Below are 124,056 nucleotides of genomic sequence, written 5' to 3' on the forward strand. Positions count from 1 at the left end.
CTCTATGCCTTTGCACCTTCAGCGCCACTGACTGTTCCATGTTATAGAGCTCGGTGTGCATTCTGTGCATGTCAGTGCACTGTTCCAGTATCCACTCCAAGTGCTGCCGCAAATGGCTCTCCATGAGGTTGGCCAAACTCTCAATGGAGGAGCTCATGCGTTCAAAGCCCTGAGCTATGGTGGTGCACATGAGCCGAATGAACATCTCCATTCTCAGCCCATGACTCCGCACTGCCCCAGGGAACTCTGACATGTGAGTACACATCTCTCACTGCTGATCAAGGAAGAGCTTCCCTTTTTGTGACTCCTGATCCTCTGCACCTGTGCCCAGCTGAGTATGGCTGTCTCTGTTCTCCATCCTCCAAGAGGGACTGGCCATAACTGCTTCTGCCTCTCTCACTTCCTGCTCTCTAGTGCCGTGCTCTTCACTCAGTGCCACCCTTTCCAACTGCATGAGGACCCACCAATGTCAGCAGAACTGCGCTGGTGGAGAGTGCACTTGTATGAGATGACAATGCTGGTGTGCAGTTTCAAATGCTTAAGAAACCCCCGAAGATGCAACTATACTTTTTCGCTTGCCCTCCACAACTGACCCTGTGGGAGACATAAGAAGGAGATCGGGAGAAATATCCTGTGACACCAGAAACCTGTGCCGTGCCGAAACTTCCCAATGCAGCCAAGTCTTTGACATGTTGTCAGACAGGGAGCAGTACACTCCATCCTCTTCATCTTAAGATATCAATAGGAACGTAGGAGCAGGAGTAGGCCATTCAGCCCATCAAGCCTGCCCTGCCATTCAATATGATCAAGGCTGATCGTCCACTTCAATGCCTTTTTCCCACACTATCCTCATATCCCCTTGTGTTATTTGTATTTAGAAATCTGTCTATTTCTGCTTTAAACATACTAAATGACTGAACTTCCACAGCCCTCTAGGGTAGAGAATTCCAAAGATTCACAACCCTCTGAGTAAAGAAATTTCTCCTCATCTCTGTCCTAGTTGGCTTCCCCTTATTTTGAAATTGTGTTCCCTGGTTCGAGATTCCCCAACCAGGGGAAACATCTTAGCTGCATCTACCCTGTCTATCCCTTTAAGTATTTTATAGGTTTCAATGAGATCACCTCTCATTCTTTGAAACTCTTGAGAATACAGGCCCCGTTTCCCCAATCTCTCTTCATAGGACAGTCCTGCCATCCCGTAAACAAGTCTGGTGAACCTTTGTTGCACTCCCTCTATGGCAATAATATCCTTCCTCAGGTATGGGGACCAAAACTGCACACAGTACTTCAGGTGCAGTCTAACCAAGGTTCTATACAATTGAAGCAAGACTTCATTACTCCTGTGTTCAATTCCTCTTGCGATAAAGGCTAACATACCATTAGCCTTCTTAATTGCTTGCTGCACCTCCATGTTAGCTTTCAGTGACTTATTGACAAGGACAGCCAGGTCCCTTTATACATCTACACTTTCTAATCTCTTATCATTTAAGATATACTCTGCACATTTGTTCCTCCTACCAAAGTGGATAACCTCACATTTTCCACATTATATTCCATCTGCCACGTTCTTGCCCTCTCACTAAGTCTTTCCAAATTCCCTTGAAGCCGCTTTGCATCTTCCTCACAACACACATTCCCACCTAGTTTTGTGTCATCCACGAACTTGGAAATACTACATTTGGTCCCCACATCCAAATTATTGATATATATTGTGAACAGCTGGGGCCCAAGCATTGATCTCTGTGGTACCCCACTAGTCACAGCCTGCCAATGCGAGAATGACCCGTTTATTCCTACTCTCTGCTTTCTGCCTGTTAACCAATCCTAATCCATGCCAGTATATTACCTCCTATCCCATGTGCTTTATTTTGCTAACCAACCTCCTGCGGGGGACTTTATCAAAAGCCTTCTGAAAATCCAAAAATACCACGTCCCCTTTATCAATTCTGTTGTAAGATCCTCAAAAAACTCCAACAGATTTGTCAAACATGATTTCCCATTCAAAAATCCATGTTGACTATGCCCAATCAGAGCATTATTATCCAAGTGTCCATTTATCATCTTTTAGAATAGATTCTAGCATTTTCACAACTGTTGTAAGGCTAACAGGTCTGTAATTCCCTGTTATCTCTCTCCCTCCCTGCTTAAATAGTGGGGTGACATTTGCAACCTTCCAATCTGCAGGAACCACTCCAGAATCTATAGTATTTTGGAAGATGATCACCAATGCATCCACTATTTCCATAGCTACCTGTTTCAACACTCTGTGATGTAGAATGTAGAATATATCTTTTCAATCTCTCCTCCAGGTATTCCCATCTCTCCATCACCACTTAGTCCTGCAGGGTTACCTCCATAGCAGTGAGGATGGCGAGCTGGGGCACCACTCCTCTTCCGCAAATCTTCATTTGCGAATTATGTGCCCTCTTCTCCTGCAGTGATAAAAGAGAGCGAGGTAAGGCACTACTGGCCTCTCTGACCAATGCCAGTGACTCATTTACATAAAAAGCTGCCTGTATCAGTGCTACCAGGTCTCAACAGCGCTAGGACTCTGGGCATTGCTGAGCGGTTAGTAATTACCCTGGGCACATAATTACCCTGGGTGCACATGTTCAGGAGCACCATGTACCCTCAGTCGGCTCAGCTGGTGTGTCTGCTGGAGGTTGCATACCTGGACGTCAGTCATCATCTAGGTGTCACATCGCACTCACCTTGCCAGAGTGAAGAACGGCATTAAACGTCTTGCGGCACTGCACCCAGTTCCTCCGCACAACATTTCTGCTGCTGACAATTTCTGCAACCTCCAGCCAAGTCTGCTTCATTTGGCTGGGTGGCCTTCTCCTGTCACCATCTGGAAACAACACCTCACACCCCTCACTCCCAGTTTCCAGCAGCACCTCAAGGGCAGCATCTGTGAAGCGTCGGGCAGCCATGCATCGGGTGCCAGGCCTCTGCCTCTCTTCCTGATGAGCTGGAGCTTACATGCTGATTCAAAATAGCTGCCACAGTAATGGCTGCCATGATGCCTTTAAATCGAGCCTGCAGTTTCAGAGTCCCAACTCCATCCCACACCTGCTGCTGCCAATTGGCCACCAAACCCGATTTCCAGTCAATTAGCAACTGACATCAGGGAAAATCGTAGGCTATAACTACTCCCAAGCGCAGGGTCGGGATCCGGAAATGGTTCCAAAGTCAAGTTCCTGACCCCGGAGGCAAAATCATGTCCCTGGTATCATCCACTTAAGGATGATATCAGAACTGACAGGTTCGAGCGATAAGGAAAGATTGAACAGGCTGGGGATCTTTTCTGTAGAAAAGAGAAGGCTGAGGGGTGATCTAATAGAGGAAAGGTTTGATAAGGTAGACGTAGAGAAGACATTTCTATTTGTGGGGGAGATCAGAACTAGGGGCATAAGTATAAGATAGTCACTAATAAATCCAGTCGGGAATTCAAGAGAAACCTCTTTATCTAGAAAGAGGTTAGATTGCGGAACTCTCGACCGCAACGGGTAGTTGAGGCAACTAGCATAGATGCATTTAAGGGGTAGCTAGATAAACACATGATGGAAAAAGGAATAGAAGGTTATGCTGCTATTGTTCTATGAAGATGGATGGGAAGAGACTTGAGTACAGCATAAATATTGCCTTGAATTAACCTGTTCCTGTGTTTTACATTCTATATAAAATGAATTGCTACAGAAACAAGACTGGAAATCCATTCTGGAAGCAACTACTTAATTATTAATTCAAATGATTGACTTACCATTAGTGAGCATTATCTGCCTGTAATTGTAAATGTTTTATTAATTTACAGTTATTATATCTGTTCTTGCTTTAGCACCCTTGTGTTTTGGCATTAATTAACTACTCAACTCAGTAGCTTTTGATACTTCTGAGAATAGCATCTGGAGGATCAATGCAACACTAATTTTACTTTGTCCTTTGTTGTCTTCTGACTGTTTTACTTCTTTTTCATTTTTATTCCTTTTAATAAAACTAATGGACAGGGGGTAAACTACATTAGATATTTTTAAATAAAGTGAGAAGAATATTTTTACACTTGGTAGAATTCAACTGTTCTACATTCTGAAAATGTTTACCCTACAATTAGAATCTATTTGATTTTTAAAGATTGTATCTAATTAGTCATGCCTTTCAAAGGTTTCAATTCTGAAAGTAGTCTTCAAAGCATGATATATCCATAGGACAAATTATAATCATTGGATGAAGTAATCACATCAAGTATCCAATCTGTTTAATTACCAAATCAAATACCCAATTAGCTAAATGTGAAACCAATCAAAAAATATCAAGGTAAAGTAATCAGCAGAGATCCAAACAATCAGATCCTTTTTTTCCCCAAAGTCACCATTCATTAAAAAGAAAGTACCACAAAAACGACAAATCAAATTTCTCAAATAATTAACATTATTTTCATCTGTAATTTCTCTTCTTTACTCAAGCGAGTGTATTCAATTAGAAATAATGGAAAGCATGTCATTTGAACTCACATGCTTGCAGTGGAGTGGGATGTGGGGCCGGCAGCGAATTGGAAACCCGATTGTTTCAGCCATGGGCTTTGCCATGTCTGTTTAACTCACTGTGAGATTTCCAGACCAATCACAGAGTGCAGGCGTGGTGACGACCCGGACCTGTCAATGGAAGGATCTCTATTTAAAGTGACCCCAGAAGGAGTCAGTCTGGCTGCATCAAACATTGTTTCTGAAGGCTGCAGGAAGAAGGATGGAAGGAAGGCGCCCCCCCCCCCCGCATCCGCCAACAATAGCACCCGCACCCCACCCCCCACCCCCCCAGTTCTCTGACTCGTCCCTGGAGGTGATGCTGGAGATGGTGAGGGCCTGAAGAAGCAAGTTATTTCATCCAGATGGGAAGAACAGGTCAGCCATGCAAATTGAACAGGCATGTCTGGAAGTCTCTGAGGAAATCAGCAGCAGGAGTCTGGTCCCAAGAACATGGATACAGCACCACAATAAGTTCAATAACATCCTAAAAGCAGGAAAGGTGAGTAGCATACCACTTTCAGGTGCCAACCCCTACTCTCTGACTTCCCCAGCATTCTCCTGCACAGCACTCCTCAGAACAGCACACCATGCAGCTCCACTCACTCCCCTCTCTTGAGGCATTCACACTCACCCTCATCAGCAGCACCCATCTCTCACATTCACCTTTCGCAACTGTTGTCATTCCATCATCTCCACACATTTCACTTCTCATACTCATAACTCTCTGCTTTCTCTCATTGCAGCAGAAGAGAGCACACAACTACAGGGGGTGGCAGAAAACCAGGGGGTCGCCCTGCAGTCATAGCAACCCTGACTGCTGCAGAGGAGGAGGCGTTGGATATCAGATTGGTGACACTATCAGTGGGCGTAGGCAATGGAGAGATGGAGGTTTCCCACAGACATGATGATGAAATTAGATATCACAGTACGATGTACAGTCAGGAGAGAGTCGTGCCGGGAGTCCTCAACATTGATTGTGGACCCCATGGTCTCATGGCATCAGGTAAAACGTGGGCAAAAAAACCTCCTACAGATTACCACCTATCTCCCTCCCTCAGCTGATGAATCAGTACTCCTCCATGTTGAATACCACTTGGAAGAAGCACTGAGGGTGACAAGGGCACAGAATATACACTGGGTAGGGGCTTCAATGTCCATCACCAAGAGTGGCTCAGTAGCAGCACTACTGACTGAGCTGACCAAGTCCTGAAGGACATATCTGCCAGTCTGAGCCTGCGGCAGCTGGTGAGGGAATCAATAAGAGGGAAAAACCTACTAGACCTTGCCGTCACCAATCTGTCTGGGGCAGATGCATTCGTCCATAACAGTATTGGTAGGAGTGACCACCGCACAATCCTTGTGTAAACGAAGTCCCGTCTTCATACTGAGGTTACTGTTTCGATCAAGTGAGGAGGGGTTGAAGGTCTCCCCTCTCCCTTTTTGACCACAACAGGTTTATTTCTTCTTTAAAGTAGATATGCTTGCCAATTCAGTGAGTGTTTAACTATTTTCATGCTCCAATCATAAAAAGGCCCAATCGGACAGGTTTACTTGGGTTTAACAAAGGAAGAGGTTAGCTTTATTGTACTTAAACTGATCTAAGTAAAATAATACACTATACTCCAACTTACACACACACACGCACACGCACACGCACACACACACACACATAAATAGGCTACCAAGTGGGGAAGGATAGCTTGGTTGGATTAGAGTCCGGAACAATAAAAAGGGTACACAGTCTGAGGAGGTTAGTGACTCAGCTGGCTTTCAGCTGAATTCAGTGGTTCTGAGGCTTCCGGCATGCAGATGTGGGCAGCAGATTCAGTGGTTCTCCTAGAACAGCGATGAGGATGATTTCCTTCATGGGGTCTCTGTCCACAGCAGTGATAGGGCTAGGTAGTTATGGCCAGCAGACAGGGTTCAAAGCTTGTAAGGTGGACTGGAAAGAGGGAGAGAGAGAGGGACCTCACTTGGGTCTTCTCTGGTCAGTGTCTAGTTGCTTGTCTGGTCTGCAGATAGAGAAAAACCAGCTTAACCTCACAGAGAGTGGGCCTGTCACATGACTATTCAAGTGATTAGGTTTAAGTGGTTCTTCTCCACCAATTTAATGTCCCAAGTGCTTGCACAAATGTCTTGTTAATGGGTACAGGACAGGTAGTTCACTCGAAATTCCCCAAGTCATTGTTCTGGAGGGGACAGGCCAGGCAATTGCCCCACCTCAATGCATTGGAATATTGGATATAGTGATGCAAATTACAGTGGCCATTTTAGCTGCTATCAGTCACCTTTTATATGTTCCTTTTTTCCTTTTCTAGAATTTAATTCAGGTTTCCAACAGGTGGAATAAAAAATCATGATTCGGCATAGCACGTGTTTGTGACGATACATTGTGTTATTTGTATCTACCACCATGCTAAATGGCATAGATTCAGAACAGATCTGGCAGCTCAAAACTGGGCATCCATGAGGCGCTGTGGACCATCAGCAGCAACAGAATTGTATTCAACCACAATCTGTAACCTCATGACCCTGCATACCCTCCATTATACCATTACCACCAAGCCAAGGGATCAACCCGGTTTAATAAAAAGTGCAGGAGAGCATGCCAGGAGCAACAACAGGCATATCTAAAAATGAGATGTCAACCTGGTGAAGCTACAACACAGGACTACTTGTATGCCAAACAGCAGCAGCAGCATGCAATAGACACAGCCAAGCAATCCCACAATCAATGGATCAGAGAAAAGTTCTGCAGTCCTGCCACATCCAGTCATGAATGGTAGTGGGCAATTAAACAACTAATCAGAGGAGGAGGGCCCACAAATATCCCCATCCTTAATGATGGGGGAGCCCAACAGATCAATGCAAAAGAAAAGGCTGAAGCATTTGCAACTATCTTCAGTCAGAAGTGCCAAGTGGATGATCCATCTTGGCCTCCTCCTGATGTCCCCAGCATCAGCGATGCCAGTCTTCAGCCAATTCGATACGCTCCACGGGATATCAAGAAACGTCTGAAGGTGCTGGATACAACAAAGACTATGGGTTCTGACAACATCCCAGCAATAGTACTGAAGACATTGTTACAACCAGGTGAGGCAGGGGTCTAGGGCCCCCCTCTCAGACTTTGCCTGGTTTGGCCGTAACAGAGTTTAATTTTTAAAACACCATGTTTTAGTTTCCCCTCAGTGAATCCTTGTTCACTACTCTCTAATTGTAATGGCAAAGAAATCAACCAGACAGGTTTTCCTAGATTTAAGCAAGAAAAGTGTAAGTTTATTAACCTTAAAACGCTAATTCTGTTAAAACTACTATAAATACATGACGCGACCATGCTAGCATGCATACGCGATAAACACACATGCAAATAGAGACAGAGGAGGAGAAAGAATGGGAAAAGTTCAAAGTAATAGCTAGAGTTCAGTTACTGGCTTTGGGTTTGATACAAAGTCTTTGATGGCAGTTGCCTCGCAGTTCTCATTGGGGCCCAGTGCGCACTTTCAAACTTGTTTAGCTGCAGGAGTCTTCTTTCTTGAGGTTTGAGTGGCTTCTGTGAATCCCTGGAACTTCATGAGAGAGAGAGGGAGACAGGGAGAGACCTTCCTTCTCTGTTGTCTTCAAATTGCAGTCTCTTCTCCAACTGCTCTGTGAGCACAATTCAAACAACTGGCCCACAGGTTAGTCATGTGACTAACTCCTTATTTGGAACAAACCCTCCTGCATTTTGTGGATTTCAAAGCTCTTGGTGGAGGGGTGGTGGGGTGTGGCGGGGTGGTGCAGTCTGTTACACAGACAAGATGTGGATCATCACTGTTGCCCAGACCAATCATTGTTAATTGAATCAGTGAGCAATTCCATTGTCTCGCTTATTCAATTTTCTTTTAGATTGCAAAATTGCAGCCATGTTTCAGTGGTCTTTTAAATCAAGTTAGTTTTTCAATCCAGTAACAGTTTAAAATCAATGTTCCATATGATGAAATTAATATGTCTCATTTTGGTAGGTGTGGTTTTCATGACAACATGTGCTGCAGAACTAGCCTCACCCCTCGCCAAGCTGTTCCAGTACAGCTACAACACTGGCATCTACCCAACAATCTGGAAAATTGTCCGGGTATGTCCTGTCCATAAAAAGCAGGACAAATTCAATCTGGCCAATTACCTCCCCACCAGTCTACTCTCGATCATCAGCAAAGTGATGGAAGGTGTTGTCGACAGTTCTATCAAGCAGCACTTGCTCAGCAATAATCTGCTCACTGATGGTCAGTTTGGGATCTGCCACGGCCACGCAGCTCCTGACTTCATTACAGCCTTGATCCAAATATGAACAAAAGAGCTGAACTCAAGAGAGAGGAGGTGAGAGTGACTGCCTTGACATCAAAGCTGGATTTGATCGAGCATTGCATCAACGACCCCTAGCAAAACTGGAGTCAATGGGAATCAGGGAGAAAGCACTCTGCTGGTTGGAATCATACCTAGCAGAAAGGAAGATGGTTGTGGTTGTTGGAGGTCAATCATCACAGTCCCAGGACATCACTGCAGGAGTTCCTCACGGTAGTGTCTTAGGTCCAACCATCTTCAGCTGCGTCATCAATGACCTTCCCTCCATCATAAGGTAAGAAATGGGGATGTTTGCTGACAATTGCACAATGTTCAGCACCATTCACAACTCCTCAGATACTGAAGCAGCCCATGTCCTGATGCAGCAAGACCTGGACAACATCCAGGCTTGGGCTGATAAGTGGCAAGTAACATTCATGTCACAAGTGCCAGGCAATGACTATCTCAACCAAGGGAGAATCCCCCACTATCGACATACCATTGAACAGATACTGAACTGGACCGGCCACATAAATGCTGTGGCTACAAGAGCAGGTCAGAGGCTCGGAATTTTGTGGTGAGTTACTCTCCTCCTAACCAATACCTGTCCATCATCTACAAGGCACAATTCCAGAGTGTGATGGAATACTCTCCACTTGCCTGGATGGGTGCAGCTCCAACAACATTCAAGAAGCTCGACACCATCCAGGACAAAGCAGCCCACTTGGTTGGCACCCCATCCACCACCTTCAACATTCAGTCCCTTCATCACTGACGTACAGTGGCAGCAGTGGGTACTATCTACGAGCTGCACTGCAGTAATTCACCAAGGCTTCTTTGACAGCACCTTAAAAACCCGTGACCTCTACCAACTAGAAAGGACAATGGCAGCAGATGCCTGGGAAGACCACCACCTGCAAGTTCCCCTCCAAGCCACACGCCATCCTGACTTAGAACTATATCATTGTTCCTTCACGGTTGCTGGGTCAAAATCATGGAACGTGCTTCCTAACAGCACTGTTGGTGTACCTGCACCCCAAGGGCTGCAGCGGTTCAAGAAGGCAGCTCACCACCACCTTATCAAAGGCAATTAGGGATTGAGAACAAATCCTGGCCTACATCCAATAAATGAATTAAAAAAAAAACCTTACTATTCCCTACTGTAGTGCTATCTATTTGGGCCTAGGACACTACCCAGAGGAGTTGCGAATGGTATTTGTCTATATTTCTTCCTGGTTTCCATACCCCTGCTAAGTTAGTTCAAAACCTCCCAATACCACTAGCAAATTTGGCCTGCAAGGGACTCAGTCCCTGCTCTATTTAGGTGCAACCCAACTAGAATGTTCCATCTCCCCGAGAGCTGTTCGCAAAGTCCCAAGAATCTCAAGCCACATCTTTCCAGCCATACATTCATTTGCTTTACCCTCCTGTTTCTATATTCAGACAGAATGACTAATGAAGAAGTGCTGTAAACGTTTGGAGAAAAGAGGAAATTAGTGCATAACGTCAAAACGAGAAAGATACAGTATTTCGGTCCCATCATTAGAGCAGAAGGTAGACAAAGACAATTATTGGGTTGATGGAAGCAGAGGAGAAAATTGATGACGGATATAACGGACTGGCTGTCGTTGACCTATGCAGAATGTGTAAGTGTAGCACAGGGCAGACAGAGGTGGAGATCCATGGCAGTCAATCTTCTGGGAAGAAGATAACACCAACGAACGAATAACATAAAATGCTGGAAACGCTCGGGAAGTCAGGCAGTATCTGTGGAGGGAGAAGCAGTTAACATTTAAGGTTGATGACCTTTTATCAGAATGTGAAACGTTAACTCTGTTTCTCTTTTCGTAAATATTGCTTGATTTGTTGAGTGTTTCCAGCACTTTGTCAGATTTCCAGCATTTGCAGTACTTTGTTCTTCAATTAGCATAGCGATGTACAATTGTGCCATCAGGCAACACCTTCACACCACTGAGCTGTTCAACAATGCTAACTTTGAGTTGACTTGTGGGCCCCTTCAAAAATATGATTCGATGAACAGATGAAGAACGATCATGTGGAGTTCGATGAGGCTGAATTTAACGAATCCACAGCATTGGGCTATTTTACATAATTTGAGCTGTAAGTTTGGTTTAGTGAGTCGTACTTAATTTGATGCGAACGGTTGAGGGCGAAATCATTGTAAGTGACATTACTAGCCGAGTCACAGACTTTTAGCAGGCGCTGAGAATGAGATCATTGAGTGGACCGGTTCATATTCAGAATGACCACGGATCGACCGAAAACCCAAACTATCTACACTGTCGCTCGTCTCTCCATCAAACTAAGCATTCCGGTTGAGAGCTGCGGTGACTGATGGGGCACTGTATGTGGGTCACGAATTGTTAACAGGTTTATTGGGTAGAAAGCTAGTGTCAAGACTTCCGGGTTTGGTCTAGTCCAATAATGTCACTTGCCTTCCCAAGAAATCAACTCACTGCCCGCTCATGGTCAAGAGCGTGATTAATCCAGGTTTGGCGAGGGAGAAGGTGGTGCAGGCGTAAAGGGGGAAGCGATGGGGAGGAAAGGGGTTTGGGTCGGGGTGGGAAGCTAGGTCCAAATCCACAGATGGGGCCAGGTAGGGAAGTTAGGTGATCGGAACTTCAGTGGAAATGGTGTCGACCAAGCACGAGTGAGGTATCGTGGAGAAAAATGAGCCGGGAGATGGCGGGAAACTAGAGAAAGACAGACGTTATTTTCCTAATATATCGTAACCGGCCTTTTCTCTTTACAGATTCTGACTACCTTTTATTCATTTTGCGGCAGTTTATTTCACGTTTTCAATTTTTCCTTGAAATTGTGTTTTTTTTAACAGTGGCCAATGCCGGACTATCTTAATTCAATAATATATCAACGATTATTGTTGTCTACAGAGCTCTAAATTTTAACAATTTAATGGGACGTCAATAATTTCAGCTTTGAAGTGCAAACTTCCCCCGTGGTCAGTTAGCCATTGAAGCCAAGCTGCGCATGCGCGACTGGAGCGCTTGCAATGCGGCTGCGCAGTCAGTTGGCTGCCAGTCTGACCGTTGTACCGGCAGTGGAATCGGGAAACTATGGAGGTTACGAAGGCCATTTGCGTCCTGAAGGGTCCCGGTTCCGTCGCTGGAACAATTAGTTTGAAAGCAGGAGTGAGTGATATTTATTTCAAACCTGAGCCAATAAAACATTTGGTTTTCGGAGCCAGGTGGCGGTTAGTTGCAGCTGGCACGTGCTCCGGTTTCGAATGACGCGCGTGTTGGTAGCGGAACAAATGTCAATTTCTGATTAAAAGCGAAAAACAATATTCATGTTCCTCCTCCACCTGGGTCCGCTCCTTGTGTTAACGGTGCAGAATGTTTAATACGAGCTCACAGGTGCCTCAACTCTGCAAACAAACCAGATACTTGCACAAGATGCTGCCCACAATGGGTGTGTGGGAGCTCGGCAGTTACTGAATGTGGTGGCACCAAATGCATTACTCTCCTGGTCCGGAACAGGGCACTTGCCCCACAGTGTGAGGGGGTGAGTGATTGAGTGTGAAGGAAACTATTTAAAGGTCGTGAAACACGAGTGTGGAGTGTGAATGTGTGTGCAGTGAGGGAGACCATGTGGCGGTTGTCCGGCCTCGCGCTCTCACTAACGGTCGCTATGACTCGGGCTGGGGGCGGGAATACCGGGAGTTGTTTCCAGCACCTGCTGATGATTGCCTGGTCTACACTTGGATCCACATGAGCAGAAACCAAGTTATTCAGGGTGATAATTTTATACGTTTTTTGCTTCTTGCCAGCCACATTATGGTAGTAGCCATCCTCGATGGGATGTGTCTTCATAGTTTTTTTTATAGTCAAAATTCTCGATGTCTTTCATTCGCAGGACTTCATTACTGGAAAACTTGTATCTGAAAAATGCTTAATGTTTGCTAATACATTTAGAAAATGCTTGGAATGCGCCCCAGATCAACCAAAGCAAACGACAGGTCGACACGTCTAGTGACACCTGCCTGGTTCGGAGTGGTTTCTAATCGGAACCCTGTTAAGCCACTTGGTATTACGTTTCAAATATGCATCCTTAATCAGGACTGGTGTTTTGATGAAACATGCACATCTGAAATGCCATAATCTGCCTTATCTCTGTGTAAATTACTGTTGTTCCAAAGGACCGTAGGCATCTCTCCTCAGTAGGGAGAGCTGATAATTCACAACTTGAGGGTCACCAAACAACAAGCGTGGGGCAAAGTGAGAATGCAGGCTACTATGATCAATTACAGCAGGTAGAGGAATCGAAGAGGCTGTGAAGAAGGCATATGGGGTGTTAGCGTTCATTAGCAGAGGGATTGAATTTAAGAGCCGTGAGGTGATGATGCAGCTGTACAGGACCTTGGTAAGGCCTCATTTGGAGTACTGTGTGCAGTTCTGGTCGCCTCATTTTAGGAAGGATGTGGAAGCCTTGGAGAGGGTGCAGAGGAGATTTACCAGGATGTTGCCTGGAATGGAGAATAAGTCTTACGAGGAAAGGCTGAACATTCTAGGCCTCTTCTCATTAGAAAGGAGAAGGATGAGGGGTGACATGATAGAGGTTTATAAGATGATCAGGGGAATAGATAGGGTAGACAGTCAGAAACTTTTTCCCCGGGTGGAGCAAAGCGTTACAAGGGGTCATAAATTTAAGGTGAAGGGTGGGAGATATAAGGGGGATGTCAGGGGAAGGTTCTTTACCCAGAGAGTGGTCGAGGCATGGAATGCCTTGCCCGGGGAAGTTGTTGAGTCAGAAACTTTAGGGACTTTCAAAAGGCTTTTGGATAGGTATATGGATAAAGGCGAATGATGGGGTATAGATTAAATTGTCCTTGACAGAGGACAAAGGATTGGCACAACATTGTGGGCCGAAGGGCCTGTTCTGTGCTGTATGTTCTATGTTCTATGTTCTATGAACCTGTGATATAAGCAACTTTCTGCATCATACTCTAGCCAACTGAGCTAACTGACCCTCCAGCTTTATAAACGCTGCTGTGCAAATACTGAGTCACTTGCTGTGCCTTTTCAATTTTTATTTCAAGATTCCAGCATTTGCTGTTTTTGAAATGTTGGAATGTTTAATCTTGGAACTGGAAGAAGCACACCTAACAACTTGCATATGTACTTATCTTGTAGGAAGGTGGACATACGACTACCGTAACCGGAGAAATTTCCGGATTGACTCCTGGAAAACATGGGTTTCAAGTGCACACTTTTGGAGATATTTCTAAGGGTATGGATAGTTACTTGTAAGTTTTAATTCGACGAGTCTGGTTATCTCAGTATTTAAAGGAACGAGGGAAAAGATATTGTGCCGGAAATTACTGGGAAGTCATTTGTGAAATATCCAGCACTTTGCAGAGTAAAAAATGTCATGAGTTGCAATTCTCTGCAAATTGCTGGCTGAATTGCGCCGCTCCTCCATTGACCTCACCAAAGTCGTTAAACGTTGGGGCTCCCCATTGAATTTAATGGCGATTGCGAAATTGCGCTTATAACATAAATTATTCCTGTAGCAGACATTAAGGGCTGATACCGAATGTAGATTTATTGTCCTGACATGATACACAACCTTGCTCAATAAAGGGACAAATGAAGCTGTGGGGTCTCATTCCAGGAGGTAGTGAATTGTTCTTAGAGGATTTCTATTTTCTTTATCTGTCTTGGCAGTCTTTTCTGTGCCAGTCTTGCCATCCACACTCCTGTTAGTGTTGGACGGTAATAATGTTCAGGATGAAAAGCTGTTATGCCCAGAAGACAGTCTTTCAATCAAATGTAAATTAGATTTCTTTCAGAAAATAACATTTTGAAACACTATATATGAGTAATTTGAGACACGATGTGCTTATCTTGCAAATTTCCTACAATACAAGTTCATGATTCAGTATTAATTTCCTTAGGATATTTTCCTCTATTGTAAATATTGACGCAAAGCAATTATTCAACATGTCCGCCATTATTTCATTTACAATATTACTGTGATCAGTTTTCAAGGGGCCCACAATGCTCCTGACCACCCTCTTTTTCCTCACATTTTAGGTAGATTTTGATTTCCCTTGTAAGTTTCTTCTTGTATTCCTTTTTATAGCTCTTACTGTCTGTTTTGTCACTTTTTATTCTTTGTATCAATCCCATTTGTCTTTTTTTGTAAGCTTTTTCTTTTTTTTGATGTTGTCCATTACCTGTTTTGGCTGTTTTTTGGCGAGTAGAGCTCTTGTCCCCTTGGGAGTATAAACTCATCTTGTATCACATTAAGTTCTTTTTGAATATCTCCCACTGATCTTCTATCAGTTTACCCATTAAAAAATTTGTCCCTTTTACTGTGGACAGTCTGTGTCTCATCCTGTTGAATTCAGCCTTAAGCTAAATTTAGTATCTTAGTAGCTGTATTGGTGTTTCTCTCTTTCAAACATAATATTGATCTCGATCATACTATGATTGCTACAGGATAAATGTTAATCCACTGTTAGGCGAAAGCTGGCTCATTACTCATTATTGAATTTAATATGGCTTGCCCCCTTGTTGGTTCTAGGATATATTGTTGCAAAGAACTATCCTGAACACACAAGAAATTCGCTACCTTTCTGACATGAGCTAATCTGTTTATCCTAATCTATATGAAAGTTTAAACCCCTCCTCCTGCCAATTAAGACCACACTGCCTCTGCCTATGTTTAATTTCTGCACTTATGTATTCTGCCATTTCACAGCTGCTACTAGGGGAGCTGTACAGCTCCCAACACAGGTTAAATCCTGTTTACCAGACCATTCTCCTCCAACATCTCTACCCTGTCATTCATCTATGTGAGACTGCCCTCATTTGGTTCCAATCTTATTTATCCATATATAGTCAGAGAATGACCTGCAATGGCTTCTCTTTCTGCTCCTCGACCACTGCTTCTGGAGATCGAAAGGATCTATCCCTGGCCCCTTCCTATTTCTCTTCTGCATGCAGTCCCCTCGGCGAATTCATCTGAAAATGCATCAGGTTCATAATATATGGTGATGATGCCCAGCTGTACCTTTCCACCACCTCCTTCCTTGACCCCGCCACTGTCTGATTTGTCATGCTGCTTGTCTGACTTCCAATCCTGGATGAGCATAAATTCCTTCCAACTAAGTATCAAGACCGATGTCATTATCTTCAGTCTCCCCTCAAAATTTGTTCCCTAGCCACTGACTCCATTCCTAACCCTGCTTGCTTTCACTTGAGGCTGAACCAGACCATTTGCAACCTTGGCGTCCTGTTTAACCCTGTAATGAGTTTTTGACTATCCACTCCATTACCAAACAACCTACTTCCATTTCCGTAACATTGTCCGCCTGCGCTCCTGCCTCAGCTAATCTCCTCCTGAAACCCTCATTCATGCCTTTGTTACCTCTAGATTTGACTTGTCCCATGCTCTCCTGGCTGGCCTCCCACCTTTTATCCTCCATAAACTTGAACTCATGCAAAACTCGGCTACCCGTATCCTAGCACGTACCGTGTACCTTTCACCCATCACTTCTGTGCTTACTGACCTACATTTTTTTATTCATTCGTGGTATGTGAGGATAACTGGCAAGGCCAGCATTTATTGCCCATCCTTAATTGCCCTTGAGAAGGTGGTGGTGAGCTGCCTTCTTGAACCGCTGCAGTCCATGTGGTGCGGGTACACCAACAGTGCTATTAGGGAGGGAGTTCTGGGTATTTGACCCAATGACAATGATTGAGCGACAATATATTCCAAGTTGGGATGATGTGAAATTTGGAGAGGAACTTTCAGGCAGTGATGTTCCCATCGGCCTGCTGCCCTTGTTCTAGGTAGTGGAGGTTGCAAGTTTGGAAGGGGCTGTTGAAGGAGCTGTGACAAATTGCATCTTGTAGATGGTACACACTGCAGCCATGGTGCGCCTGTGGTGGAGTGAATGAATGTTTAAGGTGTTGGATGTGGTGTCAGTCATGTGGGCTGCTTTGTCCTGGATGGTGTTGAGCTTTTTGAATGTTGGAGGTGCATTCATTAAGGCAAGTGGAGAGTATTCCATCACACTCCTGCCTTGATGGTGGACAGGCTTTGGGGAGTCAGGAGGAGAGTTACTTGCTGCAGAATTCCCAGCCTCTGACCTGCTATTGTAGCCGCAGTATTTATATGGCTGGAGCAGTTAAGTTTCTGGTCAATGGGTGACCCCAAGGGTGTTGGTGAGGGATTCAGTGATGGGAATGCCTTTGAATGTCAAGGGGAGATGTTTAGAATCTCTTGTTGGAGATGATCATTGCCTTGCATTTGTGTGGCACGAATATTACTTTCCACTTATCAGCCCAAGCCTGAATGTTGTCCAGGCCTTGCTGCATGTGGGCATGGACTGAGGAGTGTCTTTATGTGAGGCATCTCAAATGGTACTGAACACAGTGCAGTCAGCAGTGAACATCCCTACTTCTGACCTTGTGATGGAGGGAAGGTCATTGATGACGCAGTTGAAGATGGTTGGGCCTCGGACGCTACCCTGATGAACTCCTGTAGTGATGTCCTGGAGTTGAGAGATTGACCTCCAATAACCACAACATCTTCTTTTGTGCTGATATGACAACAACCAGTAGAGATTTTTCCCCTGATTCCCGTTGACTTCAGTTTTACTAAGGCTCCTTGATGCCACACTCGGTCAAATGCTGCCTTAAGTCAAGGGCAGTCACTCTCACCTCACCTCTTGAACTCTGCTCTTTGCTTGGTTTAAGGTTGTAATGAGATCTGGAGACTAGTGGTCCTGTTGGAACCCAGACTGACGATCAGTGAGCAGGTTATTCTGAGTAAATGCCGCTTGATAGGACTGTCAATGACACCTTCAGTCACTGATGGTTAAGAGGCTGATGGGGTGGTAATTGGCTGGATTGGATTTGTCCTGCTTTTTGTGGACAGGACATACTTAGGCAATTTTCCACATTGTCGGTAGATGCCAGTGTTGTAACTACCGGAACAGCTTATCTGGGGGCATGGTTAATTCTGGAGCAGAAGTCTTCATTACCACAGCCAGACTGTTGTCAAGGCCCATAGCCTTTGCTGTATCCCATGCCTTCAGCTGTTTCTTGATGTCACATGGAGCGAATCGAATTGGCTGAAGACTGGCATCTGTGATGCTGGGGACTTCAGAAGGAGGCCGAGATGTATCATCCACTTGACACTGCTGACTGAAGATGGTTGCAAATGCTTCATCCTTGTCTTTTGCACTAATTTGCTGGTTTCTGCCATCATTGAAAATGGGAAAGATTGTGGAGGTTTTTCCTCCGATTAGTTATTTAATTGTCCACCACCATTCACAACTGGATTTGGCAGGACTGCAGGGCCTTGATCTGATTCGTTGTTTGTGAGATTGCTTAGCTCTGTCTGTAGCATGCTGCTTCTGCTCTTTAGCATGTATGTAAACCTGTTTTGTAGCTTCATCATGTTGGCACTTCATTTTTAAGTCTGCCTTGTGCTGCTCGTGCATGCTCTCCTGCACTCATTGAACCAAAGTTGGTCCCCTGGGTTGATGGTAATGCTAATATGAGGGCCCGGTTTTGAGCTGCTCAATCTGTTCTGAATCCATCCCATTTAGCGTGGTATTAGTGTTGCATAACACAATGGAGTGCAGAGGAAAATGGGACTTTGTCTCTACAAGGACTGTGTGGTGGTCACTTGAGCCACTACTGCCATGGACAGATGCATCCGCGACAAGTAGATTGGTCAGGACCAGGTCAAGTATGTTTTTCCCTCTTGTTAGTTCTCTTACCATCTGCCGCAGACCCAGTTTGCTTCCTGGTCCCACACTGTCTGAATTCTAAAAAAATCTCCATATCATTCTCACATCCCTCCCTGGCCTTGCTCCTTCCTATCAGCATGTCTGAAGAGCCCTTGGACATCTTTGGCACTAAGATTGACACCCTTTGATCAGCTGCCTCTGCCACTTCCTTTCCTTCCCCCAGCCCACTCGGCTGAACTTCTTCTTAAGCTACCCCTGCCCTCACATCATTCTTTAGTTTCTCTCCTATCTCCCTTGATGCCCTCTTTGTGCTCATCTTGTGCATGAGACCCACCTCATGCTTCCTTGATCCATTCCCATTAATCCACTACCACTGAACTTCCCTTCTTGGCTCCAATGTTAGCTGATATTATTAATGGTTCTCTCCTTTCAGGGACTGTCCCTCTCTCCGTCAAATCTGCCATTATCACGCCTCTTGTCAATAATAAAAAACTTTTGACCTCACCATCCTTGCACACTACTGTCCATCTTCAACCTACCTTTGCTCTCCAAAGTCCTTGAATATGCTGTCTCCTCCCATATCCTTGCCTATCTTTCCAGGAACTCCATGTTGGAAACCTTCCAATCATGTTTCTGACCCTGGAACAGTACCAAAATGGCTCTCATCAAAGTCACAAATGGCATCCTGTGTGACTGTGACAAAGGTAAATGATCCCTTCACATCCTTCTTGACTTGACTGCAGCCTTTGACATGGTTGACCATATCCTCCTCCAGTGCCTCTCCACAGTTATCCAGCTGAGTGGGACTGCACTCTCCTGGTTCTGTGCTTACCTAGCCAATCGTGTCGTCTTTTCCGCTCCTGCTCCGTTACCTCTGGTGTTCCCCAAGGATCTCTCGTTGGCCTCCCTCTATTTCTCATTTACATGCTGCCCCTTGGCGCCATTATCCGAAAGCACAGCGTTAGTTTTCATATTTTCGCTGATAATACCCAGCTCTACCTCACCACCACCTTTCTCAACTCCTCCACTCTTCCTAAATTATTAGTACTGATGAGCAGAAATTCCTTCCAATTAAATATGGGAAGACCTTGCCTTCGGTCCCTGCTACAAACTCCCTAGCCACTGACTCCATTTCTCTCCATATCAACTGTCTGAGGCTGAACTAGACTGCTTGTAATGTTAGTGTCATATTTGACCTCGATGAACTTAGGATCACTTATCTGCAGCATCACTCATAGCCTATTTCTACCTCTGTAACACTGCCTGGCTTTTTCTCTGCATAAGCTTATCTGTGCCTTTGTTACCTCTAGATTAGACTATTCCAAAGCACTCCTGGATGGCCTCCCACATTCTACCCTTTGTAAACTTGAAGTCATTCGAAGCTCTGCTGCCCATGATCTTACTCGCACCTGTTGACTTGGTTTCACACAATGACCACACCGGAGTTTAGTGCAATTCTATTTTTATTCAATTTGGGTGCTCTCGTGAGACAGTTAAATCGATTTTGTACATGTACGAAACTTCACCTTCAATCCACATTAAACACGCTCCACTTGAGTACTCTAAATGCTAGCCTCTTGGCGTAGCTGATGCAAGTCCCTGATTTGTCACTTAAGCAATTCTAACTAAAAGCTCAAATATTACCCGTAACCGGAATGGCTGGCCAGGCACGATATCCGACGGGTGATCCTCCTTTTAACCCTTGGCTCAAAGTCCGTAGTTCTTGTGTGATGGTTGATCTGTACAGTTGTTGCTGAAGAGAGGCTCCGAACCTCCACTTTTATATGGTTTCCTTCAGTATCCAAAATGTTCAAATGTGCCCCTTCTAGTTATGAGGTCATCCGTGGGGCTCATTAACTGTTCTTTGTCACTTATCTGTCTTTAAACAATTTAATGCTGTGTTTTCAGAAGATATCAGTTCTATGCAAAACAGGATAAACTGTTTACCACCTCCATTGTTTTAGTACTTCTCGCCTGTCCCTGAATGGCTGAGTTTGTTATCCTTTGGCTGCAGACATGATGTAAATCGTCCATATTAGGCGTCTGCAGTTATCCACTGATAGATTTACACCTGAACAAGTTCAGACTTGTTTCAGACTGTTGGGTTCGCTTTGCTTGGCCATTCTCCTTTCCAGCATGCTTCAGAAACTTCCCTGACCAGCCATTTTAGGTTACACACCTGATCCCATTCACCTGTCACCCCTGTGTTAGCTGACCTGCATTAGCTCCTGGTTAAGCATCGTCTCAATTTTAAAATTCTCATCTTTGTTTTCAAATTCTTCCATGGCCTCGACCCTCTCTATCTGTAATCTCTTCCAGCTCCACAACCTTCAGATACCTGCGCTCCTCTAACTCTGGCCTGTTTAGAATCCTTGACGTTAATTGCTCCACTATTGGTGGTTCCAGCTGACTAGGTGCTAAGATCTGGAATTCCCCCCCCCTAATCCTCTCTGTATGTCTAACTCTCTTTCCTCCTTTTAAGACGCTTCTTAAAACCTAGCTCTTCGACCAAACTTTTGGCCACCTGCCCTAATATCTCCTAATGTGGCTCGGTGTCATATTTTGCTTTATAAAGCTTCTCTGATGTGCCTTGGGGCATTTTATTATGTTAGAGGCACTATATAAATGCAAGTTATTGTTGTCTACGTAACCTCTTCCAGTCCTACAACCCTCCGAGATCAATGTTCTCTAATTTTGGCTTCTTGCACATTCCCGATTTTAATCACTCCACCATTGGCAGCTGCACCTTTGGGTGCCTGGGCTCTGGAGGTCTGTCCCTAAGCCGCTCCTTAAAACCTAATTTTTTCCCAAGCTTTTGGTCATCGGTCCTGATTTCTCCTTAAATAGCTCAGTGTCAAATGTTGTTTGATAATGCTACTGTGGAGTGTCTTGGGATGTTTTATCATGTTAAAGCCACTATATAAATGTAAGTTGTTTTACAAAATATGTGAAAAAGAGGTGGAGCATGTGCTGTGCAAGCTCCACTAGTTTCTTCCCTTCTGCTGTGGCCTGAACAATAATGTAGCTACAGAGGCATTGAGTGAAAACAGTTTCCATGACACATAGGTCACATCAGATTTGTCCATATGCAGCTAAAAATCTCAACTTTTAGCTTCTAACTCTGCCCCTTTTTTTCATTTTGAATGACCCATGTTTGGAGGCAAATATTTAGTTTAAGGATTGTAAATTTTTTGTGTTACAAATTAGCTGTGCACACTGACGTGTGGAAAAAATCAAATGGGATACACAGTGTGATGGAATTATTTGAACTATTTGGTTTGTTATGTGGTAGTGCTGGTTCTAGATGGCTGAATTTATATAAAATTGAGTTATGTGGTTTATGGCTTATTGCTGTTTTGAAGTGCAACTGTCTGTGTCCAATGCTGTGGAATTCCTAATCAGAATAGTTGAGTTAATAGTGGTTATGAAGTCAACCATGATTCTTTTCCAAGGACTTGCACCATTTTCAAGGCGTTATGCTTTTCAGTTGTGACACAAAGCTGAGGTACCTCTTGGACTTTTAAAATACGAGTAGATCTCTGGAAGAGGTGAAACTGAAGTAGGGAAACAAGAAAATGGTGAATAGTTGTTCCAAACTCAGTTATCCATGTGAAGGGACCTGAGTACTGTCAGGGTTCTGAAGATGTGAAGCTCCCTGAATACTGTTTCTGTAGCTTATAAAGCTCTATTTACTGGTAGAACTGTACCGGTGTTTCTTGGGCCATATTGCACAACTAGCTGCTCGATAATGGAAGCTCCAATTGGGATGTCATCTGGAGGCATATGGTAAGATTCAAATAAGGAGTACGTGACATACATAGCAAATTTAATGCTTCTATACATATGTATTTATATGTAGCATATATTTGAAAAATGTTGTCTCTAAGTGTACTTCCTGTCAGTGCCTATTAACTTACTGTTGTCACATTTTTGTCACACTTTTAGGCAACTTCTTACCATTATAATTTCTGTGCCTACATTTATAATGCATTTCAGCTATTTAAACTTTGGATGCTGCATGATCTGTCCATTGGATTCCCATTACTCTCTCAAAATCCTTTCTGAAATATTTTAGCCTCTTTTTTTTCACTTGGTAGCCAAAAATTTCAATGAGCAAAATAAGGATTTAAACAAAAAAAAATCAGAATATAGAAGACAAATTTTAAAAGCTTTACTGATAAATTTCAAATTGTGTGTTTACAAAAAATGTATGTGTGAAACAGAGAAAAATGAGTGACTGTGTTCAGATTACACACCTGTTGTATCTTTTGTATTCCATCAACCTTAGAAAGTATATTAAACAGAGAGCGACAGGTCAGTGAGGAGTTGAGAGATGGGTCAGAGATATAGGCATTAGAGAGGGGGTTGCAGGAGAGAAATGGAGGGGGTAAGAGAGAAAGATGTTAGTGAGAAAAAACTGGGGGATTACATAGGATATGCAGCACAGAAACAGGCCGTTCAACCCAACCAGTTGGTGTTTATGCTGCACTCGAGCCTCCTTCCGTCTTTCCTTATCTAACTCTATCAGCGTAATCCTCTGTTCCTTTTTCCCTCATGTGGTTATCCAGCCTCCACTTAAATGCACTTAAATACTATTTGCTTCAACCACTCTCTGTTGTAGCAAGTTTTACATTCTCACCACTCTGGATAAAGAACTTTCTTCTGAATTGCCTATTTGATTTCATCTTATCTTATATTAATGGTCTCTAATTTTGCTCTTCCCCACTAGTGGAAACATTGTGCAAGACGCTAACTTATTCAAAACCCACCCACTTACACAGAGTTAAAGTTGGGTTGATTCTCTCTGTTTACTCTATCAAAACCATTCAAAATTTTAAAGATCTCTACTAGGTCACCCCTCAGCCTTCTCTTAAGAGAAGAGACCCAGCCTGTTCATCTTCTCCTGATAGTTACACCCCTGCATTCCTGGTATCATCCTTGAAAATTTTTTTCCACCCTCTCCAGTGCCTTTATATCTTTATAATATGGTGGGTGACCAAAGTTGTATGCAGTACACCAGGTGTGGTCTGGCCAAGTTTCAATACAAATTTAATATAACTTCTTTGCTTTTCAATTTGATCCGTCTAGAAATAAACCCTAGAGCGAGGTTTGCTTTTTATATGGTCTTGTTAAGTGTTCCTGTTAAAATTTAGTTGTTCTTCACAGCTCATTTTTTTCCAATGTGTGACCCTTTTAAATGTCCTTGCATGGCTGCAAACACTTTGTATTGGCTGAGGAGATGTTGGGAAGGGGTTGAAGGGCAAAGTTCGGGGGGAAAAGTTGATGGGAAGAAAAGTTTTTTTGTGTGTCTTTGGCCAAAGTATTTTTTAAAATCTTTTTTCTGTAAAAGACCTCTGCAGAGAAAATGTTTTTTCTTCTTTAACCACGGTGTCTGTGTATGTGTGTGCGTGTGTGTGTGTGTTGGGTATTTAAAAGGAAACTTTCATATTTCAGTCTGTGTGTTAATGCTTTGCATCTTTACTGGATAAGTCTTGTTTTATAATAAACTTATAATTTTGTTGTTTATTAAAGAAACCTGGTTGGTGTATTTTATTCTGGGATCAAGAGTATATGATTGTCCGTATCGGTAACCGGGTAAACATTTAAATATATGTTGGACCTGTGAAGAAATAGAACTTGAGAAAGACGGTACACACCTCCCTCCTTGGTCGTAACATATAATTGGGGGCTCTGTCCGGGATAACCCAAAGCCGATGACGTGCAATTGTAAGTGAGGTAATAATAATTGAAAAGGGGGGAAAAAGGAAAACACCAGGTTTCTTGTGCTTACACTACCAGAATGGCTACTTTTGATGCAAGTGCGTTTCTGCATCAGCGTGGAATAGATTATAGTTCGTTAAAGGCATTATCCATTGGCGAGCTGTTAAGTGTGGTGGAGTACTTGAAAGTACATATTAGATCAAAAACTAGGAGAGGCCAAACAGCTGAAAATTGAAGCAAAAGAGCCGGAGGGGCAAGAGAAATCGGAAAAGGACATGGTAACGCTGGCACAGATTCAGTTAGACATGAAGTTACAGCGAGAATTTCAGGACAGAGAAAGGGACCGAGAAAAAGAAAGGAAAAGGAAGAAAGAAGTAAGAGAGAAAAGGGCAAAAGAGAGAGCATTTCTAAGGGAGCAAGCAGAGAGGCAGGAAAGAGAAGAAAGGAAATTTGAACTTAAAAAGCTGGAACTAAGACAAAAGGATTGCCTTGACTCCAGGGAAAATTCTGGTGAGGAATGATCAGATTCCGGCCCAGTACCCAGTGGAAAGCTGTTTAAATTTATGTAAGCCCTCCTGAAGTTTGAGGTAAGGGACGTAGCGGCATTTTTCATTTCTTTTGAAAAGATAGCTAGACAGATGAAGTGGCCGAAGGAAAGCTGGACACTGCTTATGCAAAGAAGATTGATGGGCAGAGCTCATGAAGTTTATGCATGCTTTCTGAGGAGGCTTCTGCAGATTCTGAGATGGCAAAAAAAGGCTGTTCTGGCTGCTTATGAGTTAGTCCCTGAAGCTTATAGGCAGAACCTCTGGAGACAGCCTGGGCAGACTTGTATGGAATTTGAGAAGGTAAAGCAAACTAACTTTGATCATTGGATGTGGGCACTAGAGGTAGAGGCACGTTTGAGACCCTAAGGGAAATAATTCTACTGGAAGAATTTAAAAATTCACTCCCTCTGTTAGTGAGAACCCATGTAAAGAATCAGAAGGTTTCAACAGCCAGACAGGCAGCGGAAATTGCTGATGATTGCGAGCTTGTTTACAAGCCCAAACCCTTTGTCTGTCACCCCCACAAACCTGAGAAGGATAGAAGGTGGGTGGATGAAAGGAAGGCAAGTAGCCGGGGACAAGAAAGGACAGCTGGGAATGCCCCAGGATCTCCTCCTCAGGCTAGAATGGAAGATGCAGAGGGTGGAAGTGAGGTTTGAAAGCTGAAGTGTTTCAATTGCCACAAGTTGGGATACCTTTGTGCAGAATGCTGAAAGTTGCAGGGTAAACCCATGGTACTGATTGGGGTACACAAGGCTAATGCCGTGAAAGGGGCCCTGACTGAGAGTACAACAGATCAGGCTATAGCTCTGACTGCACCTGAATCCAGAATATGGTACTGCCCAAGTATCACTGGGAAATATTAAGGATAGTACATGAAATTCCTGTGGTGGGACATGTGAGGATCTGGAAGACGCAATCACATGTAAGTTGACATTTTTACTGGCCAGGTCTTTACAAGGACGTGGTGCAGTTTTGTAAAACATGCCATACGTGCCAGATTGTGGGAAAACCGCAACGTACCATAAAACTGGCACCTCACATTCCCATACCAGTTTTTGGGGAAACATTTAGTCGGGTCTTGGTAGACTGTGTGGGACCTTTACCAAAAACAAAAATGGGACACCAATACATACCATCATGGATATGGCTATTTGGTTCCCAGAGGCCGTTCCATTGAGAACAATTTCTGCTAAGCCAGTGACAGAGAAGTTAACCCAGTTCTTCACTAGATATGAATGACCAATTGAGATCCAGTTGGATCAAGGTTCCAATTTTATGTCTAAAGTTTTTCAGGAAGTTATGAATGATCTGGGTATAACACAGTTAAAAGGCTGAAATTTATAGTCCCACCGCTGAGATTGCGGCGGCTCATTTAACTAGCCGTAGTGGACCACCCTCCCCCAACGAACATACGAATTAGGAGCAGGAGTAGGCCACTCGGCTGAACTGATTACTCCACATTTCCACCTACCCCCGATAACCTTCCACCTTCTTGCTTATCAAGAATCTATCTACCTCTGCCTTAAACATATTTAAGGACTCTGCTTCCACTGGCTTTTGAGGAAGAGAATTCCAAAGACTCACTACCCTCAGAGAAAAAAATTCTCCTCATCTCTGTCTTAAATGGGCGACCCCATATTTTTAAACAGTGACCCTTATTTCGAGATTCTCCCACAAGGGGAAAACATCCTTTCCACATCCACCCTGTCAAGACCCCTCAGGATCTTATATGTTTCAATCAAGTCGCCTCTTACTCTTCTAAATTCCATTGGCTACAAGCCTAGCTGTTGTGTCAACCTTTCCTCATAAGACAACCCGCCCATTCCAGGTGTTGTTCTAGTAAACCTCTCTGTACTGCCTCCAACGCATTTACATCCTTCCTTAAATAAGGAGACCAGTACTGTACACAGTACTCCAGATGTGGTCTCACCAATGCCCTGTAGAGCTGAAGCATAACCCCCCTACTTTTGTATTCAATTCCCCTTGCGTTACATTCTATTAGCTTTCTTAATTACGTGCTGTACCTGCATACTAACCTTTTGCGATTCATGCACTTGGATACCCAGATCCCTCTGCATCTCAGAGCTCTGCAATCTCTCACCATTTAGATAGTATGCTTTTTTATTTTTTCTGCCAAAATTTCACACTTTCCCACATTATACTCCATTTGCCAGGTCTTTACCCACTCACTTAACCTATCTATATCCCTTTGTGTCATCAGCAAATTTAGCAATTTCAGTCCCTTCATCTAAGCCATTTATATAAATTGTAAAAAGTTGAGGCCCCAGCATAGATCCCTGTGGCACACCACTCGTTATATCTTGCCAACCAGAAAATGACCCACTTATGCCGACTCTCTGTTTCCTGTTAGCTAGCCAATCATCTATCCATGCCAATATGTTACCCCCTACACCATGAGCTTTTATTTTCTGCAATAACCTTTGATGTGGCACCTTATCAAATGCCCCGATGACGTGGAGGGGGCGGGCTGTCCGTCCACGGCAATGGTGTCAGCTGCCTGTGCGCAGGCACTGGTGCCATTTTTAAAGGGTTTTGAGCCCGAACTTTCGATTTACATATTTAAAAAAATTAATTTAAAATAAGTTATTCTGCCACCTCCTCATTGACAATTAAATTAATTTCTTGCCCTTTCCCCTCAAAACACTTCCCCTCCCCCCAAAGTACATAAATTTTACACTATATCCCTTCCCACCATTCCTTCACCAATGATATTAGTTTGACCCCGTTTTCCCCCCCCCCCACCACACTGAGAGACTTACTTGCTCCCCCCTCCCCACCAGTGCTAATGCTTCATTTCCCCAGATGGGGATTCAAAGGCATGGGAGTGCCAGCCACCGGCACGAATATCGGACCAGGAGAGATGGCAGGGACGTAAAGGTAATTAATGCAGTGATTTAAATGTATTTACATACGTTAATGGCAGTCCCGTTGCCGAGTGGCAGGGGGGCCGCCATGAGGCCTCGCCACTGCCGGCAATATTGGGCTGGGCCCTCATGGCGTCGGGGTGCACGGCGGCCCTCTCCCGGAAGCATTTTCCAGGACCCCGCCATGCCCCCAGACCTCGGGGTGGGGGGGCGGGGGTCTTTAAAATTCTGCCCAAACTCTCCAGCCTACCACCCACAGGCACAAGGGGCTTTAGAATGGTACCATCAGACCCTCAAAACGTGACCCGGGTTCAGTTCTGGGTACTGCCTGTGTGGAGTTTGCAAGTTCTCCCTGTGTCTGCGTGGGTTTTCGCCGGGTGCTCCGGTTTCCTCCCACCACCAAAAGACTTGCAGGTTGATAGGTAAATTGGCCATTATAAAATGCACCTAGTATAGGTAGGTGGTAGGAGAATATAGGGACAGGTGGGGATGTGATAGGAATATGGGATTAGTGTAGGATTAGTATAAATGGGTGGTTGATGGTCGGCACAGACTCGGTGGGCCAAAGGGCCTGTTTCAGTGCTGTATCTCTAAATAAAATAAATAAATATCCCCATGATTGGGATAAACGGTTGGAATATCTTTTGTTTGCCACCAGGGATTCACCTAATGAGTCTACTGGTTTTAGTCCTTTTGAATTAATTTATGCACATGAGGTAAGAGGTCCTCTAAAACTAATTAAAGAAAGATTTTTAGAATGGAGGGAAGAATCTTCCGTATTAGATTATGTATCCGTGTTCCTGGAACGGCTCACGAGAGCCTGCAAAGTGGTTCAGGAGCACCTGAAAGCTTCCCAAACAACCATGAAGAAATGGGCAGACAAGCATGCTAAGACCGAACATTTCAACCAGGAGATGAAGTTTTAGTATTATTGCCTTCACAGGGTGAACTGCTGAAAGCATGGTTCAGTGGACCATATAGAGTAGTCAAAAGGATTGGTAAAATAAGTTAATTGATTGATACCCCAGATTGCCGGAAAAATAATTGACTGTGTTATATCAATATGTTGAAAGTGGGCTGGATTTTACAGGCCCCCCTGATGTCGGGAGTCATGGTGGGGGGGGCAAGGGGGCCAGAAAATGCCTTTGGGAAAGGTCCGTTACAGGCCTTGATGCTGGAAGGCCCAGCCTGATATTGGCGGGAGCGAGGCCTCTGCCTGCCCTGCCGCCCCTTGGCGAAGGAACCAACATTGAAGTATGCTAATTTAGGTAAATTAATGAATTAAATACTTACTCGCTCCCGCCGTCAGTTCCGGTGCCATATTGGTGGTGGCAGCTGGCACTACCATGCCTTTGGATCTGTTTGGAGATCCGATGCAGGACACTAGTGGGGAGGGGGGGCAGCAGGTAAGTATTTCAGTGCGGGGGGGTGTGTGGTGGGGGTTGAGCAGGGTCAAACTAACCTGATTGGTCTCGGGGAAGGGGAAGATAAAAGTTTATAAACTTTGGGGGGGGGGGGGGGGGGGAAAGGTCAAGTACGCAAGATAGATATTTTGTGGGGGGCAGAGGGCAAGGAATCAAATGTATGGTTGTTGGGTAGGGTGGGAGCGGGTCTAGATCAGCAAATTTTATTTTTTTTCTAAAATTGTCCCTTTAAAATTTAAATTCTGCTGTAGGGCTCGAAGCCCTTTAAAAATGGCGTTGGCGCCTGTGCAATGGTGCCTGATGCTGTTGTCGGGGACGGACCGACCACTCTCTCCACATCATTGGTGGGGGCGGGTCCACCCCGCCATGTAAATGCCCCAGCACTTTCCATAGACTAATGAATCAAGTGGTAGCCAATGTTCCTAACTGTGCGGTTTACCTTGATGATGTGCTGATGTACAGTGACACTTGGAAGGACCACTTGGAACAACGAGAAGCTCAGTTTAGAAAATTACACTCGGCTGATTTGGTGATAAAAGTGAATTAGCGAAAGCGTAGGTAATCTACCTAGGGCGTATAGTAGGGCAAGAACAAGTGTTGCCAAGAACAGCAAATGTACAAGCATTGGTGGAGTTCCCTACCCTTAACACTAAGAGAAATCATGAGGATTTTGGGGATGTGTGGTTTCTACCGTAAGTTTGAACCAAATTTTAGTACTATAGCTGCTCCACTGATGGATTTGCTGCAAAAAAAGAAAGCCAAGGTAGTGTGGTTAGAAGAGTGCCAAGCATCTTTTGAGAGGCTGAAAGCCATTTTGCTCAATGAACCATGTTGGCTGCTCCAAATTTCACTCAGCCCTTCAAAGTAACAATTGATGCTGGTGACCTGGGGGTTGATACAGTCCTGTTACAAGATGATGAATCGGACATAGAAAGGCCAGTGGGATACTTTTCCAAAAAGCTCAATTGACACCAAAAGAGATACTCAACAGTGGAAAAAGAAACCCTGGGCTTATTACTAGCTGTCAAGTATTTTGAAGTCTATGTCTGCCATGACTACAGAAAAACACTGATATATACTGATAATAATCCCCTAGCCTTTGTGGAAAAATTCAAAAACCAGAATGCCAGAATATTTTGATGGAGTTTACTATTACAACCTTATCACTTAAAGATTATCCACATTGCAGGGAAAAATAATGTAATTGCTGATGCTTTGCCTAGAATTTAACCTTGCTTTGAGTTACCTAAGTGCAACGATGGTACAAAAGTGCATGAGAATGAGTGTGTAAATGTGTTTTAATATTTTTCATCTTCTGTTTTTTCCACACTTTGAATGAAACGCATTTAAAAATGGCATTTCATTCCTCCAAGGATGGTGGATTTATGAAAGTGCTTCTATTTAAAAAAAAAAATTTTTTTTGAGGACTCTTAAAATTATGGACATTGGTTCATTTGGAAATCTGAAAAGATTCCATGGATTGTTTTTTAAACAAGGGTCACTGGGAGGTTTTGTTTCAAAACAAACCTTTACTAGATGTCACATGCTTTAAGCTAAATAAACAGCTTTGGTGACTCCTGAGAGTTGTTTACAGAGAAGTGACATGTCAGGATTTATGGTGCTCAAGAGTGGGCTTCATTTTTGAATACTGTTTTGAGTCAGTTGGGGTTGTAGCCTGCTGAAAGAAACACTCCGCTCATCTTTCCTCCACCTCTCTGAGACTCTGGAAAATCCAGTGTGTGAGAGGTAAAACCCATGATGCCACATTTCTCCTGAAGCTCCTGGAAAGCCTGCCAGATTAATTCTCGCGCTGCCTGAAAAGAACTGCTCCATAAAAGATGCCAGTGGCCCGTCTATGTGTACACGGACACCAGACTGTATGCCATTTGGGACACAGCATATCTCATCCTTTTTCTTCAAGAATTAACAAGTATTTGGCCAAAGTACTTTTTTTGTCTTTTTTCTGTAAAAGACTGCTGCAGAGAAAATTTCTTTAATGACTGTGTGTTTATGTGTTGGGTATTTAAAAGGGAACTTCCATATTTCAATCTATGTTAAATGCTTTGCATCTTTACTAGATAAGTCATGTTTTGTAATAAAATGATAATTTAGTTGTTAATTAAAGAACCCTGGTTGGCGTATTTTATTCTGGGATAAAGAGTAGAGTATATGATTGACCGCATCGATAACTGGGTAAACATTTAAATATATGTTGTGACCTGTGGAGAAGTGGAACTGGAGAAAGACAGTGCACTCCTCCTGCCTCAATTGTAACACAATTCTATGCCCATTCTGCAAGTTTGTCAATATGTTGTAATTTGTTGCAGCCCTTCTCAGTATTGACTATCTTCCCCACTCTCTTCCCCCCCCCCCCCTTAACATTCCCCACCCCCCAATTTGGTGTCATCTGCAAATTTAGAAGTTGTGTTTTTGATTGCAAAGTCTAAATCATTAACATAAATTGTGAATGACAGTGGTCCCAGCATTGATCCTTGCGGAACACCACTTTCTACCTTCTGCCAATCTGAGTATCTATCCTTTACCCCTTACCCCTACTCTACTTTGTCTTGAAACCAACTAGCTGTACATTCTGCTACTTATTTTGACTCTGCATTTTCTGACTTTATTCAGTAGTCTATTATGTGGTACCATATTGAAGACCTTTTGAAAATCTAGATACATTACATTTACTGCATTACCCTTATCTACTCTCTTTGTTACCTTTTCAAAAAAATTCAATGAAGTTGACCAAGCAAGACTTTTCCTTTTGAAATCCATGCCGACTTATTCATCATTGTATTTTTGGTTTCTAGATGTTCTCCTATTCTCTCTTTCAGGAGGGATTCCATTATTTTTCCAACCACTGATGTTAAACTGACTGATCTATCATTACCTGGTCATGTTCTATCTCCCTTCTTAAATATAGGTATGACATTAGCTATCTTGTCAGTCTTCTGGGCACTACACCTTACACAGACGAATTATTAAAAATGTGTATTAATGTTTCTGCTATCTCTTCCCTAGATTTTTTTCAAAATGCGTGGATGTAATCTGTTCAGACCAGGGGTTTTATCCTCATTGAGTTTGATCAGTTTATTTAATATTTCAGCTCTTTTTATTTTAAATGGAGTTATCTCATTTCTAATCTTATCTTAAGTCATGTTCACCTGTCCTGTTGCCCTGGTAAATATTGAAGCAAAGTAATTATTTAATTTTCTGCCATTTCTCTATCATTGCTTGTGATATATTATCCTGTCCAATAAGTGGCCCTATTCCTATCGCATCTTTTCTTTTTTAAATTGTGCTTGTAATTTTTTTTTTGTTACTTGATAATTTAATTTCATAGTTCCTGTTTGTTCATTTTTGACTTCTCTTCTAATTTGCTTGTATGCTCCCTTTTCGTGCTTTCCCCTGCTGTCCATGGTGACGCATTTGTGTTTTTTTTTAGCAGAATATATTTTTCCTGGACTCGAACAGTGTTTTAAATGTTTCCTATTGATTTTCTACATCATTGTTTGTCGATATTGTTCATTTTATTTTCCCAAGTTCTATTTTCAGTTCCTCAAAATCGGCTTTTCTTCAATCTATTGCCCTGGTCTTTGTCATACTTATTTCTTCTTTATTGCTATCCTAAAGCATATAATATGGTTGCTAAGCCTAGATATTCTGCTACTTTACTACTTTTATCTGCTCTGGCTCATTCCCCATTATTAGATCCAATAGTGAATCCTCCCTTGTTGGGTTTCCTATATATTCATTTCGAAAGGAGTCTTATACACATTGTAGCAACTCCATTCCCTTATCCCTTTTACCTACCTCTTCTGGCAATTAATGTCAGGGTAGTTGAAATCCCTCCCCCCACAACGATTATTCTATATTTTTCACTCAGTTCGATAACCTGTCTGCATATTTCTTCCTCCACTACCTTCCACTATTAGGGCTGCAGAATTATCTTTTATCTCTATCCATATAGATTCTATTTCTGTCTTGCTGATAGCTGCATTACTTTTTTCTACTGCCATTATGTTTTCTCTAATAAGTACAGTTATTCCATCTTTGCTTTTTCCCTCTATCTTTCCTAAAATGTTAGACCCTGCCATGTTTAATTCCCAATCTTAATTTTTCTGTTGCCATGTCTCATTCAAACCTCCTATGCCTGGTCCCTTACAATGTATTATTGCCTCCAGTTCCCCTGTTTTATTACCAACACTGTTTATTGCTGTGTAGTCAGTTTAACTCGTTTTTAAAAGCAGATCCTCTTACTTTTTAAATTATCTTTTTACACTCCTGTTCCAGAATTCTGTTTATCCCCTGGCTATTAAGTCCTCACTTAGTTTATTTTTTTCCTGGTAGTATTTGGGCTGATTTTATTTCCTGGACATCCCTAGTACCATCTTCCTAGTTTAAATCCTTGCCACCTCCCTATTTACCCTTTCCACTAGGTCACATGTCTCATCCTGGTTCAGGTGAAGTAAATTCCCTCGGGGTACAGCTCCTTCCTTTTCCAGTACTGGTGCCAATGTCCCATGAAAAGGAACCCCTCTTTCCCACACCAGCTGTTTATAACCATGTGTTAAATCTCCAGATCTGACTGTTTCTATGGCAATTTGCCCTTGGCTTGGGCAATAATTCAGAGATCATTATTCTCGAGGAACTGCTTTTTAATTTAGCTCCTAACTCCTGATATTCCCTCAGCAGGGCCTCCGCCCTGTTTCTATCTATGTCATTTGTTCTAACATGGACCATGATAACTGGATTATCCTCCTCCCTTTCAAAATTCCTCTCCAGCTGCCAAGAGGTATCCCTTACACTGGCACCCGGTAGCAACACTCCCTATGGGATTCTTGTTCATGGCTGCAGAGGACTCTGTCTATTTCTCTAATTATAGGATCCCCTATCACTACCACAATTCTGTTCTGCTCTCTTCTCTCTCCCCCCCTGCTGGGCAGTCTACTGAGCCACACTGCCTTGGTCTGCATTCTGTTTGTTTTCCCTGAAGTCTTACACCTTGTTCTAGAAGGTAGCTAGTACATTGTACCTGTTGGACAGGACCAATGACCGAGGAACATCCTTCTCAACCTCTCCTAAGTCCTTGTTACCCTGCTTCCTAACAGTCACACCCTTCCTTTTCTGAACCTGTGCTTTCCTCTGAGGTATGATTGTTTTGGATAAAACTATCCAGAAATTCCTTCCCTTCCCTTATGTTTTGGAGTGTCCCTAACTCGCACTGCAGTTCAAGGACTCTGAACCAGAGTGACTGAAGAGAGGAAAAGTGGATATTCTTGCATTACTGGTTTTACAGTTTTTAAAAAATAAGTTGAATTTTAGTGGCAGTTGATTATCTCATCTGTGTTTTGCTGATGGTTAGAAAAGATCAATGCGGCTTACACCTGTGTGATACAGATTTGGACTTCTGACACTAACGAGACAGAGGAAAATAGAGTGAACAACATAGTGACAGAGAAAGACTCAAATAGAGAGAGAGGCAGATAATTTAGTTTCCCTCCTTCTAATTTTCTTTATATTTTAAAAGCACCTCTTAGAGGGAAACAGATAGGAAGGCAAGGCATGGGAGGAGGAAAACTGTTTGAGGGTCAAGGAGAACTCCTGCAACCTGCCCATGGAAGGGTGGGACGATGATGTATAAAGGGCTAAAGTTGTGGTGAATTACAACGGGGAGAAAGGGGCAAGGGATAGTTACAGGAGTTGAGGAGGTAGTTCAAAGGGGAACAGGTGTGGTAGTGAGGGAAATAATTATGGCAGGAAGGAAAATGGGTAGTGGGAAGGCTGAAGAGATGGAAGATGCGATAAGAGCCAGAAAAAATAGAATCGTGAAGACAGCAGGGATAGGTAAGGTAGTGGCCATATTCTCCAGCTGATGTTTAGTGCCACACAAGATCAACTAGTGACATTTTAAAAATCTTAAGTCTGTGCACCTCTCCGTCTTGTTTTTGTCATTTTTATGTTAAATGTTTCCATCATAAATTCCTGTGTCTGGGGGGAACTTTAACCTGCAAATGGGTGGATTTCGGTCAGTAGGATGTTAAAATGTTAAATCTGAATCCCAACCGAACCCACCCACTTCCAGTTTTAACGGAGGTGGGACAGGGGTTGGGCGATCAACCTATTTCCAGGAGGTACTTTGACAATTTAAATATTATAATGAGGCTACTCGCCTCATATTTAATCACCATTTTAAGTTGAACCCTGGACGGCCAAGTTTTATGGGCCTCAGGAAACCCGGTAGCTAAAGGGAATTGAGGACTGCTGGATCCAGGAGGTAAGTGCCTCTTGGTAACTTATCTGCTTCACCAATCCTCCCTGCGATCAGACATTCCCCACCCCCAAAATCTTCTGATCTCCACCATGAGGTCTCCGATTTCCTTCCCCACCTCGACTCTTCTGTTTGTCGCTCACGAGATCTCTGCTTCCCCCACCGCCACCTGACTTTTCTGATCGCCTTCCCGAGGCCTTCGATTTCCACAACCTCACCCCAATCCTTACAATCTTTGATATCCTTACAACCATTCACCAGCTCCGGGTCCTAAACTTCCCAGCCTTTCCAATCCCTCTCTCCCTCCTCTTTCCTCTCCGCTGCACTGCTGTCACCGCTCCCCTTCCCCCTTCCCCAAACCCTGTCGGCTATCTCCTTGCGAGGCCTCCGATTACACCTCTGCCTCAACCCTTCCGATCTCCTCCTCAAGACATCTGATATTCCTGAACATTGGACTCTAATCTCCCATCTGGCCCCTGATCTCCCCCAGCCTTTCCAATCCCTCTCTCCCTCCTCTTTCCTCTCCGCTGCACTGCTGTCACCGCTCCCCTTCCCCCTTCCCCAAACCCTGTCGGCTATCTCCTTGCGAGGCCTCCGATTACACCTCTGCCTCAACCCTTCCGATCTCCTCCTCAAGACATCTGATATTCCTGAACATTGGACTCTAATCTCCCATCTGGCCCCTGATCTCCCCCAGCCTTTCCAATCCTTTTCTCCCTCCTCTTTGCTCCCCCCACTCCCGAGCTGCGGCCTAGTGTCGAAAGCTGTCAGGTGGGCAGGTAGGCCTATCAATTCCTTGGCCGAGATCAAAAAATATTAATCATGTCCTGCTGTTAAATTCAGTTGGACCTGAATGAAACCCAGTCCTTCTGGGTTTCTCGACTACAAGACAGGCTCACCCAGCCGCTACCATGCTCTCCTGCCTCTGAGTTGATATCCGGGCCCTGCATTTCGATTGAGCTGTCTATGTATAAATTTGTCACAATGCAATTACAAGCATATGCCAGTAGTGTTACAATAATGTCTTGGTTTTGCATTTCCCAGCTTGTAATGCAGAGAAACTTCCCTTCTCCAATTGACTCAACTTTGCTTCCATTGCCGTAAATTATGTTGTTGAACTATAAATATCAAATCAAATTGAATTATCAAGATAAGAACAGAATGTGTAACTGTAAAATGGGGACTGAATAATGTCTGTCCAGCATTGTCCAATTTTGTGCTGTCTAATTCTGCTTCACGTAAAAAATTGATTTGGTCTTGAGTGTGTGCAATGCCATGGGAGATCATCCAGTTATATAAACTTTTTTTTCAATACATTCAGTGGATGTGGGTGTTGCTGGCCAGGACAGCATTTATGGCCCATTCCTAATTGCCCTTGAGAAGGTGGTGGTGAACTGCCTCCTTGAATCGTTGCAGTCCTTGGGGTGTAGGTAAACCAACAGTACTATTCGGAAGGGTGTTCCAGGATCTTGACCCAGTGACAGTGAAGGAACGGCAATATAGTTCCATGTCAGGATGATGTGTGGCTTGGAGGGGAACTTGCAGGTGATGGTGTTCCCATGCATCTGCTGCCCTTATCCTTCTAGGTGGTATAGGTCATGGGTTTGGAAGGTGCTGTCGAAGGAGCCTTGGTGAGTTGCTGCAGTGCATCTTGTAGATGGTACGCACTGCTGCAACTGTGTGTCTGTGGTGGAGGGAGTGAATGTTGAATGTGGTAAGTGGGGTGCCAATCAAGCAAGCTTCTTTGTCCTGGATGGTGTCGAGCTTCTTGAGTGTTGTTGAGCTGCACCCATCCAGGCAAGTGGAGAGTATTCCATCACACTCCTGACTTGTGCCTTGTAGATGGTGGACCAGTATTAGGGAGGCAGGAGGTGAGTTACTCGCTGCAGAATTGCTAGCCTGTGACCTGCTCTTGTAGCTGCAGCATTTATGTGGCTGGTCCAGTTCAGTTACTGGTCAATGGTGACCTCCCAGGATGTTGATAGTGGAGAATTCAGCAATGGTAATGCCATTGAACGTCATGGGGAAATAGTTAGATTCTCCCTTGTTTGAGATGGTCATTGCCTGGCACTTGTGTGGCACGAATGGCACTTGCCACTTATCTGCTCAAGCCTGGATGTTGTCCAAGTCTTGCTGCATCTGGACATGGGCTGTGTCAGTATCTGAGGAGTTGCGAATGGTGCTGAATTATGTACAAACATCAGCGAACATCCCCACTTCTGACTTTATGATGGAGGGACGGTCATTGATGAAGCAGCTGAAGGTGGTTGGGCTAGAACACTACCCTGAGGAACTCCTTCAGTGATGTCCTGAGACTGAGATGATTGATCTCCAACAACCACAACCATCTTCCTTTGTGCTAGGTATGACTCTAACCAGTGGAGAGTTTTCCTCCTGATTCGCATTGGCTCCAGGTTTGCTAGTGCTCCTTAATGCCAGACTTGGTCAAATGCTGCCTTGATGGCAAGGGCAGTACTCTCACCTCACCTCTGGAGTTCAGCTCTTTATTCCATATTTGGACCAAGGCTGTAATGAGGTTAGGAGCTGAGTGGTCCTGGTGGAACCCAAACTGAGCGTCAATGAGCAGGTTTTTGATGAGCAAGTTCCACTTGATAGCACTCCTTCCATCGCTTGACTGATGATTGAGAGCAGACTGATAGGGCGGTAATTGACCGGGTTGGATTTGTCCTGCTTTTTGTGCAAGATCACTGGGCTGGCCCGGTACCGATCTCGGCGGCAGCAAGGCCTCATGGCGGCTGCCCCACTGCTCGGCGACGGGACCCGCATTAAAATATGTAAATGGCTACTTCCCATAGAGGCTGCTGCGATTCTGCCAGCAGGTTGGTATCTTCATTGTGGTGGCTGACAATGCAGCACTTTCGAATCGCCGTTCAGGGAAGCGAGGCATGACATCTGTGGGGAGGGGGGGGAGGAGTTGCTTTTCTCTGTGCTGGCGGGGTGGGGAGTGGTTACAATGCCTCACATTGGCCGGGGTCGGGGAGGACGGTGGTGATGCGAAGGGATAAAGGACAAAGGTTCCAAACTTGGAGGAGGTGTGGAGGGAGGTCAAATTTTCAAGGTAGGTATTCCAGGGGTGGTTGGGGGGGGTGGTGGGGGTGGGTGCGGGGGGAGGGCAGGAATGTTGTGTTATTCCATTAGGGGCGTGGGAGAGTGCATGGAAAGGTAATTTTATTCATTGTTCAAATCTTTAATGTAACTGTCCCTTTAAAGTTTAAATGCTCAGTTAGGGCTCTAAGCCCTTTAAAAATAGCACCGTCACCTGCACATTGGCGCTGGCGACAGCTCGCCTGCCCCCTCCACATAATCCTGGGGTGAAGTGGTAGGGGGGGGCGTGGAGGCTGCAGCGCAAGGGTGGCTGCCTCAGACATGGTAATGACCCACTGCTTCTGGAATTGCGGTAGCTCAGCGACGTGGTATTGTGCATGCGGGCTGCACATTTTTACGCCCGCTGCCTACTTCTTAGGTCGGTTCTTAAAATGCAGCCCAATGTATTTACAACATAAACGCGCATAAAACCTTAAATATCTATTTAAACATACCCATAAAATTCAGTTTCTTTTGAAATCCATATAATAATAATCCTCCAGGGACCTAGTCTTCCTTTCCCCCCCCACCCCTTCAACAAAAGCTTGGACCTTGAGATTTACACTCTTCCTGGAGTTTGGATTGTTCAGCCCTGCCTTGATATTTCTCAAGTCATATTTGCATTACAACATCTTCCATGATTCAATCCTGTGCTCTTGGCACCTTCCACTGAAAGTTAGTAACTGTCTTTCTGAGCTCCCAGTGCAGTTGCTTTCTACACTTGTGGAGCAGTCATGGCTACCACCGTGTTCCTGTTGTGGACATGATGATTTTCTGTGCCATCGCTGCAGCCATTATCTGTGGTCCTGGTCATGCCAACAGTTTGAAAGAGAGGAGACTTGGCAAAGAGAAACTTATTTACACGAATAGTCAGAGAAAATGAAAAAAAATTTTACAGTTGTAGAATTAAAAAGTGTTTGAGAGCCTTACAATGAGCAGGAAAAAGACTTGCATCTATTCAGTGCCTTTTTTTGAGAAACATCTCAAAAGCTCTTGATAGACATTGCCTTTTGAAGTGCAGTCACTGTAACAGTAGAGAAACATTTCAGTTTATTTGCACAATCATGATCCCATGAAAAGTTTTTTTTAATTCTTTCATGGGATGTGGGTGCCGTTGGCTAGGTCTGCATTTAATGCCCATTCCTAATTGTGCCTTGAAAAGGTGGTGGTGAGCCACTTCCTTGAACCATTGCAGGCCGTGTGATTTATGTAACACCCACTGTGCTGTCAGGGAGGGAGTTCCAGGATTTTGACCCAGCGACAGTGAAAGGGATGGTGATGATGCCAAATGCAAGACCCCAATTTAAATGTGTCATCCCAGAGATGAGTAATTACTATAATTCCAAACGTGAGCCCTCCAAATTTGTCTGATTCTGATCCCAGACGCGAGCCACCGAAATAAATATTATTCAACTGCGAGCCAACCCCCAATTAAGATTATTCAAATCCAGAAACCCAATTAATATGTTATTCAAATCTTGAGCAAGCCCCCAATTAATGTTATTCAAGTCACGGACGAGCCCCCAACAAATACGTTACGACCGACCGTTCGTGTCAAAGCCCCCAATCCAAATATATGATTCTGATTGTGGTGAGACCAACGCACTGTTAATTCAATCCTGTCGCTCCACAGATCAGCTAACATACCATTTAAAAACTTTCCAAATTAATGACTCAAATTGTGCCATCTATTAACCCCCGAGTGAGGCTAACCAAACCAGGTGTCTTTAAATCAACAAATTAACTCCTTAATTAGAAGATCTAAGTTCTTAAACACTATGAAAATATAAACAACATTTAAAATAGAAAAAATTAGAGTCCTTGCAAATTTACAGTCCAATGTTGCTTGAAGTCCCCACAGAATGTTGCTTGAAGTCCTCACAGTCGTCCGATGTGGGAAAAAGGTTCTTCCACAGTAGAACAGTCCGTAGTCTAACTTCAGGTGATGCTTTCCTTCCCCAGCGAATTTCAACAATTAACGACTTGCAAACACTTTCAACAGAATCAATCAATCTGACTTTAGAGTTTTTGAGGGATAAAAGATTGTCACAGTCTAACTTCCCTTCCTTCAGTTTAAATTACCAGAGATCTCTGTTTTAGCTTGATGTTTTAGAACTTTGAGAGATAATAATTAAACAGACTAAATTCCTATTCCTTCAGTTTAAATGGTCGAGAGCTCTTTTTCCAGGTGCTGTCATCACAGCTGTGTCTCTGTGTCTGTGTGTTCTGTTAGAACAAACTGTCTTCAACTAAAAGCCAGTTCAAAACTGAATTGTAATAAATGTATCGCATGAGATTCACTCCCAGTGGCTGTATCTATGGTAGCGAGAATGTACCCTTTGAATCACAGTCTCCAAATGGCTGTTTCTAAGGCAACGAAAATGCACCTTCCTATACCTCCTGAGGCTTGCTGGTACTTAAAGCAATACTGATCCCTTGCAAGCCTTAAAGGCAAACCGCATATTCCCCCCAAAAAAACTACCGGACCATGACATGAGAAAGGGCTAATTAATAATCTTGTTGGCGGAGTGACCATAATATGATAGAATTTTATATTATGCTTGAAAGTTCAATCTGAAGCTAGGGTGTTAAATTTGAATGAAGGAAATTATGAAGGTAAGAGGGGCAAATTGGTTGAGGTGGATTGGGGAAATACATTAGAAGGTGTGACAGTGCATGGGCAATCGTCAGTGTTTCAAGAAATATTGCATAGTTTACAGCAACTATACATTCCTTCAAGGCACAAAACCCAAAAAATCAAGGCAGTCAACCATGGATAACAAAGGAAGTTAAGGATTGTATAACGTTAAAAGAAAAGGCCTATAAAGTTGCCAGAAATAGTCGTAAAGCTGAGGATTGGGAGGATTTTAGAATATAGCAAAGGAGGAGGAAGAAACTGATAAAGAAAGGAAGGGAGAATAGAATATGAATGTAAGCTAGCAAAAAATATAAAAACTGACTAAAAACTTCTACAGGTCTGTAAAAAGGAAACATTTGGCTAAGACAAATGTGGGTCCATTACAGGCAAAGTCAGGAGAATTTATAATTGGGGAATAGAGAAACGGCAGAGAAGCTAAATGATTACTTTGTTTTCACTGAAGAAGATACAAGAAATCCACCAGAATTAGAGATCCAAGAGATTAGGGGGAATGAGGAATTGAAGGAAATTAGTATTAGTAAGAAGGTTGTACTGGAGAAATTAATGGGGCTGAAGGTTGATAAGTCTCCAGGACCTGATATTCTACATCCCAGTGTGTTGAAAGAGGTAGCTATGGAGAGAGTGGATGCATTGATTATCTTCCAAAATTCTATAGATTCTGGAGCGGTTCCTGCAGATTGGAAGATCACAAATGTCACCCCACTATTTAAGAAGGGAGGGAGAGAGGCAACAAGAAATTACAGACCTTTTAGCCTTACATCAGTCGTTGGGAAAATGCTAGAATCTATTCTAAAGGATGTGATAAATGGACACTTGGATAATAATGATCTGATTGGGCATAGTCAACGTGAATTTATGAATGGGAAATCATGTTTGATGAACCTGTTGGAGTTTTTTGAGGATGTTACTAACAGAATTGATAAAGGGGAGTCGGTGGACGTGGTATACTTGGATTTTCAAAAGGCCTTTGATAAAGTCCCCCACAGGAGGTTGGTTAGCAAAATTAAAGCACATAGGATAGAAGGTAATATACTGGCACGGATTAAAGATTGGTTAAGAGGCAGAAAGCAGAGAGTAGGAATAAATGTGTAATTCTTGCATTGGCAGGCTGTGACTAGTAGGGTATCGCAAGGTTCAGTGCTTGGGTCCCTAAATATATATATATTATATCTATCAATCAATGATTTGGATGTGGGGACCAAATGTAGTATTTCCAAGTTCGCGGATGACACAAAACTAGGTAGGAATGTGTGTTGTGAGGAAGATGCAAGGGGATTTGGACAGACTTCGTGAATGGGCAAGAACGTGGCAGATGGAATATAATGTCGAAAAATGTGAGGGCATCCACTTTGGTAGGAGGAACAGATGTACAGAGTATTTCTTAAATGGTAAGAGATGAGAAAGTGTAGATGTGCCAAGGGACCTGGGTGTCTTTGTCAATAAGTTACTGAAAGCTAACATGCAGGTGCAGCAAGCAATTAGGAAGGCTAATGATATGTTAGCCTTTATTGCAAGAGGATTTGCATACAGGAGTAACGAAGTCTTGCTTCAATTGTATAGAACCTTGGTTAGACCGCACCTGGAGTACTGTGTGCAGTTTTGATCCCCTTACCTTAGGAAGGATACTATTGCCATAGAGGGAGTGCAACAAAGGGATGGCGGGACTGTCCAATGAAGAGAGATTGGGGAAGCAAGGCCTGTATTCTCTAAAATTTCTAAGAACGAGAGGTGATCTCACTGAAACCTACAAAATAATTAAAGGGATAGACAGGTTAGATGCAGGTAAGATATTTCCCCTGTTTGGGGAGTCTAAAACCAGGAGACACAACTTCAAAATAAGGGGGAAGCCACTTAGGACAGAGATGAGGGAAAATTTCTTTACTCAGAGGGTTGTGAATCTTTGGAATTCTCTACCCCAGGGGCTGTGGAAGCTCAGTCACTGAGTATGTTTAAATCAGAGATTGACAGATTTCTAAATACAAATGACATAAGAGCTATGAGGATAGTGTGGGAAAAAGGAATTGAAGTGGATGATCAGCCATGATCATATTGAATGGCAGGGCAGGCTCAATGGCCTACTTCTGCTCCTATGTTCCTATGCTCATCGATGCTCAGTTTCAGTTATGCCAGAACCACCCAGCTCCAGACCCCATTACAGCCTTGGTCCAAGCATGGGCAGAAGAGCTGAATCCCAGAGGTAAAGTGAAAGTTATTTGCTGGACATCAAGGAGCACCAGCAATGAGAATCGGGGAAAAGCTCTCCATTGGTTGCAGTTTTATTTAGCACAAAAGAAGATGGTTGTGGTTGTTAGAAGCCAATCATCTCAGTTCCTGCAGGAGTTCCTCAGAATAGTGTCATAGGTCCAACCATCTTCAGCTGCTTCAATGACCTTCCCTCCATCATGAGGTCAGAAGTGGGGATGTTCGCTGATAACTGCGCAGTGTACAGTACCATTTGTGACTCCTCAGATACTGAAGCAATCTGTGCCTGCATGCAGCAATCTTCTTCTTTGGCCTCCTTGTCTCGAGAGACAATGGGTAAGCGCCTAGAGGTGGTCAGTGGTTTGTGGAGCAGCGCCTGGAGTGGCTATAAAGGCCAATTCTAGAGTGACAAACTCTTCCAAAGGCGCTGCAGATAATATTGGTTGTCGGGGCTGTTACACAGTTGGCTCTCTCCTTGCACTTCTGTCTTTTTTCCTGCCAACTGCTAAGTCTCTTCGACTTGCCACTCTTTAGCCCCGCCTTTATGGCTGTCCGCCAGCTCTGGCGATCACTGGCAACTGACTCCCACAACTTGTGGTCAACGTCACAGGTCTTCATGTCACGTTTGCAGACGACTTTAAAGCAGAGGCATGGATGGCCAGTGGGTCTGATACCAGTGATGAGCTCGCTGTACAATGCGTCCTTGGGGATCCTGCCAACTTCCATGTGGCTCACATGGCCAAGCCGTCTCAAGCACCGCTGGCTTAGTAGGGTGTATATGCTGAGGATGTTGGCCACCTCTAGGACTTCTGCGTTGGAGATACGGTCCTGCCACCTGATGCCAAGGATTCTCCAGAGGCAGCGAAGATGGAATGAGTTGAGATGTCGCTCTTGGCTGACATACGTTGTCCAGGCCTCGCTGCCGTAGAGAAAGGTACTCGGGACACAGGGCTGAAACGCTCGGACTTTTGTGTTCCGTGTCAGTGCGCCATTTTCTCGCAGACGCCTTTCCCATGCGCTTGTTGATTTCTGCATCAAGAGACAGGTTACTGGTGATAGTTGAGCCTAGGTAGGTGAACTCTTGAACCACTTCCAGAGCATGGTCGCCAATATTGACGGATGGAGCATTTCTGACGTCCTGTCCCATGATGTTCATTTTCTTGAGGCTGTTGGTTAGGCCAAATTCGTTGCAGGCAGCTGCAATCCTGACTATGAGTCTCTGCAGACACTCTTCTGTGTGGGATGTTAATGCAGCATCGTCAGCAAAGAGGAGTTCCCTGATGAGGACTTTCCGTACTTTGGTCTTCGCTCTAAGACGGGCAAGGTTGAACAACCTGTCATCTGATCTTGTGTGGAGGAAAATTCCTTCTTCTGAAGACTTGAACGCATGTGAGAGCAGCAGCGAGAAGAAGATCCCAAACAGTGCAGGTGCGAGAACACAGCCCTGTTTCACGCCACTCAGTATAGCAAAGGGGTCTGATGAGGCACTGCTATGCTGAATTGTGCCTTTCATATTGTCATGGAATGAGGTGATGATATTCAGTAGCTTTGGTGGACATCCAATCTTTGCTAGTAGTCTGAAGAGACCACGTCTGCTGAAGAGGTCAAAGGCTTTGGTGAGATCTATGAAAGCAACGTAGAGGGACATCTGTTGTTCGAGGCATTTCTCCTGTAGCTGGCAAAGGGAGAACAGCATGTCGATGGTGGATCTCTCTGCTCAAAAGCCACACTGTGCCTCAGGGTAGACACACTCAGCCAGCTTCTGGAGTCTGTTTAAAGAAATACCTGGACAATATTCAGGCTTGGGCTGATGAGTGGCAAGTAACATGTGCGCCACACATGTACCAGGCAATGACCATCTCCAAAAAGAGAGAATTTAACCATCTCCCTTTGACATTCAACAGCATTGCCATTGCTGAATTCCCTACCATCAACATCCTGGGAATTACCATTAACTGGACAAGCCACATAATTACTGTGGCTACAAGAGTAGGTCAAAGGCTGTGTATTCTGCAGCAAGTAATTCACCTCCTGACTCCCCAGAGTCCACCATCTACAAGGCACAAGTCAGGAGGGTGATGGAATATTCACTTGCCTGAATGAATGCATCTTTAATCAAGAATCTCAACACCATTCAGGACAAAACCGCCCCTGTGACTGACACCCCATCCAACAGCTCAAACATTTACTCCCTCCACCACGGGTGCACTGTGGCTGCAATGTGTACCATCTACAAGATGCACTGCTGCAACTCACCAAGGCTTCTATGACAGCACCTTCCAAACCCGCGACCTCAACCACGTCGGAGGACAAGGGCAGCAAGATGGATGGGAACACCACCACCTGCAAGTTCCTCTCCAAGCCACACACCATCCTGACTTAATTGCTGTCGAGTCTGGGATCTTATCAGTTGGAAACTTGATTGTTGGGAATTAAATCTGACACCAATTACAAAGAAATTAAAAGAACCAGGTCTGTTGTATAATAAGGTACAGTCTATACCATTGTTATGGCATTAGTGGTTGTAGCAGAGTTTTTGGGAAAGCAGAATGTTTCCCTGAGTATCTTGATAACTTTAACTAAGAACAAATTAAAAGAATTGGCAGCGAAATTGGGGTTGGAATTGAAATCAGGTGCCAAAAAAGCAGAGATATTGAAATAATAGCCAAACATCTGGAATTAGTAGAAGATGATGATGGTGATGATAATACAGATGAAGGGCAATACGAGGAACAAGAAAGGGATATGAGAGACATGAAGGTAATAGGTCCGAGACTGATGCAGTGGAATTGGCTAGGATTCAGTTGGAAATGAAAAAACTGGAGCTTCAGCAAGAAAAAGAGGAAAAGGAAAAAGAAAAAGCAATAGCAATAAGAGAACTTGAATTGGAGGAAAGGGAGAAAGAGAGAGCATTTCAGAGAGGGAGTGAAAGAGAAGAGAGGGAATTTAAATTAAAAGAGATGGAACCAAGACAAAGGGATAGTCTTAAATCCAGGGGAAATTCAGGGCAGGAAGAATCTGATTTAGATAAGGATCCAGCGAGAAGTTGTTTAAATTTATACAGGCTCTTCCTAAGTTTGAGGAAAGGGACGTAGAGGCATTTTTCATATATTTTGAAAAAATAGCCAAACAGATGAAATGGCCAAAAGAGAGCTGGACATTGCTCTTGCAGGGCAGGCTGGTAGGCAGAGCTCATGAAGCTTATGCCATGCTTTCTGAAGAGGCTTCTGCAGATTGAGAAGGCAAAAAAGGCTATTCTCGCTGCATATGAGTTAGTCCCTGAAGCTTACCGTCAGAAGTTTAGGAATTTACGGAGATTGACTGGGCCGACATATTTAGAATTTGAGAGGGTGAAGCAAATGAATTTTGACTGTTGGATACGGGCATTAAAGATAGAAACCATGTATGAGAACCTTTGAGAATTAATTCTGAGTTTAAACACTCCATTCCTTCAGTAGTGAGAACCCATATAGATAACCTGAAAGTTTTGAAATCTAGGCAAGCAGCAGAGATTGCTGATGACTTTGGGCTTGTGAATAAGCCAACCTATTTTGTCCGTCACCCCCATAAACCCGAGAAGGATAGAAAGTGGGAGGGTGAAAGGAAGGCAAGTAGCTGGGGACAAGAAGGAACAGCTGGGAATGCCCCAGGATCACCTGTTCAGGTCAGAAAGGAAGGTGCTGAGGGTAGAAGTGAGGTTCGCAAGCCAAAGTGTTATCACTGCAACAAAACGGGTCATCTTCTTTCAGAGTGCTGGAAATCCATGAGACTGGTTTGGGTACGCAATGTTGGTGCAGAGGAAAAGACTCTGACTGAGAGTATAGCTTTAACGACAGCTGTGAATGTGAAACCAGATACTAAAACTAAGAGGAGTGCAGAGGTTAAGAATAAACTACCTGAGAGTTATAATGATTTTTGTCAAAGGGGAGAGTAACTCTGAATCCTGTAAGTGAGGCAGGAAAACCTATCATTATACTCAGGGATACGGGAGCAACCCAAACACTCTTGGTGGGGAAAGATATGACGTTTCCACCAGAGAGCGCCTTGAACGCTAAAGTTTTAGTAAATGGAATTGGCGGGGAGTATATACCCGTACCTTTATATAAAGTATGCCTAGAGAGTGACTTAATATCTGGGAAAGTAACTGTAGGTGTTGTCCACAGTTTACCAGTAAAGGGAATTGATCTACTGCTAGGAAACGATTTGGCTGGATCAAAAGTATCAATTTCTCCTATAGTTAGAGGAACCAAGTAAAATTAAGAAAACTGAGCAATTACAGGAGCAAGTTCCGGGAATATTTCTTGCGTGTAGTTACCCGAGCAATGGCTAAACAGGATCCATTGTCGGAGGTAAAAGGGGCACCACAAATGGATAATCAGGCATCTGAAACCTTATTTGTGGATTTAGATAATCCAAATGAGATGTTTAACAGATCGTCTATCATTGCAGCACAGCAAGCTGATCCAGAGATCTACCAAATAGCACAGATGGCTCTGTCAGAAGCTGAGGTGAAAGGAGTTCCGGAAGGCTATTATATGGCAAACGGGGTTTTGAGGAGGAAATGGAGACCGCCTCATAGAGCTGCCGATGAAGACTGGACAGTTATTGAACAGATAGAGGTATTATCTAAATATCGACAAGGATTATTAAGGTTAGCACACGACATTCCTTTTGCAGGATATAGGGGAATTTGGAAGACCAAATCACACATAAGCCAACATTATTACTGGCCAGGTCTTACAAAGGATGTGAGAATATTTTGTAGGACATGCCATACCTGTCAAATGGTGGGAAAACCACAACCTATCATAAAAGCAGCACCGCTAGTTCCCATACCAGTGATTGAGGAACCATTTAGCAGGGTATTGGTAGACTGTGTAGGACCCTTGCCAAAAACAAAAGCGGGGCAGCAGTACATACTTACTATCATGGATATGGCTGCTCGATTTCCCGAGGCCATTCCTTTGAGGACAATTCCTGCTAGAGTAGTGGTAGAAAAATTAACCCAATTCTTTACGAGGTATGGGTTACCACTTGAAGTTCAATCAGATCACGGTTCTGACTTCATGTCTAGGATATTTAAAGAAGTCATGGGCAATTTGGGGATTAGACAGTTGAAATCTTCAGCATATCACCCACAGTCACAGGGAGATTTAGAGAGATTTCACCAGACTCTCAAAACGATGATTAGAACATACTGTCACGAATATCCGCATGACTGGGATAAAGGACTAGACTTTCTTTTATTTGCCACCAGAGACTCACTGAGTCTACAGGCTTCAGTCCTTTTGAATTGGTTTATGGTCATGAAGTAAGAGGTCCTCTAAAACTTATAAAGGACAGATTCTTGGAACAAAAGAATGAATCCTCGCTACTAGACGATGCATCTGTGTTCCGGGAAAGGCTCTCAAAAGCTTGTGGTGTGGCTCAGAAACACCTTAAAGCAGCCCAAGTCAATATGAAAAGATGGGCAGACAAGAATGCAAAAGCCCGTGATTTTCAACCAAGGGATGAAGTATTAGTGTTGTTAACATTACAGGGAGAACCATTAAAAGCATGGTTCAGTAGCCCATATAGAGTGATCAAGAAAGTGGATAAAGTAGATTACTTGATTGACACCCTTGATTGCCGGAAGAAGAACCAGCTGTGTCACATTAATATGCTCAAATAATATTACTGCAGGGAGGAGGATAAGCCAGTACAGGTATGTCAGGTAATCGGGATTGTGGAGAAGGAAATGGATAGTAAGGATGAGGCAGAATTAGGCTTCGGAAATTCTCAGATTGAACCTCCAACTGTCAGATTAGTGAACACAGAATGTCTAGGATAATTAGACGATATGCTTTTATACTTAGAGGCAAAACAGCGAGAAGAGCTAACCAGGCTTTTCACAATGTTTAAAAGAGTTTGTAGGGATAAGCCGGGATGTACAACCTTAGCCACACATGATGTGGATATAGGGGGCACTGTTCCTTTAAAACAACATCCTTACCGCTTGAGTCCAGACAAACAGGTCAAAGTGAAAGCAGAGATCCAGTACATGCTGGAAAACAATTTGATTGAACCTAGTCAGAGTAGCGGGTCAACCCGGTTTTGTATAGATTATAGGAAAGTTAATGCTGTAACAAAGGCAGACTCCTACCCAATTCCACGTTTAGGAGACTGCATCGACAGAGTAGACGGCGCTAAGTTTCTAACCAAGGTTGACTTCTTAAAGGGATACTGGCAAGTTCTTTTGACTCCTTGAGCCAAAGAGATATCAGCTTTTGTAATGCCTAACGGTCTTTATCAGTGCCGGGTGATGCCATTCGGGCTAAAAAATGCCCCAACAGCTTTTCAAAGATTAATGAATCAGTTGGTAGCCAGTGTTCCCAACAGTGTAGTATAGCTCAATGATGTACTAATATATAGTAACACTTGGCAAGAACACTTAAACCAATTAAAACTTTTTTGTTTAAAAAGTTACAAGCTGCGGACTTAGTGGTAAATTTGGGAAAAAGTGAATTTGGAAAGGCAAGAGTAACTTACCTTGGACACGTAGTGGGGCAAGGTCAGGTATTACCAAAAACGTAAAGGTGCAAGCCTTAATGGAATTCCCTATCCCTAAATCTAAATGGGAAATATCGAGATTATTCGGGATGTGCGGGTTTTAACGGAAATTTGTACAAAACTTTAGTACTGTGGCTGCTCCGTTAACCAACTTGCTACAAAAAAAGGGAAACAAAGTGGTATGGTCAGATGAATGCCAGGCAGCTTTTGAAAAGCTAAAGGTTCCGAAGAAGGGTCACTGACCTGAAACGTTAACTCTGCTTCTCTCTCCACAGATGCTGCCAGATCTGCTGAGTATTTCCAGAATTTCTTGTTTTTATTTCAGATTTCCAGCATCCGCAATATTTTGCTTTTATTCTGTCTTATGCGGGCTTTGGTCTTTCGTATACCGGCATGTACAGCCACTGTAGTCTCGTGGGCCCTAATATTTCTCCCCGGTACCTCTGTGGCACCACCAACTGGTGAACTACTGTCCATACATTGCTCTCAGGTCTGTGAGGAGAACTCTATTTCCTCATCAATACCTCATTCTTTAAATAGTAGCAATCAGGGATTCTCTGCTTCACTTTCAGACTGGGCAGCCTGTGCTAAGTCTCGCAATACTGGGTTGGCTCACTGAGCCTCAGCGAGGGAAAATCAATTTAATTCATTCCCTGGGTCTCCTAACTTTTCAAAGAAAGTTTCAGACAGGCAGACCTCATGGTCATCTGCCTGCAGTCCCAATGCAGTGTCCTCTGGGGGATCTGGTTTGATCATGGCCTGACCCACTACACATTCAAGGACACTGCAGGGGACCGTCTCCTGCCACTGCCCTGTCTCTCTGACCTCCTGTAGTCTTTCTTTCACTACTGGAGCAGCTACCACCTTCACCCCCGCCAGATCATTACCTGGGAGCAGGTCAACCTGGCCCACAGGCAAACTGGGGACAATCCCTATGGTCACCGGTCCCGAAACTAGATCGCACTCCAGATGCACCCAGTGTACAGGTACAGGCATACACTGCCCTCCGCCACCATTCACCATCATTTTGGTGTTCACTGCACTCACTGGGGGAAAGGTCAGGCTTTTTACCAGTAAAAGGGATCTAGTGGTCCCTGTGTCCCTGAGAATCACTATGGGCTTGCTTGTCCCACTCGAGGGTTATGGAGTTACTTTCCATCAGACACAAAACCCTGATAACCTTCCGGAATCCTATTAACTTTTCTTGCACTTGCAGCCTCAGTAAGCTTTGTGGGTTGCACTCTTACTGCAGTTAAAGCCACAGCTTGTTCTGTGCTTTCCATCAGGGTCACGTCTTCCCTGAGTGGGTATGCCCTGATTAACCCTACCGGTTTTCCCTTTAGTTTTCAGCAGTCAGCTTTTAAATGCCCTGCCTTATTACCATGGAAGCACACAGGTCTCCGGGTCTTACTCTTGCTCACAGTACCTTCTTATTTGGCTGGAGGAGGGCCCCGAATGTCTCCTACTTTCCTTTCTCTCTCAGGACTGCCTGGGTGGAGATCACCTTCCCACCCTTTGTTCTTTTCGGATTTGTGGAGGTAATTAGGAAAGCCCCTGGGTAACTGACATATAAATTTAAGCAAACTCACCGGCCAGAACGGCTGCTTGCCGGGCTCCCTGAACCTGCTGCTCCTCTACGTGGGTTTTTAAATTCCTCTAACAGAATTACTTCTGAGAGTCTCATAGCTGAGCTGTATTTTAAGAGCCCTCAGCCACTGGTCAATGCCGGTAAAAAAAAAAGTCTTTCCATTTAGGGGCTTGGCAACCCCTTGTAATAGGCTGCCTTTTTGTCCCAGCAACAATTTTAAAATTTAATGTCCATGTGACAAAATATATGTGTCTCATTCTTGGCACATGGGGGCCTGCTTTACTTCCTTCCAATTTGAGCTACCCCGCAGGTTCCCATCTGCCTGACAAGCTAGTTTAAACCCTCCCCAACAGCACTAGCAAACCTCCCTATGAGGATATTAGGTCTGGTCCTGTTAAGGTGTAGTCCGCCGATCTTGTACAGGTCCCACCTGCCCTAGAATCGGTCCCAATGCCTCAGAAATCTGATGCCCTCCCTCCTACACAAAATCTCCAGCCATGTGTTCAATCAATCAGTTCTCCTATTCCTATGCTCACCTAGCATGTGGCAGTGGGAGTAATCCTGAAAATACTGCTTTTTAATTTCCTTCTAACTTCCTAAAATCGTCTTTCAGGGCCTCATCCCTCTTCCTACCTATGCCATTGGTATCAATGTGGACCACGACCTCTGGCTGTTCACGTTCCCCCAGAAGGATGTCCTGCAGCCGCTCTGTGACATCCTTGACCCTGGCACCTGGGAGGTAACACACCATCTGGAATCACGTTTACAGCCGCAGAAACGCCCAACTGATCCCCTGACTATTGAATCCCCTATCACTATTGATCTACCACTCCTCTTCCTCCCTTCCTGTCCAGTTGAGCCACCCGTGGTGCCACAGCCTTTGCTCTGGCTGCACTCTCCCGAGGAGCCATTGCTCTCACCAGTATCCAAAATGGAAAACTGATTAGCAAGCAAGATAGACTCAGGGGACTCCTGCACTGCCTGCCTGGTTCCCTTGCACTGCCTGCCTGGTTCCCTTAAACTGCCTGGCGGTCACCCATTCCCTCTCTGCTGCATGCTTCTAAGTTGCGATGTGACCACCTCCCTAAACGTGTTATCCACATAGTCCTCTGCCTCGCAGATGCACAACAGTGACTCCAGCTGCCACTCAAGTTCTGAAACCTGGAGCTCAAGCTACTGCAGCCGGTGACACTTCCTGCAGATGTGTTTGTCTAAGACATGTGGTGCATCCATGACTTCCCACATACCGCAGGACGTACATTCCACTTGGCCAAGCTGACCTGCCATAATGTAACTTTAAAAACTTTTTATTACAATGAGAAGTAAAATAACTTACCAGTTACTCACCAATCAACTTCTTCCCATGTACCGAAGAGAGAGGCAGCTACTGGAGGCTGAAAAAAGGTAGAAGAAAGTTCTTAACACTCTGTGCCTTCCAGCAGAACTCAGTGGAGATAAGCAGAACTGAGAGTCCCCTGAATTTATACTCTGAAAACAATGCTATGTCAGCTCTGCTACAGCTCAGAAACCAGTTTAGGCCAGCTACCTAATTAACTAGCTATAGATACTCTGAGTGTCAGTATACCCCTGTTTAAAACTGCAAGAAATCTAACTTACCTCTTAACTGAAACAGGAATTTAAATTAATTGCTAGATGTAAACAAAACAAAAACTAGTCTTGAGTGATGAACCCTTAAACTTCACTCACTTTCCAAACTCGCTTGTGCAAACTCAGAGCATGTTATCAATGAGTAATTGCTGCTTGATAGCATAGTCGATGACACCTTCCATCACTTTAATGATTGGGAGTAGACTGATGGGGCAGTAACTGATCGGATTGAATTAGTCCTGCTTTTTTGGACAGGATGTGAAGAGAGACTGAAAAGGCCACGGTTGTTTTCCTTGGAGCAGAGAAGGCTGAGGAGGGACATGATTGAGGTGTACAAGATTATGAGGGGCATTGATAGGTTAGATAGGAGGAAACTTTTTCCCTTAGCGGAGGGGTCAACAACCAGGGAGCATAGATTTAGGGTAAGGGGCAGGAGTTTTAGGGGAGATTTGAGGAAACATTTTTTCACCCAGAGGGTGGTTGGAATCTGGAACGCACTGCTGAAGAGGCGGTGGAGGCGGGAACCCTCAACATTTAAGAAGTATTTAGATGAGCACTTGAAACACCATAGCATACAGGGCTATGGGCCAAGTACAGGAATATGGGATTAGAATAGTTGGGTGCTGTATGGCCGGCACAGACACGATGGGCCAAAGGGCCTGTTTCTGTGCTGTATAACTCTGACTCTATGACATAGCTGAGCAATTTTCCACATTGTCGGGTAGATGCCAATTTGTAAGTGTATTGAAACAGCTTGGCTAGGGGTGTGGCTATTTCTGGAGCATAAGTCTTTAACACTGCAGCCAGGATTTTGGGGCCCATAGCCTTTACTGTTTCCAGTGCACTCATCTATTTCTTGCTATCATGTGAAGTGAATTGAATTGGCTGAAGCATCTGTGATGTTGGGGACCTCAGGAGAAGGCCACGATGGAGCGATTGTTGCATGAGGGGTGTGCCAGGCCATGAAGTTATAGATTGGTGAAATACAGTTGTGCTGCTGATGGCCGACCGGATGCCCAGTTTTGAGCTACTAGATCTGTTCTGAATCTGTCTCATTCAGCATGGTGATAGTGCCATACAACATAGTGGAGGGTGTCTATAGTGTGAAGACAAGACTTTGGCTGCCTGAGGATTGTATGGTGGTCACTGCTTACAAATATTGCCATGGCTAGATGTATCTGCAATAGGTAAATTGGTGAGGATGAGTTCAAGTAGTTTTTCCCTTGTGTTGTTTCTCTCCCTACCTTCCGTAGACCCAGTCAGCTTAGTCAGTTGTGGTGCTACCAATCCACTCCTGGTGAATGATGTCCCTCACTCAGAGTATATTCTGTGCCCTTGCTACCCTCCAAGTGATGTTCAACATGGAGTACTAATTCATCAATTGAGGGTGGATGGTAGGTGGTAATCAGCAGGCAGTTTCCTTGCCCATGTTTTTCCTGATGCCAGGAGACCATGGGGTTTGGAGTCAATGGCAAGGAGGCCAGGCATTATTCTGGTAAATTTACCCCGCACTCCCATCAAGGCTGATGTATCCCTCCAAAAGTGTGCTACACAGAGCTACTCACAGTACTCCAGGTGTGGTCTAACCAGGGCTTTGTATAGCTGAAGGATGACTTCTACCCCCATGTATTCTAGTCTTCTACATATAAAAAGCAGCATTCCATTATTCGCCTTTTTAATTATTTTATCTCCCTTTTCATGATAGTTTAATGATTTATGGAGTTGGATTCCCAAGTCTCTTCAGACCTCCATTGTTTCTGGCTTTTCACCATTTAGAAAGTGCCCTGTTTTAAGCTTTTAGGTCCAATTTTTGCCTACATTGCAATCCATTTGCCATAGTTTTGCCTATTCACTCAAACTGTCAATATCTGTAATTTTATGCTTCCATCTGCACTGTTTACAATGCTACCTATCTTTGTCTCATCAGCACATTTGGATATGTGACTTTCTGTTCCATTATCTAAATTTAAAAAAAAACACAGTGAATAGTTGAGACCCCAGCACAGATTCTTGGACTCCACTGGTCTTATTTTGCTCAATTAGCGTACCTGCTCATCATCCCTGCCACTCAGCCAATTTCCCAACCAGGTCAATAATTTGTCTTCAATTCCATGACCTTTAGCTAACAGTCCCTCATTAGAAACTTTATTAAATACCTTCCGGATGTCCATGTAAATATAGATTCCACCGTCCACTACTTTAGTCACCTCTTCAAAAAATTCAATGTTTGCAAATCCATGCTGGTTCTCTGATCAGCAGAAAATTTTCAAGATGTACAGTCACTCTGTCGATAATTATAGGCTCTAGTTGTTATCTGACGACAGATGTTAGGCTAACTCATGTATATTTCCCTGGTTTCCTTCAGTCATCTTTCTGAAGTAGTGGCGTGATATGTGCAATTTTCCTATTGAAAGGAACGGTTCCCAAATTTAGAGAACTTTGGAAGGTTATAGTTAAGGCATCCGCAATGTCCTCAGCTATTTCTTTTAAGATCTTGGGATAGAAACTATCTGATTCTGGGGATTTGTCACTCTCTAGTGCTATTATTTTCTTCATTACTATTATGTTGCTTTTGCTAATTTTGGTGAGCCATTGGTCCTGATTCAATATTAGTTTCCTTAGGATATCTGGAAGTACTAATGTAGACCTTTTTCTCATTCTTGGGATGTGAGCATTGCTGGCAAAGCCAGCATTTATTGCCTATCCCTAAGTGCCCTTGAGAAGGTGATGATGAACTGCCTTCTTGAACCACTGTAGTCCACCTTAATAATTTAGCATGTCTACCATTTCTTTGTTTTCATTGGTATTGCTGTTAGTTTTCAAAGGGCCCACATTGTTCCTGACCATTCTCTTTTTCCTAATATAATTTTGAAAAACATTTTGTGTTGATTTTGGTATCCCTTGCAACTTTCCTTTCATACTGCCTTTTTGTAGCTCTTGCTATCTGTTTTGTCACCCATTGCTGTCCCTTGTATCTTTCCCATTGCCAGTGTCTGTTATTTTTTGCATTTTTGTATACTTTTTCTTTTAGTTTTATGTTGTCCTTTATCTCTTTAGTTGTCCACGGCTGTCTTTTTGGCTAGCAGAGCTCTTGCCCCTTAGGGGTGTAAACTGGTTGTTGTTTGAACATCTCCCACTAATTGTTAAACAGATTTGTCCAGTTTACTGTGGGCAGTCTCCATTTGAAATCTGTCTAGAATCTTAGTAACTGTTTCATGTTTCTTCCTTTCAAACACTATGTTGAATTCAATCATATGCTTGCTATTAAATAAATGTCCACATACTATCAGGCTGTTTACTTATCTGGCTCGTTGCTCATTACTAAATCCAATATGGCTTACCCACTTGTTGGTTCTAGGACACATTGCTGCAGAAAGCTATCCCAGATACACTCAACAAATTCACTATCTTTCTGACGTGCTAGTCTGCTTATCCCAATCAATATGAAAGTTAAAAATCCCCCATTAAGAACACCCAGTCTTTGCTATATGCTTGTCTAACTCTGCATTTATGCAATCTACCACATCACTGCTGCTACCAGGGCGCCTAGGTGCAACTCCCACTACAGTCTTTAATTGTTTACTATTAATTTTTTAATTTATATTTATTTGGAGATACAGCACTGAAAAAGGTTTTCCCATCTTTCCTGTAGACCTCATAACTTGGTATATTTAGTTCACCATCCTGACCGTCTCAAAAATGGCAACTGATGTCATACCCTTGAAGTTGAATTGGCACTTACTATTCATTTAATTTGTTGCTTATATCCTGTGTTTGTATAAAGAATGCTTATTTGACCCATACACCCTAACCTGCCCTCTAACTTTTTATTTAAACATTTCTTATTTCTCATTCCTGTATTAATTATTTTGCATATTTTAGTTTTCCCTTTATCTGTGTGCCTACAGCACAGTTTCTGATTGTTACTGTATTCTCTTCCATTGTATTTTATTTTTGAGCTATTACCTACCCTACCTTGTCTACCTGAGCCCTCCCTCTCACTTACTAGTTTAAAGTCCTTGTGATTGTCCTGTTTATCCTTTCTGCTAGGACCCTGGTAACCCTAGGGTTCACGTGCAGCCTGTTCCAAAGGTAAAGTTCCTTCCTGTCATAATACTGGCCAGTGTTCCATGAAATGGAACTCATTTTTCCCACACCACTCCTTCAGCCTCCTTAATCTGCTTATCCCTATGCCAGTTTGCATGTGGCTTGGATCATAATTCTGAGATTATAACTCTAGAAGTACTGTTCTTTAATTTAGCTCTTAGTTCCAGGTGCTCTTCAAGCAGGACCTCTTGCCTACTTCTCCCCAATGTTGTTGACCCCAACATGAATCTCAACGATTGGATACTCCCCCTTCCTCTACAATATCCATTCAAGCTGGTTTGAGAGGTCCCTCAGCCAGGCACCACATAGGCAACATACAGGCTGGATTTAGTTCTCTTCCCAACGTCGGGTTCCATGGAGGGGGTGGGGGAGAGGGGGGGCCAGAAAAACGGAGTGGCAATGGCCCACCACGGAACCCAATGCTGGGATTGCTGGGCCCAATTTTCCCAGCAGTGGGGAAGCTCTATGGCAGCCCCTCCACCACTCTGTGATGGGACCCGAGTTTGCATATTTAAATTACATCTTTGCATTAATTAAAATGTAATCCACAGTGATCTTCAGTTCCTTATCTTCAGCGAGACATGCGACACTCACATGCCTTCACTTTTCTGTCCAAGGAAAGCTGATGCAACCAAGGTGGGGAAGGGGTTAACTCTGCGCTATGTACTGTATGGGGAGGGGGGTCAGCTCTGTACTATGTACTGCATAGAGGGGGGAAGGGGTCAACTCTGCATCATGTTGTGCTGTTTGCAGTGCTGGCAGCCTTTTAAAAATGGTGCCAGCATCTGCTTCAACAGGTGACGCCGTGAACAGCGTCGCCGAGGCCGTCCCCACTAAAGGCCTGCTCAGGTCAGGGAAAAAAAACCTGATCTGAACCTGACAGAACCACATCGGACCGGCCAGAGGCCTTCCATTTTTTCCCGAGTCTGACCTGACTTTACCTACCTTCTGATTCCGAATCCGTTTTTCACTTTTTCAGTTTGTGCAGATAAGCAACAAAAACTGTAATTGGACTTGAAAGGTTGTGTAAAAAGATGAAGATTGGAGCCACAAAGTCACTAATTGTTTGGTCACGAGTTAAACAGAAACCCATGGAGTTGTGCCCAGACAGGTTGTGCCACACTGTACCAGTATTGCTTAAAATAATACTTGCTGCAAGTTTATCCAGTGAGCAGCTGAGATGCAGAGACCAGGAAGGTCCTGACTGATTAATTATTATAAAATATACAGTATTTATACAAAAAAAAATATAATCACTGGACTCTAGTCTAGGTCTGTACTGTATGTGTGTAGACTAGAGTCCTGACAGTGATCATTTTATATTTTTTGTACAAATACTGTATATTTTATAATAATTAATCACTCAGGACCTTCCTGGTCTCTGCATCTCAGCTGCTTACTGGATAAACTTGCAGCAATTATTTCAACCTGTAAAGCAGGAGTCTAGGTAATGTATAATGATATTTTCTGAACCTTCGGGCAATTGCTGTGTTTATTTTAAGCAATACTGATACAGTGTGGCACAACCTGTCTGGGCACAACTCCATGGGTTTCTGTTTAACTCGTGACCAAACAATCACTGACTTCGTGGCTCCAATCTTCATCTTTTTAAACAACCTTTCAACTCCAATTAATACTGTGTGTCCGACCCAGACCCGGAAGAGCGGCCCGACCCAAACCTGACACATGTTGTTGGGTCCCGTCAGGTTTGGGTTGAGTAGCAGGCCTTTAGTCCACGCTATGCTATTTGGGGGGTGTTTGCCATACATGTGCGTCCGTCAGACGCAAGATCAGAGTGGCGCAGAGCCCATGCATGGTGGCAGCCATTCTTGGTAGCGGGAGAACCTGCCGCCACTCTTGGTAGTGGGAGAACAAGATCCAGCCCACCATGTGGGACTCTCAAACCTGCTTACAAAGGATCCTGTCTGTCTACCTAATTATTGTATCCCCTACAACTATCACATTACTTTTCCTCTCCTCACCCCTTTGGACAGCTTCCTGCTGCAAGGTGCCATGGTTCGCATTCTGGCTGTCTGTCCGACAATCTTTATATCCACAGGTAGCAAGTACATTGCACCTGTTTGATAGGATCAGTTTCTGCAGATCCTCGTTTGTATCTCACAACCGGTCACACCAATCTTGTTCTGAACCTGCACATCTCTGCGACATGTGACTGAAGTCTGGAGCAAACTGCTGCTTCCCCTGTCTCGTGTCAGAGTGTTACCAGCTTACACTCCTCAATGACTTTGAGCTGGAGAGATTTGAAATGGAAACATAGACTGCATCAGGACTGTCTTGCAGTCCACAAATTTCCACATACTGTGGCTGAGACACACAACCTGTTCTGCCATATTTTAATCTAGATTATATTATTTGGATCAGCTTTTTAGATTTTTTTCTTTTTGTACATATTAACTTGCACTAAGCACTAAAACACTGGAAAATATTTTAAATGCCCCAATTAATTACAGTACTATCAAACTTGTCCCTAATTTGATCTGGGAAAAAAAACTCACCAGCTACTCACTAATTAGTGCCTTCCCTTCTGCTTTAGGTTTTTTTTTTACCTCCAACACACGTGCTCCCTTACCTCTGGACTCTCCAATTGACATTAGTGAACCAGTTCACTTTTTAACAACATTCTGATAGCTTCGTGATACTAGTATTTTATTCCAGATTTTTTTTTTTTAAAACCTTAATTCAAATTCACAGATTGCTACAGTCGGATTTGAACTCTAATCTCCAGATTATTAGTCTAGGCCTTTGGATTACTAGTCCATTGACATTACCATTGGACTACCTCACCTGTTAATGGTAATTGCAAGAAGAATGTTGTCCAAGACAACACCCTGCTCTTCTTTGAAACATGCCAAAGGATCATTGATGTGGAAGAAAAACAAACTAAAGGAACAGCAAGAATTAGAGAGTAGAAAAGACTACAATTGCAGGAACTTTTGTTACTTTTCTTCTGGAGTAACAGTGCAGGAAGTCACATGAAGCTTTGTTATATAGTAATATATTGTATGTTATGTGGCTTAACAAAGCACAGCATACTTTTATTCACCTATAGCAGTAACATGGGAGATATGCCCACTTGTGCATGTGTGTATGTTATACATGTGCTTAACCTACTTTAATTATAACATATATTAAGTGATATTCTCTGCATGCAGACACAATGCTTTTGTTACATATGAAAAACAACCTTAAAATGCATAATCTTGAAATTCAGGCTATGGTTGTGAAAATGTGGAATACACTGTCCCAGATGTCATAAATGCAAAATCAATCGATATATTTGAAAGCAAGATAAATACCAACAGAAAATAAAGAAATTGGGATTCAAAAGAGAGAGCTGCAAATGACAGAGCATACTCATTGAGTCAAATTACTTTCTGTTCCTGTCCTTATATACAGCATATGCTTTACGATGGAAATCTGTTTATGTATCAGGGTTCATGCATAAAAAAAAAAGCCAACCACATGAACTATAATCCAGCATAAATTGGTGCTCTTTCCCATACTAACCTTTAATGAAATGCAATCACTAGTAACAGAAACTCTTTAATGCCAGTGCCTCTCTGAACTTGCACCTCAAAAAACTAAGAAAGGGTGCTAGTGTTCACTGGAATTCTGATTTGTTGTAAATATTTCTGATATTACTAGTCTGTTAAGTAAAGTGGACTAGTTTTCTAGTGATACAAAACCAGTTAAATATTTGTTTTTAGGCTGTGGCAGTACTGGACCTCATTACAACCCATGTAATGAAACTCATGGAGCACCACAAGACAAAAAGAGGTGAGTTTTACCTAAACAGTAATGTCTGAAATGCTGAAAAAGTTTAGACAGGCTTACTTTGTATTATCTTATTAGTTCATTTGACTAAATACACCTTGCACTACTGGCTTTTAATCTTAAAATGTAGTCAGCAATTCAGGAAATTGTCAACAAATAAGAACATAAGAAATAGGAGCAGTAGATCATATAGCTCCTCGAACCTCTTCTGCCATTCAATACGACCATGGATTTGAATTAATCTCGAATAGATCACTTGTAAAACTTGAGGGCAAATTTTCAGGCTTCAGATAAACAACCTTACAAGATTATTACTGTTGAATCTGGATTGATTTCATTTAATGGGTTATAGTCTTAATTTATAGGTGATTAAAGGTGGCTAAGTGTGACAGCTCAGGTGTTCAGGATACTATTACATTCTACTATAAGTTAAAACAAATGTAAATGATTACAGTTGGTGAATTAAAAATGTCAATTAAGTGATTTATTGGGAGTTTAGGGGTGAATCCAGCCAAACTGCAACCCCAACACTAATCCACATAGCCCAAATTTTAATACCAGCCGACCAAAGACAGTGTTTCAAAAAGTGCAGAGTATTACTAGGTGCTATAAAGATTATGTTGTCCATGGAGTGGTGATTAAAATGAGATGCTGGCATATAGAAAAAGGGCAGCATAAAGATGGTTCTCATGTGAAAGGCATAAATGAACCATTTGCCTGATAATGGGAACAATTAAATTGCTGCAGTTGTTTAGGTTCAACAAGAAGGTAATTGTAGGTGCCTCATTTCGAGAGTTCCCTAATAACTCCAATTTTGCTGGCTCCGTGCTTTGAGCTATTTTTGTTACTGGGCCTTTCCACGCATCAGGAGGAGATTACAGTGGTCAAGATTGCATACACGCTTGCACTTAAAAGTTGGACAAATTCTGCTTTCTTCAAAAATGTGAAAACTTTGTTGGCTAAGCAGTAGAAATTACAACACAGAAGCACCCCATTTGGCCTAACAAGTGCATGGTAGGATTCATCCTCCACACAAGCAACAATAGTTGTTATCCCATGTGCCAGCGCTTAACCATTGTTACTGGCAATCCCAGAATGTTAGGCATGTTTGACAGCCATGTGAAGTATTGACCTTGATCATCAATTCACTGGCATCTATCAACTATAAGGAATTCTGTCCCTTCAATGTGATAGAACATTTTGTCCAGGTAATAATATACCTAGACTGCCAGATTTCCAGGTAAATATGTGACATGATCCATCCAAGTCTTGTGTACCTCATTCTGAATGGGACAAGCAACTGAAAAATTGGTTATTATGGGATCATGTCTTTGGCCGTCACTATGGCTCATAGGCTTAATCCATTAACACTACCTTTTCTACCACAAATGCTGGTCCTGTACTGCTAACTACAACCAGGTACACAAGATGATAAAGTTCAGAGTCCCCATAATTCTCGTAATTGAAGTATTGCCATTTTCTGTTCCAGTGTAGCAATTATTACGGAAAGTCAGAAGTTTCACTGTGGCACGATTGCCTCTAGAAGTGTGGCAGGGCAGAACTTTGGCCTGCTCACTGTGCCAGTGCTGGTCGTACTGAAGTTTACAAAATATTCTGAACAAGTTCATGGCTATGTCAATGTGTCTGATTGGGAGCTAGCCAGTTTGTATGTAGGAAATGGCTTCAGGATTCAAATACAGTTTAGAGGGTCAGGAATCATTAATGTCTGATTTGATGGAAAGGAGTAAAATTTATTTACACAATGGGCTGAATTTTATCGGCCCCTCAACGCCGCAGGTTGTGGCGTGGGGGCTAGTAAAACTCTGCGGGAGAGAGGCCAACCTCAACCCGTGATGTTGAGAAGGGCCCGCTATATATTACCGGCGGCGGGGGGGAACCTTGGTGCTGCTCCCCTGGCGGCGGGCCCTTCATCGACATAGGCAAATTACGATTAATAATATGTAAATAAACTTACCTGCAGGTGGCGGCCGTACCACGCCGATATTATGGCTGCCATTCGTGTTTTGTGTGCCTTCAGTTCTGAGGCGGAAACCTGGTGGGGAGGGGGGAGGAATAAAATCTTCAGGACTGAAGGGGTGGAGGAGCAGGGAAAACAATCTTGATTGGATGTGGGGCTGGTGGGAAGGGGTTGAAGGGCAAAAGTTTGAAAGTTGGGGGGATAAGTTTCGGATATCCAAGGCAATTAAATGACCATTGGGGGGGTTGGGGAAGGGCCTCCATCACAAAAGTTTTTATTTAATAAAAATTTATAATGATGCACGTTTAAAAATTAAAATTAATTGTAAGGGGTTTAGCCCTGTAAAAATGGCGCTGGCGCTTGCGTGGTGGCGCCAGATGCCGTTGCCGGGGACGCAGCAGCTGCCCCTTATACGTCGTCGGGGGCAGCCGCTCCTCCCCCTCTATTTAAATGAGCCGCTGTGTGTAATATCGCGGGGTCCCAGGGATGGCGCATCCACGTGGGATGCATGCCGCCTTCAGAGTGCGCCGCCATGAGCTGCGGTGCACTCGTAAAATTCAGCCCAATATCACACAGGTCTGCTGCAAGGCTCAGAGCCCTCAGGTTAACAGAGCTGCTGGCCTTAATAAAGCCATATTAGGGATGGAGCAGTGGAGGATTCAATGGAAATGCTCAAGCCCAGTGTAAGAAGTTGGTCCAAAAAGGCAGTATTAACTCAATAACACAAGAAATAGGAGCAGGAGTAGACCATATGGTCCATTGAGCCTGTTCCACCATTCAGTACGATCATAGCTGATCTTGGGCTTCAGCTCCACTTTCACGTCTGCTCGCCATATCCCTTGATTCCCTGAGAGATCAAAAATCTGTCTATCCCAGCGTTAAATGTATTCAATGATGGAGCATCCACAACCCTCTGGGTTAAAGCATCCCAAATATTCTCAACCCTATGCTTGAAGTAATTTCTCCTCATCTCAGACCTGAATGATCAGCCCCTTATCCTCAGACTGTACCCCCGTATTTTAGATTCCCCAATCAGTGGAAACAATCTCTGTGTCTACCCTGTCCAGCCCCTTCAGAATCTTGTATATTTCAGTGAGATCATCTCTCATTCTCCTAAGCTCCAGAGAGAATTAGAATTAGAACATTACAGCGCAGTACAGGCCCTTCGGCCCTCGATGTTGCGCCGACCTGTGAAACCATCTGACCTACAGTATTCCATTTTCATCCATATGTCTATCCAATGACCACTTAAATGCCCTTAAAGTTGGCGAGTCTACTACTGCTGCAGGCAGGGCGTTCCACGCCCCTACTACTCTCTGAGTAAAGAAACTACCTCTGACATCTGTCCTATATCTATCACCCCTCAACTTAAAGCTATGTCCCCTCGTGTTTGCCATCACCATCCGAGGAAAAAGACTCTCACTATCCACCCTATCTAACCCTCTGATTATCTTTTATGTCTCTATTAAGTCACCTCTCCTCCTCCTTCTCTCCGAAAACAACCTCAAGTCCCTCAGCCTTTCCTCGTAAGACCTTCCCTCCATACCAGGCAACATCCTAGTAAATCTCCTCTGCACCCTTTCCAAAGCTTCCACATTCTTCCTATAATGCGGTGACCAGAACTGCACGCAATACTCCAGGTGCGGTCTCACCAGAGTTTTGTACAGCTGCAGCATGACCTCGTGGCTCCGAAACTCGATCCCCCTACTAATAAAAGCTAACACACCATATGCCTTCTTAACAGCCCTATTAACCTGGGTAGCAACCTTCAGGGATTTATGTACCTGGTAGTGTTCATCTACACTACCAAGAATCTTCCCATTAGCCCAGTACTCTGCATTCCTGTTACTTCTTCCAAAGTGAATCACCTCGCACTTTTCTGCATTAAACTCCATTTGCCATCTCTCAGCCCAGCTCTGCAGCCTATCTATGTCCCTCTGTACCCTACAACATCCTTCGGCACTATCCACAACTCCACCGACCTTAGTGTCATCCGCAAATTTACTAACCCACCCTTCTACACCCTCTTCCAGGTCATTTATAAAAATGACAAACAGCAGTGGCCCCAAAACAGATCCTTGCGGTACACCACTAGTAACTAAACTCCAGGATGAACATTTGCCATCAACCACCACCCTCTGTCTTCTTTCAGCTAGCCAATTTCTGATCCAAAGCTCTAAATCACCTTCAACCCCATACTTCCGTATTTTCTGCAATAGCCTACCGTGGGGAACCTTATCAAACGCCTTACTGAAATCCATATACACCACATCCACTGCTTTACCCTCATCCACCTGTTTGGCCACCTTCTCGAAAAACTCAATAAGGTTTGTGTGGCACGACCTACCCTTCACAAAACCGTGCTGACTATCGCCCAATTTACTCAGCCTCTCATCAACCCCCTCCCAGAGACCAATTTAGTGAACTTTCACTGTACAGCCTCCAATGCAAGTTTCCTAGATGTTGAGACCAAAACTGCACACAGTACTCCAGATGTGGTCTCACAAAAACCCTGTACGATTGTAGCAAGATTTCTTTATTCCTGTACTCCAATCCCCTTGCAATAAAGGCCAACATGTCATTTGCCTTCCTAATTGCTTGCTGTACCTGCATGCTAATGTTCTGCATTCTTTGTACAAGCACACCCAAGTCTCTTAGAATATCAACAGTTACAAGTTTCACACACTTTAAAAAAAAAATTCTGCTTTTCTATTATGACCAAAGTGAATAAATTCACACTTCCCTACATTATACTCCATCTGCCATCTTGTTGCCCACTCACTTAACATGCCTATATCTCTTTACAGCCTCTCTGTGTCCTCCCAATAGCTTACCTTTCCACCTACCTTTGTATCATCAGCAAACTTAGATACGTTGCTCTTGGTCTCTTCATCTAAGTCATTAATATAGATTGTAGATAGCTGTGGCCCCAGCGCTGATCCTTGTGGCACTCCATCATTCATTGCCTGCCAACTTGAAAATGCCCCATTTATGCCCACTCTTTGCTTCCTGTCCATTAACCAATCCTGTATCCATGTTATTATATTACCTCCAACTCCATGAGCCCTTATCTTGCCGAGTAACCTTTTGTGTGGCATCTTATCAAATGATTTTTGGAAATCCAGGTATACTACATCTACTGGTTCCCCTTTATCTACCCTATTAGTTACATCCTCTCGAAATCTAATAAGTTTGTCAAACAGGATTTCCCTTTGGTAATACCATGTTGACTTGTTCTAATCATATCGTGCTTTTCTAAGTGCATTGTTAAGAGTTCTTGAATAATAGATACCACCATTTTCCCAACAACTGGTGGTCAGCTAACTGGCCTGTAGTTTCCTGTGTTTTCTCTCCTTCCTTTCTTGAAAAGTGGTGTAACATTTGCCCAACTTCCAATCTGATGGGACCTTTCCCAAATCTAAGGAATTTTGGAAAATCACAGCCAGCGCATCCACTATCTCTGCAGCTATCTCTTTTAGAACTCTAGGGAGAAGGCCATCAGCTCCCGGGCATTTGTCAGATTTTAGTTCCTTAAGTTTCTCCAATACTTTTTCTCTGATATTAATTTCCTCCCTCTTTTTAGCCCCGAGGTTACTGTCTGTTTCTGGTATGAAACTTGTGTCTTCTACTGTGAAGACAGACTCAAAGGGCTGAATTTTACAAAAATCTGATGTCGGGGGTTGTGGTGGGGGGAGGGCTGGAAAACGCCTCCGGGAGAGGCTCGCCACGTCACCGGGACTCCCAGCTCCATATTGCCGGTGGTGGTGAGGCCTTGTGGCGGCACCCCCGCCACTCGGTTACGGGAGCCCAATTTCAATATGTAAATTATTGTAAATACCTGAATTAATGACCATCCCGTTCCTGCCTTCCGTCCTGGAGCGATATTGGTGCCAGTAACCGCCACTCCTGCGCAGGTGGAACACTGCTGGGGAGGGGGGGAAGCAGGTAAGTTTTCCAGTGCAGGAGGGGGTGGAGCGGGGTCAAACTCCTCTGATTGGTGGGAAGGGTTACAATGCACAATTTATGAACTTTGGGAGGGGCGTGGGGGGGGGGTGGGGTGGTGTGGAAGGTCAGGTGGGAAGTGTTTTGGCGGGTGTAGAGGGCAAGTAATGCATTGAATGGTTATTTGGGGGGGGGGTGGGAGAGGGGCAAATTTAATGTTTTAAAATTTTTTTGTAATTTTAAAAAATATTTAAATTAAATGGAAGGGCTCGAAGTCCTTTAAAAATGGCGTCAGCGCCTGCGCAAAGGCTGTTGACGCCATTGCTAGGGATAGACAGCCCGCCCCCTCCATGTTATCGGTGTGGGCGTCCGCCCCAGATGTTTGGAGAGCCATTGTTTACATCCACCGCTGATTGCAGCGGCAGCACCATAAATTTCAGCCCAAAATGTTTGTTCAATTCCTCTGCCGTTTCTTCATTCCCCATGATAATTTCTCCTGTCTCTGCTTCTAAGGGACCAACATTTACTTTAGCTACACTCTTCCTTTTTATATACCTATAAAAGCTCTTACAATCTTATTATATTACGAGCTAGTTTACTCTCATTCTGTTTTTTCCTTTTTTTTTAATCAACTTTTAGTGGCCTTTTGCTGGTTTCTAAAACACTCCCAGCCCTCCTACTAGCTATGCTTTTTTGCAACATTGTAAGCCTCTTTTAATCCTAATACTATCCTTAACTTCCTAAGTGAGTCACAGATGGGCCTTTCTTGCTGAGTTTTTGTTTTTCAATGGAATGTATTTTTGTTGAACATTTTAAATAATTTCTTTAACTGTTTCCCACTGCTCATATACTGCCATACCTTTTAGTCTATTTATTCAATTTACCTTAGCCAGTTCTCCCCTCATACTTACGTAATTGGCTTTAAGTTTAATATTCTTGTTTGTGATTGGAGTATGTTACTTTCAAACTTAACATGGCATTCACTGGTATTATGATCACTATTTCCCAGTGGATCCTTTAGTATGACATTACTAATTAACCCTGCTTTATTACACAATACTAGATTTAAGATAGCTTTATTTTTTTGAATAGATACAGCACTGAAACAGGCCCTTCGGCCCACCGAGTCTGTGCCGACCAACAACCACCCATTTATAATAACCCTACAGTAATCTCATATTCCCTATCACCTCCCTACACTAGGGGCAATTTATAATGGCCAATTTACCTATCACCTGCAAGTCTTTTGGCTGTTGGAGGAAACCGGAGCACCCGGCGAAAACCCACGCAGACACAGGGAGAACTTGCAAACTCCGCACAGGCAGTACCCAGAATCGAACCCGGGTCCCTGGAGCTGTGAGGCTGTGGCGCTAACCACTGTGCCACTGTGCCGCCCACAGGAACCCTAGTCGGTTCCACAACTCCATGCACAGCAACTCAGTGCCTTATAAAGTTTAACAGCCTTATCAGATCAGGCAAAGCGAGAGGAGTCAGCCAATTCTTCCAAGAATGTAAAAGCAAAATACTGCGGATGCTGGAAATCTGAAACAAAAACAAGAAATGCTGGAATCACTCAGCAGGTCTGGCAGCATCTGTGGAAAGAGAAGCAGAGTTAATGTTTCGGGTCAGTGACCCTTCTTCCAAGAATGTGCTGCACTAAGCAAATCTGCTACTTACAACCATATCCTTCTCATTGTGTTAAACTTAATATTAACCTTTACACAATCCAGCCTTCACCTGCACCTGTTCTTTCACTTAAATGAACTGTACTGAAAGCCTCTTGTGATATGGAATTGTTCGTTCATGCACCTATCATCACTGCGCACCTCCATTAGCGTCAGCCTGCTGACACCTGTCTTTGACTGCATCTCATAGAAGGTAGATGACATCTTCATGCCTTGAATTCTTAAAAGACCGTCCATAACATGGAAAATTAGTCACAATGTGGATCTTTCTCTTCCAAATTCCACCCTCCATCCCCATATGAGGAGGAAGCTATAAAACATCTATATGGCTAGCCAGAAGGAGACATTGGACAGCAGATGCCTGTTGCAGGCTTATTATGACACTCTGCTTCTTTTCCTCACCATAGTGTGACTGCATTTTATGTCAGTAAGATTAGATCATCCAGCTCAGCATCCGAAGCTTCACTTCAAGGATCTTGCAAGCATGACATGAAGGCACTAAACATTGATTTTTACACATCGGAGTCACTATCCAACAACAGAGAGAAATGGCGACATTCCCTGTGGGCCGGTGTGTCTACAGCAACTTGACAGGAGGCACCAACGCTGAAAATAGCACCCCACAATGACACCTGTTAACCACCTCATTTGCAGCACTTGTGACAGAACTTGCCTGTCATGGATTGGTCTCTTCAGCCATCAGCAAAAGTGCACCATGTGAATCTATTCCATCGCCAATGGATTTGCTGTATGTCCATCTCCCATAGATGGAAGGTTGCCGATGAAATTAGATCATGAAATTTATGTGTGAACTTTTCCTCAGCAACTGATTCATCCCCTTTTTGCTCCTCATTCAAAAGAAGAAGCAGAAAAGGAAGATCCTCTCCGAGGCCTCTTTACTTTTTGCCCTGGCAACACCATTACAAACAATGTTAATCGCCCACTCCCTACCATGCACCAGTCCAGAGACTTGTACTTGAGGGGCATTAGCGAGCGAGATGGTAGTGCGCAGAGTGCTGTGAGAAGTATGGAGTGGTAGCTGCCTATGCAACAACTTGGGGATTTAAGGAAAACATTTTTCACAGAGGGTGGTTGGAATCTAGAACACACTGCCTGAAGGGGTGGTAGAGGCAGGAATCCTCACAACATTTAAGAAGTATTTAGATTTGAATGGCATTTGAAACCCCCTAGCATGCAAGGCTACAGGCCAAGTGCTGGAAAATGGAATTAGAATAGATAGATGCTTAATGGCCATCACAGACACGATGGGCCGAAGGGCCTGTTTCTGTGCTGTATAACTCTATGACTCTATTGGCTTGGATTTTACGTGACCTGGTGGGAGGGGAAAGTGGGACTGGAAGTGGATGACGCTGGCGCTCCTGCTCTCATCCCCGTTCTCTCAGCAACGGCACAGTGGCGCAGTGGTTAGCACTGCAGCCTCACAGCTCCAGGGACCCGGGTTCGATTCTGGGCACTGCCTGTGTGGAGTTTGCAAGTTCTCCCTGTGTCTGCGTGGGTTTTCTCCGGGTGCTCCGGTTTCCTCCCACAAGCCGAAAGACTTGCAGGTTGGTAGGTAAATTGGCCAGTATAAATTGTCACTAGTATAGGTAGGTGGTAGGGAAATATAGGGACAGATGGGGATGTTTGGTAGGAATATGGGATTACTGTAGGATTAGTATAAATGGGTGGTTGCTGGTCGGCACAGACTCGGTGGGCCGAAGGGCCTGTTTCAGTGCTGTATCTCTAATCTAATCTAATCAATCTTGCTCCGTCTGGCTAATTAATGGCTGCAGGCAGGTGGATGACCATTCACCGGCTGGAGATGGATACTGAGGCAGTGGCCATGTCATCGGCTGAGGTGATCGGATGTGCTACCGCCATCTTTAAAGGGCTGCCAGCAGCAGAACACTGCCTGAGACCTTCCTGCCCAGCAGCTTGTGATCAACTTTGCAGCAGCCTCAGAAGACATCCAGCCAGTAGAGTGCACCTGCCATTGGGAGATAATGAAGAGGTCACTTTAGTGACCACCTGCTTTCCCATCCCGAGGTTGGCCCTGCAGGTGGCCATGAGGTGGTTGCTGACCATTCCATGTGCTCACAACTCCCTCCCTCCCTCTCAGGTTCTCCTCCTTGCTGGGTGACCCACCTCCATAATAGACAATGCCCCTGGCACTCCAGAGTGGTCTGAAGGGCCACTCTGCTAATTGCTTCCTCAACATTTCTCACCCAAAGCCCTCTCAGCCCCCTCTTGATTGACTGTGCCAGGAGTTTGCTGGCATGATGGAGGCTTGACCCCTGATCGCTGGCTGCTCAACTCCTTCTCCTCTACACTAAATGCTGTGGCCGTGCTGCACCAACTTTCCTGTGAAGGCGAACTCCCTGACCCCATGGTTGCTGCCCTTACATACCTGCCAGGGCTCCAAAGCTCTACGGCCCCCATGTACTCCTCATAAAATTTGATTGGGCATGTAAAATGCCATTCAAATCGGTCTTCAACAATCTTAACAAACTCTTAATTGCTGGTTTCGAAAACGCGCACTGCTCCCACTGAGGTTGCTGTCCTTTGCTGGTAAAATGTGGACCCAGCATCAGCCCTTGCTTGCACTTTTATGCTCTTCCCCCACTCCTCACCTCCAATGACGTCCACTTTGCAGCTGTAAAGTCCTGGCTAAGATGTGCTTTGTGCAGCAGGTCCATTTCAGCACCCAAGAGGCTAATATTGGAATGTAGCAGCCTTCACCTCACGCACTCCTGTCTCAGGTAATACCTAGGAGGAGCACTAGATTAGATTTAAGAGATGAAATATTACATATTTGCACCAAGTAAAAGCAGCTTGTAAACATGAGGGGGATACACAGTCTGGATTTTTGTTAAAATTATGGTTGCACTAAAGTTGTGTGTGCAGACACTGACTTTGTTAAGGATTGGCTGTGGTGACGTGGTGTGCATGCACACAGGTATGTTTGCAGCTGATCGTGAGAAGGGGAAATATGTAGAAACGACGGATTATAAAGTCGATAAATGTGGTAGTCAAGAGATGGTCTTTTGTAGCTGCCACTGGGTTATCTAGCACATCCTCTTTGGACTACTGCTGTCTCTCTGACTGTTATCCCTGCAGCCTTTAGATGTCGTCATCTTATGGGGCCTTTATGAGGAGTCTTTTTAGTAAGTCAGCAGACAATGCACTAGCACAGTCCTCAAAACCCTAGTAGAACTATGTTGCAGAGTGCACCATGACTAATCTAAACACACAAAGTGTGCTTTCAGTTGTGCACTTTGCGACAATTTTGCTGGAAGAATTAAGTTAATTATAGTGATGCTCAGCTGATAGCTTGGGAAGGTGCACAGGCGTCATCAGCTAAGTCTGTAAAAGTGTAATCATGGTCTGCCGGAACCTACCCAGACACCTGCCTTTCAGGATGAAAGAGTTTGAGGATGATGGGCTGCCTTAAAATGAAGTTATCATGGCAGCTATCAGAAAAGCAAGAATTTACTTCCATATGTGGTGCAACTGGTTGCACATAAGCTGGACATGAGAGTGAATTATTTTCCGGGTGACATAGGTGATGGAATTGATTAATGAAACAAGCAAGGTATCTGTCACTTTTAATATGCATTGGTACACAGTCGATTGGCTAAAATAACTGATGTTCCCAGTGGCAACCTGGAATAACCCTGTAAATATGAAAAAAATCAGGGCGTTTGTGATCTTAGTGGTCAGTGACTGTACGATGCCTATATCAGGTGGGCTGTAGGTCAGATTGTCGGATGAGCATAATTTATTGATAGCTTCCTTTGTCAAGCACAACCTCCATGAGCACTGCTTCTAAATGATCTGGAGTTGTATTTTAAATTGGGGTATTGTCAAGTGGAAGCTGTGCTATCTGACCACCTGGTCCTATTTAACATTCACTCCCTTCACCACCGACGCACAGTGGCAGAAGTGTGTAGCATCTACAAGATGCACTGCAGCAACTCACCAAGGCTGCTTCGACAGCACCTTCCAAACCCGCAACCTCTATCACCTGGAACGGCAAGGGCAGCGGGTGCATGGAAACATCACCACCTGCAAGTTCTCCTCCAAGCCACACACCATCCTCACTTGGAGCTATATCGCTGTTCCTTCACTGTTGATGGGTCAGAATCCTGGAACTCCCTTCCTAACAGCGCTGTTGGTATACCTACACCCCAAGGACTGCAGCGTTTCAAGAAGGCAGCTCATGACCACCTTTTCAAGGGCAATTAGGGATGGGCAATAAATGCTGGCCTAGTGAGTAATGGCCATATCTCACAAATTAATAAAAAAAAGGTAATGATGTAAGGTGGAATATATAACGTTAGCATGTCATTAACATCTGTGTTGAGCCATTGTAGGAAGAAGAAATACAGCCTCCCTGTCTTTAATAGTCTTCAACATCTGATCCACTTATTGTGCTGTTGACTGAAGCATTGAGTGTACCCTGCTGCTCTAACATTAGAAGATGTTTCTAATTCCATCTGCTTCTTCACAGATATTTCAAACTTGCTGGTTACTCCATATGTGTCTTCCTGCATTGGCAATGTTTTGCCCTCTATACCAGTTGAGTTGGGATCTTTTTAAATTTATTCATTCATGGGATGTGGTGTCACTGGCAAGGCCAACAGTTATTGCCCATCCCTAATTGCTCTGGAGAAGGTGGTGGTCAGCCATCTTCTTGAACTGCTGCAGTCTGTGTGGTGAAGATACTCCCACAGTGTTGTTAGGGAGGCAGTTCCAGGATTTTGACCTAGCGACTATGAAGGGTGATATATTTCCAAGTCAGGATAGTGTGTGAGTTGGAGAGGAACTTGGAATCATTAGCGAACATCCCTACTTCTGACATTATGGAGGGAAGGTCATTGATGAAGCAGCTGAAGATGGTTGGGCCTGGGACATTATTGTGGAGTAGCATATGTAGTTTGAAAGTACATGTACAATGCTTATGAAAGTGCTTGCGCTGTCTATTTCTGGTGCAGTGTGTTGTGCATTGTGTTCTTTGTTTCTAAATGATCCAGATTCATATCAAGAAGCTACATAGCAATGTATCATTCAACCTTCGGGATCACTTAAGCAACAAATATAATGCACAGTTACTGCATGACAAAATACTTACCATATATGTTATACTTTTTTAAAAATTAGACCCCAACTCTTGGTTGTCTCCTTGTGCAATGGAAACTATTCGAGAAATGTATGCTTTAGTAAAATAATTTAGAGAATGCACTAGTGACCTTCCCATTACTAGCCTTGGATATTGCACAAGAAGATGAATATCATATTAGCCATATCAAAGATAATGAGTTGATAAAAATATATGCCTAGCTATGAAGCTTATTTGAAGCTGTCCACACTAAGAATGAGCCTTTGATACAAACCAAACAATGATTCACTGTTTTGGGCAACTGATCAGCAGGATTGAGAATATCATCGGGGGAAATTTTAACTTGACAAGGTGGGTGAGTTTCTGAGTGGACAGCAGGTTAAAATATCTGAAATCTCTGACATGTTGAGAAGCCGGAAGAATCCGTCAACTTCACCTTTTAACCTGAGCGCAATCTGCAGCATGCCAGAAATCCCCATGGGTCAGGCAGGTCTGCTATTTAAATATGTAAACTGCTCATGAGCTGTTCTTTAACTCTGGATTTTGAATTTAACTGTGTGCACACAGGTTTTCCATGCTTATTGGAACTCGCCAGGGAAACAAAGAGAAATGACAGTGGGACCTGATGGGGCTGAGCAATTTACATACAAGAAATGCTTTAAATTCTGAGATCTGACACTGGCTTCCTTGCCTAAGTGAAAGGCTTTTACTCACAGGACTTAATCTGAGACTATGCTTTCACTGCTTTGAAGGTGATTTCCAATGCATTGTTGGTCATTTCAACTATCTTGAAGTTTTTTTTGCCTTTCATCTGCACTTCCCAGCTGTCAACCTTCAGATCAGCCTAGGAGACGCTTATGCAACTTTATCTTGGACCTCAGTTAAGGAACTGCAGCAGCAGTATCAGCAACAGCTGCCTTCGCGCACATCTGCCACTTCACAGGAGAGAGGGAATGAGCACAGAGCTCTAACCCACAGGAGGCGATACTGAGCACAGGATATACAGGTAGAGGATAAGCTTCCTGAACAAGACTGAACACTAGTGCCTCAGATGGCTGAGTTTCCCCAATCAGGTGGTAGCTGACATTTGCAGCCTGCTGAAGAAGACCTCCTGCCAACTGGACCAGGTAGACATGCATTGCAGGTGGTTGAAAAATGTCACCACAGCCTCTGGTTCTTTCCAGGCATTTTTTGTTTTATTTGTTCTTGGGACATGAGTGTTGCAGGTGAGGTTAGCATTTATTTCCCACCCTTAATTGCCTTTGAGATGTTGGTAGTGAACTGCCTTCTTGAACTGCTACAGTCCATGTGGTGTACGTACACCCACACTGCTTCTGCAGCAGTTTGATACAACTGAATGGCATGCTATGCTATTTCAGAGGGCAGCTAAGAGTCATAGGAAATAGGAGCAGGAGTAGACCATTTGGCCCCTTGGGCCTGCTCCACCATTCAACTAGATCATGGTTGATCTACCTCAATGCCATTTTCCTGCACCATCCCCATATCCCATGATATCTGTAATGTCTAGGAATCTGTCGATCTCTGTCTTGAACATACTCAATGACTGAGCCTCCACAGCCCCCTGGGATAGAGAATTTCACAGATTCACAACCATGTGAGTGAAGAAATTCCTCCTAATTTCAGTCCTAAATGGTCCACCTCTTATTCTGAGACTGTGTATCTTGGTTCTAGACCCCCTTCCCCCCACCCACCACTGCAGCCAGGGAAACATCCTTCCTGCCTCAACCTTGTAGAGTTCTGTAAGAATTTTGTATGCTTCAATGAGATCACCTCTCGTTCTTCTAAACTCAAGGGAATATTGGTCCAGCCTCTTTACTGTCTCCTCGTAGGACAATCCCACCATCCCAGGGATCAGTCTGGTAAACCTTTGTTGCACACCCTCTATGGCAAGTATATCCTTTCTTAGGTAAGGAGAGCAAAACTGTACACAATACTCCAGGTGCAATCTCACCAAGGCTCTATATAATTGCAGCAAGACTTCTTTACTCCGGTACACAAATTCTCTTGTAATAAAGGTTAACATACAATATGCCTTCCAAATTGCTTGCTGCACCAGGTCATCCAGGTCCCTTTGGACATCAACACTTCCCAGTCTCTTACCATTTAAGTAATACTCTGTTTTTCTTATTAAAGTGGATAACTTCACATTTTCCCACATTATATTCCATCTGTTAACCACATTGCTGTGGGTCTGGAGTCACCTGTAGGCCAGACCGGGTAAGGATGGCAAATTTCCTCCTCTGAAGGGGCATTAATGAAGCAGATGGGTTTTTGCAACAATCTGGTAGTTTTATGTTAATTATTATTCCAGATTTTATTAATTGAATTTAAATTCCCCCAGCTGCTGTGGTGACATTTGAACTCATGACTCTGGAGCATTAGTTCAGGCTCTGGATTACTCGTCCAGTAACATTATCACTATGCTACCATCCCCATAATGTCTGCTGGTGATGTTTGTAGAATCTCACAATCTGCTGCCTATAAGTACATCTCTCCAATGCCATTTTTGTCAGGACCGGCACTTATGTGCTCTTTGCTTATGATGAGGCCAATCAGAATGTGCGGTTGCTCAGATTTGCTGCTCTGGCTGGCTTCCCAAAGGTCTTGGGAGTCATCAACTGCTCGAAAGTGGCAATCAAGGCACCCCAGATTACCCAGGAGCCTTCATCAACCAAAAGGGATTGTACTCCATCAATATACAGCTAGTCTGCAGCCACTGAAAGATCATCTTGCATGTCTGTGCAAGATTGCCAGGAAGCTGCCATGATACATTCATCCTGCATCAAGTCAAGTTTCCCAGACATAATCACATATTGAAGCAGAGTTAGTTGATGATTCCTTGAAGGCATAGGTGATGATACCTGTGAGGAGCCTAAACAGTGATGCCCAGGAAAGATACAAAGAAGCCAGATTATAATAGAGCTAGCAGTCAAGGACTGCAGATGCGATTCAGGTGCCTGGACAGATCTGAGAGCACCAGTGATCCCCAGGATGGCCTGATTCATGCTGTGGCAGTGCAGCTATCTGGCACCACATTCTGAACCCACTCTGTCCTCTCAGCACAAAGCAGTCCCACAATTAACAATTCCTTCCTCTCGGGCGCCCATTGCTTGTCTTTAACTCATTCAATCATCACAAGGCAGAAGGCCAACTGGCAGAAAGGGGCCAGACGGGACAATGAAATAGTGAAATAAATTTGGTGCATAAACATGAAGCAGAAATGTGACTGTAACACTATGTAAAACACCCAAGTAATACTCGTAACTACTGCAGCCTCTGTGGCTTCAGTAGCGCTGGAGGCAAGCTGCTTGTATCCCTGCTGTGATTGGTCAGATGCTGTTGGCCAATGTCCTCTGGGTCTGGAAGACTGGAAAGGCCCCGCCAAAGACTGCTCCACCTGCACTTCTGCAGGGACAGGAGGCAGCATGTGGGGCTGTGATTGAGTTTGGGTGTGGGGGCAAGGGGTTAGAAGTGGAAGTGCTTTGAGCAGAGCCCTCATTTCCGTGTATCCTTTCTCCATCTTCCCTCTCATGGCCACCTGCATTTCCCTGCTAGCCATGAACTGGAGAGTGCTTTGTTGCACTTCAGTGAGGTACTGAATGGCCAAGGTGAGGTTTTCCTCAGTCCTCAGAAGGTGGCATTTGAGCATGCAGGCCATTGGTGAGGGCCAGGATAAACTCAGTTGACTGCTCTGTCCGATGCTCCATGCAGATGGCCACTCTTTCCAAGAACATAAACATCATTGCGAAGGCCTGAGACGTCATGGCACTCATCCTGGAGATGGACTCCTCCAATTTTTCTTTAATCATGCACAGTGCAGCTGGAAAGGCTGATAGACCTCACACATTTTTTGCTGCTGCTGCAGGATAATCCTCTTTGTTGATGGCCCTTGAGGCTCAGCATCTGCAGCTGAGCAGAGATTGGAGGATGCTGTGCCCTCCAGGGACTTTCCACTGCTGTAGCTGTCTCCAATACCTGCTCCTGCTCATTTGTGGTGTATGCTTCACATGTGACAACCCAACTAACTGTCTTGCTGGGCCCCCTGGGGTGTGAATATTTGAGCTGGTGGAGTTACACTTGAGTCATGTGACAGTGCTTCCTCAGAGTGGGTGACTTCCTCCGAAGAGGCTCCGTCCTCCCGTACCACGACCTGAGGGACCTTTGAAGGACCTGTGGGAGTCGAAACACGTGAATTAGAACTGACAAGGTGAGAGGGTGCTAAGTCAACATTGTGCACATCATTTTTAATTGCCGCTATATCCAGTCAACATGAGTGAGTGTTTCAAGCCACGTGGCTGTGTGATATTTTATTCTATCACCAGGTAGCTGGGAGACCCTTATCATTCTATCTCCAGTGGCCAGGCGTGCTAAGACCCAGCTTATCTCCAGCACCGCCGCCTCCACAGCTGTCAAGGTGGCTATGACTGGAGGACCACCATCTCCCTTGTGTTCTATGCTTTCTCCTTCAAGGAGAGAAAGAAGAGATTTATGACTGAGCTGTGGAATGATTTGAGAGCATGGAGAAGACATTTGTGGAGGGTCACTGAGGGATGGATGTAACATTGCAATAAGATGAAACTGAGTGTCTGTGGTAGCTGGTCAGAAGGGGCTGTGAGGGATGGGTGCACCTACAAGATTTGCTGATTTGAAGAGTGATGTGCAGGAGAAGGATGGGGAAGGCAGAGTGAGGGATTTGCATTTGAATGTGCCTTGCCACTCATCTTTGCTGCTTGACTAGGTTATTGAACCTCTTGTGGCACCATATACAGGAATGTGGCATCACACTCCTGCTGTTGACCTTCTGTGATACTTCCAACCACATTTGCTTGTTTTCAGTGGCATCCTTCCTCCTCCTATCTGCGGGAAACAGAATCTCCCTGCTGGCCCTCACAATGTGCAGCATCAACTCCAGGGACACATCGTTGAAGCGTGGTGCTGCCTTGCCACATCGAGCCACCATTTTGCAAGTTTTGGCTCTGTCTACATACCTCTACGATCCTTCAAGTCTGTTCCTCATACTGTTCCTTTAAATCAGGGTTGTCCAACATACGGCCCGCGGTCCAACATCCAGCCCGCCAAAGGTTTCCATCCAGCCTGCGGGTGTAAACTGTATCCGGGGCTGTTTCCTCATCCTCTCCATGACTGGAGATGGGAAATTTCCCATTGTCGTCTTCTTGCAGACCGGCCTTTTTAAAAACATCGCACTGTCAGTTTCACAACTGCTGAAGCAGGAACGCTCTTTCCAACTTTGACTTTTTTTTTTAAAAGCCCGCTGGAAAACCCCGAATCTGTCTGATGTTGGGAAGCATGTTCCTGCTTTACCAGCTGTCAGCTATGAAACTGACAGCGTGATTTTTAAAAATAAACTGACCAACCACAAAACTACTGTGCTCACTGCTCTCACTCAGTGCAACTGTTAGAGAGAGGGAGTGGGGGGAGGGGGTGCGGGGGGAAACAGAGAGAGGGGGGAACAGGGAGGGCAGGGGGACAGAGGGGGGTGGGGGAATACAGAGAGCAAGGACGATATGGGGGGAACAACACAGAGGGGGGAGCATAGAAAGAGAGATAGAGACAGAGAGAGAGATCAAGATCACTCCTGACAGATGGATATCTATCCAGAATACTCTGCATCGCTACATCATGTGTGCGGGCAGAGATTGACTACTTATGCAAGCAAAAACAATGCTAAGTATGTCACTAAATCAGTTTTCAATGTAGTGATGAGAAAGTAAGTTAAATTAGTCTTCTCATTTAAAGCTTCTTCACAAAAATGTACATTTGTTGTTTTTATTAGTAAGATATATTTTAATGCCTTCATCTTTTGAAATTTGCTCACTGGCCCCCTGGACTGATCAAAAATCATAATGTGGGTCTCCGCTTTAAATAGTGGAGCTGTGAGACTGATTCAGGTTGTCATCATGCCTGCTCACACCAATTGGTTGGGAAACCCAGAAGTCAGATACAAATACAGTGGATGGTTCAAAAATCCACTGGCAAAACATGTTGCTGAAGCTTCTGGGTTCCTGACACATTGCCAGCCTCCACTGCTACAAGTGGGTCTGAAAGTTAAATTCAGTCCCATGCTGCTACTGCAACCTGTAACTATGTCATGGTAAAGTACACGCACCAGGATCCAAGAGGTGCTCAAAGTGTCAGTAATCCTCTTGCGTCCACTATATCTTCCCTGTCACAGTCATGCATAATTTTGCCTGAATCCACCCTTGCCTCTCCCTGTTTCCTACCAAAGCCCCAGTGTCACCTCAATGTTTTACTTGTCCCAATACTTTGCTTTATATTCAAATCAATAAAATGAATGAAATTTACATACAATACCTGAGATCTTGAGGGCCTGCCACGATCTTTGGCATGGCTGCCGGCACTCCCGTGCTTTCAAATCCCTGTTTGGGGAAAGGCGGCACCACACTGCTGGGGAGGGAGCAATAGGTAAGATTTTCAGTGCCGGGGCGGGAGGGGGGTCAAATAAAAGTCATGGGTGTAGGGGATGGTGTTAAGGGTTGAAACTGTAAACTTTGTGCAGTTTGTGGGGGTGGGGGCAGTAAAGGTGAGATGTTAAAGGTGTTTTGGGGGGAGGGGGAAGGGCAAATGGTTAATGTAATTGTTAGTGGGAGGGGTGGGAAAGGAATATTATAAATTCATTTAATTTTGGGGGGTCTGTCTTTAAAAATTTAAATTAGGCGGCAGGGCTGGCAGCCCTTTAAAATGGTGCCACGCCTGCACGCAGACAGCTGACGGCATTGTCGGAGACGGACAGCCTGCCCCCTCCACAAGATTGGAGGGGTGGGGTGGGCCACCCCGGCTATTTAAATGAGCTGCCGCACTTAAGATCGCAGCGGCTGTTTGGCCTGCAGCCCGCCATTTTCTGAGCTTGCTGCCGAGATCAGCAGCAGGCTCTTAAAATCCAGCCCTTGATGTAATAAAAACATATTGGCAGGCAGAATGACTAGTTTGGCAGCAGGTTCTGTTTGGGATAGAAATGCAATACTGTACCAATGTGCCTCCTGGCTTACTATAGCCCTGTGACCTCTACAATGTGGGACTCTGACTGCAGGCAGCCATCACAATCAGTTTCAATAAAGACAGAGTCCACACCAGACTGGTGTTCTGTGAGCTCGTAACATGGTGTCAGAGTGGAGCTGAGGTGAGTGTTGAAGCACTGTTTAGAAGCACAGCTAAGGAACAAAGTCCACAGGAATGGTCAGAACTGCTAAAAGCCACAGGAAGCCACAGAAAAGGAACAAAGAAACAGCTGAACGCACAGGGTAAGACAATGGCTGCATGTTTTCCTCTGCTTACACCAGTAGAAATGAAAGGTGATATGAAACACAACTGGCAGTCTTTCCACTTGCAATGGCAAAGTTAGGAAATTGCAACAGATTTAATTAACAAGAGCAGCTGCAAGTAGCTACACTTTTATCACTGTTGGGGAGAGTGCATTCCACCCTAAATCTCTACGAAGAACAAAAAAAAGGACAGCAGAAACTTTGAATGCCTTGAAGGTGCACTTTGAATCCCTAGCGAACGTAACCTATGAATGGTATGTGTTCAGTATTAGGGCCCAAGGTGAATTAGAGTCCATTGATCAATATGGGACTGCATTAACACAGCTCATAGAATCCTGTGAAATTGCGCAACTAAAAGATGATCTAATTAAAGACTGGATTGTATTAGGCATAAGATATCCTGCAGTGAGAGCACATCTACCGAGAGAAGACAAGCTTACTCTCAGGAAAGCGATTGACATGTGCAGAAGTACTGAGGTTGTAAATCAGCAGCGAGACCATTTTCATGGCAGAACAGACCAGGCGTTGCATTATGCTGATAGACATTCCATGCCGAAAGGGCAGAAAGATCACAGACAGGAAAAGAAGGCATGTCCAGCGTGGGGAAAGCAGTGTTCTCACAGCAACAAGCTGAATCATTCTGCACACAAGTATTTGCTAGAAGGAAGCAGAACAAGCAGGTACGAATGGCCACTGGAGAGATGTCAGCTGAAGATTCTGACGAATCATTATACACCATACAACACGTTGGTTCTGTCAGGTCGATAGGTGATAAATGGTTTGTGACTGTTGGAATGATGACGGCAGAAGGAGAATATCAAGTCAACATAAAGTGCCAGATAGACACTGGTGCATCATGTGACATTATGACCTTCACAGACTGTGCAAAGTGGCTCAACATGGCGATCCAAAAATGAAACCCTCGAAAGTGAGGTTGAGGCTATATGATGGCATCATACTAGTGCCAAGAGGACAAGTTACTCAGAGCCCAATGCAATGGCAAGAACGAAGATCTGGAGTTCCAGATCATAGACGGCAAGCAAAAGCCACTCAGCTGAAGCAAGCCTAAAGCTTGGACTGGTAACCCTCAATGTGCAAAAAGAGATTTGCAACGTGTCGCAGCTCACTAAACCACTGACCGTGGAACAGATCCTGGAGGAGTACAAAGATGTATTTACAGGTTTAGGATGTCTTCCTGGAGAATATCATCTCAAAGTAGATGAGCGGGTAAGACCAATTCAGCATCTGCTGAGGAAAGTTCCAGCTGCCCTCAAGGCCAGCCTGAAAGACAAGATAGAAGAGCTGGAAAAGAAGGAAGTAATCAAGAAAGTGACAATCCCTACAGAATGGGATTAGCAGCATGGTAGCAGTGAAACAACCTGGAAAGCTGAGAGTATGCATCGACCGAAAGGATCTAAATAAAGCTCTGAAGAGATCTCACTACCCCATGCCAACCATTGAAGGAATTGTGCCACAGATGCGAAGGATGGTTACTGGCAAGTGAAGCTGAATGAAAGCAGCAGCTTTCTAACCACATTCTGGATGCCGTTCGGGAGATAACAGATGTTTGCGTGTGCTGTTTGGCATTTCCACCGCAGCTGCAATTATCTGTGCACGTAGTGCCTAAACGAGGGACCTGGCATCAGGAAGAAGGGGTGCTCGCTGATGGCCACTCCCCTGCCCTTGCTGCCTCCCCTGTTACGAAAGTGCTTCTGTTTTTGTTAAAAATATGTTTTGAGGATTCATAGTCAAACTGAAGAAATGTTGGACCAGTTTTTTTCCAAGAGGGTCATCAAGAGGACACTGAAAGGACTTGTTTGACAACAACTGGTCGTCACATGACTCAAGTTAAAAATAGAACAGAAACCCTGGTAATTGGGGAAGATGTTTGCAGAGAAGTGACAGGTCAGAAGGTGGGCTTCCTGTTTTCAGGTTTCACTTTTGAATTGTTTGGAGTTGGGAATGAACTGTTTAAAAGGGGTTGGAGTTTTTAAAAATAGAACTGAACGACAGAACCCCTGGTCAGCCCAGCCTGTTCCATCTATTTAAAAAGCCTGCAGAAGAATGAGAGAACTTCCAAGGAGAGAAGACCACAACCCAGCTCAGCTTTCCAGCATCTCTCTAAAAGACCCTGAGAAGTCCACTATGTCAACTCATCTCGTCTCCTGTCTTTGAAGAAAAGCCTGCTTAATTAATTCTCTATGCCACCTGAAAACAACTGTTCCAAAAGATCCCAGTGACCCATCTATGTGTACTTGGAGGCCAGACTGTATGACAGTTTTGGAACACAACATATCTCATCTGCTGTTTCTTCAAGGATGAACAAGTATTCAGCCCAAGTGTTTTTTTTTGTCTTTTTTTGTAAGAGCTGTAAACAACAATCCCTTTTATTTTTCCTGTTAACTGGTGTATGTGTGTGTTTGTAAATATGAGGGGCTAAGGTAAAAAGAGAACTTTAATACTTCAATCTGTGTTTATGCTTTACTTCATTACTAGTTAAGACTTGTTTTAAAATAAACTGATAATTTTGTTGTTTATTAAAGAAAGTCACTTCTGCCTTCTTCCTAAATGCTTCCATTCCACCTCCCAAATTGTTACAAACTTAACACCCTTCCCCAAACAGTTTATCTTTTCATTTTACTAACACCAATGCCACAAAACATTTCGTCCATTGGTTTTAAATCTAGAAGAACATGCTCTGGTTTGTTTCCTAACAAAAATCTCTCTTTATTTGATAGGTCATCAGCCTGACCAGAAGGGAACTGATTAGATACAATGAGGGTGGGGGAGGTTACCGTTCTACTCTGCTTCCATCGGATGAGAGTACTGTGGTGGCTTCCAACCTTGTACTCACAGGCCAACAGCTGAACCTTCCTCCTCCTGAAATTTAATTTCTATTCATTTCTGATTAGCAATATTTTTTAAGACACAGTGGGGGGAATTTTATCCTGGTGGCGGGGGTCTCGCCGTCGGAGAAACTGATGCCGAGATCCCTGTGTCGCCTCTTCTCCAGAAAGCCTGCCAAATTTAGTGCCAATCAGGTACTAAAGTGGACATTAAAATAAAAGCAAAATACTGCGGATGCTGGAAATCTGAAACAAAAACAAGAAATACTGGAATCACTCAGCAGATCTGGCAGCATCTGTGGAAAGAGAAGCAGAGTTAACGTTTCGGGTCAGTGACCCTTCTTCCGAAGAAGGGTCACTGACCCGAAACGTTAACTCTGCTTCTCTTTCCACAGATGCTGCCAGACCTGCTGAGTGATTCCAGTATTTCTTGTTTTTGTACTAAAGTGGACATTGGTGGGCCTTCCAAAGGATCAAGGATCCCATTGCCAGAAGTTCCGCCCTTGCAGAGCTGCCGGCCAATAAGAGGCCACCGCAGAGGCACCACCACAGAGGCGGTGGCTGCTGCTGGTGCACCTAGCAGAGGCCGAGGAGCATCGCTGGACTCAGACCTCAAGTAGGTCAGGGTGGGAAGGCTCTTGCGGGGTGAGGGACGTGAGGGTGTTACGACCGAGGCGGGAGGAGTGCACTGTTTATTCTAGTTCCACTTCTCCACGACTCACAACATATTTTTTTTTTTAGAACATTGCAGCGCAGTACAGGCCCTTCGGCCCTCGATGTTGCGCCGACCTGTGAAACCATCTGACCTACACTATTCCATTTTCATCCATGTGTCTATCCAATGTCCACTTAAATGCCCTTAAAGTTGTCGAATCTACTACTGCTGCAGGCAGGGCGTTCCACGCCCTTACTACTCTGAGTAAAGAAGCTACCTCTCACATCTGTCCTATATCTATCACCCCTCAACTTGAAGCTATGTCCCCTCGTGTTTGCCATCACCATCCGAGGAAAAAGACGCTCACTATCCACCCTATCTAACCCTCTGATTATCTTATATGTCTCTATTAAGTCACCTCTCCTCCTCCTTCTCTCCAACGAAAACAACCTCAAGTCCCTCAGCCTTTCCTCGTAAGACCTTCCCTCCATACCAGGCAACATCCTAGTAAATCTCCTCTGCACCCTTTCCATAGCTTCCACATCCTTCCTATAATGCGGTGACCAGAACTGCACGCAATACTCCAGGTGCGGTCTCACCAGAGTTTTGTACAGCTGCAGCATGACCTCGTGGCTCCGAAACTCGACCCCCCTACTAATAAAAGCTAACACACCATATGCCTTCTTAACAGCCCTATTAACCTGGTTAGCAACCTTCAGGGATTTATGCACCTGGACACCAAGATCTCTCTGTTCATTGACACTACCAAGAATCTTCCCATTAGCCCAGTACTCTGCATTCCTGTTACTGCTTCCAAAGTGAATCACCTCACACTTTTCCGCATTAAACTCCATTTGCCATCTCTCAGCCCAGCTCTGCAGCCTATCTATGTCTCTCTGTACCCTACAACATCCTTCGGCACTATCCACAACTCCACCGACCTTAGTGTCATCTGCAAATTTACTAACCCACCCTTCTACACCCTCTTCCAGGTCATTTATAAAAATGACAAACAGCAGTGGCCCCAAAACAGATCCTTGCGGTACACCACTAGTAACTAAACTCCAGGATGAACATTTGCCATCAACCACCACCCTTTGTCTTCTTTCAGCTAGCCAATTTCTGATCCAAAGCTCTAAATCGCCTTCAACCCCATACTTCCGTATTTTCTGCAATAGCCTACCGTGGGGAACCTTATCAAACGCCTTACTGAAATCCATATACACCACATCCACTGCTTTACCCTCATCCACCTGTTTGGTCACCTTCTCGAAAAACTCAATAAGGTTTGTGAGGCACGACCTACCCGTCACAAAACCGTGCTGACTATCTCTAATGTACTTATTCTTTTCAAGATGATTATAAATCCTGTCTCTCATAACCTTTTCCAACATTTTACCCACAACCGAAGTAAGGCTCACAGGTCTATAATTACCAGGGCTGTCTCTACACCCCTTCTTGAACAAGGGGACAACATTTGCAATCCTCCAGTCTTCCGGCACTATTCCTGTCGACAATGACGACATAAAGATCAAGGACAAAGGCTCTGCAATCTCCTCCCTAGCTTCCCAGAGAATCCTAGGATAAATCCCATCTGGCCCAGGGGACTTATCTATTTTCACACCTTCCAAAATTGCTAACACCTTCTCCTTGTGAACCTCAATCCCATCTAGCCTCGTAGCCTGAATCTCAGTATTCTCAACAACATTTTCTTTCTCTACTGTAAATACTGACGCAAAATAATCATTTAACACTTCCCCTATCTCCTCTGATTCCACACACAACTTCCCACTACTATCCTTGATTGGCCCTAATCTAACTCTAGTCATTCTTTTATTCCTGATATACCTATAGAAAGCCTTAGGGTTTTCCCTGATCCGATCCACCAATGACTTCTCGTGTCCTCTCCTTGCTCTTCTTAGCTCTCCCTTTAGATCCTTCCTGGCTAGCTTGTAGCTCTCAAGCACCCTAACTGAGCCTTCACGTCTCATCCTAACATAAGCCTTCTTCTTCCTCTTGACAAGCGCTTCAACTTCTTTAGTAAACCACGGCTCCCTCGCACGACAACTTCCTCCCTGCCTCACAGGTACATACTTATCAAGGACACGCAGTAGCTGCTCCTTGAATAAGCTCCACATTTCGATTGTTCCCATCCCCTGCAGTTTCCTTCCCCATCCTACGCATCCTAAATCTTGCCTAATCGCATCATAATTTCCTTTCCCCCAGTTATAATTCTTGCCCTGCGGTATATACCTGTCCCTGCCCATCGCTAAGGTAAACCTAACCGAATTGTGATCACTATCACCAAAGTGCTCACCTACATCTAAATCTAACACCTGGCCGGGTTCATTTCCCAGTACCAAATCCAATGTGGCATCGCCCCTGGTTGGCCTGTCTACATACTGTGTCAGAAAACCCTCCTGCACACACTGGACAAAAACTGACCCATCTAAAGTACTCGAACTATAGTATTTCCAGTCGATATTTGGAAAGTTAAAGTCCCCCATAACAACTACCCTGTTACTCTCACCCCTGTCGAGAATCATCTTCGCTATCCTTTCCTCTACATCTCTGGAACTATTCGGAGGTCTATAAAAGACTCCCAACAGGGTAACCTCACCTCTCCTGTTTCTAACCTCAGCCCATACTACCTCAGTAGACGAGTCCTCAAACGTCCTTTCTGTCGCTGTAATACTCTCCTTGATTAACAATGCCACACACCCCCCTCTTTTACCATCTTCTCTGTTCTTACTGAAACATCTAAATCCCGGAATCTGCAACATCCATTCCTGCCCCTGCTCTACCCATGTCTCCGAAATGGCCACTACATCGAGATCCCAGGTACCAACCCATGCTGCAAGCTCACCCACCTTATTCCGGATGCTCCTGGCGTTGAAATAGACACACTTTAAACCAGGTTCTTGCTTGCCAGTGCCCTCTTGCGTCCTTGTAACCATATCCCTGACCTCACTACTCTCAACATCCTGTACACTGGCACTACAATTTAGGTTCCCATTCCCCTGCTGAATTAGTTTAAACCCCCCCGAAGAGCACTAGCAAACCTCCCCCCCAGGATATTGGTACCCCTCTGGTTCAGGTGAAGACCATCCTGTTTGTAGAGGTCCCACCTACCCCAGAAAGAGCCCCAATTATCCAGGAAACCAAAACCCTCCCTCCTGCACCATCCCTGCAGCCACGTGTTCAACTCCTCTCTCTCCCTATTCCTCGCTTCGCTATCACGTGGCACGGGCAACAACCCAGAGATAACAACTCTGTTTGTTCTCGCTCTAAGCTTCCACCCTAGCTCCCTAAATTTCTGTCTTAAATCCCCATCTCTCTTCCTACCTATGTCGTTGGTGCCTATGTGGACCACGACTTGGGGCTGCTCCCCCTCCCCATTAAGGATCCCAAAAACACGATCCGAGACATCACGAACCCTGGCACCTGGGAGGCAACATACCAACCGTGAGTCTCTCTCGTTCCCACAGAACCTCCTATCTGTTCCCCTAACTATGGAGTCCCCAATGACTAATGTTCTGCTCCTCTTCCCCCTTCCCTTCTGAGCAACAGGGACAGACTCTGTGCCAAATATCTGTACCCCATTGCTTACCCCTGGTAAGTCGTCCCCCGCAACAGTATCCAAAACGGTATACCTGTTGTTGAGGGAAACGGCCACAGGGGATCCCTGCACTGCCTGCTGGTTCCCTCTCCTTCCCCTGACGGTAACCCATCTACCTACTTCTTTTACCTGAGGTGTGACTACCTCCCCATAACTCCTCTCAATAACCTCCTCCGCCTCCCGAATGATCCGAAGTTCATCCAGCTCCAGCTCCAGTTCCCTAACGCGGTTCTCGAGGAGCTGGAGTTGGGTGCACTTCCCACAGATGCAGTCAGCAGGGACACTCTTGGCGACCCTTACCTCCCACATTCTGCAGGAGGAACATACAACTGCCTTAACCTCCATTCCCACTATTCTAAATTCCCAACAAATCTACTGAAAAACCAAAAAAAAAAACAAAAGTCAAAACTTGTTAGGTTAGCAATCCAACGGACAGAACTTACTAAATAAAAAGCTTACCTTATCAACACACCAGAGTCCTTTTTTTTTTGGTTAGAGGAGGAGGGTGGGTGGGAGACACTACACGTGTAGTGTCTCGGGTACAGCCACCACACAAATATATACCTTTTTCCTTACCCAGCAGTCCCCTGGTCCTCCGAAAACAAAAGGGAATTCACTTTTAAACTTACGCTGAAATTGACTTCACAGCTGTAAGCCCGTTCACGCACCTCCGTTGCTATCCAAGCTGCAGTCACCGAAACTAAAAGGAAACTATATTAAAATTTTTCCCACTTACTGATACAGTCAATCGTAGACTCAGATTTCAGTTGGTGTCATCTAATGAAAATGATCCAGAAAAGAATGGCTTAGCATTAGATTGCAACTCGTTTTTTTCTACTTGAAGAATTAGATGTTACACTCTCAACTGTGAATGTAATTGCTTGCTTATTTGTTGTTTATTTGATAAATTTGCTTACTATTTTAAACTTAAAGGAAGTTCTGAATGTGTGATACTCTTTTCACATAAAAGACTGGGTAGAAGTGTATGAGCACATAAATTCCCATAGTGTAAAAATTATTACCAGACAGATATGTTTTACCAAAGTTTACCTCAACCTCAAGGATAGAATTGACACTCAATGGAATGGGGAGTTGAAACTTACAAGAGCTGAAATAATTTAAAGTAAGTACGGAAAATGCCCAATAATGTAACTGTGAACTTTCTCTAACCTTCCTTGTTGGACAGGCTAAAGTTGCCTGTCTTAGAGAACATCTTGGGCTGGAATTTATAGTTCCACTGCTGCAATCGATGGCAGACGAAAACAATGGTGGGTCACACGTCGTGGAGCCGCCACGATATTAAATGCAGCGGCTTATTTAAATAGCTGGGGCAGACCGCCCACCCTGATGGTATGGAGGGGGCGGGTGGTCCATCCCAGGCAATGGTGTCAGCTACCTTTGCGCAGGCGCTGAGGCCATTTTTAAAGGGCTTCGAGCCCTTCCATTCAATTAAAATTTTTAAAGAAAGAGGTGATGAAAAAATATTAACATTTAATTTGCCCCTCACCCACCACCCCCCCAATAACCATGTAATTAACTACTTGACCTGTCTCTCTTTCCCCCCCCCCCCCCACCACCCTCTAAACACTTCCCTTGTGCACCGGACCTTGCCCCCCCACTACCCACCCCTCCCCAAGTACATAATCTTTACACTATAACCCTTCCAACCATTCCCTACATCAATGATATTAGTTTGACCCCGCTCCCCCCACCCCACACTGAAAAACTTACCTGCTCCCCCCTCCCCACCAGTGTTCCACCTCGGATCCCTGGATGGGGATCCGAAAGTATGGGAGTGCTGGCCACTGGCATCAATATCGCACTGGGACAGACGGCGGGAGTGAGAAGGTAATTTATTCCTTTATTTAAATTATTTTATATATTTAAATTTGGCTTCCGTCGCCGAGCGGTGTTGTGGGGGGGTGGGGGGGGGGGGGGGGGCTACCACGAGGCCTCGCTGCTGCCACTAATATGGGGCTGGGCCTTCCTGGCGTCGAGGCCCATAGCGGTCCTCTGCCAAAGGCATTTTCCGGCCCCCCCTGCCACGACCGCCAACGCGGGGGGTCTGTAAAATTCGCCCCTTTGATTACTCTATGAGTCTGTGTCTGACCATGAAGAGGAAGTGTAATGCTATACCTCATCTTTAAACCCATACACAATCCTTCATTAGAGTTTTTGATTCCTTTGGTACCAGACCTGAAGACTGTTTACAACTGAGCCACTTTGGAGGCTGTTATAAGTCAACCACATAGTGTGGAACCGTAGTCATGTGTAGGCCAGACCAGATAGGTTTAACAGATTCCCTTCCCTGAAAGACATTAAAAGTGAACCAGATTTATCAAACTCAGTTTCAAAACTTTTCACGAAGGGAATTAAACTCAGCCTTTGAGTTGTAGACCAGTACCATAACCATTGAACAACTAGACTCAGCTTAAAGGGGCTTTTGCTGTATCAAACTATATAAAATGATATCCATAGTGGCAAGACAGACATTATGGACTGAATTTTATTTCTTACTTAATAACTTTGTTTCCAGAAGAAAGCATACAGTGGAAAAGTCTGGGGTACTGTTACTGAAACTAGTCACCGTGCCTGGGTTAATTCAAGTAAAAGCTGTGGCAGCTACAGGACTTTATTAAAAATGCATAAATATTGTATGCAAATATTTCTTCGTAGTTAAATCCTAATGTTTCAATCCATTTAGACATGTAGGTGACCTGGGCAACATAGACGCTGATGAAAATGGTACAGCCCGTATTGAAATGGAGGACCGACTTCTTCGCCTGGCAGGAAAGTATTCTATTATTGGACGTGCTATGGTGGTAAGTGTTAAAATTGTACTGTCAATGAGTGTACCAATAGAGTGGTGGGAAAAAGATACACTGCCTTCCCCTCCAGGGTTTCTGATCTCAGCCAAACAGAGGGGAGGAAAATTAGTTGAAATGTTTCAGATGGGAATTAGGAGATTCAATTTTTGACTGACATTACTGAAAGACTAGATAGCAAAATATCTGGCGACAGCGAACATAATAAAAATTGCATGATTTCTAAAAAGATCATATTAACTTCCCTCCTAACCATATTTAATTCTTTGAAGAAATAACAATGTAGATTAGTGCAATATATTGAATCTGATATACATAGATTTTCAGAAGATCTTTGATAAATGCCACATTAAAGACATATGATAAAGCTCAGGGCATGTGAAGTTATGTAGCAAGTAGCAGACTGGTCTGAAAGATGGCTACAAAACAGGAAACAGGTAAGAATTAAAGGAAATTTCTCTGAATTGCAGAAAGTGGGAAGTGGTGTCCTAAAGTGGTCTGTGCTGGAACAACTGTTGTTCAATACATATAAATACATTTAAAAATATATATAAAACAATTTGGACTCAGAAATTATAGCTGTGGTGTCAAAATCCCAAATGATACTAAACAAAGGGCTATAGCTAATATGGATACCGCACCAAAATACAGATAGGGGCGGCGCAGTGGTTAGCACTGCAGCCTCATAGCTCCAGCGACCCGGGTTCAATTCTGCGTACTGCCTGTGTGGAGTTTGCAAGTTCTCCCTGTGTCTGCGTGGGTTTTCTCCGGGTGCTCCGGTTTCCTCCCACAGCCAAATGACTTGCAGGTTGGTAGGTAAATTGGCCATTATAAATTGCCCCTAGTATAGGTAGGTGGTAGGGAAATATAGGGACAGGTGGGGATGTGGTAGGAATATGGGATTAGTGTAGGATTAGTATAAATGGGTGGTTGATGGTCGGCACAGACTTGGTGGGCCGAAGGGCTGTATCTCTAAACTAAACTAAATGTGCTTGCAGAGTGGGCAGATAAAAGGAAAATGAATTGCAACATGAAGTGTGAGGTGGTTCATTTTGGTGTGAAAAATAAAGAGGCCTCAATTTAGAATTTAAATTTAGAAATTTAGAAATTAAATTGAGGAGAGGAGCAAAGAGATCTTGGAATATATATACGTAAGTCAGTAAAAGTAGTTGCACAAGTTGATAAGACCATAAAGATTGTAAACCGTTACTGGGCTTCATATCTAGAGAAGTACAAAAATAGAGGTAATGTTAAATTTATATTGAACCTTGGTTAGACCACACTCGGAGTATTGTATGAAGTTCTGATCTTGATACTTCAAGGAGGATATTGAAGCACTGGAGAAAATGCATGAAAGATTTCCAAGGATGTTAACAGAATTGAACACTGTAACTCTCTTGGCATTTCTTCTCGGACGAAGATTGGAGGACAGCGAATGTGGTACCATTATTCAAGAAGGGTAGCAGGGATAATCCAGGTAATTACAGACCTGTGAGTCTAACATCAGTGGTAGGGAGGAGAAAAGCCTTAGATTACAGGACGATATAGATGGGTGGAGCAGTGGCAAATGGAACTTAATTCTGAGAAGTGTGAGGTGATGCATTCTGGGAGGACTAACAAGGCAAGAGAATATACAATGGGTGGTAGGACCCTAGGAAGTCAGAGGAACCTTGGTGTACTTGTCCATAGATCACTGAAGGCAGCAGCACAGGTTGATAAGGTGGTTAGGAAGGCATATGGGATACCTGCCTTTATTAGCCGAGGCATAGAATATAAGAGCAGGGAGGTTATGACGGAGCTGTATAAAACGCTAGTTAGGCCACATCTGGAGTACTGTGTACAGTTCTGGTCACAACACTATAGGAAGGATGTGATTGCCCTGGAGAGGGTGCAGAGGAGATTCACCAGGAGGTTGCCTGGGCTGGAGCATTTCAGCTCTGAAATACCAGGGGGCATAGATTTAAAGTAAGGGGCAGGAGGTTTAGAGGGAATTTGAGGAAATATTTTTTCACTCAGGGTGGTTGGAATCTGGAACGCACTGCCTGAAGAGGTGGTAGAGGCAGGAACCGTCACAACATTTAAGAAGTATTTAGATGAGCACTTGAAACGCCATAGCATACAAGGGCCAAGTGCTGGAAAATGGGATTAGAATAGTTAGGTGCTTGATGGCCGGCACAGACACGATGGGCCGAAGGGCCTGTTTCTGTGCTGTATAACTCTATGACTCAATCATGATCTATGGCCCGTGCTTCCCACTGGTCATGGTCAATGTGGCACACACAGAGGGACTTCTTCAGGGAGTCCTTGAAACGTTTGCATGGGACCCCTCTGTTCCTTTTACCCGTAGTCAGCTCTCCATACAACACGATCTCAGGCAGGCGACTGTCGCCCATCTGGACAACGTGACCCGCCCATCGCAGTTGGCTTTGCAGGAGGATGGCCTGGATGCTGGTGATGTTGGCTGTTTCCAGGACTTCAATGTTTGTGATACTGTCCTGCCAGCGGATCGTGAGGATGCTGCAGAGGCAGCGCTGATGGAAGCACTCTAGAAGGCATACATGATGGCAGTATAGGATCCATGACTCAGCGCCATACAGAACTGCGGTGAGTACTATGGCTTTGTACACTTTTGGGTTTGGTCTGTGCTCTGAGGCTGTGGTTGCTCCACACATGTTTGTACATTCTGCCAAATATTCTGTTTGCTTTTGAAAGCCTGTTGTCTACTTGCTTGTCTATGGTGGCATCAAACGAGATGATGCTCCCCAAATAAGTAAATTGCTTGACGGCATTCAGCTCAGTTCTCTCGATGACAGTGCTTGCAGGTCAATATTCTTCTTGAGATGCAGGCTGATGCAGGACTTCAGTTTTCTTTAAACTGATTTTTAGTCCAAAGAGTTGTGCCGTCTTGGAAAAATGTGTTGTTATACGTTGCAGGTCTGACTGACTGTGGGCCAGGAGAGCACAGTCATCGGTGAAAAGAAGTTCACGGATGAGTTTTTCTTGTGTCTTTATGTGAGCCTGGTGATGCCTGAGGTTGAAAAGGCCTCCATCAGTCCGGAAGCATACATAAACTCTCTCCTTATGGTCTTTGCCTGCTGCAGAATCATGCTGAAAAAGATGGTGAATCGGGCCAGCACACATCCCTGCTTCACACCATTGGTGATACGGAAGGGACTCGAGAGGTCGCTGTTTCGCTTGACTTGTCCGTACCGATTTTCATGAAACTGGTTCACCATGGCCAGGAACCTGGGTGGGCATCTAAGTTTTTCAAGGATTTTCCAAAGTCCATCTGTGCCCACAGTGTCAAATGCCTTGGTGAGGTCTACATAAGTGATGTACAGGCCTTTGTTTTGCTCAAGACACTTATCTTGTAATTGTCTGAGTGCAAATACCATGTGTAGTGCTTCTGTTTGCTCTGAAACCACAGTGGCTCTCTGGGAGGTTTTCTTCCGCAATCGTAGGCACAAGCCTGTTCAGAAGTATTCTAGCCAGATCTTCCCAGCAGTAGAAAAGAGGGTGATCCCATGGTAGTTGGAGCACTGATTTTTCTCCTTTGTTTTTGTACAAGGTGATGGTAACGGCATCACAAAGCTCCCGTGGAATCCTGTCCTGTTCCCAGCAGGCTGTGAAAAACTCATGGAGCTTGGTGTATAGGGCAGGGCCACCATGCTTCAAGGCTTCGGATGGTATTCCATCAGCTCCAGGGGCTTTGTTGTTCTTCATCCAGTTCTTCTTTGACAGGCTGTTGTTGGATGCGATTTGATGGCAGTATCATGCACTGTGCACTTGGCGCTGAAGAGAGTTTCAAAGTGCTCAGACCAACGATTCAGGGCTGACTCGTTGCTGGTGTGTAGGGTCTTGCCATTGTCACTCCTCAGGGGGATTTGGGTTTGATGTGCTGGCCCATAGACAGATTTTAGTGCTTCATAGAAACTTCTTATGTCACCAGTACAGTTGAGTTTTTTCTGCAAGTGCGATCCACTAGTCATTTGGGATGTTCCTCAGCTTACATTGATGGGTGCTGCATACCAGAGGCCTGCTCAGGTCAGAAAAAAGAACCCGAACCGCAGCGGACTCGAGCCCGACCCCCTCCGATTTTGCCCCGAGCCCGACCCGCACTGACTCGACCCGACCTGAGCCCGACCCGACCATCCCTTCACTTGCCTTCCGACTGGGAAGCTCCACGAAGCTGCAGTGTATGCGCGATGACGTCACTCACTCACTGCGCAGACTCAGTTTTGTCCCGGACTCCCAGCTCAGCAATGTACTGACCGTGTGTGTCCGGCCCGACCCGACCCGAGCCCGAAAGCCGTACCCTGAAGATGGGCCCGACTCGACCCAAACCAGACACCTGTCGGGTCGTGTCGGGTTTGGGTCGGGAAGCAGGCCTCTACTGCATGCCTGATGGTAGGCTGTCTTTTTCTCATGGCTGGCCAGGTGAGCCTGATGAGCTGACTTTTTTTTTAGCAGATCTTGAGTTTCCTTGTCATTTTCAACAAACCAGTCCCTATTTTTCTTGGTCCTGGGTCCAGTGACCTCGTTGGAAGCATCCAGTACTGCAGCTTTGATGTGTTCCCAGAGTTCTTCTGGAGTGGAATCAGCAGTGAGATCAGGATGTTCCAGTCTATTCTGTAAGGTTGTTTGATATCTATCTCTGCAAGATGAGGTTTGCAGGTTGCTGACTTGAAATTTCTTTGCTGGGTTGTCTCTAGGCCTGTTCTTGGGCTTAGGCTTGAAGTGGAAGTTCAGCTTTGAACGAACAAGCCGGTGGTCTGTAAGACAGTCAGCACTGGGCATGACTCTAGCATGCAGGACGTCCTTTAGGTCACACTGGCACACCAAGATGTAATCTAATCAGGTGCCAGTGTTTAGAGCGGGGATGTATACATGTGGTCTTGAAGCGATCTTTTTGTTGAAAGAAGGTGTTGGTTATGGACAACTGTTCCAAGAGTAAACATCCGAAATCGCCAAGGATGACAATTTTGTCCTTAGGAGGGGCATTCTGGATGAGTTCATGGAGATCTGTGTAGAACTTATCTTTGTCAGCTGGGTTAGTCTTCAGGGTTGGAGCATAAACGCTGATGAGGGTTGCATGCTGCTGGTCTTGGAGGGGCAGGCACAGAGACATGATGCGTTCAGAATGGCCGATTGGCAGGCTTGAAAGTTTAGTGGTGATAGTGTTCACCATGAAGCCGACACCGAAGCGACGTTATTCACCTTGAGGTCTCCCTGACCGATAGAGTAACCAGCATTGTGTTCTGTTAGGCTGCCTTCCTCTGAGAAGCGGACCTCACTTATGGCCACTATATCAATGTCTAGTCTGGCTAGCTCATGAACCACCAGGGCTGAGCGTTGTTGAGTGTGGCTGTTGTCACCAGAGTCGAGCATTGTTCTCACGTTCCAGCCGGCGAGTTTCAGAATTTTTTCTCACCTTTTGAAACGAGATTTGGAGTTCGCGTTTCCTTCTCTATCGTAGTTTGACCACATTAGGAGATGCCCGTTGACGGCGGCAAGCCAATTGGGTGGACGGGAGACAAGCATTTGTTTAGGCCACCTTTTCTAGGCCCCTCTCCAATTTCAGAGCAAGCAGTTCAAAAAGGCTGCTTGGTCACTCAGGGTGCGACCGGGCGATGATGTCGTCACTATGTCATCATCAAAACGAACAATATCCTGAGTCGCCTGCATGCAGGATTGGAACTGCAGCTGCCAGTGCCATCTTGCACCCGCCATTTTCACCCCTTTCCTGTCATTTCAGGACTTACTTGTTGAGTTATAGTTGGATGGACGGATTTCCTTCCTGCTTGTGCAGTGGTGCTTTAAGGTGGAGTACAGTTTGCGCTGACTGACCCCACTCTTTAAGCCTGGAGCTCATCTAGTGCCCAGTGAACTGGGACAGCAGCAGTGAGGTCTCCAAGCCATAGGTTTGGATTCAAAGTTTCCCTCTCCTAGGTGGGTTGCCGACTAAGGATTGAAGGGACCCTCCTTCCCTTCCTATTTATTCATAGCTGGTATACCAACAATTGTAGTCCACACAATATGGTGTGGTACGCCTTTGGTCCAGAACATCATGGTCACTTGAGCCGCTTGGAATCCTTCTGCCCTGGCCGTTAGCTTTATCAAGAAAGACACCCGCCCAGATGGTGAGGGGAGAAATGATGAACACTGTAACTATCAGAAAAGAAAGCTCACTTGTGGCTGTTTTCTCAGGAAAAGCAAAGAACAAAGAAAATTACAGCACAGGAACAGGCCCTTCGGCCCTCCAAGCCTGCGCCGATCCAGATCCTCTGTCTAAACATGTCGCCTATTTTCTAAGGGTCTGTATCTCTTTGCTTCCTGCCCATTCATGTATCTGTCTAGATACATCTTAAAAGACGTTATCGTGCCCGCGTCCACCGCCTCCACTGGCAACGCGTTCCAGGCACCCACCACCCTCTGCGTAAAGAACTTTCCACGCATATCCCCCCTAAACTTTTCCCCTCTCACTTTGAACTCGTGACCCCTAGTAATTGAATCCCCCACTCTGGGGGAAAAAGCTTCTTGCTTTTAAATGAAGAACGGACAGAGGTCTTTAAAATTATGAAGAAGTTCAATAGGGTGGAGAGGTAGAAACTGTTTCCATTTGTGGGTGAATCCAGAACAGGGGAAAGCAAATATAAATTAGCCACAACAAATCAAATAAAGAATTTATGACGAAATACTTTCACACGGATCTCATTTTTTCATTGATCTCACCAAAGCCTTTGACCTAGTCAGCAGACGTGGTCTCTTCAGACTACTAGAAAAGATTGGATGTCCACCAAAGCTACTATCATCACCTCATTCCATGACAATATGAAAGGCACAATTCAACATGGTGGCTCATCAGACCCCTTTCCTATCCTGAGTGGCGTGAAACAGGGCTGTGTTCTCGCACCCACACTTTTTGGGATTTTCTTCTCCCTGCTGCTTTCACATGTGTTCAAGTCCTCTGAAGAAGGAATTTTCCTTCACACAAGATCAGGGGGCAGGTTGTTCAACCTTGCCCGTCTAAGAGCGAAGTCCAAAGTACGGAAGGTCCTCATCAGGGAACCCTCTTTGTTGACGATGCTGCTTTAACATCTCACACTGAAGAGTGTCTGCAGAGTCTCATCGACAGGTTTGCGGCTGTCTGCAATGAATTTGGCCTAACCATCAGCCTCAAGAAAACGAACATCATGGGGCAGGATGTCAGAAATGCTCCATCCATTAATATTGGCGACCACGCTCTGGAAGTGGTTCAAGAGTTCACCACCGAGGCTCAACAATCACCAGTAACCTGTCTCTAGATGCAGAAATCAACAAGCACATGGGAAAGGCTTCCACTGCTATGTCCAGACTGGCCAGGAGAGTGTGGGAAAATGGCGCACTGACACGGAACACAAAAGTCCGAGTGTATCAAGCCTGTGTCCTCAGTACCTTGCTCAATGGCAGCGAGGCCTGGACAACGTATGTCAGCCAAGAGCGATGTCTCAATTCATTCCATCTTCGCTGCCTCTGGAGAATACTTGGCATCAGGTGGCAGGACCGTATCTCCAACCAGAAGTCCTCGAGGCGGCCAACATCCCCAGCTTATACACACGACTGAGTCAGCGGCGCTTGAGATGGCTTGGCCATGTGAGCCGCATGGAAGATGGCAGGATCCCCAAGGAGACATTGTACAGCGAGCTCGCCACTGGTATCAGACCCACCGGCCGTCCATGTCTCCGCTTTAAACACGTCTGCAAATGCGACATGAAGTCCTGTGACATTGATCACAAGTCGTGGCAGTCAGTTGCCAGCGTTCGCCAGAGCTGGCGGGCAGCCATAAAGACGGGGCTAAAATGTGGCGAGTCGAAGAGACTTAGCAGTTGGCAGGAAAAAAGACAGAGGCGCAAGGGGAGAGCCAACTGTGTAACAGCCCCGACAAACAAATTTTACTGCAGCACCTGTGGAAGAGCCTGTCACTCTAGAATTGGCCTTTATAGCCACTCCAGGCGCTGCTCCACACACCTCTGACCACCTCCAGGCGCTTACCCATTGTCTCTCGAGATAAGGAGGCCAAAGAACTTTTACACAGAGTGAGGAAATTTTTTTTTCCTTCATTCACGGGATGTGGGCATCGCTGGCCAGGCCAGCATTTATTGCCCATCCCTAATTGCCCTTGAGAAGGTGGTGGTGAGCTGCCTTCTTGAACCGCTGCAGTCCATGTGGGGTAGGTACAACCACAGTGCTGTTAGGAAGGGAGTTCCAGGATTTTGACCCAGCGACAGTGAAGGAACGGCGAAAGAGTTCCAAGTCAGGATAGTGTGTGACTTGGAGGGGAACCTGCAGGTGATGGTGTTCCCATGCATCTGCTGCCCTTGTCCTTCTAGTTGGTAGAGGTCGCGGGTTTGGAAGGTGCTGTCTAAGGAGCCTTGATGCATTGCTGCAGTGCATCTTGTAGATGGTACACACTGCTGCCACTGTGCGTCTGTGGTGAAGGGAGTGAATGTTTGTCGATGGGGTGCCAATCAAGAGGGCTTTTTTGTCCTGGATGGTTTCAAGCTTCTTGAGTGTTGTTGGAGCTGCACCCATCCAGGAAAGTGGAGAGTATTCCATCACACTCCTGACTTGTGCCTTGTAGATGGTGGACAGGCTTTGGGGAGTCAGGAGGTGAGTTACTCGTCTCAGGATTCCTAGCCTCTGACCTGCTCTTGTAGCCACGGTATTTATATGGCTACTGCAGTTCAGTTTCTGGTCAATGGTAGCCCCAAGGATGTCGATAGTGGGGGATTCAGCGATGGTAATGCCATTGAATGTCAAGGGGAGATGGTTCGATTCTCTCTTGTTGGAGATGGTCATTGCCTGGCACTTGTGTGGCGCGAATGTTACTTGCCACTTATCAGCCCAAGCCTGGATATTGTCCAGGTCTTGCTGCATTTCTACACAGACTGCTTCAGTATCTGAGGAGTCATGAATTTGTGCAATCATCAGCAAACATCCCCACTTCTGACCTTCTGATTGAAGGAAAGTCATTGATGAAGCTGACGATGGTTGGGCCTAGGACACTACCCTGAGGAACTCCTGCAGTGATGTCCTGGAGCTCAGATGATTGACCTCCAACAACCACAACCATCTTCCTATGACTCCAGCCAGCAGAGGGTTTTCCCCCTGATTCCCATTGACTCCAGTTTTGCTAGGGCTCCTTGATGCCATACTCGGTCAAATGCTGTCTTGTTGTCAAGAGCAGTCACTCTCACCTCACCTGTTGAGTTCAGCTCGTTTGTCCATGTTTGAACCAAGGCTGCAATGAGGTCTGGAGCTGAGTGGCCCTGGCGGAACCCAAACTGAGCGTCACTGAGCAGGTTATTGCTAAGCAAGTGTCGCTTGATGGCACTGTTGATGATACCTTCCATCACTTTACTGATGATTGAGAGTAGGCTGTTGGGGCGGTAATTGGCCGGGTTGGACTTGTCCTGCTTTTTATGTACAGGACATACTTGGGCAATTTTCCACATTGCAGGGTAGATGCCAGTGTTGTAGCTGTACTGGAACAGCTTGGCTAGGGGCACGGCAAGTTCTAGATCACAGGTCCTATTGCCGGAATATTGTCAGGGCCCATAGCCTTTGCAGTATCCGGTGCCTTCAGTCGTTTCTTGATATCACGCGGAGTGAATCGAATTGGCTGAAGTCTGGCATCTGTGATGCTGGGGACTTCAGGAGGAGGCCGAGATGGATCATCAACTCGGCGCTTCTGGCTAAAGATTGTTGCAAATACTTCAGCCTTATCTTTCGCACTGATGTGCTGGGCTCCTCTATCATTGAGGATAGGGATATTTGTGGAGCCACCTCCTCCAGTTAGTTGTTTAATTGTCCACCACCATTCACGGCTGGATGTGGCAGGACTGCAGAGCTTTAGATCTGATCCGTTGGTTATGGAATCGCTTAGCTCTGTCTATCGCATGCTGCTTACGTAATTTGGCATGCAGATCGTCCTGTGTTGTAGCTTCACCAGGTTGACACCTCATTTTGAGGTATGCCTGGTGCGGCTCCTGGCATGCCCTCCTGCACTCATCATTGAACCAGGGTTGGTCTCCTGGATTGATGGTAATGGTAGAGTGGGGGATATGCCGGGCCATGAGGTTACAGATTGTGGTTGAGTACAATTCTGCTGCTGCTGATGGCCCACAGCGCCTCCTGGATGCCCAGATTTGCATTGCTAGATCTGTTCGAAATCATTCCCATTTAGCACGGTGGTAGTGCCACACAACACGATGGAGGCTATCCTCAATGTGAAGGCGGGACTTCGTCTCCACAACGACTGTGCGGTGGTCACTCCTACCAATACTGTCATGGACAGATGCATCTGCGGCAGGCAGATTGGTGAGGACGAGGTCAAGTATGTTTTTCCCTCTTGTTGGTTCTCTCACCACCTGCCGCAGACCCAATCTAGCAGCTATGTACTTTAAGACTCTGCCAGCTTGGTCAGTAGTGGTGCTCCCAAGCCACTCTTGGTGATGGACATTGAAGTCCCCCACCCAGAGTACATTTTGTGCCCTTGCCACCCTCAGTGCTTCCTCCAAGTGCTGTTCAACATGGAGGAGTACTGACTCATCAGCTGAGGGAGGGCGGTAGGTGGTAATCAGTAGGAGGTTACCTTGTCCATGTTTGATCTGATGCCATGAGACTTCATGGGGTCCAGAGTCGATGTTGAGGACTTCCAGGGCAACTCCCTCCCTACTGTATACCACTGTGCTGCCACCTCTGGTGGGTCTGTCCTGCCGGTGGGACAGGACATACCCGGGGATGGTGAGGGCAGTGTCTGGGACATTGTCTGTCAGGTATGATTCCGTGAGTATGACTATGTCAGGATGTTGCTTGACTAGTCTGTGGGATAGAATGTTGAATTCACCACCTCATGGAGTGGTTGAAACAGATTGCATTGATGCATTTAAGGGAAGGCTTTACATAGGATTAGATAGCATATTTGGCATAGAAACAGGCCATTTGGCCTAACCAGTCCATGCCGGCATTTATGCTCCTCTTGAGCCTCCTCCCATTCTTCCTCATTGTAACCTTCTATTCCCTTCTCCCATATGCTTTTCCAGCTTCCCCTTAAGTGCATCTATACTATTCACTTCAATCACATTCTCACCACTCTTTGGGTAAAGAAGTTTCTTCTGAATTCTCTTTTGGATTTGTTGGTGACTATCTTATTTTGATGGCTTCTAGTTATGCTCTTCCCCACAAGTGGAAACATTCTCTCGGTATCCAGGTCACCCCTCAGCCCTTTTTTTTTCAAGAGAAAGGACACCCAGCCTGTTCATCCTTTCCTGATACACCCATGCATTTCTGGTATCCTCTTTGTAAATCTTCTCTGCACCCTCACTGGTGTCACTATATCCTTTTCACAATATGGCAACCAGAACTGCACGCAGTAGTCTAAGGGCTGGATTTTATAATGTCGCCGCCGAGATCGGCAGTGAAATGAAAAAATGGCAGCCTGCTTGTATGGACCGCATGTCATTGAGCCGCTGCAATCTTCTGTGCAGTGGCTCATTTGCATTCCTGGGCGGGCCGTCCCCACCCCCCGATCACGTGGAGAGGGTGGGCCATCCGACTCCGCAATGGTGTCAGTTGCCTGTGCACAGGCGCTGATGCCATTTTTAAAGGACCCTACTGGTTAATTTAAATATTTAATGGTAAATTGAATTAAAATAAATAAATACACCTCTTTTGCCCCTCTCCCACCCACCCCCCAATAACAAATTAATTATTTGCCCTTCCCCCACCAAAAACACTTACCTTTACCCTCTGACCGTTCCCCCCGCCCCCCCCACCCAAACTGCACAAACTTTCAACTACAACCTTTCCCACCATCCCCTACACCCATGATGTTAATTTGACCTTGTTCCTCCCCCTCTCGCACTGATAAACTTACTCCCCCTCCCCACTACCAGTGTTGTGCCTCAAATATTCAAAGACTCTGCTTCCACTGCCTTTTGAGGAAGAGAATTCCAAAGACTCATGACCCTCAGAGAAAAAAATTCTCATCTCCGTCTTAAATGGGCAACCCCTTATTTTTAAACCGTGACCCCTAGTTCGGGATTCTCCCACAAGGGGAAACATCCTTTCCACATCCACCCTGACAAGACCCCTCAGGATCATATATGTTTCAATCAAGTCTCCTCATTCTCTTCCAAATTTCAGCGGATACAAGCCTTGCCTGTCCAATCTTTCCTCATAAGATAGGCCACCTATTCCAGGTATTAGTTTAGTAAACCTTCTCTCTATTGCCTCCAACGCATTTACATCCTTCCTTAAATAAGGAGATCAGTACTGTACACAGTACTCCAGATGTAGTCTCACCAATGCCCTGTACAGCTGAAGCATTAACCCCCCCCCACTTTTGTATTCAATTCCCCTCGCGATAAACAATAACATTCTATGAGCTTTCCTAATTATGTGCTGTACCTGCATACTAACCTTTTGTAATTCATGCACTAGGACAGCCAGATCCCTCTGCATCTCAGAGCTCTGCAATCTCTCACCATTTAGATAATATGCTTCTTTTTTATTCTTCCTGCCAAAGTGGAAATTTCACATTTTCCCACATTATACTCCATTTGCCAGACCTTTGCCCAGTCACTTAACCTATATAAATCCCTTTGTAGCCTCATTATGTCCTCTTCACAAGTTACTTTCTTACCTATCTTTGTGTCATCAGCAAATTTAGCAACCATACCTTTGGGCCCTTCATCTAAGTTATTTATATAAATTGTAAAAAATTGAGGCCCCAGCACAGATCTTTCAGGCACACCACTCATTACATCTTGTCAACCAGAAAATGACCCATTTATGCCTACTCTCTGATTCCTGTTAGCTAACCAATCTTCTGTCCATGCCAATATGTTACCCCCTACACCATGAGCTTTTATTTTCTGCAATAACCTTTGATGTGGCACCTTATCAAATGCTTTCTGGAAATCTAAGTACAATACATCCACCGGTCACAGCACATGTAACTCCCTCAAAGAACTCCAATAAATTGGTTAAACATGATTTCCCTTTCACAAAACCATGTTGACTCTGCCTGATTACCTTGAATTTTCTAAAAGCCCTGCTATAACATTTTTAATAATAGCTTCTAACATTTTCCCTAAGACCGATGTTAAGCTAACTGGCCTGTAGTTTCCTGCTTTCTGTCTCCCTCCCTTTTTGAATAAAGGAGTTACATTCGCTATTTTCCAATCTAAAGGAACCTTCCCCGAATCTAGGGAATTTTGGAAAATTAAACTATCTCACTAGCCACTTCAAGTCCATCAGGACCCGGGGACTTGTCAGCCCGCAGCTCCAACAATTTGTTCAGTACCACTTCCCTGGTGATTGTAATTTTCTTGAGTTCCTCCCTCACATCCATTTCCTGACTTACAGCTAATACTGGGATATTACTTGTATCCTCAGTATTGAAGACTGATGCAAAATATCTGTTCAATTCATCTGCCATCTCCTTATTATCCATTATTAATTCCCCAGTCTCTTTTTATAGGACCAAGGCTCACATTGTTAACTTTTCTTTTTAAAATATCAATAGAAACTCTTACTATCTGTCTTTATATTTCTAGCTAGCTTTCTCTCATACTCTAATTTTACCTTCCTTATCAATCTTTTCTTCCTTCTTTGCTGTTTTTTATATTCTGTCCAATCTTCTGACCTGCCTCTCATCTTTGCGCAATTATAGGCTTTTTCTTTAAGTTTGATACTATCATTAACTGTTTTAGTTAACCACGGATGGCGGGTCCCACCCTTGGAATTTTTCTTTCTTGTTGGAATGTATGTTTTCTGAAATATCCCCTTAAATATCTGCCACTGATGACTTAATTTCATAGTTTCTCTTTGCCTTCCTGATTTATTTTTTTTGACTTCTCTCCTAATCTCCTCGTATTCTCTATCATGCTCTCCTCTGCTGTCTATGTACTTAATGTCTGCCTCTTTCCTAACCCTCAGTTGTTCCCTTATGTCCTTATTCATCCATGGAATCTTACTAGTGTTTAGTTCTGTTCCTTTCAGCTGAATATATTTTTCCTGCATGCTGGTGAACGCTGTTTAAATGTTTCCCATTGTTGTTCGATGTCATTTTTTGCCAATATTGTTGCCCATTTTATTTTCCCAAGCTCTATTCTCAGCCTCTCAAAATCAGTTTTTCTCCAATCTGTTAACCTGGTTTTCATCATACTTGCGTCCATCTCTATTATTATCTTAAAGCATGTTATATTATGATCGCTATTGCATAGATGTTCCCCTACTTCTCTTATCTGCTCAGGTTCATTCCCCATTACTGGATCCAATAGCAAATCTTTCTTTGTTGGGTATTGGGTTAGAAAGGAGTCCTTTTTCATTGTAGGAACTTCATTCCTTTAACCCCTTTACCTACCTCTTCGGCCCAATTAATATCGGGGTACATATATGAGGGAGAAAGGAATAGTGAGATGCGGGGCAGGATTGGAAGAGGTATTTTGAGCCAGAGGATACTTATGTGGAGTATAGATGAGTTGGTCAGAATGGCCTGTTTCCAGTGCTGTAGATTCTGTGTAATTCTTCTCTATAATTTTTTTTGCGAGTAAGGTTTGCTGAAGGTGAAAAATAGCTGAGGGGTCCTGTTCTTGTACTGTTCAAGATGAGCCTTACCTTCAGTGAATCAACCAAGGAATGTGATTAATAGTATCCAACAACAACTTATATTTATATAGTGCCTTTAATGTAATAAAACATCCCAAGGCGCTTCACAGCAGCATTATAAAACAAAATATGAGACCGGGCCACATGAGATATTAGGTCAGATGACCAAAAGCTTGGTCAAAGAGATTGGTTTTAAGGAATAATCTTACAGGAGGAAAGTGAGCCTGAGAGGCAGAGAGGTCTGAGGAGGGAATTCTAAAGCTTAGGGCCTACGCAACTGAAGGCACAGCCAGCAACAGTGGAGCAATTAAAATTAGGGATGCTCAAGAGGCCAGAATTAGATGAGCACAAATATCTCGGAGGGTTGTGGGGCTAGAGGAGATTACAGAGATAGGGAGGGGCGAGGCCATGGAGGGATTTGGAAACAGGGATAAGAATTTGAAAATCAAGACGTTGCTTGACCGGGAGTCAGTAGAGGGGTGCTACTTTAATGGGACTTTGTGCAAATTAGGAGAAGGGCAGCAGAGTTTTGGATGACCTAAAGTTTATGAAGGGTAGAATGTAGGAGACCAGCCAGGAGTATATTGGAATAGTCAAGTCTGGAGGTAAAAAAGACATGATTGAGGGTTTCAGAAGCAGGTGAGCTGAAGAAGGGGTGAAGTCTGGTGATGGTACAGAGGTAGAAATAGGCAGTCGTAATGATGGCTCAAATATGTGGTCGGAAGCTCATCCCGGGGTTAATACGACACCAAAGTTGCAAACAGTCTGGTTTAGCCTCTGACAGTTGCCAGGGAAATGGATAGAGTTGAATGCTAGGGAATAGATTTTGGAGCAGGGATCGAAAACAATGGCGTCAGTCTACCCAATATTTAATTGGAGGAAATTTCTGCTTATCTATTACTGGATGTCGAATATGTAGTCTGATGACTCTTCCATTTTTGTTAAGTTAAGAGAGGTGGTGGTGAGGTAGAGCTGGGTGTCATCAACGTACATATGAAAACTAATGCTGAGCTTTCGGATGATGGGCCCAAGGGGCAGCATGTAGATGAGAAATAGGAGGGGGCCAAGGATAGATCCTTGAGCACACCAGAGATAACCATGCGGGAGCAGGAAGAGGTGATTGCTAGTGATACTCTGGCTACAATTAGCTAGATAAGAATGGAACCAGGTGAGATCAGTCCACCCAGTTGAACAGCAGTGGAGAGGCGTTAGAGGAGGAGGATGTGGTCAACCATGTCAAAGGCTACAGACAGGACGAGGAGGTATAGTTTACTTTTGTCACAGTCATAAAGGATATAATTTGTAAAGTAGATGTGAGCTGTTCTGGTGCTATGGCAGGGGCGGAAACCTGATTTGGAGAGATTCAAACATTGCGTTCTGGGAAAGATGGGCATGAATTTGGGAGGCAACAACATGTTCAAGGACTGGAGAGGAAAGGGAGGTTTGAGATTGTACGGTAGTTTGCAAGGATGGTGGGATCATTGTTTTTTTTGAGGAGAGTGGTAATGATAGCAAATTTAAAGGAGAGAGGGACAACACCTGCAGAGACAGAACCATTAACAATATTGGCTAACATGGGGACCAGGAGGGGAAGTTGGGTGGTCAGCAGTTTAGTGGGAATAGGGTCAAGGGAGCAGGAGCTTGGTCTCATGGACAAGATGAGCTCAGAGAGGACCTGAAAGGAGATTGAAGAGAAACGAAAAAACAATGCGAGTTCCAGGCTATGGTGGGGGAAGCTTTAATGGAAGTTTGGCCAGGTGGGCTTGTGGAAGGGAAACACGCAGCAGAGGCAGCTGATCAAATGATCTTGATCTTATTGGCAAAAAGGTCCATGAGCTCTTCACACTTATTGTTTCAGGTGAAGCTTGAAAAGACAGGTGAGAGGGGTTTAAGAAGATAGTTTGCAGTCGAGAAAAGAAGCCGGGGTTATCTTTGTATTCCAGGATAATCCTGGAATAGTGAGCCGTTTTAGCACATGAGAGCACGACCTGATAATGCTTTATGTGGTCTAGCCAGATCTGACGATGAATGGCTAAACCAGTAGTCCATCATATCCTTTCAAGTCTGCATCCCTTGGACTTAAGAGAGCGGAGATAAGAGCAGTACTGGGGGAATGGCCAGTGTGAGAGAGAGTTACAATTTTATTGGAGACTAGGGCATTGGAGGTGGAGGTGAGGATGCAGTTGAGCAAATCAGTATCTGCAAAAATGTTGTGGCCAACAAGGACCAAAGGCTAGACAGTTGGGATTTTGAAAGTGCAGTTGTAAGTGAGTAAGGAAATAGTTTTTTTTTCCATAGGTGGATAGAGAAGGAGATAGGGTAGGTGTGGAAGGGGGATGTGGCTGGAGAGTGATACAAGGAAGAGATCAAATATGGCCTCATATCTGTGATTAATAAGTTGGGACTAGCAAGACCACATTAGATGGTCAGGTCAAGGGAGTGGCTGTGAATATGGGTTGGGGAGTTTGCATAAAGGGAGAGATTTAGGGAGGATAAGAGGGCAGTGAACTTAGAGGAGAGAGATGATTTGAGATGGTTGGTGAAATCACCGAAGATGTGAAGTCGTTCTGTGCAGAGGCTGAGGGAGGAAAGCAGTGAAGATACCTTGGTGGGAAAATTTTTATCACACTAGTGAGGCCTGTAGAGAACAATGATTTTGAATGAGAGGTGAGAGGAGTGGAACAAGGCAAGATGCTCAAAGGAGGAGAAAGTGACAGAGGAGTAGAGGGTCAGGCCAGGGTGTGATCTGGTGATAAGCGCCACACCACCACCACAATGGTCTTGACAGGACAAATGGTGTAAGACATAGCTAGGCAGGGAGGCTTCATAATTGGAGAAAGTGTCATCACCCCTCAGCGAGGTTGCCATTAAAGCCATGATGCCAACGCAATCATCCACAGTAAGTTCATGGAGGTGTTTGGAAAATTGAAGTGGCAGAATGAAAGGAATGTCACAAATGATCATTGTTTAAAAGCAGAATGTTCTTAAATTAACAAGTCCTGTGAATTGTTTATTTCCTGACTTCTTGCTGGGACATGATGTAGCACAAAGGTATCAAAAATAACAGAAGTTAACTGTTTACGAAAAGTGCAGTCAAAAAAAGTGAGGACCAGTAGGGAGGTGGCCATGCCAACAGCGCAAATTACATTCAGGATCTTGTGCCAAGAAATTAGTATACATTGCGCCCATTTTATATTCAAAAGTTAGGTGAAATGCATACTCATTTCTACCCCAAATAACTTGTACTAGGATGTCAAATCAGGCCCACCCTGTAAATTGAGTTTGACACCCCTGCTCTGTGCTAGAGAAACAATGGCCGGAATTTTACAGCCCACGCAGGAGTAGGCTGGAGGCAGAGTGGGGTGGGGGTGGTGGTGGTGGTGGTGTAGGGGGTCGTAATTTTGTGTGGGGGTGGGCAGGGAGGAGGGGGTGCTGCCGTTCCCGTTGCATTCCCGTCCCAACTGCAATTTTATGAATGGTGGGAGAGGTGACAAAAGGCCTGCCCGCCCCAGGCCCAATAAGTGGCCAATTAATTGCAAAGGTGGGGATTAGTGGAGCAATGGTGATGGTGGGATGAAATGTTGGGAACCAGAATCTGAGTATCCGCACATGGACAGCTTACCTGGAGTGAAGGGGTCCTGGATGTCTCCTGTCCTCCGTTTCTTCCTCCCATGATGTCTGGCAACAAAAGCTGGGCCCTAATAATGGCCAGGTTATGGAGCACACAGCAGACCACCATGAACTTGGTGACGGACTTTGGTGAGTACTGGAGAGCTCTCCTTGAGTGGCTCAGGCAGTAGAGCCATTTTTCAGGATGCCGATGGTTTGCTCCACAACGTTCCTCATCACAGCATGGATCTTATTGTAGGCACATTGTTTGTGTGTTGGGGTGGCAGAGAGGAGTCATGAACCAGATGTACAGCGGGTATCCCTTGTTGCCCAGCAGCCAACCTCTGGTTCTTCATGGTGGCTCAAAGATGCCGGGTACAGCTGACTGCTGCAGGATGAATGCATTGTGAATTCTGCTAGGATAGAGGGCATTCACCAAAGGATCTTGTGGGCATGGTTGCACACCAACTGCACATTCATGAAGTCAACCTTGCAGTTGCAATACATCTCCCAGTTGATATGTGGGCCCGCAGAACCATGTGTGAGCAGTCGATGGCGCCCTGCACCATTGGGAATCCCGCTAGCCTGGCAAAGCTACGTGCTTGCTCCTCCTGCTTCTCTCTGTTTAGAGATGAAGTCCCCTCTCCTGTTCGGGGCCTCTGTTACCTCCCTGATTCAACGATGCACGGCCAACTGAAATGTTGGAAATATCACTTGCTCCTGCCTGGTGTAGAAATTGAGGGCCATGGTGATTTAATGACCACTACCTATGCCGTCCTCTCCCTGCTGTGCACATGCAGGTCTGATTGCAGGACATGGCACAGTTTAATCACTTTGGTGAAATGTAGATGCCTCAGACACTGCTCCTGGCTGAGGTGGAGGTAGAAGTGCTCACTGAAGACTTGGTGGGTAGAGCTTTCTATTGAGAGCCCTCCTCCTCCTCCCTCAACATTCAGATTCTCCTCTTGCCTATGCTATATCTCCAAGTCATGCTCTAACCCAAGAGCAACTGCAACTATAGCCTCCATCACTGAATGTAGGTTTTCTCCTGATAGTCCATTCAGCTCCTCTAACTTCCTCCTCACAGTCCAGCACCACTCCCTTGTGAATCCAAAAACCTTTGCCAACTCCTCCAATAACACTCAGCACAGCATTTCCACTAACTCTGCGGCAGCAAAAGAAAGTTAAAAGCACCTCACCTGAAAGTTGAATGGTGATCCCTTTAAAAAGCACTAGTTGGGTGCCGGGCAGCCCTCATGCAACTGAACGCATATTCAGCTGGGATTGATTGAGAGGGTGTTACCAGGACTTGTAAAGTCCAACATGACAAATAGGTTGCCATGTCAGCATTAGACACTTTTTAACGTCACGATCTGCCCACACTGCGTGCTTCCAGTGCACTCCCACATTAGCATCTTTACAGTCAGGGCACACCTCACCAGAAGTGGTTGGAAGCATTCTGGCCAACATTTTGAGAGTTTTGGGCTTCCATAGCGCTGGCATCATCTGTGCTATGGAGCCAAATTTTGCAGCCATAAAATTCTTAAGGAGCTTCACAGGGTAAATGCTGGTGAGATGTTTCCCTGGCTGGGGAGTTTATAACTAGGGGTCATAGTCTCTGAATAAGGGGTCAGTTATTTAGAACTGAGATAAGGGGAAATATCTTCACCCAAAGGATTGTCAACCTTTGGAATTCTGTACCCTAGAAAGTATGGATGCGCAGTAGTTGAATATATTCAAGTTAGAGATTGATAGATTTTTGGATACTAAGGAAATTGAGGAATATGGGGATAGTACGGGAAGATGTAGCTGAGATTAAAGAGTAGCCATGATCTTACTGAATGGTGGAGCAGACTTGAGGGGCCAAATGTCTTATTCCTGCTCCTATTTATTTTCTTTTTTGATGTCCACACACTTCTCTGCGTTGAAATCCGTCCGCCACAGTTTTGCCCAATCACTTAATCTATCAATATTGCTTTCAATTTTATGCTCCCATCTATATTACTTACCATGCCACTGATCTTTGTGTCATTAGCAAACGTTCTTATATAGTTCTCTATTGTGTCATCTAGGTCATTGCTAAATTCAGTGAATTTTTGAAGTCCCAGCACAGATCTTTGTGGGGCACCACTAGTCACTTCCTATCAATGTTCATACCCATTACCCCTACTGTCTTCTCTGCCGAACCAATTTCCTAACTAGGCCAATAATTTGTCTTCAGTTCAATGAGCTTATGTGGAACCTTATCAATTGCCTTCTGTAAATCCATTTAACTGCGTCTATAAACATTCCCATGTCTATTTTCTGCTTCCTCAAAAAATTTAATTAGGCGCGTTAGACATGACCTACCCATTACAAATCCATAATAAAAACAAGAAATACTGGAACCACTCAGCAGGTCTGGCAGCATCTGTGGAAAGAGAAGCAGAGTTAACATTTCGGGTCAGTGACCCTTTTTCGGAGAGTTCCGAAGAAGGGTCACTGACCCGAAAGCCTCTCCTTCCACAGATGCTGCCAGACCTGCTGAGTGGTTCCAGCATTTCTTGTTTTTATTTCAGATTTCCAGCATCCGCAGTATTTTGCTTTTATTACAAATCCATGTTGGCTTTCTCTAATCATGTCAAATTTAAGTGTTCAGTCTCTCTGTCCTTAATTATAGACTCCAATAACTTCCCCACATTAGATATTACACTAACAGGACTATAATTCCTTGGTTTCTCTCTCTCACCTTTCATAAATAATTGTGTTACATTTGTAATTTTCCAATCCGAGGGGACAATTCCTGAATCGAGAGAGTTTTGAAAGATTATGGCTAAATTATCTGCAGTTTCCTCATCTACTTCCTTTAAAACCCTGAGATGGAAATCATAAGGTCCTGGGAATTTGTCAGTTTTTAGTGCCAGAATTGTTTTCTGTCCTGGAATAATTAAGGTAGTCCGAAGGTGTAGATGGTTAGAGACCCACTTCCAATCTTTTATATAACTGGTATACATTCTCGTTGCATGTGAACGTTAAGTTAATGGTAGGTTTGTTCCATTAGGTGACCTCCTTCATGTCATTCAACTAAGTTAAACGTTCACATACTGAACTTCCTCCTTCCAGCATTTTGTCTGCCTTTATAACCTGACCAGAATTGGGGCTGCAGCTTACTGGGACTTTTGGGGTGGGAAGTTTCTTTTGTAAAAAAAAAAATCTTTAATGTTGCACACCTTGCATTTTATGTTCCTTATTTTACTTCATGCACGATTGTTGATTTTCGATACTGTTACTGGTTGGTTAATCTTGTGTGCATTAAAAATTGACTGGTATATTTTTCAATGCTGCTACTAGGTTTAAGGATCCCAACCTGTTGATTATATAGGCAAAAGCCCAAAGTAAGACTCAACCAGCAGAACTAAGAAAAAATCTCCCAACTTGGTGTCAAAGTTTGACAAAATGGTGTCTCTTATGATTTGTTTTTAAACCCAATGGACAGAAATCATTTTGTATTTCCACGTGAAATTCCATTTCTTTGAAAGACACCTAAGAAAGGGTAGTTATCCTTTGTATCGATATGTAATGCAATCTGCATTTAAAAGCTATGACTTAATATATTTCATTTATTAAGCTCTCCTAAATGTACATTCATAATTCTAAACATTGAGAACTGTACCCATATATCTGAGAGTCACATTCAAAAACATTACTTAAAATTAACTTATGTTGTAATCAAATCATACTTTTGTATATGAATATGTTTTAACTGAGAACTAGAATAGTTTAAATTCTTCAGACATCTATATCAGACATTTACTAATGGAATAAACTGATAATGATGTGTCTTTTCCCTAATAAAGGTTAATGAAAAGGAAGATGACCTGGGCAAAGGTGGTAATAAGGAGAGTCTTGAATCAGGAAACCTTGGAGCAGGTGTAGCTTGGGGTATAATTGGAATTGACGAAGACCCCAAGTAAATATGTAGCAAAAATTCTAATTAGAGACTCTACTGATTTCATGGAACTAAATCTGAAGTCCTGTTTATTAAACAGCAATTGATTCAAAATTACATAGTCAATTTTGCATTGTTTATAGCAACATGCATGCACTTGTACACTGTATGTCAGGAACTTTTTCATCAGGGCCTGTTTTAAAAGTCAGTAAAATTTTTAAAATAGGGGTCAACTTCAACATCCTTTTCATTTTTTACAGCTGGTTTTATTTTTTCTTTAAACATTGAATATTGACATCAAAGAATGACTTGGATGAGTTACTGAGCCGAGCAGTGCAAGAGATCTGAATTGACATAACATTACTAAAACTGAAGTAACCTAAATTAATAATGGTATCAATTAATAATTTAATTTCTTTATACTGTCAGAATAAGTGACTTCCAAGCCAGTAACTCAATTTCCTGAGGATTCACTGGACAATAAAAGGAAATAGTCAAAACTCAAAAATTAATCATAATTATTTATAATATTTTTTAAAGGGGGGACCTCATTGTGACACTCCCTATTAAATCTATTTGGAAAAGTCATGTGCTGTTCATTTTAATTTCTTAAACTGCTTTTACAGTGTTTACCAAGCATTTAATTGTAATGTATTTGAAAATGTCAGACATTTTTCATGCATGTAAGTTAAACACCAACAAAGCCTGTATTTCCCTATACCAGTCAAAATAAAAGTTATCAGTGCAGTCTGAGCTACATGATTATAATTTAGATGTGAATTGTGACATTTCTTCATTCTTCAAATTAATAGCATTCTCTACATACTTTTGGGGAGGATTTTATGCTTTTCCCCCGTGATGGGTTTGGAGGCGGAGAGAGCATAAAAGGCACAGTGCCTGAATGAGGGATCCGGCATCGGGAAGGGGTGGGGGTTGGGGCACTGAGGGACACCTCCCTGCCCTTGCTGAAACTCCCTCTCCCACAACCCCCACCCTGCGAGACCCTTCCCACCCTGAAGCCTGGTTCCAACAACACTCCTCAGCCTCCAGTAGGTGCACCTGCAACAGCAGCCACTTCCTGCACAGTGGCACTGCAGCTGCTGGCCTCTGATTGGCTGGCAACTCTGCAAGGGCAGGACATCCGGCGGTGGGGTCCTTGATCCTGTGGAAGGCCTGCTGCTGTCCGCTTAAGTGCCTGATTGGCACTAAATTCAGCGGGCCTTCCGAAGGAGAGGTAACGCGGGAATCTCGGCATCAGTTTCTCTGGATGTCGAGACCCCGCCGCCAGGATAAAATTACCCCCTTGGAGCGATCCCAACAAATTCATTGAATTGCACGGTGAGCCCAAGAAACAAGTTACTTTTAAGTTTTGATGGGTGTTGCCCATTTGACCACTTTCCTCCTGCCTTCTACATAAATAAGTTGTGTGAATCAACAAAGCAATATGCAATTGTTTCTTCTTTTGGCTCTGAAAATCCACATACTGTTAGATTCGGGTAACATCTGGCCAGGTGAAGACCTAAATTAGTACAGGGGGAGTTGGGACCCCATTAGGCTGAGTCTCCACCTATTGGAAATTAAGCTAGGATCTCCTGCTGGTTTTTGCACCTAAAGCTCATCATTAATAAAGGTAGGAATGGTGCCACCTACCAGAATTTCTGCTGTCTTTAACTGGTCATTTATTTCAATACTATTTATGGGACTTTGCTTTGTAGAAATTAGCTGCTGAATTTGTTTACTACACTTCAAAAGTAATTCAACGATGGTGAAGTCCTTTGAGACATCCTGAGGGTGAGAAAGGCACAGGATAAATAGAAGTTATTCTTTTTCTTAGTCTAAACTTCAGTACCCTTAACATACTGTATGCCATTAAGAGGCAGTATCCATTACCACTATTGGTATAAGTGGAGCCCATTAAGTGTGTATCAGGCTAGTTGCACCACCTGAACACTTCCAAAATAAAACACAGAATTGGCCCCAGTGAAATCAGCCTTCCAGAAAAGGGCTGTTTTCAAGTTTATAATGAAGTTTTCAACTGACCTTGCCGCTTTCCGGTTAACTGACTGACAAGTCCTGCACTTGCTTCCGATCCCCACCCCTCTTTTTTTATTCATTTGTGGGATGAGGGTGTCGCTGGCCAGGCCAGCATTTATTGCCCATCCCTAGTTGCCCTTGAGAAGGTGGTGGTGAGCTGTGTTCTTGAACCGCTGCAGTCCTTGGGGTGTAGGTACACCAACAGTGCTGTTTGGAAGGGAGTTCCAAGAATTTGACCCTGTGACTGTGAAAGAACAGCGATATGGTTCCAAGTCAGGATGGTGTGTGACTTGGAGGGGAACTTGCAGGTGGTGGTGTTCCCATGCACCTGCTGGCCTTGCCCTTCTAGGTGGTAGAGGTCGTGGGTTTAGAAGGTGCTGTCGAAAGAGCCTTGGTGAGTTGCTGCAGTGCATCTTGTAGATGGTACACACTGCTGTCACTGTGTGTCGGTGGTGAAGGGAGTGAATGTTGAAGGTGGTGGATGGGCTTCCAATTAAGCGGGCTGCTTTGTCCTGGATGGTGCCGAAATTCTTGAGTATTTTTGGAGCTGCACTAATCCAGGCAAGTAGAGAGTATTCCATCACATTCCTGACTTGTGACTTGTAGACGGTGGACAGGCATTGGGGAGACAGGAGATGAGTTACTCGCCACAGAATTCCTAGCTCCTGACCTGCTCTTGTAGCCACAGCATTTATGTGGCTGGTCCAGTTCAGTTTCTGGTCAATGGTAACCCCCAGGATGTTGATAGTGGTAATGCTATTGAACATCAAGGGGAAATGGTTAGATTCTCTCTTGTTTGAGATGGCCATTGCCTGGCACTTGTCTCGCATGAATGTTAGTTGCCACTTACCAGTCCATGTCTGGATGTTGTCCAGGTCTTGCTGCATCTAGACATGGGCTGCTTCAGTATCTGAGGAGTTGCGAATGGTACTGAACATTGTACAATCATCAGCGAACTTCCCCACTTCTGACCTTATGATGGAGAGAAGGTCATTGATGAAGCAGCAGAATATGGTTGAGCCTCGGATACTACCCTGAGGAACTCCTGCAATGATTTTCTGGAACTGAGATGATTGATCTCCAACAACCACAACCTTTGTGTTAAGTATGACTCCAACCGCAATGATTTTCTGGAACTGAGATGATTGATCTCCAACAACCACAACCTTTGTGTTAAGTATGACTCCAACCAGCGGAGTGTTTTCCCCAGATTCTCATTGCGTCCAGTTTTGCTAGGGCTCCTTGATGCCATACTCGGTCAAATGCTGCCTTGATGTCAAGGGCAGTTACTCTCACCTCATATCTGGAGTTCAGCTCTTTTGTCCATGTTTGGACCAAGGCTGCAATGAGGTCAGGAGCTGAGTGGCCCTGGTGGAACCCAAACTGAGCATCAGTGAGCAGGTTATTAAACATAGAAACATAGAATATAGGAGTAGACCATTCGGCCCTTCGGGCCTGCCCCGCCATTCAAAAACGATCATGGCTGATCTTCTAATTCAGTACCCTGTTCCTGCTTTCTCCCCATATCCCTTGATCCCTTTGGCATTAAGAAATATATGTATCTCCTTCTTGAATATATTTAATGATTTGGTCTCCACTGCCTTCTGCAGTAGAGAATTCCACAGGTTCACCACCCTCTGAGTGAAGAAATTTCTCCTCATCTCGGTTCTAAATGGCATACCCCATATCCTGAGACTGTGACCCCTGGTTCTGGACTCCCCAGCCATCGGGAACATCCTCCCTGCATCTAGCCTGTCTAGTCCTGTTAGAATTTTATAGGTTTCTATGAGATCCCCTCTCATTTTTCTAAACTCTAGTGAATATAGGCCTAGTCGACCCAATCTCTCCTCATACGTCAATCCTGCTATCCCAGGAATCATCCTAGTAAATCATCTTTGCACCTCCTCCATGGCAAGAACATCCTTCCTCAGATAAGGAGACCAAAACTGCACACAATACTCCAGATGTGGTCTCACCAAGGCCCTATATAACTGCAGTAAGACACCCTTGCTCCTGTACTCAAATCCTCTTGCAATGAAGGCCAACATACCATTCGCCTTCCTAATTGCTTGCTGCACCTGAATGCTTGCTTTCAGTGACTGGTGTACAAGGACACCCAGGTCTCGTTGCACCTCCCCCTTTCCCAATCTATCACTGTTCAGATAATTATCTGCCTTTCTGTTTTTACAAGCATGCATTTGCCCACTCACCCAACTTGTCCAAATTATATTGGAGCCTCTTTGCATCCTCCTCACAGCTCATTTCACCCCACCCCCAGCTTTGTGTCGTCTGCAAACTTGGAAATGTTACATTTAGTCCCCTCATGCAAGTCATTAATATATATTGTGAATAGCTGGGGCCCAAGCACCGATCCCTGTGGTACCCCACGAGTCACTGCCTGCCACCCGGAAAAAGACCTGTTTATTCCTACTCTCTGTTTCCTTTCTGTCAACCAATTCTCAATCCATGCCAGTATATTACCCCCAATCCCATGTGCTTTAATTTTGCACACTAACCTCTTATGTGGGACCTTATCAAAAGCTTTCTGAAAATCCAAATCCACCATATCCACTGGTTCTCCCTTATCTAGGCTACTAGTTACATCCTCAAAAAACTCCAGTCGATTTGTGAAGCATAATTTCCCTTTCATAAACCCATGCTGACTTTGCCCAATCCCGTTTATGCTTTCCAGGTGTTCTGCTATCACATCCTTTATAATAGACTCTAGCATTTTCCCCACTACTGATGTAAGTCTCACTGGTCTGTAGTTCCCTGTTTTTTCTCTCCCTCCTTTTTTTAATAGTGGGGTTACATTTGCCACCCTCCAATCTGTAGGAACTGCTCCAGAGTCTATATTGCTGAGCAAGTGCCGCCTGATAGCACTGAAGATGACCCCCTTCCATCACGTTGCTGATGATCGAGACTAGACTGACAGGATGGTAATTGGCCGAGATGGATTTGCCCTGCTTTTTGCATACAGGACATACTTGGGCAATTTTCCACATTGGCAGATGCCAGTGCTGTAGCTGTACTTGAGCAGCTTGGCCAGAGGCACGGCTAGTTCTGGAGCACAAGTTTTCAATACTATTGCTGAAATGTTGTCAGGGCCCATAGCCTTTGCAGTATGCAGTGCCTTCAGCTCTTTCTTGATATCACGTGGAGTGAATTGGATTGGCTGAAGACTGGCATCTGTGATGCTGGTGACCTCAGGAGGCTGAGATGGATCATCCACTCAGTAATTTTGGCTGAAGATGGATGCAAATGCTTCAGCTTTGTGTTTTGCACTGATGTGCTGGGCTCCCCTATCGTTGAGGATAGGGATACTTGTGGAGCCTGCTTCTCCTATTAGTTGGTTAATTGTCCACCACCATTCACGACTGGATGTGGCAGGACTGCAGAGCTTAGATCTGATCCGTTGGTTGGGGGATCACTTAGCCCTGTTGATCGCATGCTGCTTCCGCTGTTTGGCTTGCCAGTAGTTCTGTGTTGTAGCTTCACCAGGCTGACACCTCAATTTTAGGTATGCCTAGTGCTTCTCCTGGCATGACTTCCTGCACTCTTCATTGAATCAGGGTTTGTCCCTCAGCTTGATGGTAACAGTAGAATGGGGGATATAACGGTCCCTGAGGTTACAGATTGTGGTTGAATACAGTTCTGCAGCTGCTGATGGTCCACAGCGCCTCATGGATGCCCAGTTTTGAGTTGTTAGATCTGTTCAAAATCTATCCCATTTAGCACTGTGGTCGTGCCAGACAATACAATGGTGGGTATCCTCAGTGTGAAGATGGGACTTCATCTCCACAGGACTGTCCGGTGGTCATGGACAGATGCATCTGTGACAGGTAGATTGGTGAGAATGAAGTCAAATAGGTTTTTCCCTCACCACCTGCTGCAGATCCAGGCTGACAGGTATGTCCTTCAGGACTGAGCCAGCTTGGTCCGTAGTGGTGCTACCGAGCCACTCTTGGTGATGGATATTGAAGTCCATCACCCAGAGTACATTCTGTGCCCTTGCTACCCTCAATTCTTCTTCCAATTGGTGATCAACATGGAGAAGCACGGATACAGCAGCCGAGCGGTGGTTGTGGGCGGGTGGGTGGGGAATGGGGAGGTGGTAATCAGCAGGTTTCCTTGTCCATGTTGACCTGATGCCATAAGACTTCCTGGGATCCGGAGTCGATGTTAAGGACTCCCAGGGCAACTCCCTCCTGACTGTATACCACTGTGCTGCCACCTCTGTCCTGGTAGTGGGACAGGACATACCCAGAGTTGATGATGGTGGTGTCTGGACATTGTCTGTAAGGTATGATTCCATGAATATGACTATATCAGGCTGTTGCTTGACTAGTTTTTGGGACAGCTCTCCCAATTCTGGCACAAGCTCCCAGATGTTGGTAAGGAGGACTTTGTAGGGTCGACTAGGGTGTTTCTCGTGCCTCGGTGATGCCAGGTGGTCCATCCGGTTTCATTCCTTTTCTTAGATTTCGCAGCAGTTTGATACAACTGGATGGTTTGCTAGGCCATTTCAGAGGGCATTTAAGAGTCAGCCACATTGCTGAGAGTCTGGAGTCACGTGTAGGCCAGACCAGGTAAGGATGCCAAATTTCCTTCCCTTAAAGGCATTAGTGAACCAGATGGGGTACAGTGGTGCAGTGGTTAGCACCGCAGCCTCACAGCTCCAGGGACCCGGGTTCGATTCTGGGTACTGCCTGTGCGGAGTTTGCAAGTTCTCCCTGTGTCTGCGTGGGTTTTCACCGGGTGCTCCGATTTCCTCCCACATCCAAAAGACTTGCAGGTGATAGGTAAATTGGCCATTGTAAATTGCTCCTAGTGTAGGGATGTGATAGGGAGTATGGGATTACTGTAGGGTTAGTATAAATGGGTGGTTGTTGGTCGGCACAGACTCGGTGGGCCGAAGGGCCTGTTTCAGTGCTGTATCTCTAAATAAATAAAAAAAAATAGACAATGGTTTCATGGTAACCATTAGACTAGCTTTTAATTCCAGATTTATTAATTGAATTCAAATTTCACCATGTACAGTGGCAGAGCATTAGCTTGGGCCTATGGATTATTAGTCCAGTGACATCACCACTACGCCACCGCCTCCCCTGACTGCTCAAACTGGGACTATATTTCTGTGGACATCTACCAAGAATATGTAAAGTCCCTGAACTTGGGAAATCTCTTGAGTTCAGAGGGGGCAAGGTAGAAGTGTATCTCTGATATGTTGCATCTTATGGAACTGTGACAAATAAATTGTTGGTCACATGGATCCCCTTTGGATAGCTTCCACAGTCACGAACACCACATATCACTGAGAGGCGCTTAAATTCATGCCACAATTCATCAGCAGTGACACCTTAAAGTATTGCCAAAATCATAATTTGAATCACATTCTTCCCTGCATAAGCTTGGGGCAAGTAGGAAGGATGGAGGGAACACTGTTAGTTGTAGGTGTCTGAACCAACTGTCTTTATGTTGTCATTGCAGGAAAAGGCTGCCTTCAATCCAAGGCAATGGTCAGCCACTGGTGTTATTATGGCTGCCCTTCAGAAGGTCTTATTTTGAGCGGAGGATTCAAAATATTCCAGAACAACACCTGGAAGAGGAAGCAGGGGATGGTGTAATGAAAGGAATGCTTTCTGCAGAGGGTTTGAGAGCCCTAGATTTTAAATGAATGTCTAGGATCCACACTGGCAAATTCCAAAAAAAGAAAATGAAACTGTCATTATTTTGAACACCCCCAAGTCGCCTGAGACATTCAGGCATCATTCTTCTAATGTCTTTTCTGTTTTGTATATCCTCAAATGTTTAAGATGACTCAAAGTTGAGCCCTTCAACCAAGTGAATGCCAGGAACATCATCACTCATTATACAACAGCCTGAAAAATTACCAAGCACCAACTCAGGTCTATCTGCTAAATTAATTAACAGGTGAACCACTTGATGCAGTTGAGGAGATAGATGAGGAAGCGATAACCTCTGCTGGAGGGTGAGGGACCTCCCATGTAGCTGTCGACAAAGGGATTCTGATTTGTGGTGCTCTGACTACGAAAGAGATTCCTGCAATGTTTAAGGCATGTGGGGCAGGTTATGACATATTGCATTGTTTAGAGGAGTTGAATAATCATGTGTATGGGTTATTAGTGGAAGGCATCAACAGCTTGGAATGAGTAACAGCGCTTGGCCAGTTAATAGCAAGCCCTTTACGATGATACTAGTATGGATATTCTTCAAAACCTACCTGATAAGTGATAAGGTTAGTACTACTAAAGTGTTTTTTTTTTCAAATTAGTGCAATTTATTAATAATCACTAGTAATTATTACAAATTTTTTAATATAGTAAGTCGTGGTTTTTAGGGAATCAAGGTCCCTAGTGTAAATAATCTGAAATTTTTGAGTAACTTAAAGGAGTAAATTAAGGGTAAGTCATGGCAGGGCAGCTCGGCAGTGTGGAGTGTTCCTGTGCAATGTGGGAAGTCAGGGACACTTTCAGTGACCACGTGTGCAGGAAGTGTCTCCAGCTGCAGCTACTCGAAATCCGCGTTTTGGATCTGGAGCAGTGGCTGAAGATACTGTGGAGCATCTGCGAGGATGAGATCATCGTGGATAGCATGTACAGGGAGGTGGTCACACCGCAAGTAAAGACTGCTCCGACAGAAAGGGGATGGGTGACTGCCAGGCAGAGTAGAATAACTAGCCAGGTAGTGCAGGAGTCCCCTGGGTCCATCTCCCTCTTGAACAGATTTTCCACTTTGGTTATTGTTGGGTGGAAGATAGCTGCTCAGGGGAATGCAGCAAGAGCCAAGTCGGCACCACAGGTGGCTCAGCTGCACAGGAGGGCAGGAAAAGGAGTGGGAGAGCTATAGTGATAAGGGATTCTATCCTAAGGGGTATGGATAGGCATTTCCGTGGCCTCAAACGTGACTCCAGCATGGTATGTTGCCTCCCTGGTGCTCGGGTCAAGGATGTCATGGAGCGGCTGCAGGAGATTCTGAAGGGGGAGGGTGAACAGAGGTCGTGGTTCACATTTGGTACCAATGACAAAGGTAGAAAGGAGGATAAGGTCCTGCAACAAGAATTTAGAGAGCTAGGTAGCAGATTAAAAAACAGGATCTCAAAGGTTGTAATCCCTAGATTACTCCTGGTGCCATGTGCTAGTGAGTATAGGAATAGGAAGATCGAGCAGATGAATGTGTGGCTGAAAGCATGGTGCAGGAGGGAGGGCTTTAGTTTCCTGGATCACTGGGTCTGTTTCTGGTGAAAGTGGGACCTGTACAAGTTGGAGGGGCTGCACCTGAACCGGAACGGGACCAACATCCTTGCTGGGAGCTTTGCTAATGCTGTTGGGGGAGGGGGGTGTTTAAACTAATTTGGTGGGGGGTGGGGGTGGTGGGATACAGAGTGGAGGTACAGCATTGAGAGCGTATTGAGGGCCCAGTATTGATGAATTGAGGGTGTTGATTAGCACATGGGCTTATGATATTATTGCTATCACAGAGCCATGGTTGAGGGAGGGGCAGGACTGGCAGCTCAATATTCCAGGGTATGGAATCTTCAGGCGAGACAGGGGAGGGGGTAAAAGAGGAGGTGGCATTGCACTACTGATCAAGGAGTTAATTACTGCAGAAAGGAGGGATGATATCTGAGAAGGTTCCTCAAATGAGGCCGTATAGGTAGCACTTAAAAACAAAAAGGGGGCGATCACTTTGCTGGGAGTATATTCCAGGCCTCAAAGAGTCAGGGAGAGATAGAGGAGCAGATATGTAGACAAATCTCAGAGAGGTGTAAAAATAATAGGGTAATAATAGTCAGGGGTTTCAACTTACCCAATATTAACTGGGATAGTCAGTGCAAAAGGATTAAGAGGGGCGGAATTCTTAAAGTGCATACAGGAGAGCTTTTTAAGCCAGCGCGTAGAAAGTCCTACAAGAGAAGGGGCAGTACTGGACCTAATCCGAGGGAATGAAGCCGGACAAGTGGTAGAAGTGTCAGTGGGGGAATATTTCGGGGATAGTGACCATAACTGTAAGATTTAAGGTAGTTATGGAAAAGGACAAAGATGGACCGGAAATAAAGGTACTGAATTGGGGGAAAGCCGACTTCAATATGATAAAACAGGATCTGGCCAAAGTGGACTGGGAGCAGCTACTTGTAGGAAAGTCTACCTCAGACCAGTGGGAGTCATTCAAAAAGGAAAAGGGCTAATGTGTTCCTGTCAAGGTGAAGGGTAGGACCAACAAGTCCAGGGAACCCTGGATGTCAAGGGATATAGAGGATTGGATAAGGAAAAAAAAGGAGGCTCATGGCAGATTCAGAGCGCTGAAAACAGCGGAGGCACTCGAGTATCGAAAGTGTGTGGGGTGGGGGGTGGTACTTAAAAAAGTAATTAGGAGAGCGAAGAGGGGGCATGAAAAAACACTGGCGGGCAAGATAAAGGAAAATCCCAAGGCATTTTTTAAGTATATTAAGGGCAAGAGGATGACCAGGGAAAGAGTAGGGCCCAATAGGGACCAAAGTGGCAATCTGTGTGTGGAGCTGGAGGACATAGGTGAGGTTTTAAACGATTACTTTTCATCTGTGTTCATTATGGAGAAGGATGATGTCGGTGTAGAGATCAGGGAGGGGGATTATGATACACTCGAACAAATTAACATTGAAAGGGAGCAAGTGTTAACTGTTTTAGCGGGCTTAAAAGTGGATACATCCCCAGGTCCAGATGAGATGTATCTCAGGCTGTTATGTGAGGCAAGGGAGGAGCTAGCAGGGGCTCTGACACAAA

At 44.5% G+C, this 124,056-nt stretch overlaps 1 protein-coding gene across 1 annotated transcript; it reads left to right on the forward strand.

The window, feature by feature from the left end:
• The first annotated feature begins 11,909 nt into the window (after nt 1-11,909).
• LOC137374435 (superoxide dismutase [Cu-Zn]-like) lies at nt 11,910-113,959 on the forward strand. The gene is made up of 5 exons (XM_068040546.1): nt 11,910-12,010; nt 14,012-14,108; nt 60,990-61,059; nt 90,927-91,044; nt 113,148-113,959. The coding sequence occupies exons 1-5, from the start codon at nt 11,936-11,938 to the stop codon at nt 113,262-113,264; spliced, it is 477 nt and encodes a 158-aa protein (XP_067896647.1). The 5' UTR covers nt 11,910-11,935; the 3' UTR covers nt 113,265-113,959.
• The last annotated feature ends 10,097 nt before the right edge of the window (nt 113,960-124,056 follow it).

This window comes from Heterodontus francisci, chromosome 10, assembly GCF_036365525.1.
Source record: "Heterodontus francisci isolate sHetFra1 chromosome 10, sHetFra1.hap1, whole genome shotgun sequence".
NCBI classification, from domain to species: Eukaryota; Metazoa; Chordata; class Chondrichthyes; order Heterodontiformes; family Heterodontidae; genus Heterodontus; species Heterodontus francisci.

Excerpts from the sequence above, each read along its gene's own strand:
- LOC137374435 (XM_068040546.1), top strand. The coding sequence starts at position 11,936 with ATGGAGGTTACGAAGGCCATTTGCGTCCTGAAGGGTCCCGGTTCCGTC. Across the intron at positions 12,011-14,011 it reads CAATTAGTTTGAAAGCAGGA|GAAGGTGGACATACGACTAC; the intron begins GTGAGTGATATT and ends CTTATCTTGTAG. Across the intron at positions 14,109-60,989 it reads TTTTGGAGATATTTCTAAGG|GCTGTGGCAGTACTGGACCT; the intron begins GTATGGATAGTT and ends ATTTGTTTTTAG.